Source organism: Macrotis lagotis, chromosome X, assembly GCF_037893015.1.
Source record: "Macrotis lagotis isolate mMagLag1 chromosome X, bilby.v1.9.chrom.fasta, whole genome shotgun sequence".
Taxonomy (NCBI): domain Eukaryota; kingdom Metazoa; phylum Chordata; class Mammalia; order Peramelemorphia; family Peramelidae; genus Macrotis; species Macrotis lagotis.
Genome location: NC_133666.1, coordinates 109,690,197 through 109,834,375, shown reverse-complemented (window position 1 = coordinate 109,834,375; position 144,179 = coordinate 109,690,197). Strand labels below are relative to the sequence as shown.

At 37.6% G+C, this 144,179-nt stretch overlaps 1 protein-coding gene and 1 long non-coding RNA gene across 3 annotated transcripts; one reads left to right on the top strand and one right to left on the bottom strand.

Moving 5' to 3' along the window:
* Positions 1 to 39,196: 39,196 nt before the first annotated feature.
* Positions 39,197 to 65,035, bottom strand: LOC141496886 (uncharacterized). Of its 2 annotated transcripts, XR_012471187.1 has the most exons (4): positions 64,249 to 65,035; positions 62,630 to 62,760; positions 52,615 to 52,746; positions 39,197 to 39,324 (listed from the first exon to the last, which is right to left on the bottom strand). It is a non-coding gene; the product is annotated as an uncharacterized LOC141496886 (long non-coding RNA). The 2 variants fall into 2 exon arrangements; XR_012471188.1 differs by lacking the exons at positions 39,197 to 39,324; positions 52,615 to 52,746 and adding an exon at positions 61,647 to 62,130.
* Positions 64,994 to 95,523, top strand: FXN (frataxin). Its single transcript, XM_074199461.1, has 5 exons — positions 64,994 to 65,197; positions 69,894 to 69,994; positions 72,215 to 72,335; positions 81,906 to 82,003; positions 95,096 to 95,523. The coding sequence occupies exons 1-5, from the start codon at positions 65,009 to 65,011 to the stop codon at positions 95,244 to 95,246; spliced, it is 660 nt and encodes a 219-aa protein (XP_074055562.1). The 5' UTR covers positions 64,994 to 65,008; the 3' UTR covers positions 95,247 to 95,523.
* The last annotated feature ends 48,656 nt before the right edge of the window (positions 95,524 to 144,179 follow it).

Genomic DNA, 144,179 nt, shown 5'->3' with positions numbered 1-144,179 from the left:
GACACTTATATTGAAAATATGTTTGGTTACACCCCGAATCAAAAGAGGGTTTGTGTATATAAGACAGCTAACTGCAATTTTGAAAGTGTTTACAAATGGATAATTATGGAACCATTAAAGAAGGGAAGGTGTCTAATGACAAAAATTATTATTTTATTAATTTATAGAAGATAAAAATCCTAAGAACTCTCAAAGTAAAAACAGATTAATTGTGTATATACTGTTTAAATATTATATAGACAATATACACTATGAATACCTTTCTCGTATGAGATTATATTGCTCTTGATTCTTACTCTTTCTCAAAAGTACCAGTACCTGACTCAGAGACTATTTTCACTCCAAACACTATCCATCAACTTGTCATCAAGAGTTAATAATTTGAGGGAGCAGCTAGGTGGCACAGTGAATAGAGCACTGGCCCTGGAGGCAGGAGTACCTGAGTTCAAATCCAGCCTCAGACACTTAATAATCATCTAGGTGTGTGGCCTTGGGCAGGCCACTTAACCCCATTGCCTTGCAAAAAAAAAAAAAAGAATTGATATCTTGAGCAATAGAAGGAAGAGAATTTTATGGGAGAAAATAACTTCAACCTTCTTATAAAAATTTACAGTTCTGTCTTCACCCTAACTCATGTGTAGAGGCCTAAATCAACACAAGCTGACCCCAACCCCGACATAGCCTCTCTTAAGAAGCTGTAGCAGCATTCTATAACAGGAGGATCATTTGGATTATATATATATACATATATATATATACATATATATATATGTATATATGTATATGTATGTATATATCAGAACACTTGGGTTCCAGTCCTAACTCTGCAACTAATTTCCTGTATGACCCTTTGCCAATCATTTAATTTCTCTTAGTCTAGATTTTCTCTACTGTAAAATGTTAGTTAGTCTTTTCCAACCCTAAATTCCATGTATATTCCATTGCCTTTAATGAGGCACTCAGGCCATCACAACTGCCAAAGGAGTTGTTGTTCAACCAAAAAAAAATTTCCCCTGGAGTCAGACCATTCCACTTTTGGATCATTTCTTCAGGAAATGTTTCCTTATTTTGAGGCTAAATTTACTCCTTTTCAGCTTCTACCCATTATTCCTAGTTCTTTGTTCTGGGACCAAATGGATAAGTCTAATCCTTTATCACTTTTTCATTACTCCTCTGCCCAAAGCTTCTCTTTTCTGGACTAAATGTCCTGAATTCCTCATGTATCATAATTTCCTCTCCTTTCACCATCCTGGTTACTTTCTTCTTAAAATAGCTAGACAGCACAGGACCAAGCAGAGAGTCCTGGACCCTTCCATTAGAGATTTCCCTCTAGGTTAACATTAATTTAAAAAAAAAACTGACTTTCAGGGCAGCTAGGTGGCACAGTGCATAGAGCACCAGCCCTGGAGTCAGGAGTACCTGAGTTCAAATCTGGCCTCAGACACTTAATAATTACCTAGCTGTGTTGTCTTGCAAAAACTAAAAAAAAAAAACAAAAAAAAACCAAACTGATTTTCCTGTGGTCATTGAATGCCTTAAGTTCAATGACAATATCTCTTTCCTTTCTCAGAAACAGTAAACAGTTAATTTCTGGTAGTAACTGCAGAAAATTTTGGACTAAAGAATGTCATCAGGAAGAGGGAAGTTATAGAAAACTACTTTATAACTAACTACTGTCCCTACCCTGCCTTAAACAGTCTCTTTTCTACTAGACTTAGGACTTGAACTATTCTTCTGTTCTCTCTAGGTTAAAAAACTCCAGAAAAGTAAATTCAGTTTAGAAACTGGATTCAGAATTAGGATTTTGATTTCAGGAGGTACTAAAGTTCTGTTTTGTGTTTTCAGAAGAACAAAACAGGTACCAACTTCCTAGGGACTAGATTCTCCTATTTCTACTCCTGCTTCCCTTTTCCTAATAAGTATACACTTAAGCCATACAATGACAGGATCTCTTTATTTTCTAAAAATGTTCAAAACAAAGAAGAAAAGCTATAAGTTCCTTTGATAATGTGCTTCTTCATGCTCATGAAAGAGAGAAGCTATCATGTAGTAGAGAAGCTGATCTTTCTCTTCCCATAATAGTCACAGCTCAATAATCCAAAAAACAGCAAAGAGTCATGGTGATGCTGAATAACACCCACATTGTAAGGCTCTGTCACTGTGACAGAAATATGTTGTGGGTTGTTGTGTACACAAGGACATAATTTGCCCTGCAGCATAATCGTGGCTCTTAGAACTTATTAACTCAGTTTATTGCTGCTTGGAGACTGTAATTTGACTGGATTTTTGCCTGATCCACACAGGACCAAATACAGGTGATTTTTGTTTTTATTGTCAAGTTCCTCATTTCCTACAACATTTTAGGTTGTAGCAAAGAAAACTGTACAGAATCAGAAACTATCAGTATTTAGATGATGTCTCAGTGGTCACTTGATCCAATTCATACCAGAACAGGAATCTTTGCTAAAACTTGTCTGATAAGTGACCACCCAACTCCCCATGTGGAGACCTCTAGCTATAGGGAAACAATTTCCCCTGGAGTCATTCCATTCCACTTTTGGAACATTTCTTCAGGAAATTTTACCTTATGTTTAGCCTATGTTTAGCTTCTACCCATTATTCCTGGTTCTTTGTTCTGGGGACAAATGGGTAAATCTAATCCTTTATCACTTCTTCATTACTCCTCTGTCCAAGACTTCTCTTTTCTGGACTAAATGTCCTGAATTCCTTATGTATCATAATTTCTTCTCCTTTCACCAACCTGGTTGCTTTCTTCTTAAAATAGCTAGATAGCACAGGACCAAGGAGAAAGTCCTGGAAGTCTTCCATTTGAGATTTCCTTCTAGGTTAAAATTAATAATTAAAAACTCATAATATTCAATCATCCAATTCCAATCCCAACTAACTTTAATATCATCTAATCTACATCTCTCCAGCTCTTCCACAAGTATAATACAGTCTTACAGATGCCAGAGGTAAAGAAAAGGACGCACCCATTGATTCTATTGATGGTTATTTTTCTTAATACTCTCGACATTTTAAAATCATGACATGAAGCATATTTGTTGATCTTTCAAAGATCACGGGGTGGCTAGGTGGTGTAGTGGATAAAGCATGGGCCTTGGAGTCAGGAGTACCTGGGTTCAAATCCTGTCTCAGACAATAATTACCTAGCTGTGTGGCCTTGGGCAAGCCACTTAACCCCATTTGCCTTGCAAAAACCTACAAAAAAATAAAAAAGATCACACTAGTCTTCTGATGATTCTATCTAGGAACTTTCATTCAAGCTTAATCCTCTTTGCTATGTCTGTAGGATTTCATACTTTGGACTCTCTCCTTCAATTCTTTGGTTTTTTTCCCCTTAATCCTCTATTTTCATTTGATATCTGTGACACAACTTTCTCCTGTTCCTCCTCCTGTCTCTCTGACCACTCCACTTCAGCCTTCTTAGCTTCCCCATATTCTTTCCACCTCTCAAACATAATTCCTCAAGGTTTTGTCCTTGACCATCTTGTTTTTCCTTTTACTCCATTGATGATCTTATCTACTCCGGTAGATTCAGTTATTATTCTTAGGAAATTATTCCAAAATCTGTATGTTTAACCCTGATTTTCTGTCCAAACTATAGCCCAATGTATCCAATAGACTCCTATAATATTCACCTGAACCTCCTGACAACAACTCAAATTCAGTATACCCAAAATTGAATTCATCTTTTCCCTGAACTTTCTCCTCTGGCTGACTTCCCAATTTTTGTCAAAGGCAAAATTATTGTAGCAAGGCTTAAAACCTCAGTCACCTTCAACTACTCCCCCCTCCCTTCTCATATCCAACCCAAGTCCTATGAATTTTTTTTAGGGTTTTTTTTTTTGCAAGGCAAATGGGGTTAAGTGGCTTGCCCAAGGCCACACAGCTAGGTAATTATTAAGTGTCTGAGACCAGATTTGAACCCAGGTACTCCTGACTCCAGGGCCGGTGCTCTATCCACTACACCACCTAGCTGCCCCAAATTTTAATTTCACTATAGCTGTTGTGTCCTTATTTTCATACCCAATGCCAGTATCTTATTCCCTTATTGCCTCTCACCTAGTTAATTACAGTAAATTCCTAACCAGACTCCCTGATTTCAACTTAGCCACTCATTTAAGCTATCTCATATATCATCACAATGTTAAACTTCCTAAACCAGACTTCTGCTTTTATTACTCTCTTACATATATCTCTCTCCTGACTTCCAGTCTCATATCTCCTACTGTCAATTGTACATTTTGAATTGGATGTCCCCTAGGTATTTTAGACTTAATTATATCCAAAACTGAACTCGTTATCTTTTCCCACAACTCACCTCTGCTACTATCTATTTATATACATGTGCTCATCTGCATGTGTAGGTATGAATACATACACATCTCTATTTCAATACATATGTGTTTACATGAAAGCTTTTGTGTATGCATGCATACTACATATCCACACATCTTATAACTGCTAAGGACACAACTATCCCCCCTCCCTGACTCATTCAACCATGGGAGATTTTTTTTTTTTAGATTTTTCAAGGCAATGGGGTTAAGTGGCTTGCCCAACGCTACACCACTGGATTTGAACTCAGGTACTCCTGATTCCAAGGCCAGTGTTCTATCCATTGCGCCACCCAGCCACCTCCCAGGAGATTTTTTTTAAATTAATTTAAGGCAGTGGGGTTAAGTGACTTGCCCAAGATCACACAGCTATCCCTGACTCATTCAGACTCACAACTTCAGCATCATCCTCAACTCTCACCCCCCCATATCCATTCCTTTTCCAAATCTTGTCATTTCTACCTTTGCCACATCTCTTGCATGTGTTGCCTTCTGCTTACACAACCACAACATTAGTTCAATTTCTCCTTACCTCTCACCTGCTTCAAAACTTTCCCCAACCTAGTCCATCCTACACTCAGATATCAAAGTGATTTTCCTAAATCCTATTTCTGATCTGGTCACCTCCTACTCAATAAACTCCAGTGGCTTTCTGTCACCTTTGACTTTAAAAGCCAAATATAAAATTTTCTGTTTGACTTTTAAAGTCTTTCATAAACTAGTCCCTTACTACTTTTCCATGTCTTTTTATACCTTACTTCATTCTCCAGATTCCCTTGCACAAAACATTCTATTCCTCTACTCTTTGCATTTTTTACTGACTGACTAACTAACCCTACTCCCATGCTTCTTTCTTCATTTCCTCCTCCTGATTTCTTGGGTTTCCTCAGTCAAGTAAAGATGGAGAGGAAGTGTGAAATTTATGTTACAGACAAGAGAATCTTTAGCAAAATCAGCTGGGAAAAGGTAGAGCAAATTCAAGCAACGGCAAGTAAGAGGAGTGCAGGGAACTTCAAGGACCAAACTAAGAAATTTGGAGGTTTTTTGATAGACTATAGGTAGGGACACACAAGCCAAATCAAAAAAAAAAAAAAAACATGTATTATCACCTACTATATGCCAGACATTGTGATAAGATTTGAGGATACAAAGAAATGGAAAAAAAAGAATTCCTATCCTCAAAGAGTTCATAGTCCAGGGGGACATGAACAGCATGCAAAAACTATATACAAAAGATACCCAATGTATATGAGTACATACATGTGCATACATGTACATACAAATTTATATATGTAAATATATGATAAATTTCAGATAATCTCCACATGGAAGGTACTAGCATTAAAAGGGATCTGGAAAGGCTTCTGGCTTCCTTCAAGTCTCCATCTTTACTTGTTGAAATCATTTGAGACCCAACATTATCAAATATTTTCTGATTTCCTCCCTCCCTCCCAGTCAAAAGTTATCTCTCTATCCTTCTTGTTCTCCCTCTTCCTCCTATTCTATCTACCCCTCTAAATTCCCATATTTCCTACCTCTTTACTTCTCCTTCACAATCCAACTTGATTAAAGTCATCTGTATGCAAACTAACTCCCTTCCAAGATGGTACATCCTCAAGTACAAAAACCTATCTGTTTTACCTTTATATTCTCCAGAGTAGTACCTAGAATAGTACTCTGTTGATGTATAAGTAGGAGCTCCACAAATATTTGAATGAAAGAATGACTTCAAGGCAGAGAAAATATATTTTGGCTTATTTTATAAGTTGTCCTGTATCACTAGTCACTCACAGTTAGTCAAATGCTCACTTTTATAGAGTACCAGCTTTTCCTCATCCTCAGAGGAATTTTAGCCAAAGACAAAGAGGCTATAATATTTTCTTAAAATTGACTTCATAGATATTCTTGCTGTTTTACCTTAAAAAGTTTCCTCAAAATTAATCAGCATATCTCTTTGGGGGGGGATAGCATTTCCTATGAATTCTTGCAGTTTGCACTAATTTAATTTGCATGGCTAGCCTTAGATAAACACTTAGAAATTGGCCTGATCCTGTGACTAGGATTTTGTAAGAGTAAACAATTTACCCTAGTCATGCATATAGGACCTTTTAGGGGCTCCATCTTGTTAGCATATTGGAAATTACCTTCTACAGGAAACAAAATTGTGCATTGAATGATCTCCTACCAGAGGCTGGATAAAATTCACTGCTATGTGATGAGATAATGATTTTTTCAGCATGAAGTTTACATAATCTGCAGTCATATGATATGTGCTTGTATGTATGTGTGTATGTGTGTGTGTGTATGTGTTCTGCATGCTTTCTTCCAAATGACTTGGATTTTTTCCATCTTAATACTGTCTGTCCCTATTGGGGAGCAGTTATCCATACTTCACAAGTACTGACAGGCATCATTTAGTAAAATCCCACAGTTCATTAATGCTGTACAGAATTGGTACTAGAATTCATTACCTCCTGAGGCCTAACCCAGTATTCTCCTGTCTGTCATGCAAGGCAAATGAGAACTGAATCTCTCTGTCCCCTTCTTCATTCAGTTCCTGCCATTCCTTCGACAGCCTTCTAAGTCAAGGGCACATTGCTCAATTTATTCACTCAAAAGGCAGCTTGGCTTAGTATATAGAGGATTGTTCTCAAAATCAAGATGTGGCCTGGGTCCAAGCCTTACTTCTGTTCTATATGTGACCCTGGGCATGTTACTTAATCTTTAGGCAATTTTAATACTATAAGTTCCTGAAAAGGTACTGACCTGCCTTGATAGAGAGAATTTCCTTTGGGATTCCCTATACCAGTGAAATCACAATTCCAATCTCATCCTATCTTCACTATCTCCCCCCCCAAAAAAATTGGGAATTTGGCAGATTCTAGCCAGTTTAAACTTGACTTTCAAGTTTAGTGTTCTGAGATTTAGAAAATTAGATTGAAAATAATTTTTACTCACACATCATGTAATATAGACACTTCATTTTACAGGTGAAACTGGGATCAGAAGTTAAGGGGGCAGCTAGGTGGGGCAGTGGATAGAGCACCAGCTCTGGAGTCAGGAGTATCTGAGTTCAAATCCAACCTCAGATACTTAATAATTTCCTAGTTGTGTGACCTTGGGCAAGTCACTTAACCCCTTTGCCTTAAAGGGAAAAAAAAAAGAAAATGAAAAGAAGTTAAGGAATTTCCCTAGGGTCATATAGCTAAGTGGTACCAGCTAGAGTTAGCAACATCATCTTTCTTCTACCCTACATTTTCCTCTCAGATCCACAGATATAAAAGTTCACAATTCATATCTTCTTACTTTATTTTATTTTTTACAGCTAATAATAAAGCCATGATATAGTAAATTTAAGCTTTTCTAACATAGCATTTCATTTTGAGATTGGTTTCCTTCTTGACACTCTGTAGTTCCCTCTAAGCTATCTCCTCCCAACAGATCTATAAATTCTGGAGTTTTCACTGAAATTTTTCATTGTACGGTTTAGAATTATAGATATGGCTAATTACAGGTTTCTAAGTCTGGGAAACATGCCAAGTCTTTTAGACATTTATTCAATAAGTCCTGGTAACAAAATTTGCCTAAGTTTTGATGTTAGCCATAGGTGATGGCTTTTTTCCTGCCAAATTACAGGAAACTGCCTCACTCAAACCCTATTAGAAACCCTAGAGACAGAAGTATTTCTAGCCTGAGTTTCTAAGGTGCTACAAATAGTCCTACTGAGAGTGTTTTGGAGAGATGGACAGTACACTAAATGCAGAAAAGCATCTGTTAATAAAGCTTCTCCAGCCCCATTTTTTAGAACTTATGGAGTTTTTAATTGAAGAGTAACAACTTATAGAGTAAGTTAGTCTGAGGATGAGATTATCTCAATACAACATTACAAGTAGTTATTAAACTCATAGGGTCTAGAGCAGGAAGAAACCTTGGAGTCAGCAAGTCTAGCCCTTTCATTTTACAAAGAAGGAAAACTCAGGTAAGTTTTTTTAAAGGATCATATAACTATAGATTGAGAAAAGGAATAGAATCCTAGAGACCATCAAACCAACTTCTCCTCTCCCATTTTACAGATGAGAAAATTGACTCACTGAGAGATTAAGTCATTTATCTTAATCTTAATGACTTAATCTTTTTAAGAACTCTTATTTTTTAGATTTAAAAACACTTTTTATAATTTGTTTTTTATTAAGTAATTGCACCAGAAGGTGTGGTTAAATACAGTAGGAGAGTAAAAACACATGAAAAATCTGTTGCTGAACCCAGCTCAAGGCCTATCTAAACATCCAGTAGTAAAACCACCCGGACCCAGATAAAGACCCAGAAAATAATATTCTTTCATCATAGAGCACAACATAAGTTCTGAAAGGCCTAATTCTACAGTAGAAAAAACACAGAGAGAGCAAGAGAAAAATAAAGAACTTTAACAAGTTATCTCTTGCATTTTGAATTTTTGGTCTCTAAACTAGAGATTTTAACTCTTTTTCAAGAAATGATCAACAAGATTTGGCAAGGTGGGAGGGAGCAAGGGAGAGAAGAAGGAAGGAAGAAAAAAGAGGGAGGAGAAACAAGGGAAGAAAAAGAAAAAGGAAAGGAAGAGAGAGGGAGAAAAGGAGGAAGGAAGGGGAAAAGGAGAGAAGGGAGAAGGGAGGGAAGGAAGAAAAGAAAGGAGAAAGGTAGAAGGGGGGAAGGAAGAAACAGATGGACATGCACCAAAAAACCACCCACACACTCATCACATCCCCAAGTATATTGGTACCATCTCTATGTTGCCATGACTTTAGGCAAATGCAAGTTCCAAAAGTTAAAATCTAATTCAATCTAATGATTTCCTCTAAAGTTAATTTTTGTCAAATTGGAATGTATTAGTGTAGTACTTGATAGATTCAGGGCAGTGGAGTCAACCAAAAAATAGCAAAAACTTGGAGAAGGAAGGTCTAGAAGAGAAACAAGTACCACAAAGGAAAAAAGCACATATACATAAGTTGTATGATTCATATACAGAAAACTAAAAGTGTTATGAAAGTTATGTGATTTATTGAGGCACCCAGTGCTGTTGGTTCTTTGTAATGAATAAATAAAAGTAGCCATCCAATCTTACTTTCATTACTGAAATCTAGGAATAGATTTGTCTTTTATATGGCAGATCCATGTTTTTCTAAGTACAGGCTTATATGTGTACTCTTCTTTATTTCTATTGTTTCTTTCTTCCTTGGAGTTTTTAAGAAATTAAGGATCCCTTTCTATGTCCCTTTCTGTTTGAGGATTTTCTTTAAGTATCATATCCTAGAACCATATTTGCAAAAATATTTATAGTAGCTCTTTTTGTGATGGCAAAAAAATTAGAAATTGAGAGAATGTCCATCAATTGGGAAAGGACTGAACAAATTATGGTATATGAACATAATGGAATATTATTGTTCTATAAGAAATGATGAACAGGCAGATTTCAGAAAAACCTGTACTTACATGAACTGATGCTAAGTGAATGAGCAGAATAAGGAAAATATTGTACACAGTAAATGATGATCATCTATGATAGATAGATTTAGCTCTCCTCAACCATACAGTGATCAAAGACAATTCTAAGAGGCCTGTGTTAGAAAATGCTACCCACATCCAGAGAAAGAAGTTGAGTGTAAAGGTAGATTAAAGTATATTATTTTTAGTATACTATTTTTAATTTGTTTTTTGTTTTTTCTTTCTCATGATTTTCCCTTTTGTTCTGATTCTTCTTTCATAGCATAATTAATATGGAAATATGTTTAGCATGGATATGCTTGTATAGCCTTTATCAGATTGCTTGCTGTCTTGGAGAAGGATGAGGAGGAGGATGAATGTTAAAATAAATGCTAGTTGATTGTGAAAAACATTTTAAAAACTGGAAAAACAAAGAATCACATCCTAGGAAGACTAAAATCTTAAACTCTTCTTAGTGCTTAATTAACTCAGTTTAACAGGATTTCTTATCTCTTAGGAATCAAATTTTATTTCCTGTTTCCTGACCTGTGCATACTGCTTGGGGAGACATGTACCTTTTCAGTTATCTGTATAGAGTGAAGCTGACAGCAGAAAAAGATTCTGACAGAAGCAACATCTTGAATAGTTTCTGCTAAAATTATAAAAAGATTGGAAACTGGAAAAGAATTTGGGGCAGGAAAAGTAGATTTGATATTCATCAGCATAAAGATAGTAATTAAATTCATGGGAATTAATATCATCTTGTGAAATGGGAAGGAGAGATTGATAGAGGAAAAGAGAAGAAACCTAGAACATAACCCCAGAGGGATACCCCCAGATCAAGAGGAAGATTCAGCAAACAAAACGAAGAACAAATTTTGTCTTTTCATAGCCAGTGTATCAAAATGCTATTTATCTCTTCTTAAAGATCCATGCTAATAAATAATGAGGACTATTTCGAGAATGTGATATTCAATTAAAAGGTCCCTACCAATTCTCAAATTTTGTAGTTCTATAGTCCTGCATCTTGACCATGAGTACAATTAGGAAGGTAAAAGTTTGGAGGAGGGATTAACCACTGGGGTTAGTGGTGCTATCAAACATAACCAACTTTAATGTTCTTAAGTAGTTAACTGGAATGAAAAGGAGACTTGGGTAACAAAGGCAAGAAATACCTAAGCCCAACCCTATTTAAAGGTGTCAAATACCATGTTTTTTAAGAATGAATAGTTCACTGTAATCCAAACTTTGGAGGCAGCATGACATAGTGTAGAGAACTAGACTCAAGTTCTTTAAGACCTTGGGTCAAGTCCTTCTAACACTGAACATGTGACTTGGGGTAAGTCATTCTGGGTATCCCTATGAAACTCTCTTAGACAATAAATTTTGGAGAAGGTGTCTATCTCCATTAGTAGAGGAAGCTTGATTTTTATAAAACTATTTTATAATGCATAGGGGGGAAAAATGACATAGGTACTAGGGTGGCACAATGGATAGAGCACTGGCCCTGGAGTCAGGAGAACCTTAGTTCAAAACTAGTCTCAGACACTTACTAGCTGATGACCCTGGGCATGTCACTTGAACCGAATTGTGTGTGTGTGTGTGTGTGTGTGTGTGTGTGTGTGTGTGTGTGTGTTTATGCATAAAAACTGTACAAGGGGGACCACTAGATGGTACAGTGGATAGAGTACTAGCCCTGGAGTCAGGAGAACCTGAGTTCAAATCCTGTCTCAGACACATAATAATTGCCTAGCTATGTGACCTTGGGCAAGTCACTTAACCCCACTGCCTTGTTTTAAAAAAACCAAAAAAACTACACAAGAGTCAAACAATGAAAGATACTCATTATCTATAATTTAACCTTTCCTAGGAATAAATATTATAATTTTGAAAAAATTTACAACTTGACTTTTTTCTTTGAAATACCATTTTGGTCTTTACGAATTGTCCTAAGTACACAAAATGACTCAAATATACATAACATTTTACGGTTTACAGTTTTTTCTCATATGTAGAGAAAATATGATTGGGTTCATTTTACAGATAAGGAAAACTGAGGCTCAAGTTAAGCAGTTTGTTCACACACTTTTAATATTAGAGCCAGATCTTGAAAATTGCTTTCAACCCATTCCCAGTGTTATTTATGGTCAGGTGACAATCTCTGATGAAGCTTCTTCAACTGTAAAACAAAGACCTCTGAGGTCTCTTTATTCTTTAGTTCTATGATCCTTTAAAGCTTTGAGTACTTTGATGATCTGTGACTTCATTGTTGTGGTGGGGAAAGCCTTGGGTTTGAAGCCAGAGGACTAGGGCACAAATTTCAACTTTGTTACCTCCTACCTACCAGCAAGTGGTGGTGAGAATTCAAAGAACCACAATGACTCCATCTTGTGACTCAATTCTACATGTAGTTCAGTTCTTTAGCTATAGGTCTAATTCAGTTTCGGTCTTGAGAAAAAACTTTAATCAGTTGTAGGAACTGTGAGAAAACTGTATTGCATTATTTGAACCTAGCTCTTCATGACTGGGGAGATGGACCATTGCTACTGCTGCTTGGAGAACCCTAACTAAAAACTTAGCTTATCCTGACCAGAAACCTGGTCAAATCCGAGGAGTTTTCTCACAATTTTACACCTCAGGCAACCCACATGTCTTTTCTGAAAACTGACTGTATTCTGATCAATAAGCTATTGTTTCCATGTTCCTTTGATTGATTACAGACCTTCAGAGGGAGTGAAACACATCTTTTTCTGATTTCAGGGAATTGAACCTGTTTACTCTCCCCCTCCCAACTTGTAAAAATCCTAATAATTCTTCCAGAAATCAGATTGCCTAATTTTTTATTCTGGTTCTTTTATTTTAATTAATTGGTCTTATTGAGCCCTTCCTTATTGAAGAAGACCAAATGACATCACTATGTTTGAAACAAATTGCAGTATGTCCAACTGTGGCTGATCATATCAATATGAGCTCAGAATTCTCCACCATAGATTGGGTACAAATAGTCCATATGAACACCTGGGATGGGTACTCTAAGTTTACAGATGACATTTCCTTTGAGCTACTTCACCCTCACTGATGAGGGCACTCCATTCTGGACTGTCCTGTGCCAGTGTCTCCCATACTGTACAATCAACTCTAAAGTTCTTCAATGAGACCATCAGGATATCTCAGTATCGCTTCTTTGGAGCCCCTTGTGAGCACTTGCCCTGTGTGAGTTCTCCATAAAATGTTTTGTTTTTTTTTTTTGGCAAGCATATGTCTAGCATCCTAACAACTTGTCCAACCCATCATAGTTTTACTCTCTGTAGTAATGTTGAGTATCTTCAGTTTTCCTAAGACATTTTAAATGGAAGCAATTCATTTCCTGACATGGCACTGGTAGACTGTCCAAGTTTCACAGGCATACAGCAATAAGGTCAGCACAATGGCTCTGAAGACCTTCAGTTTAGTAGTCAGTCTAATATATACCCACACTTCCTTTTGGAGTCTCCCAAATACTGAGTTAATTCTGGCAATGCATGTGTCAATCGCATTGTCAATGTAGGTACCTCCTTGGAAAGGACACTGCCAAGGTAAGGGAACTTGTCTACAGCACTCAAAACTTCTACATTTGTTATAGTTGATGGTTTCACATCTGGAAGGTGTGCTGCTGGCTGATGGACCACCTGTGTTTTCTTGGTGTTAATTGTTAGACCAAAATTAACACAAGCAGTAGAGAATTGATTCATACTTTGTTGCATCTCAACTTCAGAGGCTGCACTGAATGCACAATCATCTGCAAACAAAAGATCATATACTAACACTCCCTCTACTTTGGTCTTAGAATTTGCCATCAGTGCAATGACTGATCTTGAGACCATGTTCACCCTCAATGAAGGCATTTGATAACATGACTGAAAGCATTAAAATGCATGAGAGCAAGGACTCAACCTTATTTCACTTCATTGGTGACTGGGAAATCTTGAGAGTATTGTCCACTATCCAGAACCCAGGCATGCATGCTATCATTGAAATTGATGTACTTCTCCAGGCAACAAAATTTGGACATAATTTTCCATAAACCCTCATGACTGACGGTATCAAAGGCCTTGGTCAGGGCTATAAATGGTCTATACAGACTTCTCTTTTTTTCCTGGAATTTTTCCTGGAGTTGTTGGGCAGCAAAAACCATATTGACTGTTCCTCCACCCTTTCTGAAGCCACACTGACTCTCAGAGAGGTGACCAGCTTCCAAGTGAAGGATCAGTCTATTGAGAAGGACTCTGGCAAGAATCTTACCAGCGATGACTAAAAGAGAAACACATCCCCATGATTGTCACAGGACAATCTATTCTCCTTACCTTTATAAAGATGGAAAATGAAGGCATCCTTGAATTCTTGGGGGATAACCTCTTCATGCCATATAACCTGGAAAATTTTAGTCAAAATGAATACTTGGGGGCATCTAGGTGGCATAGTGGATAGAGCACTGGCACTGGAGTCAGGAGTACCTAAGTTCAAATCTGGCCTCAGACACTTAATAATTACCTAGCTGTGTGACCTTGGGCAAGCCACTTAACCCCACTGCCCTGCAAAAACCTAAGGAAAAAAATAATACTTGAAGAATTAATGTCAACAGATTACAGTGTCTCTCTGAGTTGGAACAGTTTGTTGTAAAACTGAACCAACACACAGTTGGCAATAGTGGAGCACAAAAGGAGTGGACAGCTTTCAGTGATCTGTTGTACAGCACTGCATTTGCTCATCTGGGCCAGAATACTCACAAACACCAAGACTGGTTTGATGAAAATGATGGAGAAATACAGAAACTGCTAAATGAAAAATGAGAACTCCACAGGGTTTACCAACAGAAAAGTTCATCCCTTTCTAAGAATGCAGTATTGCATCAAAAGTAAAGTCCAAGTGAAGCTTAGAGAGATGCAGGACTCTTGGCTCAGTGAGAAGGCAAATGAAATTCAATATTATGGAGACAGTAATAAACTAAAATGGTTTTACAATGCCCTGAAGGTTATTTATGGGCTAAAGGCATATGGTGCATCTCAGCTACTCAGTGCTGATGGATCTATATTGATTAACTATAGGGATATGATCCTAGAAAGATGGACTCAACACTTCCATAGTATTCTTAACAGATCATCATCAATGCAGAAGTCATTGACCATTTACCTCAAGTTGAAGTCAATTGGTCCCTAGCTAAAGTTCCAACTGAAAAAAGAGGTTTTGAATACCATTAGGTTCCTTTCAAGTGCTAATTCTATCACAACTAAGATCTACAAGGTGGCAGAGTCCATTGATCATCCAAAAACTGACTTAATATTTCAAAATCTGTCTCCCTTTATATTTGGGGTCCAATGCCAAAGTTGAGGAAGGTCTGGTACCAAATTGTCAGGTAATTATCATTTGTTCATTTCTTTCATTCATGTCTATTTGTGACTCCATTTGGGGTTTTCTTGGCAAAAATTCTAAAGGAGTTTACCATTTTCTTCTCTGACTCATTTTACAGATGAGGAAACTGAGGAAAACCAGATTAAGTAAATTGCCTAGGGGAACATAACTAATAAGTATGGGCAGTCAGATTTGAACTCAGGAAGTATAGTCTTCCAGACTGTAGACCCAGCACTCTGTGTCACTTAGAAAATCAAAATTTTGTTTCTTCACTCATTTCATCTTTCACTGACCACATGCCTATGTGAAATGTCACATTAAGCAATTTAATTAATTAATTTAATCTCTATAGGATCACTTCCCTCATCTACACAATCACAAGGTTCAGCTTTGCAGTGTTTCCTTTCCAGCCCTAACATCCTATGATCTTTCTGCTGATGTCTTAGGTAGATGATCTTCATAAGCTACAGGGTTTTTTTTCCCTTTTCATATCCCAGTAAAACAATATTCTAATGATGAGCATCTCTGCATTGAGTTAAATTGGTCTTTGAAGCCCTTCTGGATTTTTAGCTTAGTAAGAAGTACCAGTGTTTGTATTCCCCAAACATAGCTACAAGACTGCAGATTTATTCCTATGCTACACTGAGGCACTGACCCAGGACTTTATGACCTATCTTTTTTTTTCATTAGACTTGTGATTTCATTGGTTTAGAGAACTCTTGTTAAAGAAAATTCCTTTAAAAATAAAGGTCTGGGGCAGCTAGGTGGCAAAGTGGATAAAGCACCGGACCTGGAGTCAGGAGTACCTGGGTTCAAATCCAGTCTCAGACACTTAATAATTACCTAGCTGTGTGGCCTTGGGCAAGCCACTTAACCCTATTTGCCTTGCAAAAACCTAAAAAAATATATATAGGTCTGGGGGCGGCTAGGTGGCATAGTGGATAAAGCACTGGCCTTGGAGTCAGGAGTACCTGGGTTCAAATCCAGTCTCAGACACTTAATAATTTCCTAGCTGTGTGGCCTTGGGCAAGCCACTTAACCCCATTGCCTTGCAAAAACCTAAAAAATATATATTTATAGGTCTGCAACATCTCACACCCTATACCAAGATAAGGTCAAAATGGGTACATGATTTAAACATAAAGGGTGATACCAAAAGCCAATTGGAAGAGCAAGGAATCATTTACCTATCAAATCTATGAAGAAGAGAAGAATATATGACCAAATGACAAATAGGGAATATTATGAAATGCAAAATAGAAAATTTTGATTATATCAAATTGAAAAGTTTTTGCATAAAAAATTATAAGCAAGATTAGAAGGAAAGAGGAAATCTGGGAAACAATTTTTATAGCCAGTGTTTCTAAAATAAAGAATTGAATCATATTTATAACTAGGTGGCACAAGGGATATAGCATTGGCTTTGGAGTCAGAAGGACCTGGGTTCAAATTTGACCTCAGACATTGACCTTAACACTTACTAGCTCTGTGACCTTGTGTCTGATTAATCCTGATTACCCTGTACACAGAGTCATCTTCTATTTTCCTGATTCATATCTGGACCTAGATGACTCTGGAGGAGAAAGTGAGGCTAGTGACTTAACACAGCACCCCTCACTCAAATCCAAAATCATGTGCTTATCGTGACATCATCTCACTGATGTCATGGTCTTCTACAAGAACAAAGGACAAATATCATTTATAAGAATACAATTGATAAATGATCAAGAGATATGAGTACACTTTTCAAATTTAAAAAAGTTATCTATAGTCATATGAAAACATGCTCTCACTCTTAATTAGAGGAATGCAAATTAAAACAACTTAAGATATCACCTCTTACCCATCAAATTGACTAATATGACAGGAAAGGGAGCTTATCAATGTTGGAGGGGATGTGGGAAAATTGAACATTAACTCATGGTTGGTGGAATTGTGAATTGACCCAGATTCTGGGGAGCAATTTGAAACTATACTTAAAGGGTTCTAAAATTGTACAGACTCTGATCCAGTAACACCACTAGATCTATATCCCAGAAATCATAAAAAAAAAAAGAAAAACACTCAATGTGTATAAAAATGTACATAGCAGCTCTTTTTTTGTTATGGCAAAGAATTGGAAATTGAGGGGAACACCCATCAATAGGGGAATGATTGAATAAGTTGTGGTATGAAATGTAATGGAATATTATTGATCCACAAGAAATGATGAGCAGGCATATTTCAGAAAAACCTGGGAAGACTTACATGAACTGATGCTAAGTAAAGTGAACAGAATCAGAACATTGTACACACCAAGAGCAACATTGTGTGATGATCAACTATGATAGACTTAGCTCTTCTCAATAATACAATGATCAACGATAATTCTAAAAGAATTGTGCAGAGAATGCCATTCACATCCAGAAAGAAAACTATGGAGTCTGAATACATATCACTATTTTCACTTTTTTTAATGTTTTATTCCTTCTTGTTGTTTTTCCCTTTTGTTCTGATGGCTAATATGGAAATATGTGTAACATGATTGTGCATCTATAACCCATATCAGATTGCTTGCTATCTTAGGGCAGGGGGAGGGAAAGGAGAAAGGAAGAAAATTTTATAAAAATGATTTTTTGAAAACTATCTTTATATATAATTGAAAAAATTAATTTGGGGGGGGGGAACTACAGGTCTGCAGTTGCATAGCCAATTATATAGTAGCCTGGGACCTTGAAAAGTTTTGTCCAGGGTCACATATCCAGTATATTCCAGAACAGGATTTGTCCAAACTCCCTAACTTGACCATTCTGTGCGACATATTTCCCTCTATTTTTTCAAAATGTTTAATCATTAATTCGTCTATCTTGATGTTCTTATAAAGGTGGAATTCCATAAAGCCTGGCACATAGACATACCTGGTCAAAGTCACTTCTTCAGTCTTTAGAGAGTTCCTAAATACCAGACAAGGGCTCAGTCCATGGAGCCAGAAAGCTAACACTTAAAGAAAATTTAAATATACATTCCAAAGTCCTAACAAGATTTTATTACATATGAGGGATATCCTCCCACCACTTTGAATATTGTAATATTTCCCCTCTTATTCGTATCAAAGAATATCACTGTTTTCCACCTATTTGCTAAACCCCCTATAATCAAAGAGCCCCATATCATATAATATACTACTTTCAGGGTATTTTAATCTTTTACTTTTAAAATATTTATTTTCCTTAATAAGAAGACTTTGGGTAGTAAGAAAAATGGCTTATAGACACACTTGTAACCTACTACATATTCAGAAAATATATAAATGGAGGTGGTGATGGAGCTGGTAGTAATAGTAGTATATATTTATATAGTGCTTTAAGGAGTTTGCCAAGTGCTTTTTCTTTTTCTCCTCACAGCAACTCTGGGACATAGATGTTATAATCATGCTTGTTTTACAAATGAGGAAACTGAGGCAGGCAGTGATTTGCCCAGGATCACATAGTTTTTTTTTTTAGGATTTTGCAAGGCAAATGGGGTTAATTGGCTTGCCCAAGGTCACACAGCTAGGTAATTACTAAGTGTCTGAGACCGGATTTGAACCCAGGTACTCCTGACTCCAGGGCCCATGCTTTATCTACTGCCCACCTAGCCGCCCCCAGGATCACATAGTTATCAAGGGTCTATGATTGTATTTGAACTCATGTGTTAGACTCCCCATCCAGTACCCTATCCGCTCTACCACCCAGATGCCTCTAGTCAAATAGACGACATACTGTCTTTCAGATGAAGGATCTGTGTTCAAATCCCAGCTCTGTCTCTTCTACCAATACTACCTATCAAATCACTTGATCTTTATGGGCTTCCATTTCCTTACCTATAAGATGAGATGGCTAGATTATTAGATGACTTCTTTCATCTCTAGAGCTATGTTCCTATCTAGGATCTCATGAATATGATGGGAGAAATGAAATCAAAACTGATTCATCTCCACAGTGAGGCAAATAGCACAAATCTTTAAATCCCCCACTTAGTTCAAACAGTTCTGAAATTTATCTTGATTTTTACTTGTAGGGTTCTCCGCCACTATTGGCATTGTGGGCACTCTTTCCACTCATTTCCAAACTACATATTGTCCTCTTGCTAATGACTCAAGACAGTGTTCATCCAACTATTAGTCTTTCTAGCAGAGACAGCCAGTTTCCATAACATTTGTTGATTATTCAAGTCAGAACTTAAAAATCAGTCTGGTAGTGTTCTATCATGCCAGAGGAGCCTTCTGTCAATCCACTCCATTTTAAAGGTAGCAGACCCATGAAAAATCAATCCTGCTTGAAGTTTCCCAATAACCAAGCTCCTACTTGCTACTTGGTAGTAATTGAAACACACAAAATGATGGTGAAAGCAAAGATTTGTTGTAATCCAGTTGAATACTATTTTCTCTGATGTTTTCTGAGGTTGAAAGTTTATAATTACCTTGGTAATTGATAGACAATGCCCAGATTATAAATTTATACCATTATCTGAAGGATGAAGCTTTTCTTGTTCATAAGTTCTTTAACAGAGTGAAAAAATAAGTTGATTTTTTTTCCAAATGATGAAATTGTGGCAAGAGCATTGACTTTGGAGTTAAAGGATATAGGTTGAGACCTACATATGATATTTACTACATGTGTGACTTTGGGTGGGCAAGTCTCGAATGAGGAATTGCTCAGAAAATGTAAAAAAGGAGTCATCCTTTGGTGACTTTTCAGGAAGATCTGGTCAAAAGTAACAAATGATAAGCAAGGATGGTTGGTTTGTGATCTATTTCTTTAAAAGGATTACCCACATAAAGGACATTCAGGTGTCCCACTGCAGTTAAGGAAGTGCCTTTCTCAGATGCATTTGCTCTGAGAAGTCTATCGAGATGCTCTATGGAGTGCAGCTAGGTGGTGCAGTGGATAGAACACCAGCCCTGGAGTCAGGAGGACCAGAGTTCAAATCTGGCTCCAATCACCTAAAAATTGCCTAGCTGTGTGATCTTAGGCAAGTCACTTAACCCCATTGCCTTAAATAAGAAATTTTTTAAAAAATTTAAATTAAAAAATAGATGCTATATGGAAAGATAATTATTTGGATTGAAGCAGCAGGGCACTCTGATGGAGAGAGAGAGGAGGCAGCATGTGCCATATAAGTGAAACCTCTCCCCCGCCTTGATAACTATCTCCCTTGGACTTCAATGACAACAGTTAAAATCCTGAAATCAAAGACCTTTGGAAACAATCCCTGTAGAGGTACAACCTTGAATCTGCAAGTCCTATAGCCACAATTCCTAAACACTTAGAAAAGAAAATTCTTCAACATTAGAAACTAATGATTTTATCACTGGAAATGAAACTCCAGGAGTCAGGAGAACTTATTCAAATGTGACCTCAGATACTTACTGACTGTATGACCCTAACCAAATTACTTAACCCTGATTGCCATAAAAAAAGAAAGAAATTGAATTCAAGAGGCATTATACTTATGGAAAGTTTAATTGCCAGATGGAAAGATCTCATTATCCTTTGGGTGTAGTAGCAAGGGCTGGAAGCCCTTTATCCAAAGACTTGTGGCAAATATTTACACTGTTTAGATCAGGGACCACCATTGGCTCCTCTCAAGTCCTTTCTTGGGAGTCAGTGTTTGTGTGTGTGTGTGTATGTGTGTGTGTGTGTGTGTGTGTGTGTGTGTGTGTGTGTACTCATTTCATCACATACCAGGCAAGAATTAAAAGAGGCAGACAAAGAAGTAGTGGGGGGGGGGGGTTAGTGTTATCAGTTTTTTAAAAAAGCATCAACAGTTGACTATGGAAGTGAATTTGAGCATAGTTAGATGCTTCATTCAACACTAATGTCTTGGAGAGGAGTAGAATTACTACAGCATCAAGGGGAGGTAACATTACTGGGATGTACATTTAATTAGGTCGACCAAATTGTGAATCTTCAGTCATGGAGTCAGAGTAAGAATTTGATGAATCTCCATGATGTGAAGATACTCTTACATCATCTAGGAGAAATTTCTCTGATGTGATATGTCTTCATGTTTCTATGCCTGGTACTCTGACAAATAGGGAGACAGGTGGGAAGGGAGTTCACAATATGTGTGCCTATTGTGCCTTTTCTGCTGTTTTGTAACAGCATTTGGTACTAAGGAGTTAATGTTTCAGTATAGAATCTATGATCATAAGGTCTTTTCAATTCATTTTACCCTAAGAAAAACTTAAAGAGCCCAGACATAATAGAAAAAGATATTAAGTCATATGTTTCTCTCTCTCTCTCTCTCTCTCTCTCTCTCTCTCTCTCTCTCTCTCTCTCTCTCTCTCTCTCCCTCCCTCCCCCTTTCTCTCCCCCTCCCTCCTCTTCCCTTCCCTCATTACCAGTTCCTCAGATTTTACATTGATTTTAACCTTGCATCTTCTCATGGCCTCCCCATCCTTAACTTTCCTTCCCTCAGTGGCCCCAATTTATGAGAAACCCACAGAGCCCCAACCCTTATCCTAACTCTTATGATAAAATTCCTAAGATTACCTGAGTCTATCTTTTCACTGGAATATGGAATCTCTACTACCGTCCTTTGGATATTCAAAGATAGAACTTATTTGCAATTTAGCAAGTCAAGCCTAAATTAAAAGATATAAGAGTCAATAGTAATTCCCCAAGGTTCTGAATCTGGGTGACTGGAAAGATGATGGTAGCAAGTTTGGAGGAGAAATTGGGTTTTGAGAGGAAAAATAATGAGTTGTATTTTGGACATGTCAAGTTAGAGATGCTAAGGGGACATTCAGTTGCAAAGAAAATGTCAGAGCTGGAAGTGATCTCAAAAATCCTCTGGTCTGGGATAAAGGAAACTGAGGTTATATGGTAAACTGATTTGTCCAAGGTTATATACACACAATTCTTGTTGGCAGAACTGGAACCCAGTCCCCTAATTTCTAGGTCCTTTTCTATTCATGATCCTGAACCCTACTTCTTTTTTTTCCCTTTGCTTTTTGCAAGACAATGGGGTTAAGTAACTTGCCCAAAATCACACAGCTAGTAATTATTAAGTATCTGAGGCTAGATTTGAACTCTGGTCCTCCTGACACCAGGAGTGATACTCTATCCACTGTACCACCTAGCTGCCCCTTTTCCCTACTTCTAAACATGCAAGGAAAGACTGGTGAAAGTGTTTGGAAAATATTTTTTTAATTTTTTTAAAGAACCCATCAGGATAATGCTTAGTCTAGATGGAAGTCTGAAATGGAAATAAAGAAGAGTTCCATTTGATTCAATATACAATTTCTTATGTGGTAGACAATAGACTGACCCCATATGTTATGCAATCAGCCATGAGTAGATAGGTCACCTTTCATTTTCATTATGGAATTTATGTCTAATACAACCCCACCTACCCTCATGCCCCCCCAGCTGTCCCCCCCAACTTTGCCCTTTCACTTCTGCAATGCAAAATCCCAACTTTCCATCTTCAAAGATGGCCATTGTCCCTTCAGGATAGTTATGGCCCATCTTCCATGTAGAAGCACCTATATAGGTATACAGATATCACTAGGGAAAATAACACTTCTATATTGTACCCCTCTATTCCAAATCATCTTAAGGCTATGACAGGTACCTCTTGGAGGGTGGGTTCTCTGCTAGTGGACTAGGGTGGTGATAATAAGTATAGAAGAGCAGTATCTCCCTTTTTTATTTTGTGTGGAATAGAATGAATCACACAGTATATATATATATAAGCAAATATGAGTGACTTGTGATGTATTCCTTATCTTTACATTCCTTTTCTCCAAATCCATCTCTCTTCCTGCTTTAACTTTGATAGCAATATCATCTTTCTGGTTATCCATGTTATCACAGCTTCATTGTACACTATCACATTGTACACTAATATGGACCTTCATCACTCCAAGGAATTATTTTAATAGCCTCCTAATTGCTCTCCCTATTTCAAGTCCCTTTTCTCTTTAATCCATTTTCCACATAGATGCCAAAATGATTTTTCCTAAAATATGGGTGCCTAATGACTCTAAGATCAAATTTCATCTTTATTGTATTATTTTCATCTACTTTTATATAAATTATATAATATACATTGTTTAATATAGCAGGCAATTAGGTGGCACAATGGATAGAATTCCAGGCCAGGAGTGAAGCAGATTGATCTCCCTGGATTCAAATCTAGCTGTATGACCCTGATCAAATCACTTAACCCTATTTACCTTGGTTTCCTTATCTGTAAAAGGAAGAAGGAGAAGGCAAACCACTCTAGTATCTTTGCCAAGAAAACCCCCGGGGGGGGGTCTCAAAAAATTAGACATGACTAAACATACCTTATTTTTTCTTGCTAAATATTTGAAGATGGTCTCTTGGAACCATTTCACTTCATAGATTCTTTAAATTATCCTTAAAAATGGGGAAAAGTGGTGAATTAGAAGTCAGAGGTCCTTGGTCTTTGTTCAAAGTCCACAATTCTTTCTCTGGATACAGTTGGTATTCTCCATCACAGATATCTCAAAATTGTGCCTGATTGTTGCCCTGTTGGTATGAGCAAGTCCATTAAGGTTGATCATCATTCCCTTGTTGCTGTTAGAGTACACAGTGTTCTTCTGGTTCTGCTCATCTCGCTCAGCATCATTTCATACAAATCCTTCCAGGCTTCCCTGAATTCTCATCCTTCCTGGTTTCTAATAGAACAGTAGTGTTCCATCACATACATATACCACAGTGTGTTAAGCCATTCCCCAATTGATGGACATTCCCTCAGTTTCCATTTCTTTGCCACCACAAACTGAGCTGCTATGAACATTTTTATACAGGTGATGTTTTTACCCTTTTTCATAATCTCTTCAGGGTACAGACCCAGTAGTGAGTGGTATTGTTGGATCAAAGGTTATGCAAATTTTTGTTGCCTTTTGGGTATAATTCCAAATTGCTCTCCAGAGAGGTTGGATGAGTTCACGGCTCCACCAATAATGTATTAGTGTCCCAGATTTCCCACATCCCATCCAACATTGATCATTGTACTTTCTAGTCATATTGGTCACTCTGAGAGGTATGAGGTGGTACCTAAGAGATGTTTTAATTTGAATTTCTCTAATAATTAGTGATTTAGAGCAATTTTTCATGACTGTGGATTTCTTCATCTATAAATTGCCTTTGCATATCCTTTGATCATTTGTCAATTGGTGAATGGCTTTTTTTAGGGGGTTTTTTTTGGCAAGTCAGTGGGGTTAAGTGGCTTGACCAATGCCACAAAGCTGGGTAAATATTAAGTGCTTGAGACCGTATTTGAACTCTGGTACTCCTGACTCCGGGCCAGTGTTCTAGCCACTGCACCACTTAGCCACCCCTGACTTGTCTATTTTTAAAAAATTTGACTCAGTTCTCTGTATATTTTAGAGATGAGTCAATATATATATATATATATATATATATATATATATATATATATATATATATGTATGTATATATATGACTAGCAAGATACAGCAGGAAGACCTAGAAAGGGAAATCCCATTCAAAGTAACCTCAGACAATATAAAATACCTGGGAGTCTATTTGCCAAGACAGACTCAGAAACTTTTTGAAAACAATTATAAAACACTTCTCACACAAATGAAATGTGATTTAAATAACTGAGCAAACATCAACTGCTCATGGATAGGTAGAGCTAATATAATAAAAATGACAATTCTATCAAAACTAAACTACCTGTTTAGTGCCCTACCAATCAAAATTCCACAAATTTACTTTAATGAGTTAGAAAAAGTTGTAAGTAAATTCATATGGAGAAATAAAAAGTCAAGAATTTCCAGGGATTTAATGAAAAGTGCAAAAGAAGGGGGCTTAGCCCTATCTGATCTAAAATTATACTATAAAACATCAGTTATCAAAACTGTCTGGTATTGGCTAAGAAACAGAGTGGTGGACCAGTGGAATAGACTAGGTGCAATAGCAGGAAATGATTATTGTAATCTACTGTTTGATAAACCCAAAGAGTCTGGCTATTGGGATAAAAACTCTCTATTTGATAAAAACTGCTGGGAAAATTGGAAGTTAGTATGGAAGAAACTTAGATTAGACCAACACCTCACACCCTATACCAAGATAAGATCCAAATGGTTATAGGATTTAGACATAAAAAACAATATTATAAGCAAATTAGAAGATCAAGGACTAGTTTGCCTGTCAGATCTATGGAAAGGGGAGCAGTTTATGACTAAGGAAGAGATGGAAAACAAACTAGATGATTTCGATTACATTAAATTAAAAAGCTTTTGCACAGATAAAACCACTGTAATCAAGATCAAAAGAAATGTAGTAAACTGGGAAACAATCTTTACAACTAATATTTCTGAAAAAGGACTCATTTCTAAAATATACAGGGAGCTGAGTCATATTTTTTTAAAAAAGCCATTCCCCAATTGACAAATGGTCAGAGGATATGCAAAGGCAATTTACAGATGAGGAGATCAAAGCAATCCATAGCCATATGAAAAATTGCTCTAAATCATTACTTATTAGAGAATGCAAATTAAAGCATCTCTGAGGTACCACCTCACATCTCTCAGACTGGCCAATATGACCAGAAAGGATAATGGTCATTGTTGGAAGGGTTGTGGGAAATCTGGGACACTATTACACTGTTGGTGGAGCTGTGAACTCATCTGACCTTTCTGGAGAGCAATTTGGAACTGCGTCCAAAGGACAACAAAAATATGCATACCCTTTGATCCAGCAATAGCACTACTGGATCTATACCCTGAAGAGAAGATGAAAAAGGGTAAAAACATCACTTGTACAAAAATATTCATAGCAGTCCTCTTTGTGGTGGCAAATAATTGGAAATCAAGTAAATTTCCTTCAATTGAGAAATGGCTTAGCGAACTGTGATATATATATATATATATATATATATTTATATATCATAGAATATTATTGTTCTATTAGAAACCAGGAGGGATGGGAATTCAGGGAAGCCTGGAGGGATTTGCATGAACTGATGCTGAGTGAGATGAGCAGAACCAGAAAAACACTGTACACCCTAACAGCAACATGGGGGCGATGATCAACCTTGATGGACTCGCTCATTCCATTGCAACAATCAGGGACAATTTGGGGCTCTCTGCAATGGAGAATACCATCTGTATCCAGAGAAACACCTGTGGAGTTTGAAAGACCAAGGACTATTACCTTAATTTAGAAAAAAAAATTGATATCTTACTGTTTAATCCTGTTATCTCTTACACTTTATGTTTCTTCCTTAAGGATATGATTTCTCTCTCATCACATTCAATTTGGAACAATGTATATCATGGAAACAATGTAAAGACTGACAAATTGCCTTCTGTGGGGGGTGGGGGGAGAGAAGTAAGATTAGAGGGGAAAATTTTAAAGCTCAAAATAAATAAAATCTTTAAAAAAATAAAAATAATTTTTTTAAAAGATAGGTATAAACTAATATTGTATATAATTAGAAAACAAATAAAAGTATTTATATAATAAGGGGGAAAAGTGTCCATGAAAACTATTGTGATATAAGAAAGGATGAGCACAATGGTTTCAGAAAACCTGGGAAGATTAAATGAACTGATGCAAAGTGAAGTGGGCAGAACCAGGAGAATATACAGGAACAGCAAAGTTGTATGATTATCAACTATGAAAATCTTAGCTATTCAGACCAAGATAGTTCCAAGGGACACATGCCGGAAAAAATGTATAAATACATATGTATATAGAATAATTATAAAGAAAAAAAACAAGGAGTATGTAGGGGATCAAAATAGCAAATTCAAGTTAATTCATTGAATATTAAATAACTACTATATTCTGGGTACTGTGCTTAGTTATATTATTCTTACTTGAATTGAAATTTGGAGATTCAACTTTTTTCTTTACAAGGTAAATATTTGTATATAACCTATATCACATGTATAACCTATATCAAATTGCTTGCCTTCTCAATGAGGAGGGGAGGAGAGAGAAAATAGGAAGAGAATTGAGATTCCGTTTTTTAAATGAATGCTAAAAATTTGTTTTTATGTGTAATTGGGGGAAAATAAGATGTTAATTTTTTTAAAAAAAAGAAAAGAAAGTGGGACGGCTAGGTGGCACAGTGGATAGAGCACCAGCCCTGGAGTCAGGAGTACCTGGGTTCAAATCCAGTCTCAGACACTTAATAATTACCTAGCTGTGTGGCCTTGGGCAAGCCACTTAACCCCATTGCCTTGCAAAAACCTAAGAAACAACAAAAAAAAGAAAATAAAGTAACATCCAAGTTCTTATCCAAATTAATATGAGAGTCCATCCCAAACTTCAAAATGGAAGAGAACTCCATTTTCCTGACTTTGAAATTAGCAAAATAAAACTTAAAACTCTCATGTGTATTATGACTTTTAGAAGGAACAAAGTATCTTCTACCTTCGTGGAATCATAGAATATTCAACCTAAAAGAGACCTCACTCAACAAATGAAGAAACTGAAGCCCTGAGAAGTTAACTTGTTCAGATCACATAAGTGGACAGAAGGAATGTAGCCTAGTAGAAAGAAGAAACTAGACTCAGAACTGGAAAAAAGCCAGAGGTTGAGTTCCATTACTGACACTGACTAAGAGTAAGCTACATCCTCTCAGAATCTCAGTTTCCCCACACATAAAATGGAAATAATAAATTTTATCTCTCTTACTTCATTAAATTTTAGTGAGGAAAGTTCTTCATAGAATTAAAGCACTATATAAACCTATTAGGATGGCAAGACTAACACTAAATTTAAATCTCCCTTCCATTCCAGTCCTTTTTCCTTTTTGTTTCCTTGACTCCTGAGTCTTACTCATAAAACTGTCTGATCCATGGAATTCAGTCATAGACTAACTATTAGAAAATTATTTTTTTCCTTCTATCTTTTTTTTGAGGGGTAAGGCTAATTCTAACCTGGGGATCCCAGGTCCTCCAACTCTAATGCAGAGATAATGTCTCCTGTCTTCAGCAAGATATTGTAAGATCTCAAAGGTCTTTGTTTTTTTTTTTCCAAAAGTCTTTGTTCATAGTGATCTGTTTGTAAAATGTATGGCGAATGATGGCTGGCAAAGAAATTGAAAAAAATGACTTTTTATGTTTCAGAACCTTCTTTCCCTATTGCTATTTATATCAAGCTTTAAGGATGAGACAGCATAGCAACATCTTTTCAGATGGGAAAAACTAAACCCCAGAGAAGTGAAATTACTTGCCCAAGATCATGTAGATAATAAATGGGAAGATTAAGAGGATTAAATGCCAATCTTCTCATTACCATATAATTACTATATAGTGACTATATAAATTATATATATATAGTTACTATATAATACTGGGTTATTTCATTGCAGATTAATTTGATGTTTCTTTGGGTCTATAAATTTAACAACATATCCTATTTCATACTGAATAAAGGCCAGCATTATTGTCTAGATTTCTGAGTGAAGCAATATTTGTCACAGTCAGACTTTAAGCTTTCAAATTCCACAGAGCACTTAAGCCTTACAGTAATTTATTTAAGACCCAGAGGTGTTTATTTGGAATTATAAATTGCTACAACCAGGAAAGCGGTTTCTAGTAATGAATAACATGGCCTCAGAGAGAAAATCAGAATAAAGGGTCAATAGGACTGAGGTTTCCTTTATTCACCTTGTAACATTGTCTCACTAAATGGTTATCTATTCAGCTATTCTCTGGGTGATAATAACAGAGACTTTGTCAGGTAACATGCTTGTTATTTTTGTGATTGATTGTTCAGTTCTTTTTGGTTGAGTCCAGGGCAGCTAGGTGGTACAATGAATAGAGCACTGGCCTTGGATTCAGAAGGACAGGAGTTCAAATCCAGTCACACACACACACACACACACACACACATACTTACCACTTACTAGCTGTGTGACTTTGGGCCTTATTGCCTCACGTGCAGGGTCATCTCCAGTCATCCTGATTCATATCGGGCCAATAGACCCAGATGGCTCTGGAAGAGAAAGTGAGGGTGGTGACTTAGCACAGCCCCCCTCACTCAAATCTAATTCATGTGCTTGTCATGGTATTACCTTCCTGGTCTTCTCCAAAAATGAAGGACAACCATTATTTGTGACCCCACTTGAGGTTTTCTTGGCAAAGATATGTGAGTAGTTTACCATTTCCTTCTCCTGCTCATTTTACAGTTGAGGAAACTAAAGGCAAACAGTCTAAGTGACTTGCCTACAGCCAAAGAGCTAGTGTCAGAGGCTACATTTGAACTAAAGAAAATGAGTCTTCCTGATTTCAGGCCAGAAACTCTAGCCACAGCCCTACCTGGTTGCCACAGTGACAGGACAATCTCAGGTCAAATAATTTCTGTATAAATGCATAATTGATTTCATGGTGATTTACTTGTTTAATTATTTAGTATCATAAAATTAGCATTTTTTTATTTTTTTGTACTCTAGAGAAAGGCTGTCCAACTTTACTTTTAAAAGTTTTTATTGTGGGCGGCTAGGTGCATAGTGGATAAAGCACCGGCCTTGGAGTCAGTAGTACCTGGGTTCAAATCTGGTCTCAGACACTTAATAATTACCTAGCTGTGTGGCCTTGGGCAAGTCACTTAACTCCATTTGCCTTGCAAAAAAAAAAACTAAAAAAAAAAAAGAAAATTTCTATTGAAACAATAGACAATATATTTTGATTTGCCATTGTGGTGAGAGCTCTGTGGTAGTTTGACTCTGTTTACTAAAGCACTGCAGACCATATGTGCCTTTGTAGGCTGCATTTTGGACAGTCTTATGCTAGAGTGCAAGGGTTTTAACTATTTTTGTATCATGGACCTCCTTGACAACTGTTGAAGACTCTGGTTCCCTTCTCACAATAATATTTTTAGGCTCACAAAATAACATAGTATAACAAGGAAAATCATTTATATAGAATAACATTTTCGGAAAGACCAGAAGATGCAATAGTAAAAACTGAACTAGAAGACTGGAGACCTGGATCATTTTTTAATCATGTTCATGAGACTCAGGTTAAAATTATTATTTTACACCCCAGAGAAAACACCTAATGAGACCAGAAGAGTCAACAGAAACAAAAGTTGGGAGAAGGGTACACAGGAAGGGGGAAAGAGGGCATAAACATGAAGATGATTTGAAACTAAATGGTCAAGACAAAGGTTTAGCCAATTTACATCTGCTTCATCCAATTTGTAGATCATTAGGGCCATTTTTTCCCCTGCCTTCGTCTCACCGTGTGAGACGATTTTGTGGTCTTTTCACTTCCCATCAAGACCTTGTATTTTTCATTTCATTTATCTCTGAGATAGGGAGGGGCATGTATTTCAGGTACTTTTACATATTAAGAAACTGAGATCAGAGAGGTAGGCAATTTGATCAAGGTCATAAAGGTAATTAATGAAAGAGTCCTAATTGATTTAAGGGTTAGGGCAGCTAGGTGGTGCAGTGGATAAAGCACTGGCCTTGGAGTGAGGAGTACCTGGGTTCAAATCTGGTCTCAGACACTTAATAATTACCTAGCTGTGTGGTCTTGGGCAAGCCACTCACCCCATTTGCCTTGCAAAAAGAAAAAAAAAAGAAAAAAAGAGATTTAAGGGTTAGTCAAATAGATCCATTTGAATCCCAATGAGCTTTTTCAAAGCTCTATTTTAAGAAATCATAAACTACATGGAACAGAAAAGTTAATTGTCCCAGTTTTTTTTAAATGATGGAATAAATAAGGGAAAAAAATCTAGCCCCCAAACCTCAAGATATCTTGCAAGGTCTAATCAAAATTTACCTTCCTTTGGGCAGAGCATCCACATGTAAGGATATAATTGCCTATGTGAACAGAGGCAAGGAAGGAAAGAAGATTGGAGGTAGGGAGCATGTAATGCTCAACTGGAACTAGAGATCAGAGATGGAATGCCATATGTAAAGAAGAGCAATAAGACTATTTTTGCTTATGTATGTAGTGTGTAGAGAGAATAGATAATCCAGATTGTAAAGAATTTTAAATACCAAAAAGAGCAGTTTGTGTTTGATACTAGAAGACATAAGAACCCTCCAGTTTATTGAGTTAGGAGACTGACACGTTTGGACCAGCTGTTGACCACAAAAGCTCATGAGAATTTTTATTTTGTGAATTCTAGTTTTAACACATGGAAAGGAAATTGCTTGAATATATCTGGTTATGAATCACTGGGCAAATGATGAATTTGTTTTTACAAAGTAGAACTAAAATTCATATCTGTGTTCTTTTTTCTTTTCAGTAAGAGAAAGTGAAAATCTTTATGCACAGGCAGAAGTGACCATAGTGACTGAAAAACCTGTTCTCCACTCCAGAATTCCTGGACACAACTTGGCTCAACGTTGCTACATAAAGAATAATAATCAACTGGACTTATCTTTACATATGAAAGATGTCAGGGGAGCCTTGAACCATAGAAATGATAGCTCTGCTTACTCTGCGGTAATGATGTGAAAAAAAGTCACATATTCCTATCATTTGCTGTTGCTTGTTGAACTGTGAAGAACTGCATAGACTATATTTAAGCTACTTTCTATACTGTTGCCAATCATCCTTTGGGACTTGGATATGATATTTTCCTATTGGCTCTTGTGGTTATCTCATTTGCATGTATCCAGTGATAATGCAAAAGTCAAATATGTAACCTGAATATCTATTTAACAGCTCATCAACACAAAATGGTGAATAAAGTGTAAATTCTACTTCTTTTTTCAAAGTTATAATCATGAAGTCCATGTTGTTGGAAGTCTAAACTGATTTCATACAAAGATCAGTGTAACTTTGTCTGCACCGATTTTATCTATACTTGCTTCTTTAAGATATTTTCACTGTTGACTGGTGAAATGACAGAGAGAAAGCTATTTATAACAAGGCCTTATGTCATGTACATATATTGTCTTTAAAATATTTGTGATTCAGTTTATTGCTTGTTAAAAGAGAAATTATATAATTTATTTAGTAAATACTACTGGTAAACTATAGTTTTGTTGACAGAAATAAAAATATTTTGTTCTCAACATTGGCAATATATTGATTTTGCCTGGTCTTTTCATTGATATTCTTTTGATGCCTCTTCCCTCTTTTATAACTTTGTTGGCCCCAGATAGTCAACAGTTAAAGAGGAATTGAAAACATAGCAGGCATAAAAAAACTAAATAAAAGATAGACCCCCAAAAGGAATGTCTCAATAAATGATGGACAGATGTTACTTTCTAAAATACCATGATGAATTATTTTGGTAGATAGCTATGAGTAGCAAGACATTGCTTTACCAATAATAATAATAATCATTTCCATTTCTATAGCACTTTAAGGTTTATGGAATACTTCACTCAAAACAACTCTTGTAGTATAAATACATCCTTTAGATGAGGAAAGTGGAGTTTAGAGAAATTTAATAATGTGTTCATAGTCACATTGCCAGTGTGTGGATTTTGGAGCTGAAAAATAGGTAGCAAAAGAATTAAATCAACTTCAGGAATTACATTCATAGAAGAAAATATTGAGAAAGAAATATCCTGTGAGTAAAAATAGTACTTAAAAATGACAATTATGGAAAATGTGAATCTAATTAATATGATACTATTTAACATAATTTTTTTTAATTTTCTCATGATTTTATTTGAGTTTTGAGTTTTACAATTTTTCTCCCCAATCTTAGTTCCCTCCCCCCCACCCCACCCCCATGGAAAGCAATCTGTCAGTCTTTATTTTGTTTCCATGTTGTACATTGATCCAAATTGAGTGTGATGAGAGAGAAATCACATCCTTAAGGAAGAAACAAAAAGTATAAGAGATAACAAGATTCAGACCATAAGATACCTGGTTTTTTCCCCCTAAATTAAAGGGAATAGTCCTTGAAATTTGTTCAAACTCCATGGCTCTTTATCTGGATACAGATGGTATTCTCCACTGCAGACAGCCCAAAATTGTCCCTGGTTGTTGCACTGATGGAATGAGTAAGTCCATCAAGGTTGAACATCACCCCCCCTGTTGCTGATAAGGATGTACAGTGTTTTTCTGGTTCTGCTCATCTCACTCAGCATCAGTTCATGCAAATCCCTCCAGGCTTCCCTGAATTCCCATCCCTCCTTGTTTCTAATAGAACAATAGTGTTCCATGACATACATATACCACAGTTTGCTAAGCCATTCCCCAATTGAAGGACATTTACTTGATTTCCAATTCTTTGCCACCACAAACAAGGCAGCTATGAATATTTTTGTACAAGTGATGTTTTTGCCCTTTTTCATCATCTCTTCAGGGTATAGACCCAGTAGTGGTATTGTTGGATCAAGGGGTTATTTAACATAATTAATCTAACATAATAGTTCTCAGATCTGTTCTAGATTTAAATCCTATGATCTATTAAATCTATCTCTCCCATGTATTTTAAATTGGCCCCTTCCTTTCCATTTTCACCATAAACACTGTAGTTCAGGTCCCTCATTACTTCTGTCCAGAACTGTTGTTATAGCTTCTCAAATGGTTTCCCTGACTACAGTCTCTTCCCCAACTATAATTCATCCTACATACTGCTACCAAGATAATCTTCCTAAATAAGTCTATTAATGTCATTCCCCTACTCAAAAACCTTCAATCCTTATTGCCCACAGACTACAATTCAAATTCCTTAGCTTAGCATTCAAGTTTTTCCTTAATCTAGGACCAACCTAACTTTCTACTATTAGCTATTTCTATTACCCTTCATACATAATATTTTACTGCCAAATTGGAGGAGTTGTTGATTATTAGTTGTGTCCCGTCCTCTCCTATTTCCACGTATAAAGGATATCTGTATCCTCAGTTTCCTTGAGAAATGTCACAAATGGAATATTTCCCAATTTATTTTGGTGCTAGCACTGCTCATATTGCCTTGATTTGGAGACATGAGGCAGGGTTTAGGAGTGGCACACAGAGGTTAAAGAGAGAGAAGAATGTAATAGTAGTCAATTTTACAAAATTGCCATAACTGTTCCCTGCTGTAGATTAACCTTAGATTTGTAACAAGCAGTACTATACCTGTAGAACATTATCATTTAAGGAGTATCCATTTTCATTGTTGGGGTTTTAGAGATAGGCAATATACAAGTCAGAGCAATGAAGAGTAGAATTTCTGAGATGCTAGAAGCAACAACCCTGCCATTCTCTGGGCCATTATAACTGCAACCAAAAAAATTACCAAAAATATGTGCAGACCTTCTTTGACCCTGTAAAGTACCAAGAAGTCTTGGATGTGCTACATAGCTTTACAATTTGGCTCTCCCAGAGCTCAAGAAACCAAAAAGCAAGAAAACAGACTCCAACTTGAAAAGGATCTTACCCTAGAGGCTCAAAGCCAAAAAAAAGTGGAATGTTAAATTCTGAAGTGTTATTCTAATTCTACTTTGAGCAAGATTTCTGTTCTAATTAAGCTTTTTAACTCTGAACTTGGGGCCTAAGAAGATGTTAACAATCTGTATCTACCAATTGGGGTTGTGGAGGGTAGGGGTGGAGGAGAGAGTAAGAGAGAAAGAAAAAGGATAATGATTGATATGTAGCCCTTGTTATACAAATTGGTATGTGACTTTATGAACCACTAGGACCCTAGAAGTCAAAGAAAACACTGATTTGTCACATGTGACATCGAGATATCAATTGGTACCAATTACATATTGGCCCACACACATTAAATGCACTGCCCTATCTCAGTTAAAATTCTTCCTTACTATATCAAAGCTCACTGCAGGAATCACCTGCTTCATGAATTCTTTCCTAACTTCCCAACTAAAAATAAATTTTTTCCATCAACTCTCTGATAGTATCTATTTCAGTTACTTGTGTCCCTACCCTATACATGCAAATTGGTTGAAAGCTCTTTGGAAGAAGTTACAGTATCTTATTCATCTTTGTTTATGTAGTAACTAGTAGAATTCTCAGCACTCAAACAAGGGATCATTAATATTTAATTAAGTTGAAGGCAATGTGGGGCAGAATAAACAAGTAAAATCATACCACTTTGGCCTATGAAAGAGAAGCAGGAACAAGACCAGTCCTTTCTCGGACCTTCTGCTTCTTGATTTTTCCTACCTCCCCAATAAGAAAGTGCAGTGATAGTGTGCTGCTATCCACCCTTATGCTCCCCACCCTCACTTTAGCACAACATCCTAATCTATTCTGGCCCTAGAGTGACCTATATTTGAAACTCCACCTTCTTGTCTTCTCCTCCTCCTCCTCCCTATATATTTGTTGTTCAATTGTTTCAGGAATGTCCAACTCTTTGGGACCCATTCTGGATTTTCTTGGCAAAGATCCTGGAGTGGTTTGCCATTTCCTTCTTCAGTTCATTTTAAAGATGAGGAAACTGAGAGAGAGAGAGAGAGAGAGAGAGAGAGAGTGTGTGTGTGTGTGTGTGTGTGTTAAAGCACTCACAAAGTCACACATTTAGTAAGTATCTGAGGCCATATTTGAACTTGCAAAGATTCCTGACTCTAGGTCTGGCCTTGTGCCATCTACCTGCCCTAAATTAAGTTATTATCTTGTGCCACTTTGGCTCCCTCACTAAACCTCCAGATGCCTGTTTTCCATCAACTTCAAACTACAATAAAGTTCCTACAAGTAATTTTCTCTCTTCCTGCTTGATCCAACATACATTCAGGGTCCCCTTTGACTGGAAAGGAGACTCAGAAATGAACTCACCCACACTGTTCAACTGACTAAAAAAACTATTACTTTACAAATCTATAAAATCTTCAGTACAAGGAGAGGTAATCAGGGGCAGAGCCAAGATGGTGACATGAAGGGATCGAGTCTTAGGACCTCTCTGACAAAACTCATAAGCTAAGGACTCTTACTAAACTTTCGAGAGACAGAACCCACAAAGGGACCCAGTGAGGCAGTTGTCCTACTCAAGGTAACCTGGAAAAGAGCAGAAAGGCTCTGCTCCCCAGGGTCAGAGGGGCGGCCTGCCGGAGGGGTGGCCCACCAGAGCCAAAGAACTTCAGCCTCCTGGAGGCAGCCCCAGGGCGCTGGGAGCCGCGACTCACAGCAGCGGGGGAGTTTCCAGCTGCACCCCGGGGAACACCGGGCACAAAGTGGGGGAACAGCGGGGGACCTCTGCCAGAGCAAGCATGTGGAGCCCAGCCCTCAGGGCACACAGCGAGCAGCTTGGTCTTTCCCCAGCCCTGATCCAGGAAACAGAAGCAGGCAGAGCCAGTAAGCAGGAGCCTCCAGGGCATGAGCACATTGAGCTGAGGGAGGGGAGTGAAGAGAGACTGCAGAGCTCTGTCCTCTGCTTCTGGAACAGGACTCTGGGGCTCTGACCACATTCAGATCCTGATCCCAGTCTAGGCCCCCCCACAGAACAGCAGTGGGCCCCCCACCTCGGCCCCGTGGAGGAGGGGGGAGCTTATGGTCATTCACAGACCAGGAGGGAGGACAGAGCCTCACACACACACACTGAGACCCTTGTGGGAGTGTCCCAAAAGCTCAGGAAGCACCCCAAAACCAGGCCCAGGCTGGGAAAATGAGCAAGCAGAGAAACAAAAGGAAGACTATTGAGAAATATTTTGCAAATGACCCCAAGAAGGATCAAAATACTCAGTCTGAAGATGAGGAAGCACAAGCTCCTGCATCTAAAGACGCCAAGAAAAACAGAAATTGGGCTCAGGCTATGACAGAGCTCAAAAAAGACTGAAAATCAAATGAGGGAGTTGGAAGAAAAACTGGGCAAAGAAAGGAGAGAGATGCAGGAAAAACATGAAAATGAAGTCAGCAGCTTAGTCAAGGAAATCCAAAAAAATGCTGAAGAAAATAGCATGCTAAAAACCAGCTTAGGTCAAATGGATAGAACAGTTCAAAAAGTTATTGAGGAGAAGAATGCTTTAAAAAGCAAAATTGGCCAGATGGAAAAAAGAGATAAGAAAACTCTCTGAGGAGGAAAAAATCCTTCAGACAAAGAATAGAATTCAGGGAGATTGATGAATTTACCAGAAATCAGGAATCAATACTTCAAAACCAAAAAAATGAAAAATTAGAAGAAAATGTGAAATATCTCATTGAAAAAACAACTGATATGGAAAACAGACTTAGGAAAGATAATTTAAAAATTATTGGAATACCTGAAAGTCATGATCAGGAAAAGAGCCTTGACATCATTTTCAAAGAATTACTACAGGAAAATTGCCCTGATATTCTAGAAGCAGAGGGCAAAATAGAAATGGAGAGAATACACCGACCCCCCCCCCCAGAAAGAGATCCCAAAAAAACAACCCCTAGGAATATTATAGCCAAGTTCCAGAACTCCCAAGTCAAAGAGAAAATATTACAAGCAGCCAGAAGGACACAGTTCAAATATCGTGGAGCTGCAGTCAGGATCACTCAGGACTTAGCAGCAACTACATTGGAAGCTCGTAGGGCTTGCAATACAATATACTGGAAGGCAAAAGAGCTTGGAATGCAGCCGAGAATCAACTACCCAGCAAGGCTGAATGTCCTCTTCCAGGGAAAAAGATGGACTTTCAATGAACCAGGGGAATTTCAAATGTTCCTTTTGGAATGGCCAGAGCTGAACAGAAGGTTTGATCTTCAGATACAGGACTCAGGTGAAGCATGGAGATTGGAGGAGAGGGGGGAAATATGAGGGACTTAATGAGGATGAACTGCATATATAGAAAAATGATACTGATAATATTCATATGAACCATCTCAGTTAATAGAGCAGGTAGAGGGAGCTTTTATAGTTGAAGCACAGGAGAAAGCTGAATTCGAAGATAAAATATGGTGTAAAAATGGAGTCAATAGAAAAAAGGGAAATGGAATGGGAGAAAGAAAAAAGGAAAGGGGGACTAGTCCAAGATATTTCACATAATAAGATTTTTTTATTACAAAGAGCTATTGCAATGATATGGAAGGGGGGAGGCAAGGGGGAATGAGGGAACCTTTGCTCTCATCAGAGATGGCTAGGAGAGGAAACAGCAAATATACTCAATGGGGTATAGACATCTGGAGTAAGAAAGAGGGGGGAGCAGGGGGAAGGGGTGGGGATGTGAATAAAGGAGGAGAGGATGGACCATGGGGGGAGAGTGATCAGATATAACACATTTTCTTTTTTACTTCTTGCAAGGGGCTGGGATTGGATGGCCTGCCCAGGACCATAGGGCCAGGTGGATTCTGGGCCTAAGGGGTGGTATGGGGGCTCAGGGCCTCTTGGCCCCAGAACCAGGGATCTGTCTGCTGCGCCACTCAGCTACCCTACAGCAGAGTCAGAGTGAAAGGAGAGAGAAAATATAGTACATGGTAGTGGAGAAATAAGAAAGGAGGGAGCTGTGATCAACAATGGCAATGTTGGGAAAATATGGAAGTAACTTTTGTGATGGACTTATCATAAAGAATGTGATCCACCCGTGACAGAGTTGTTGGTGTTGGAACAAAGACTGAAGCACATTTTTTGTTATTATTATTTTGGGGAAGGGTGCAGGGCAAGTGGGGCTGGGTGGCCTGACTGGGGTCACATAGCAGGGTGATCTTTGGGTGTCTGGGGCTGGATTTGGACCCAGGTGCTCCTGGCTCAAGGGCCAATGCTCTGCCACCCAGCCAACCCTACTATTATTACTATTTTATTTTATTTTGGGTCTTTTTTTTTCTTCTTTTTGGTTTTTGCAGGGCAGTGGGGATCAGGTGGCTTGCATGTCACATGGCTGGGTGATTGTTGGGTTTATGAGGCTGGATATGGACTTGGGTGCTCGTGGCTCCAGGGCTGGTGCTTCGTCCATTGTGCCACCTGGCCATACCTACAATTATTACTATTATTCTTTTTAATTTTAATTTTTTTCTCTCCCCTTTACTTTTTTTGCCCAAGCAAGTCTATCTACATTCATGGGGGGAGGGGTATTTTGTTTACTTGTAAATAAGAATATTTTATTAATGTAAAAAAAATTTGTACAAAATGAGAATAAAAAATAAATTAAAAAAATAAAATGAAAAGAGAAAAGAAAAAAAGGGGGGGTAGTCATTGGATTGACATCTAATGAAGGTCTCTTGTGGAGTGTTTCAGAGGTCTTTGGCCCAGTTTTCTTCCACATTTTCATCAACAATAGCAATTCACATTTCTGTATTGCTTGAAGCACCTTTCTCGTGATCCTGAGCCAAACAGTACAAGTATCATCATTATACACATTTTACAGATAAAGAAATCAGCAAATACTCAAGAGAGTTGAAGGGATTTTCCCAGAATTGTACAAAGTCAAATCTCAAACCCAAGTCCTCCTCTTGAAGCTAGTCACATCATGTGACTACCCAACTTCAATAAAGGCATGCTTATTATATTTGTAGACAATTTGGAAGGGATAATTAATGCAGTGGATTATTAGTTTCCCAGTTGATCTCCCTGTTTTGATATCTCCTTTCTCTAGCCTCAATATTTCTACCAAGTAACCTTCCTAAAAACACAGATCTAGATACGATACTCCCCCACTGTCCCAAGAATCTTTAGTGGTTCCCTGTAGTATAAAATAAAAGTCTTCATCTTGACATTCAAAATCCTTATAATTTGATTCTAGATTACTTTTCCAGATTTTGTTCACATTACTCTTTTTCATACACTCTATGTTCCAACTAAACTGGCCTATTTACTATTCCCTGAAATCATCTTGTCAATTCCCACCATTGTACTGTTACATGAGATTCAATCTTTTAAAAAGGGGAGCAGGACGGAAAAGGATTGTTGTTGTTCAATTGTTTTCAGTCATGTCCAACTCTTCATGATCCCTTTGGGGGTTTTCCTGACAAAAAAATGGAGTAGCCTGACATTTCCTTCTTTTCATTTTATAGATGAGGAAACTGAGAGTAAATGATTTGGCTAATGTCCCACAACTAGTAACTATCTAAGACTAGATTTGAACTCACATCTCTCCTGACTTTAGGCTAGGCACTCTATCCACAGCACTACCTAGCTGCCCCAACAATAAGAGTAACTCACTGAAGCTCTCAGTAACTACATTGGAACCATAAGAATATAAAATTTAGAGCTGCCATTGGTCAAAAAGCTAAAGCTAAAAGGTACTCTATAGACCATCTGGTTCAACTTCCTCTTATTTGATAGTTGAAGAAACTAAAGAACAGAGAGGACAAGTGATTTGTCCATGGCTTTGCAGGTAATAAAGGGGCAGAGTCAGGATCAAACCCTCCCTTATGTACCATGCTGTGCCTAGTCCAAGCTCCTCAATTGCAATTTGAGAAAACTAGAGAATTCAAAGGAGAGAGGACAATGATATTTGTCCTTTGTTTTTGAAAAAGACCATGACAACAGGGAGGTGATGCCATGACAAGCACATGAATTGGATTTGAGTGGGGGAATATGGTGCTAAGTCACCAGCCTCATTTTTTCTTCCAGAGTCATCTGAGTCCAGGATGACTGGAGATGACCCTGGATGCAAAGCATTCAAGGTTAAGCGACTTGCCTGAGGTCCACACAGCTAGTAAGTGTCAAGTGTCTGAGACTGGATTCAAACTCCTGACTCCAAGGCCAGTGCTCTAGCCACTGAGTCACCTAGACACCTAGTTCCCAAGAATGGTAAGGACTACCCTTTCCACTATATCATAGTGCCTGGTAAAGAAGGGAACAAATATTTATCTAGCCTATTATGTGTCAGGCACTCTGCTAAGCATATACTTTTACAAAAGGTTCTCATGGAATACTGTTGTGCTATAAGAAATTACCTTTCATGAACTGATGCAAAGTGAAGTGAGCATACAGAAAAACATAGTAAAAGCAATACTGAATGATCAACTAAATGACAGCTATTCCCAGCAATCCAATGATCCAAGACAATTTTGAGAAATTTATGATAAAAATGCTGTACACCTCTAGAGAAAAAAATGATGGAGTTGAAATACAGATAGAAGCATACTTTTTTAAAATTTATTTTTATTAAAGATATTATTTGAGTTTTACAATTTTCCCCCAATCTTGCTTCCCTCCCCCCCCAACAGAAAGCACTCTGTCAGTCTTTACTTTGTTTCCATGTTGTACCTTGATCCAAATTGGGTGTGATGAGAGAGAAATTATATCCTTAAAGAGAAGAGAAGTCTAAGAGGTGACAAGATCAGACAATAAGATATCTATTTTTTTTCTAAATTAAAGGGAATAGTCCTTGCACTTTGTTCAAACTCCACGGCTCCTTATCTGGATACAGATGGTACTCTCCTTTGCAGACAGCCCAAAATTGTTCCTGATTGTTGCACTGATGGAATGAGCAAGTCCTTCAAGGTTGAACATAACTCCCATGTTGCTGTTAGGGTGTACAGTGTTTTTCTGGTTCTGCTCATCTCACTCAGCATCAGTTCATGCAAATCCCTCCAGGCTTCCCTGAATTCCCATCCCTCCTGGTTTCTAATAGAACAATAATATTCCATGAGATACATATATCACAGTTTGCTAAGCCATTCCCCAGTTGAAGGACATTTACTTTATTTCCAATTATTTGCCACCACAAACAGGGCTGCTATGAATATTTTTGTACAAGTGATGTTTTTACCCTTTTTCATCTTCTCTTCAGGGTATAGACCCAGTAGTGGTATTGCTGGGTCAAAGGGTATGCACATTTTTGTTGCCCTTTGGGCATAGTTACAAATAGCTCTCCAGAAGGGTTGGATGAGTTCACAGCTCCACCAACAGTGTAATAGTGTCCCAGATTTCCCACATCCCTTCCAACAATGATCATTATCCTTCCTGGTCATACTGGTCAATCTGAGAGGTGTGAGGTGGTACCTCAGAGAAGCTTTAATTTGAAGCATACTTTTTTTTAACTTAATTTTTCTTGGTAGTTTACTTTTTTGATCTATATTTTCTTTCACAACATAACTAATATGGAAATATGTTTTGTATGACTGTACATGTATACTCTATATCAAATTGTTTCCCTTCACTAAGAAGATAGGAGGAAGGTTATTACAGGCATGGACTACTGTATATTTAAGGATATAGAAATGTGAGATAGACTGTTGTGTGAGGAACTGCAAGAGGCTTGATTCAGTTTGGTTGAAGAGGACATGGCAGCATATAAACATGAAAACTGCTTCATCACCAACATTTGATATGAAAATTCAGCAGAAGTAAACAGCTGTTTTAAACAATTATTTTTAAAAATGAGTTAAGCATCCAAAGTTTATAAATTTTCCTCTTCCTGGCTCACAGAAGGGTTAAGGGAACAGGAACTCCCCCTCTCTATCAGAGCCATATGGAAGAACTTTAATACCTGCAGCAACTCCCAGAAATGGGGAAGCAGCTAATATAGTAGACAGCATGTTAGGCTTGGCAATAAAAAAGACCTACATTCAAATTCCATCTCAGAAATTATGTGAAATAGCTCTGTATCCTTGGGCAAGTAACTTAACCTCATCTATAAAATGAAGGGATATAAGCTAGAAGCATTCCCATTAAGATCAGGGGTGAAACAAGGATGCCCAATATCAACACCATTATTCAATATTGTATTAGAAACAACTTTATCAATAAGAGAAAATAAAGAAATTGAAGGATCTAGAATTGGTAAAGAAAAATGAAACTCTCACTCTTTGCAGATAATATGATGGTTACCTAGAAAACCCTAAAAACTACTGGAAACAATTAACTTTAGCAAAGTATATAAAATAAACCCACATAAATTCTCAGCATTTCTATATATCACTAACAAGATACAACAGAAAGAGATAGAAAAATTCCATTTAAAATAATTTCAGTTAATATAAAATACTTGGAGTCTACCTGCCAAGGCAGGCTCGGAAACTCTATAAGAATAATTATAAAACACTTTTCACACAAATAAAATGAGATCCAAATAACTGGACAAATATCAAATGCTCATAGGTAGACCGAGCTAATATAATAAAAATGACAATTCTACCTAAATTAAGTTACTTATGTAATGCCATACCAATCAAACTTTCAAAAAGTTACTTTAGGGAACTAGGGGAAAAAATAGTAAATAAATTCATATGGAGGTCATATAAAGGTCAAGAATATCAAAGTAATTAATTGAAAAAAATGTAAGGATGGCTAGGTGGCACAGTGGATAGAGCACTGGCCCTGAAGTCAGGAGTACCTGAGTTCAAATCTTGTCTCAGACCTAGCTGTGTGGCCTTGGGCAAGCCACTTAACCCCATTGCCTTACAAAAAAAAATGTACAAGAAAGTGACCTGGTCATATCAGATCTAAAATTATGTTGTAAAGCATCAGTCATCAAAACTGTCTGGTATTGGCTAAGAAACAGAGTGGTGGATCAATGGAATAAATTAGGTGCAAAAGAGACAGCAGCAAAACTCATTTACTGTTTGATAAACCCAAAGATTCCAGCTTCTGGGATAAGAACATACACTTTGATTAAAAACTTCTGGGAAAACTAGAAGATAGTATAACAGAAACTAGGAATAGACCAACATCTCACACTTTATACTAAGATTAGAGCAAAATTAATTTAGGATTTAGACATAAAAGATGATAAATCAATTAGGAGAACAAAGAATAGTTTACCTGTCAAATCTATGGAAAGGGAAACCGCAATTTATAACCATAGAAGTGATAGAGTGCAAAAAATAAACTGGATAATTTTGGTTACATTAAATTAAAAGTTTTGCACAAACAAAACCACCACAACCAAGATTAAAAGAAATGTAGTAGATTGGGAAACAATTTTTACAAGTATTTCTAACAAAGAACTCATTTCTAACATATATGGAGAACCGAGTCAAACTTATAAAAAACCAAGTCATTCCCCAATTGATAAATGGTCAAAGGATGTGGAAAGGCAATTCTCAGACAAAGAAATCAAAGCTATCTATGGTCAGATGAAAAATTCCTCTAAATCATTACTGATTAGAGAAATGAAAATCAAAGCATCTCTGAGGTATTATTTCACATTTCTCAGGCCAATATGATTAGAAAAGATCCTGATCAATGTTGGAGGGGATATGGGAAAACTGGGACACTAATGCATTGTTGGTAGAATTGTGAATTGATCCAACCTCTCTGGAGAGCAATTTGAAATTATGCCCAAAGAACAATAAAAATGCGCATACCCTTTGATCCAGCAATGCTTCTTATTGGGTCTGTATCCTGAAGTAATCATGAAAAAGGGTAGGGGCACCTAGGTGGTGCAGTGAATAGACCACCATCCCTGGAGTCAGGAAGACCTGAGTTCAAATTCATCTCAGACACTTAATAATTACCTAACTGTGTGACCTCGGGCAAATCATTTAACCTCATTGCCTTAAATAAATAAAATTAAATTTTGGGTAAAACTTCCACATGTACAAAAATATTCATAGTAACTCTTTTCATAGTGACAAAGAATTGGAAATTGAGGGGGTACCCATCAACTGGGGAATGACTGAACAGATTGTAGTATATTTATATGATGGAACTTTATTTTTCTGTAAGAATTCATGAGGGATGGGATTTCAGAAAAGCCTGAAAAGATTTGCATGAATTGATGCTGAGTGAAATGAGCAGAACCAGAACATTATACACACTAACAACAATATGGGGTAATGATCAGCCATAACAGACTTGTTCATTTCAGCAGTAAAAAGACAATTTTAAAAGAGTTGTATTGGAAAAAATACCATCCATATCCAGAGAAGTAATTGTGGTATTTAAAGGAATTGTGGAATTTAAATGAAGACCAAAGTTTATTACCTTTAATTTTTAAAGATTATCTTATATATTATGTATTATGTAATTTTGTTATCTATAATATTTTCTTTTTCCATTTCGATCTGATTCTTCTCACACAACATATTCAATTTCAAACTATGTTTAGCATGGCAAAGCCTATATTAGATTGTTTTCTATAGGGGACAGGGGAAAGGGAAGGGAGGGAGGGAGAAAAAATGTAAAATTCAAAGCCTTGCAAAACAAAAAATGATTGGCAAAAACTATCATTGTATGTAGTTGAAAATATAAATAAAATATTTATTAGAAAGAAAAAATTTTAAAAATAAAATAATAAAATAAAATAAAGTGGTTAGACAGTAGCCTCTAAAATCTCTTCGAGTTCTTAATCTATGATCCTATAACTTTATATAACCATGCCTGAGACAAGGATGCCCTCATTTAAAGGGGAGCCTCATAACACTGGAATAAAGGAAAGAAATTCCTCCAGGCTTCTGGTAATTTCCATTTTAACCATTTACTCTTACTACCTTGATTCAAAACTATTGTTTTCTTGCTGAAGCAGTAAAGATGCTCTCAGCACCCTTTGAATTTAGTGCATTGGGCAAAGCTCTTTCCCACTCCATCCCAACTATCAAGGAAGGAAGCCCAGTAAATTTACCCCACCTGGCAAGCCCCAAGAGTGGGAAGAGGAATAGAGCTTGATATGATTTTGTAAAGCTTTTGGATCAATATAAAGTATAGGCACAAGGAAAAATGTGTCTGGAGGAGACTGGAAAATAGGCCATAGGACTGAATTCCTTCATGACTCAACCCAGTGTGAATAACTAAAAATCTTTTGAGAAAGAGGACAACCAAGAAAACTTTTGTATGGTCAGGAGGCTTTCAGAACCATAATTAGGAGGGAATTCAGAATTATCTTTAGAGTAGGGGAATACAAGGTTGGTCCTGCAATTCAGCCAAATAGTAAGGAACTCAGAAATATTTCCCATCTGCCATTTGCTGATCTAAGGACTATGCCTTGAGAAATAGTTTTTCCTTTAAAAAAGGCTTACTATCGCCACCTGCTGGTAAACTCAGAGAACTAGACTCAGGGTGACAAACTCTACAGGTCTGACAACTCTCAGTATTTTTAACAAGCTATGATGGGTCCGTTTTGTTTTCTTTGAGTTTATAAGTAGGAATGGTTACAAAATTATGAACATATGATAGAATAAGGTTCCCAGCTTTAATCGATGGGGTCAAAAAGTCAGATATAAGGGAAATATCCTCAAGCATAACTAGGACCTTCATATTATATGAAAGCATTTTGATAATTTAGTGCAATGCAATTTTCTGTTATACTGTTGTTCCATGATTTATAGCCAATTTAGTAGCACCTAGAAAATGCTATTTTAAAATATGGGCTTTTAGATAATAGAAAATATTTACAGCAATACTTTTTTGTGGTAGCAAAGAAGTGGAAATAAAGCAGATGGTCATTATTTGGGAAAGAGCTAAACAAGTTGTAGTTATTGAATGTAAGAAAATACTTTATTAAAAGATGCAACTAAATCCTCATAGGCATGCTGCATATTTCCATGGACCAGAACCAATTACTTGGAAATAGTGGATAGAGAGCACTGAGCTTAAAATCAGGAAGACTTATCTTCCTGAGTTCAAATCCATTCTCAGATACAATGCGTACTAACTGTATGACTCTGGACAAGTCACTTAACCCTTTTTGTCTTACTTCCTAATCTATAAAATGAGCTGGAGAAGGAAATGTCAAGCTACTCCAATATCTTTGCCTTAAAAAAACCCAAAATGGACCACAAAGAGTCAGACACAACTGGAAAAGACTAAATAAGAATCAATTGTTATATTTTATATAATTGTACCTTTGAATAGCATGAATTTAAATATATTCAACCATTTCCCTGAGATTCAATGACAGCTAGGTTATGCAGCCAATAGCTCACTGGTCTTAAATCAGGAAGACCTGAGTTAAACCCTGACCTCAGTTACCTACTTATTGCATGACCCTAAGCAAGTTAGTTAACTTCTGGGTGCCTCAGAATCTTGAATGTAAATTCAAATGTAAAATGGGGGGTCATGAAAGTCTTACATGAACTGATACAAAATCAAAAGAACTAGAAAAACAATAAATAAATTACTACAATGATGTTAATACAAAGAATAAAAACGAAACAATTAAAACTTAATGTTGTCAAATTCTAAGGAGGAAGTTTGACCCTAAAGAAATGCTATAAGAAACTATTTCATCTATATCATTTCAGACCTGGGAAACTAGAAGTGTGAAATACTACATAAATTGTCATACTTTTTCCAATGTTGGTTAGTTTTACCGAAATGTTTTTCTTCTCTTTTTTAAATTCTTTGTTATGAAGGATTGATCTTTTGGAGAAAACAGGTTACATTGGGAAAAACAGGTGATATAAAAATAAAAGATATCCATAAAAATTCACTTTTAAATGCTTTTTTCATGGCAGAAAGCAGACTGGAATCACTGAAAATATTATATAATTTCTTTGATACTGTTCAATCTGCACTCTTCTTTAATTCTAGGCCAACCTTATTGTATTTATATATATATATATATATATAAAGATATTTATGTTGCCGCTTGCATGTGATTATCAACCTGTGACAAATCACAATTCAGAGACCCGGGAATGCAGGTTTGGAAAGGAAAATAGAGATTTATTAAAAGAAGTTAAAACACAAAAGAAAGTCTTCCTCATAGAGTACTTAAAAGGATCAAATGGAATAACATGAGTAAAATTATTCTGAAAAAATATAAAATGCCACACACAGATTAACATTTTTATTATCAAATATTGTATGTGTTGGGACAGGAATGAAAATGTAAATCAAGTGAGGAAGCTGATCAACAGGAAAACATGCCTATTTGAAGGAGTACAAATGTGAATGAAAGTACCCAAGTATAGAGGCAGGGGATTGGAGTATAAGAATGTGAATGAAAGTACCCAAGAAAAAGTAATAACATGTGAATGAAGGTACCCAAGTATAAAGGTAGAGAATCAGGTTTTGAGAAAGGAAGGAGAATGATTTGGAGCCATTAGACAATAGTCACCAGGTCTAGATAGTGTGATAAATCTGGATGGAGTACCTTTCAAAAAAGGAAAAGTTGTTGAGGCACAGATCTAGGGGAAGGGTCTGGAAGTGTTCATTTCTTAAACATGCCTCCTCCTCCTGGTCAGTGTGTCAGTAAAGTGCATTCAGTACTGAAGAAAGTGATTAGGGATTAAGAGTCATCTGGGAAAAGTTAGGTTTCTGTGATTATAAGAATAAGATTGAGATAGGTAAAGCTTTACATGCCTAATGGATACCAGGCACTATTTCTAAACTGGGCATACAAATAGATGTAAATAAGATAATCCCTACCTTCAAGACCAAGGGGAAGAGTATAGGTTAAGAAGAACTGGAAAAGGGGCGGCTAGGTGGCATAGCGGATAAAGCACCGGCCCTGCAGTCAGGAGTACCTGGGTTCAAATCCGGTCTCAGACGCTTAATAATTACCTAGCTGTGTGGCCTTGGGCAAGGCATTTAACCCCATTTGCCTTGCAAAAAAAAAAACCTAAGAAGAACTGGAAAGAAGAGGCTACTGATAAAGAGGTGAAGTTCAGAGAGTGAGGTGAAGTATGACGTGAAGTCCAAGTGATCATGGGGTCTCTCATGAAATAATAGTCCAATCTGGAACTCAGTAATCAGGAGAGCACAAAGGTATCACCAGAGTGAGAAGATAACTGGCAGAGACATAGAGAAGTTTAGAAAATGAACAGAACCAATTGAGACAGGAGTATGAAAGGAGGAAGTCTAATGTGTAGAGTAGTTGTTAATAATATAAGATTCCAGAGAACAATGGAAGCTGAGAACAAGGAAAGGGTGAAGGAAATGGACCTGAATCTAAGGGATAAGTAGTCAGAGAAGGGATCCTCCAATAGGGAACTTGTTGCTCTCTTATCATGGTTATTGTGAATGTGGTTAGGGCAACAGATTGTCATGCCCTACCTAGTAGCTTTGGCAATGTTAATTAGATTAGGGATTAATATTTTGTCCAATACTGTTTCCTTTTTTTCTTCTTTGAAAGAACTCTTAATCATTATTAATCTTCACTAATATGACATTCATAGTCAAAAACTATGAAAGCACTAGTTAAATAATTCAAGTACCATAGATTCTTTTTTTTTTTAGGTTTTTGCAAGGCAAATGGGATTAAGTGGCTTGCCCAAGGCCACACAGCTAGGTAATTATTAAGCGTCTGAGACCCGATTTGAACCCAGGTACTCCTGACTCCAGGGCCGGTGCTTTATCCACTGTATCACCTAGCCACCTCTGAGTACCATAGATTCTTGTCAATATTGTGATCAGTAAATTAACTCAGAAAGTACCCCTCTCAAGATCACACATCAAATTTAATGCCATAGGAAAGATTCAGATTCTGAATTTGTGAGAATGAGTTCACAGTTCCATATTTGTTATACTGGGAAATATCACTACTGTAATACTATGACTCATTGAATAAACTCATCATCCTATAACCCTATTAAAATTTCAAGAGAATATCTATTGAATTTCCCTCATCAATCAATCAAATAGTATTTAACAGACTCCCTCTTGCTCCAGAGACTGTTCCTCCTTGGTAATGAGTTAAGTTCCCTGGTTACAGACTGTTATGTTGTTGTTATAATAGAATATTATTTTCCTAGGGAAAAAAAAAAAGAATGTGACTCCTTTAACGGCTAATTTAAAACCAAGGAGTGACTTTTGGAGCGGGGTAGGGTGGGGGATGGGGCAGAGGGGGTAAAAATAAAGTACATTAATTTAGTTAAGAAGGATTTGATTCACTTGGTTCTACTTTGGTGAATGTTAAGGATTTTATGTAAGATTCTATTTCCCCCTTTAAAAGTTTTTGTTGATATAATTTAAAGAAAAGAGGAGTCATACAATTGTGTCCAAAAAATAAAATTACATACACTTCAGTCCTCATTATCCCTGATCTCCTGTATGTTGTTCCTTCACTTGCCAGCTCTAGGCTCTAGCTATCTCTTCTCCTTTCAAAGATAAATTGAAAAAATTACTAGGATGATAATAAACAATACACTACTTTAAATTAAATATATTTCTCTAATCTAAAGGAAGAGGAAGTCATCTAGAAACAAGGGGGGGGGCATACTATGTAGAACAAGGAAAGGACCACCATGAAAAAGAGATAGAAAAGAAGATACACTAAAAGTGAAGAGGGTGGGGTGGGATGAAGCCAAGATGGACTCGGTTGAGTTCCCCCCCCACTCCAAATACCTTTAAATAATAACTCTATAAAAAAAAATAATGACTCTAAACAAATTCTAGAGCAGTAAAATTCACAAAAAGACTGAATGAAACAATTTTCTAAGTAGCTTGTAAGATCTGGGGGAAAAGGTCAGTTGCATTATAGTGAGAGAGGAAAGAGGAACACAGAGCAGAGCAGGAGTGGGGGGCAGGCTCATCCCCCCACCAGAATGAAGCAGAGCCAGTAATACAGGAACAGACTGTGGGGTGACTGGGTCAGTGGAAGTGGTGGTCATTTTTAGACTTCTCTGCTCTGAGATTGCCAAGGACAATTTGGAAGGTCAGTAGAAAAAGTCTGCCATTGAGAGTAAAGTACAGTCCAGCACAGACCTTAACAGCACCAAGGCAGACCTTGGGAGTCATCGAATCAGCAATGGAAGCTTTTTCTGGAGCTTTCAGCCCAGGAATGATAAGGGGATCAGAAGGAGATTACAGGTGTCTCTTTATTATCTCTGAGGCAGGACTCTGTTGCTTTATCCATACTCAGATCTGGGTCTCAATCTTGGGTTCTAATACTGGGAAAATGATCAGAAGCACAACAGAGCTTGTGGTCACCCATAGACCAGGAGAGTAGTACAAACCTTTCCTTAAATCATAAGATCTTGGAAGAACTGAAAACTTGCAGATCCCTAAAAGTATCTCTGAAAACAGCTGCAAAAAATCCCCAAAAGCTTAGGGCAATACACCTTTCTCTCTATCCTACCTTAACAAAGAATTAAAATAGGCTGGAAAAATGAGCAAACAATAGAAGAAAAATCTGACTTGGATGATAATATAGGGATGATCAAAGCACACACTGAGAAGGAAACAAAGTCGACCCTACATCCAAAACCTCCAAGAAAAATATGAATTGCTCTCAGGCCAAGGAAAAACTCAAAAAGGATTTTGAAAATCAAACAAGGGAGGTAGAAGAAAATTTGGGAAAAGAAATGAGAATGATATGGGAAAATTATTAAAACTTAGTGAAGCTTAGTGAAAATACAGAAAAATAGGGAAATAGAAACATCTCATCAAAAAAACAACTGATGTGGAAAACAGACTTAGAAAAGATAATTTAAAAATTATTGGAATACCTGAAAGTCATTCAGGAAAAGAGCCTTGACATCATTTTCAAAGAATTGCTACAGGAAAAAATATTACAGACTGTTATGTTGTTGTTATAATAGAATATTATTTTCCTAGGGAAAAAAAAAAGAATGTGACTCCTTTAACGGCTAATTTAAAAATACAGAAAAAATAACTTCTCAAAAAGTAGCAAGATGGTGCAGTGGACAGAGCACCAACCCTGGAGTCAGAAGGACCTGAGTTCAAATCTGGCCTCAGACACTGAAATACTTAAGCTGTGTGACCTTGAGCAAGTCACATAACCCATTGCCTTGCAAAACAAACAAAAACAAACAAACAAATGGAAAAGGAAGTTCAAAAAGCCAGAATTGGTCAAATGGAAAAGGAGATACAAAAACTCACTGAAGAAAATAATTTCTTTAAATATAGAATTGAGCAAAGGGTATTTGAAACTTTGTGGGAAACAAAAAAATTAAACCAAAAGAATGGAAAAACTAGAAAAATATGAAATATCTCATTAGAAAAACAACTGACCTGGAAAATAGATCAAGAAAAGATAATTTTAAAATTATAAGACTGTTAGAAAGTCATGACCAAAAAGAGAGTATAGACATCATTTTTTAAGAAATTATTGGGGTAGCTTGGTAGCTCAGTGGATAGAGCACCAGCCCTGGAGTCAGGAGCACCTGAGTTCAAATCCAGCCTCAGACACTTAATAATTACCTAGCTGTGAGACCTTGGGCAAGCCACTTAACCCCACTACCTTGCAAAAACCTAAAAAGAAGAAAAAAGAAAAAAAGAAATTATCAAGGAAAACTGACTTGAGGGTAAAATAGAAATTCAAAGAATTCACTGCTGTCCTCCTGAAAGAGATACTAAAATGAAAACTGATAGGAATATTATAGCCAAATTTCAGAGCTCCCAGATCAAGGAGTAAATATTAAAAGCAACCAAAAATAAATAATTCAATTATCATTGAGCCATAATTAGGAAAACACACGATTTAGCAGCTTCTACCTTAAAGGATTATATAGCTTAGAATATGATATTCTTGAAGGCAAAAGGGCTTGAATTACAACCAAGAATTCAACTAGGTTCTGGGGGCAGGTGGCATTTTGGGCCGCCAGGTCACCCCCATCACCTTCGGCCATGCCCGGAGTCAGGTGTGCGCCCAGTTGAGTGGGCAGGCGGGGAGGAGGGTGCAGGCCTCACCTGCCTCACGTGCCCCCAGCCCACCCCTGCCCGGGCGGCCCCGGCCCAACATGTTAGACAGAGCTCCATGGGACATACTGGTGGCCAACGCCACAGGCACCAACCCCAACGTGGGGCCCGGTTCCTACCAGGTGTCATTCCTGCCAGGAGTCTTTCCCGAAGCACTGCACCTCAGATGGCTACACACCATTTCTTTCTTTGGCAGTCCAAGAAAGTGCTCTTGCTACCCCTTTCACTGAGGATGTCCCAGGACCTGCTCACTACAACATTGAAAAGATAAAGCACAATATAAAGGAAGGCCTGAGTCTGAAAAACAGAGAAGCACGTTTTAAGAAACATATTTCAGATAATCCAGGACCTGGAACCTATAGTAAGTCTGAATAGAAACATCTCATCAAAAAAACAACTGATGTGGAAAACAGACTTAGAAAAGATAATTTAAAAATTATTGGAATACCTGAAAGTCATTCAGGAAAAGAGCCTTGACATCATTTTCAAAGAATTGCTACAGGAAAATTGCCCTGATATTCTAGAAGCAGAGGGCAAAATAGAAATGGAGAGAATCTGCCGATCCCTCCCGAGAAAGAGATCCCAAAAAACTAACCCCTAGGAATATTATAGCCAAATTCCAGAACTCCCAAGTCAAAGAGAAAATATTACAAGCAGCCAGAAGGACACAGTTAAAATATCGTGGAGCTGCAGTAAGGATCACAAAGGACTTAGCAGCAACTACATTAAAAGCTCATAGGGCTTGGAATATAATATACCAGAAGGCAAAAGAGTTTAGAATGCAACCGAGAATCAACTACCCAGCAAAAATGAATGTCCTCTTCCAGGGAAAAAGATGGACTTTCAATGAACCAGGGGAATTTCAAATGTTCCTGTTGGAATGGCCAGAGCTGAACAGAAGGTTTGATCTTCAGATACAGGACTCAGGTGAAGCATAGAGAGTGGAGGAGAGGGGGGAAAATAAGAGGGACTTAATGATGAATTGCACGTATTCCTGCATAGAAAAATGACACTGATCATACTCATATGAACCTTCTCAGTTAATAGAGCAGGTAGAGGGAGCTTTTATAGTTGAAGCACAGGAAAAAGCTGAATTTGAAGATAAAATATGGTGTAAAAATGGAGTCAATAGAAAAAAAGGGAAATGTGATGGGAGAAAGAAAAAGGAGAGGGGGAATAGGCCAAGATATCTCATATAATAAGTTTTTTCTTTATTACAATGAGCTATTTCAATGATATGGAAGGCAGAAGGCAAGGGGGAATGAGGGAATCTTTGCTCTCATCAGAGGTGGCTAGGAGAGGAAACAGCATATATACTCAATGGGGTATAGACATCTGGAGTAAGAAGGAGGGGGGGAGCAGGGAGAAGGGGTGGGGATGTGAATAAAGGAGGAGAGGATGGACCATGGGGGGAGAGTGGTCAGATATAACACATTTTCTTTTTTACTTCTTGCAAGGGGCTGAGATTGAATGGCCTGTCCGGGACCATAGGGCCAGGTGGATGCTGGGCCTAAGGGGTGGGGGGTGGGGCTCAGGGCCTCTTGGCCCCAGGACCAGGGATTTGTCTGCTGCGCCACTCAGATACCCTACAGCAGAGTCAGAGTGAAAGAAGAGAGAAAATATAGTACATGGCAGTGGAAAAATATGAAAGGAGGGAGTTGCAATCAGCAATGGCAACAGTAGAAAAATATGGAAGTAACTTTTGCAATGGACTTACCATAAAGAATGTGATCCACCCACGACAGAGTTGTTGGTGTTGGAACAAAGACTGAAGAACATTTTTTATTATTATTATTGGGGGAGGTGCAGGGCAAATGGGGCTGGGTGGCCTGCCTGGAGCCGCATAGCAGGATGATCATTGGGTGTCTGAGGCCAGATTTGGACCCGGGTGCTCCTGGCTCAAGGGCCAATGCTCTGTCTGCCACCCAGCCACCCTTACTATTATTACTATTTTATTTTATTTTGGGTCTTTTTTTTTCTTTTTTTTTTGGTTTTTGCAGGGCAGTGGGGTTGGAGTGGCTTGCATGTCACACGGCTGGGTGATTATTGGGTATATGGGGCTGGATATGGGCTCAGGTGCTCCTGGCTCCAGGGCTGGGGCTCCGTCCATTGTGCCACCTGGCCATACCTACAGTTATTACTATTATTTTTTTTAATTTTAATTTTTCTCTTTCTCCCCTTTATTGCTCAAGTGAGTCTATATTTTGTGCGGGGAGGGGTATTCTGTTTACTCTTAAACAAGAATATTTTATTAATGTATAAAAAACATTATTTATACAAAAAGAGAATAAATAAATATTAAAACAAACAAACAAAAAAGAAATGATGAACTCCAGGATGCTCTCAGTAAAACCTAGAAAGACTTACATAAATAGATGCAATGGGAAATGTATTAAAAACGAAGTAACTGCAATATTGTAGGTGGATTAGCTGTAAATGACTTATATATTCTCAGCAATACTGTGACCCAAAACAACTCTGAAGGACTTGTGATAAAGAATACTATCAGGGCAGCTAGGTGACTCAGTGGATAGAGCATTGACCCTGAAGTAAGGAGGACCTTAATTCAAATTTGACCTCAGATGTTTAATAATTGCCTAGCTGTGTGACCTTGGGCAAGGCATGTAACCCCATTGCCTTAAATAAATAATTTTTTTCCAAGTATACTATCTATCCCCAAAGACAGGGATGATGGTATTTGAATACAAATTGAAGCTTATAGTTTCCTTACTTTATTTTTCTTGAGGTTTCTCTTTTTGGGGGGTGGGGGAGGGGCTATGTTTACTTTCACATGGCTACTAAAGTTTTGTATGACTATACATTTTTAATTTATATCAAACAACTTGGTGGGGGAGGGGGGAGTGGGGAGAAGGGAGAGAGTTCAGAACTCAAAGTTTTAAAAATGAAAGTTAAAACTTGTTTTTAACATGTAACTGGGGAAAAATAAAAGAAATTACTAAAAAAAAAAGTGAAGAGGGGGAGAAAGTGGGGAGAGGAAACCTGAGGAAGTAAGAAAAAGAGAGTCTGAAGGCCAGAGATAAGTCAATTCTTTCTACCTTCCTTAGACCAGGGAGAGTCCTGTTCCACTATAATCTCTAAACTCTACTCTTTTCAGTTCTTATCAACAAATGTTTACTTCTTCTCTCCATTTAGTTTTGCCAGTAAAACTCCTCAAAAGTTTTACTTACCTGTTCAAAGAAGCTCTGTTTGTGGTGGCAAAGAAATGTAAACTGAGGGAATGTCCATCAATTGGGGAATGGCTTAATAAACTGTGGTGTATGTATGTGATGGAACACTATTGTTCTAATAGAAACTAGGAAGGATGGGAATTCAGGGAAGCCTGGAGGGATTTTCATGAACTGATGCTGAGTGAGATGAGTAGAACCAGAAGAACACTGTATACCCTAATAGCAACATGGAAGTGATGATCAACCTTAATGGACTTGCTCATAACAACAGGGCAATAATCAAGCATAATTTTGGGATATCTGTGATGGAGAATGCCATCTGTATCCTGAGAAATAATTATGTAGTTTGAACAAAGACCAAAGATTATTACCTTTAATTTTTAAAAAATGTTATCTTATTATGTAATTCTGCTATTATCACATACTATATGTTTCTTCCTTAAGGATATGATTTCTCTCTCATCACATTCAACTTAGATCAGTGCATACTATGGGAATGGTGTAAAGACTAACAAACTACCTTTTGGGGAGGGAGGAAGGAGGGAAGGAAGATTGGGGGGAAATTGAAAAATTCAAAATAAATAAAACCTTTCTAAAATTAAAAAAAAAGTTTTACTTACCAAAGTGAAGTAAAGCAACTCTACTCACAAGAAAATAGATTTAGAATGGGAGAGCACAATCCCCTCATTTTATAGATAAGGAATCCTGAGGATCTGAAAGGTGAGTGACTTACTTGCCCGGGGTAACACAGCTATTATATATTTGAGGAAAGACTAAAAGAATTCTTCCTGACTGCAAACCCAATGCCCTAAACTCTATGTCATGATGCTAGGTGAAAGAGTGAATAGAGTCAGGAATACTTAGAGTCAGGAAGACTTTACTTCAATCACTGCTTTAATATTTACTATCTGTTAAAAAACTAATGGATATTTAGTGCAGATTGAAGCATATTTTTTTCCATGGTTTTTTCCCTTTTGGTCTGTTTCTTCTTTCACAACTGAGCAATATAGAAATATATATTTACAAGATTACATATAGGTAACCTATTTCAAATTAATTACCATTTTAGGAAGAAGGAAGACAAGAGGAGAGAGGAAGGGAGAAAAATTTGGAATACAAAATCTTGTAAAAATGTATACTAATGGGGGCAGCTAGGTGGCACAGTGAACAGAGCCCCTGCCCTGGAGTCAGGAGTACCTGAGTTAAAATCCAGTCTCAGACACTTAATAATTACCTAGTTGTGTGGCCTTGGGCAAGCCACTTAACCCCATTTGCCTTACAAAATCCTAAAAAAAAAAAAAAAAAAAAAAAAAAGTATATGAATGTATGGCCTATATTGGATTGCTTTCTAACAGGGGTAGAGGAGAGGGAAGGGGAAAATTAATTGTTAAAAACTACCATTCCATGTAGTTGGAAAAATAAATAAAATATTTAATTTTTAAAGTGTATGCTAAAAATTCTCTTTAAAAATAATTGGGAAGTTGTTTTTGGTTTTTAGCAATAAAGCAGCATGGACTGAGAATGCACTGAAAAAAAATAATTGGGAAAAATAAAAGACCATTAAAATATTTACTATCTGAACAAATCACTTAACTTCTTTCTGATTTCCTTTCTTGTAAAATGGGAATAATAACAGTATCTACCTTATAGGGTCATTGGGAGATTTATATGAGACAAATTCTAAAGTGCTTTACAAACCTTTAAAACACTACATAAACAATAATAATAATAATAATGTTATTGTTGTTATTATTATTATTGTTGTTATTGTTGTTATTATCATTATTATTATCATTATTATTATTATTATTATTATTATTATTATTATTATTATTATTATTATTATATCTCCAACTTCAGCCTCCCAGTGCTGTCAGACTGGTTTCCCCTTACCTATCAGTTACAATAGCAGACCTGCTCTATCAGTTTACCCCTATTTCCATAGTATCCCAGCCAAACCCCACCTGTCTTTCACCTACTTACTCTATCCCCAACCTAAGCTCCTCATAAGCCAGGATCCAAAGTGATGGTTCCACTAACTCTTTTTCCTGGTCCCTCCACACCCTACCCCACCCTGCACAACTCCATCTTCAAAACCTCCTGCTAGCAACTTATCTCTGACAAGCTGCTTGGCCATCTGTCCCTGACTCTGGTAGGGGAATTCTTACAGTGAGGTACTGAAGCAAACAGTCAGAACCTGTGTCAAACCAGGTGATCTCTCTTTCCAGTGTGAGCAGGATTCAATCTGTCCATCTTAACAGTTGGAATCCAGGTCTGAGTGATAATTTTAGAAAACATGTTATAGGCTGGATAAAATTAAGGTTGAGAGTCAAGTTTTAACCTTTGGAACAGAACATTCCTCACTACCCAATCTAATCAAAGAATCAGCCAGTGCTGATTATGTTAAAAGTACAGGTTTTGTGTATATTTTAGGAGGAGACATTGAATTCAATTCAATTCAACATTTATTAAACAAGGCAAGGCACTGTGCTAAAACCTGATGGATACCAATACAAAAAAGAGATTCTTTACCCTCAAGAAGCTATCAATGAGTTTATATTCTACTAATGACCACTTGTTCAGCTGTGCTCAACTCTTTGTGATCCTGTTTGGAATTTTCTTGGAAAAATTACTGAAGTGGTTTGCCTTTCATTCTCCAACTCATTTCAAAAATAAGGAAACCTGTTTGGGGTTAAGTGACTTGCTCAGCATCACACAAATAAGTGCCTGAGACCACATTTGAACTCAGAAAGATGAACCAGCACTCCAACCATTTTGTGCCACCTAAAAAAAAAAAAACCTAAGAAATTTGTTTCGAAAGGAAAAGATTAAAAAGAATTAGGACAGGAGTACCTGAGTTTAAATCTTACCTCAGACACTTAATAATTACCTAGCTCTGTGTGGCCTTGGGCAAGCCACTTAACCCCACTGCCTTGCAAAAAAAAAAAAAAGGAATTAGGACAAGAGTTCTCACCAAGAAATGGGACAAAACAAATTTGGTTTGTTTTATATACAGACAAACACACTTGTATGAATGTATATATGTATATGTATGTACATACATATACATATATATTGAGAGAGAGAGAGAGAGAGAGAGAGAGAGAGAGAGAGAGAGATTAACATAATTAGCTTTTAAAAGCATTCTTCTGAGAAGGGATCCAATGATTACACCAGACTGCCAAAAAGGTCTATGACACAGAAAAGGTAAACAACTATTTCTCTAAATCTTGCTTTTGTTCCTGTTGTTTCTCAACCCTGGAATACCCTTTCTCCCTTCCTTCACTAGTTCAATTCCTACTCATACTTAAAAATTCAGTTCAAATGCCCCCTCCTCTGTGAAGCCTTATCTAATAAGGCTTCTAAGGAAACATATCTTCCTCCTCAGATATCAGTCACATAGTACTTAATCTGTATCTTTCTATAGTATGTTTACTATTATGTGTTTAACTATGTATTTGTTTCACATCCACACATCCACTAGATAGATAATTTACCTGAGGCTCCTTCCCCAGTACTTTAAAGCAACTGTATTCCCCACATAATAGTCATTTAACAGATCTTTGTTATAAAACCCTGCCTTGGCCCTAAAGAGGAAATTAGGATTCTGGAGATGAATGCCCACTGGCTAGGGAGAAATCTATCCAAAATTACTCTTCTCTGCCCACTCAGAGCTGGTCCTGGAGCAGAAAGAATGTACAGGAGCCCAAGAGCAAAAGCCTTGGGTGGGGGTGGGGGAAGGAAGAAGGTTCAGTTACACTGTGCTCAGTCATTCATCAGGCTAACTCCTAGATTCATGATGCCCACTCCTCTCGAAAGCTATTTCCCAGAGGCTGCACTCCAGTTCCCCCCTCCTTCTGGGCTTGTTTGCCCTTCCTTTGCTCCCCAGGACTTCTCTCAGCTTTCCCTCCCTTTAGCCTGGAAGGGGCTAACTTATCAGTTAAAGTCAGGCTATGCCTGTCATGGAAGGGGTGGGGAGGAGGCAGGAAAAAGATAAAAGAGGGGTATGCTAGGGAGTTGCTAAGCATATATTCATCTCTTGTCTCTTCACTTTGTGGGGCCAAGAGAAGATGGTACTTCTATTAAATGAATGTTATTTTTGAAATAACATCAAAGAAAAACACAAGATGCAATTTCACCCTACTCCTGATCTCAGATCATAAATACAATCAATGCTATGACATAATGAGGCACCATGATATACTATAAACTATAAAATATAGGATAAAGGATAGAATACTGAACTTGAGATCAGAAACACCTTTTTTTGAATCCCACTGTTAAAAACTTCCAAGCTGTGTAACTGAGCAACTGATGTGAAGCCTCTAAGCCTGTTTCCTCACCCCTAAAACGAAGAAATTAGTCTCAATGACCTCTAAGAGATCTTAGAGCTATAACTCTATAATCTTATGATCCTATGACATTGGAGTACTGCAATTAAGAAAGGATATATACTTTTGGGGTCTTCTGGGAACAGAGGAATTTGTCCCAACAATCTGCTTTTTTTTTTCTTACTAGAAATGTCCTCTGGGGTTCAACCTGAACAGAAACTGGCTCAATTTCTAACAAAATCCTTGAACAGCCTTGTCAGTTCTAAAGAGCACCCTCTCTCGGGACTGAATATACGGAAAGAGAAGGGTCTGGAACCAAACCAGAATACCAGAAACACTCTTTAAGATTACTTGAATACCAAAAGAGTCAAAAAGCCTGCAAGTTTTACGTGAAGGATAAACTCTGAGCAGAAGTAAAGACATCTGGAATAGGACAGGGATTCCTCTACCACTCAATATTGCTTTTGGGATATGGCTTTTAGTGAAGTTAGTTGGGCAGGACTCTATCAGAAAGTAGCAAACCTATTTCCTAGTATTCCAAACCCTTATCAGTTAATGCCCAATCAATATGCTAACTTACTGAGTGAAACCCACAAGATAAATGCCCAGGAAGCAGGAAAAAGAAACAGATAGTGGAGGTCGAAGACAGCTAAAGCTATTGCTTGTATCCTTTTGCCAAGATTTTCCCTCCCTTGTGGTAGCTAGACTGGAGAGAGAATCCCTTCCCAAAACCTATCTAACCACTTTGAAGTGTTAGACTGCATGTCAGGAGTCATCTCATAGCTCCACATTTTTGTGGATGGTGTGTGGGATAAAAATTCACTTAAAAAAAATATAGACACTACTCTGAGCAAAAACAAAGAAAGTTTATTTTGGCTTTTCTTGAGAAAAAGGCATACTCCAAGTCTCACAAAGGTAGTGAAGATCAAGGAACTGCCCCAAACTGACAGTCAAACAAGATTATAAGGCCTAACTCGAACCCCTCCTCCTTCCTATTGTCCCTCTCTGTCCTCATTGGTTAGTCTTCAGACTTACATTTTACTTGTGAAAATCTACCCCAGCAACAAGAATGAAAGGTTTTCATAAAATATTACCTCACCATCCAGAGGGTGAGAATAACCTTCAGGATTATAACTATCTTATTGAAGTAACAGCCTACTTATCACCAAACATGGGGACTCTTATGAGCTTCATTAGAATGCAAGGTTTTTCTCATGGGAACAGTCTATTGTTCTCCCACTTAAGATAGTTTTATCATCAAATAGGTGACTAACTAAAAATACAAGGTCTCTCTGGAAAAAGTCCACTATTTCCCCCCTAACAGAATTGAGAGGGTGCCTGGCTTAGAATGCAAGGTTTCTCTCCCTCTTTCTTCTAAAAATAGTCTAAGAGTATTAGTCTGTCTTTGTTTTAATGATTTTTAACCCTGAGAGGACTTCAGTAGGAATGTTAACTCTTAAAAGGGAATATCCCACTCAATGGGGAGGCGAATCACTGGCACAAGTAATTTCCTATATGAAGAGATATTATTGCCTACATGACCCCACCTGGCTTTGACCACTTGTTGAGATTCCAAAGAAATCTCTCTATATCCCAGGTCTTTTAATTGCCAAACATTTGTGTGCCTATTATGTACACAATCAAAGCAAATCACTATAATTCCATTGGAACTTTAAATTACTTTGGGACTGCAGATTTCATTAATTCATTGTTCCACCAAACAATCATTTATCAATGATTTAAATCATTTATTAAGTCAAGCACAGGGCTGACAGCTTGAGGATTCAAATATAACCAGACAATATAGTCCTCACCCTCAGGGAGTTTATCTTCTAAAGAAGGAAGAGACACATATCTGAGATGGGTGGGAGAACAAAGGAAAATGGCCAGTCAAGAGAAAAAAAAGTCAAGTCCAAAGAATGTCCCTGAGGTGAAGTATGGAATAAGTCCTTGCTAGGGAAGTCACCAATGAGGAGGAGATCATCACCAATAAGGAGAGGGTAGGATCCAGGGTAAAAGCTGCCCACACATACAAATACAAAAACACTGTGATTGAAATGCAAAACTTAAGCTCTTCATCTTCCAAATCCAATATTCTTTCCAAAGTTTATTCCATCTGGGACAAGAGATAAAAAACTTGCTTTACTTACCTCATCAGGTGTTGTAAGGAAATCTTTTTATGAAATGCAAAGTACTAGATAAATATTGAGCTGTTATTTTTAGAAACCAGACCTGTAAGGCAGGCAGAACAAGGATTATTTTCAACCTTCATTATGGCCCCCAATAGCTCTGGTGTGGGTCTGGACATGAATTTCTGAGAGTCAGGTTGGGTAGACAAACATCCAAACAGGAAAGGTTGGGAAGTGAAAATCTACCAACCTTATTTTTTGGAAACTCAGACTTTTTATAGCAAAAACTTATCTCAGGAATGACCAGCTAAAGGAGACCCAGTTTTACAATTTCCTGGGTAAATTTACAGTATTTGTTCTTAGAAACCTGCATACTTCTCTATCAAAGAAACCTTTTACAACCACCTCTAGAGCCACAGATTATCCTAGGTCAGGGTTTACTGGTGAGCTAATGGATCCATACAATGACCAATAATCCATACATACCTTTGATGAAGAAGATCAACAAGGCTATGTGAATATCCCACCCTGGGGCTGGTCCTCTACACTTCCTTGTATGTATTGGCTTGCTTCAGGTCTCATTCTCTGACTCCAAAATCAGACTTCTTTTCACTATACTGTGCAAATAAAATAAGAATGGAACATCTTTTGTAAGTGTTATGTACCCAAAGGGCAACAAAAATGTGCATACCCTTTGATCCAGCAATACCACTATTGAGTCTATACACTGAAGAGATGATGAAAAAGGGTAAAAACATCACTTGTACGAAAAATATTCATAGCAGCCCTGCTTGTGATGGCAAAGAATTGGAAATCAAGTAAATGTCCTTCAATTGGGGAATGACTTAGCAAACTGTGGTATATGTATGTCATGGAACACTATTGTCCTATTAGAAACGGGGGGGGGGGGGGGGGGGGCGGGCGGCGCCTAGGTGTCCTAGTGGATAAGGCACCGGCCCTGGAGTCAGGAGTACCTGGTTCAAATGCTGTCTCAAAAACACTTAATAATTGCCTTGGACAAGCCACTTAACCCCATTTGCCTTGCAAAAAAAAAAACAAACCTAAAAAAAAGAAAAAGGAGGGACAGGAATTCAGGAAAGCCTGGAGGGATTTGCATGAACTGATGCTGAGTGAGATGAGCAGAACCAGAAAAATACTGTACATCCTAACTGCAACATGGGGTGATGATCAACCTTGATGGACTTGCTCATTCCATCAGTGCAACAACCAGGGACAATTTTGGGCTGTCTGTGATGGAGAATACCATCTGTGTCCAGAGAAACAACTATGGAGTTTGAACAAAGATCAAGGACTATTAACTTAAATTTAGGAAAAAAGAACATATCTTATTGTCTGATCTTGCTGTCTCTTATGTTTCCTTCTTTAAAGATATGATTTCTCTCTCATCATTCAATTTGGATCAGTGTATAAAACAATGTAAAGACTGGCAAATTGCCTTCTGTGGGGGGGGGAGTAAGATTAGGGGGAAAATTGTAAAACTCAAAATAAGTAATTTAAAAAGTGTGATGTAAACAGAAGCTATTGCTATTACTCCTTTTCAAGGAAATTTCCTTCTTTTGGAATACTAATTACACAAATTGTTTATTTTCTCTTGGTCTATAAAACAAAGTAAGTTAGGTGATGTTTGTCCTTTGTTCTTGAAGAAGATCATAACATCTGGGAGGCAAGGGCAAGAATTGGATTTGGGTGAGGGGGTGCTGTGCAAAGTCACAAAGTCTCCTCCAGGGCTATCTGGGTCCAGTGGGATTGAATATGAATCAGGATGACTGGATGGGAGGCAATCAGGGTTAAGTGATTTGTCCAAGGTCACACAGCTAGTGTCCAGTATCTCAGGCCAGAATCCAACTCCTGACTCCAAGATCAGTTCTCTTTTCACTACATCATTTAACTACAGGCAGAGTGGGGGTGGTACAATGGATAGAGCAGTTGTGTGACCCTGGACAAGTCACAACACTCTAAGACTCAGTTTTTCTCATCTATAAAATTGAAGGTAGGGGCGGCTAGGTGGCGTAGTGGATAAAAGCCCCGGCCCTGGAGTCAGGAGTACCTGGGTTCAAATCCGATCTCAGGCACTTAATAATTACCTAGCTGCGTGGCCTTGCCCGTTTGCCTTGCAAAAACCTAAAAAAAAAGAAAAAAATTGAAGGTAATACAACACCTGCCTAACATGAGTTCAAATCGTGACTCTGCGTGGTTTACTAGCTATATCACCCTAGACAAGTCCTCTTGGACTCTTATTTCCTCATCTGTAAAATGGGCACCATAATGGTATCTATTTACAAGGATTATTGTAAGGATCAAATGAGATCATAATTGTAAATTACTTAACAAGTATATGTATTATAGAAATATGATAACTATGTGTAAAATAGGGATCTTTCCCAAGGTTGTTGTGAGAATCAACGGAAATATTTTTAAAGCACTTTGCATAGTTCCTGACACAAAATAAGTGCTAAGTAAGCAGTGGTCCTGGCCCTGGCCCTGCGCCTGCTCAGGGGCTGGACTAGCTGAGCTAACTCAGTTGGGACCGTGGCCTCTTCAGGGTCAGGGCATCCCCGTGAGTCAATTCCGTCCATTAATACAAAGCAGCAGCTGCTGGGTGAGCTCGTCCGGGGAATGAGAAGTCGCCCCGGCGCCCCCGGCGCCCCCGGCGCCCCCGGCCTCCCCGGCGGCCCGGCCCCTCCTCGGGGAGAGGTCGCGGGAAAGCGCCGGGCGGAGCGCGGGCCGGCACCAGCAGGGGGCGGCCGCGAGAAGCCGAGGCTCCGCGCCATTCCTAGGGCGCGGGCGGAGGAGGCGGGGCCGGCACCCTGAGGCGCTGCGGCCGCACGGCGACGCGCCGGGAGCATGTGGCGGCCCAGGCTGGCGGCGCTGGCGCCCGCGGCCCCGCGCAGGCCTTGCCCAGCCGGGCCGCGCACCCTGCCGCCGCTGGCCGGGCCCGCGGGGTCCGGGCTCCGCAGCCTCCCGGCCCAGGCGGGGCCCCCGGCGCTGGGGGCAGGGCCGAGAGCTGGGGCTTCTGGGACTCCGGGGCCGCTGGTGAGCATTTACCTCCGGGGCGGGGCCGGGGGCGGGGCCTGAGGGATCGTGCGAGAGGGCGGGGCCGGGGAGCGGAAGGGGCGTGGCCTGCGGGGTGGGGCGGGGCCGGAAGTGGGCGGGCGTTCTTCGGTCCTAATCCGGGGAGCGGAGGGGGAGGAGCCCCGCTCCTTTCCTAACTCTGAGGTCCCGCTGCGCCTTCGCCCATCCACACCCTTGTCCTCCAGGTCCTGGCGTGCTCTGGCCTCCCCTCCAGGCTTGGGTGGGATTAAGCGGATTTTGTGTTTCTAAGTTTATGTTTGTTGACTGACTTAATATTTATATCGCGATTTAAGCTTGCAAAAGCGCTTTACAGATATAATAACAATGCTTGTATCGTGTTTCCTGTGTTTCCTCTTGGGGGGGACGGACAGGGAAGGATAGGTAGGATTCTATTATTATCTCCATTTTACACATGAGGACACTGAGGCAGGTTAAGGGACTTGCCCAAGGTCACCCAGCTAGTTCAGTGCCTGACTTCGGATCTTGCAAGGTTGTCCACTGGACCACCCCAGTTGCCTTGGGCTGTTTTATTTTTTTCTCTTGCTTCTACAAAGCCTGGCACCTATTCTCAATAAATTCTGAATTATTGATTGATTGGGTCTCAGTTTCCTTCAAAGAGAGGATTAAAATAAATCATCTCTAAAGTCAGTACTTTTTTAGCTCTAATATTCCATGAGTATAAAATTCTTCAGCTGCATGATTTTTAAGTCATTAATTCAGCTTTTCTTCTGGACAAATTAATCATAGTTCTGGGATTATTTTCTAGGCCTTTTATAGATCTTTAATCATTACAACTTGGAACCTTATACTACACATACTAGGAACCCTGATTTTGTTAATGTAAGGTATGATTTTCCACATATTAAAATTATTTCATTTTGTGATGGAAATCTGCTAACAATCAGTATAAGGAACCTGCTATTGAAGATACTCCCCAGTTACTCAGGTCATAGTATATAAATGATTTAAACAGAGTATCATAACTAGTATGTGCCAAATTAGGACTCAAATTCTTATTTTTCTGAATCCAAACATCATGTCTTCTTTTCTTAAAATATTTAAGGGTTGATAAATGACCTCTATGAGGCTGCTGAGTGGCTCAGTGGATAAAGCACTAGGGACTGGAGTCAAGTAGACCTGAGTTCAAACCCAGCCTCTAAATCTTATCTTCTTGACCTTGGGCAAGTCACTTAACCTCTGTTTGCTTTAATCCATCAAAAAAAGGACACTGCAAACTACTTCAGTATATTTGCAAGTAAAATTCAAAGACTGTGAATGCCTGGACAACAGCAGCAACAACAAAATAATGTTAATACTAGAGACTGTTCTGTATTTATACTACTGTCTTGCATACAACCTTCCTTCCTCCCCTTCCCATTATGATTTAAAAATAAATAAAGCAAAAAAAAAAAAAAAAGACATTTCAGGAAAACATTCAACCAAAAACTCTACTGTTGTCAGGAAAGCATTTAGTAAATGTAAATGCTTAACAGAGCACCTTGTACAGAGATGCTTAATAAATGTGCATTAAATTGTTTAAATGTAAGTTATTCCAAATCTGAGAATTTAGGTTTATTTCTGTACATCTCCCCCAATTTTATTAAGTAATAATAATGGTTGGCATTTTATACACATACATATAGTTCACTTTAAAGTTTGAAAAACTTAGCTATATTTTCCTGTTTGTTCCTCACCAATATGAGTTCATTTCTTAGAGGAAAATAAAGCTCAGAAAATTTAATATATGGGAATAGGAAATGAAGGAAATATCTCTTGATCCATTCAAGAAAGTGCTGTTATTATTCCTATTTTGTATTTGAGGAAACTAAGGCTCTCAGAGGTATGACTTGCCCGGAATCTCACACAGTTAATGTCTGATGCCAGATTAGAACTGAGGGTTTCTTGATTCCAGGACCCAGGGCTCAGTCCACTAAACCCCAGAACTACCCCCTCCAACTTGGTCCTAGAGCTTTTAAGTCTCAGAAATAATCTCTAAAGCCACTTCTCTCCTGACTCAAGGTCTCTTGTGCTTCTGCACAGTACTGGAGCATTCAGAAATCCTTGTCAGGTTATCTTTCCTGAAAAGTATTTCACATGTATTTACAGTGACTTTTAAAAAGAGTATTGACAAGAAAATAAAAAGATCTCTCATTTTGTGTCATGGATGCCTCCAACGCTCTCTGATGAAGTCTTTGGATCCCTTCTCAGAATAATGCTTTAAATGCACAAAATAAAATATATAGGATTACAAAGGATTGAAATATAGGTATCAAAATAGTTTTTTAAAGCAAGTTCACAGGGGCGGCTAGGTGGCATAATGGATAAAACACCAGCCCTGGAATCAGGAGTACCTGGGTTCAAATCTGGTCTCAGACACTTAATAATTACTTAGCTGTGTGGCCTTGGGCAAGCCACTTAACCCCATTTGCCTTGCAAAAACCTTAAAAAAACAAAACAAAAAAGTTCACAATTATGCCCAAATGGTAATAAACATGTACATACACTATGATCCAGCAATACCCTTACTGGGTTTGTATCCTAAAGAGATCATGAAAAAGGATAAAAATCCCACATGTACAAAAATATTCATAGCAGCATATAGTAGGAAATTGAAAGGATGCCTGCTGAATATCGATCTATGTTTAGGTGGTTATAAATATAGAACTTATATTGGATTGCTTTCTGTCGCGGGGAGGAGGAAGGGAGGGAAGGAGAAAAAGAGTAAAACTTGAAACCTTGCAAAAAATTAATTAGGGGCAGCTAGGTGGTACGGTGGATAGAACACCAGCCCTGCAGTCAGGAGTACCTCAGTTCAAAATCCAGCCTCAGACACTTAATAATTACCTAGCCATGTGGCCTTGGGCAAGCCACTTAACCTCTTTGCCTTGCAAGAAACCTAAAAAAGTAAAAAAATAAGTTCACAGATTCCATGTTAGGGACCTGAAGCAAAAAGAATCTTGAGATCTTAACAGAAGAGAGGCATCCAGTAATCACAGATTGAAATTGAAGATATAGTTTATAAAACACATTCTTCAAAATGATCATTTTTTTTTGTCCTTCATTCTCCAAGAAGACCATGACATCAGAGAGGTGATACCATAACAAGCACATGAATTGGATTTGAGTGAGGGGTGCTGTGCTAAGTCACCAACTTCACTTTCTCCTTCAATGTCAAATGAATCAGGATGACTGGAGATGATTCTGGATGCAAGGTGATGGGGATTGCTTCAAGCATCTGAGACTGTATTCAAACTCCTGTCCACCTAATTTCAAGACCAGTGCTCTATCCATTGTACCACCTAAAGTGGATAGTCAGGAAGACTTCTTGCTGGGTTCAGATGAGGCCTCAGATATTTAGTATCTTTGTGACCTTAAGCAAGTCATTTGATCCTGTTTGTTCTTTAAAAAAACTGAGGAAGATGGAGCTAAATGGTATAATGTATTCATTAGAGCCCTAGACTTTGGTGTGAAGAAAACCTAAATTCTAATGCTATCTCAGATATTTATTAGTTATGTAACCTGAGCAAGTCATTATAATCTCTTCCTCAATATCTTCATTTGCAAAACTGGGTATAATAATAGTATGTATATCACAGATTTCTTGTGAGAATCAGGTGTGATAATTTTTGTACATAGATTTACAAACTTTAAAGTACTGTATAAATGCTATTTATTAATAAGTATTTCCAAATGAGGAAACTATTTGGGGTTAAGTGATTTGCCCAAGATAACCAAATTGCTTGCCTCATCTTTTTGATTTATTTTTTTTCTAAATCATTAATAAGTGTCATTTAACCTTTCCTTAAAAATCTCCATTGACAGGATATTTGATGCATCCAGAAAGAACCTGTAGGTCTTCTTACTAGTTTTTCCTTCTATTTATAACTTTTACCTGTTGGTTTATTTCTGCCTTTTGGGACCAAGGAGGTCAAGTCTAATTCATTTTTCATGTGATATCCTCTTCAAATATTTGAGAAAATGCTAAATTCTCTCTTCTTATTCCAGCTTAATATCCTAAATTCTTTCACCTATCCCCTCACTATTGTGATTCTCTGCTGGATTCAATCTAACTAGTTAATAATACCTTTCTTAAAATGTGATGCATAGAACAGAAATTTCCATCTCCAAGAAGCTTTCTTTGATTCTTCTCCAGCTGGAACTAATCCCTTCATCGTTTTAAATTGTTAACTGTCTGATTACAGTTTCATATCACATCTTGTATTATAGTGGGATATTTTTCCAAAATTACTAACATTTACCTTTTTTTTTCGGTAATAGAGCATTGACACTGAAGCTGTTACTTCAGTAGTATAGGAAACTCCTGAATGAGGAAATTACCTTTCTTATGCAACTTCTCATCTTTATTTTGTCTAGGGTTAAGTGATTTGCTCAGTCTCACACAGCCCTTATGAGTCAGAACTGGGACTTAATCTGAGGCTAGATCTTTATCCATTATGCCAGGCTGCCTCTCTTTTCTCTTGGTAATACTATAATAAAAATAAGAACAAATTTGTAAGTATAATGCTTTTTCCTTAGAAACATTAACCTATACTTCTTAACACTGTCAACTTCATAATTAAGATGATAATAGTTCTGTAACAATATTTGGTATGACTCAATATATACAGAAAAATTAATAATTATCCTTGTTTTTTAGAGTTCCCAATTCCAGGGCTTCAGAGACCAGATTTCAAAAGTCAAAAAACAGAGTGTTTATCTGGTGAATTTGAGGAAAACAGGAACACTGGTTGACAAAAAGTAAGTTGCATTACCAGTGTTTCTCATTTATTCATTAATCTAGAGTACCCATGTGGTACCACCACCATATTTAGGATTGAATTCTTTAGAATTCACCTGGACATATTCAGAACTGTGGCCGGCCAACAACAGCAGCAACAGTCAGACTTAAGGGGACATGGAAGCCATAGAATGACTCAAAGTTCCATTCAAGGAACCAAGGCTGGAATCGCAAGTGAACAAAAATTATCTCCAAAACCAGAGGAACAATACTGTGGGTTAAGAAAAGTCCAGGCGGCAGCTAGGTGGTGCAGTGGATAGAGCATTGGCCCTGGAGTCAGGAGTACCTGAGTTCAAATCTGGCCTCAGATACTTAATACTTAGTTGTATGACTGCTGATCAGTCACTTAACACCATTGCCTTGCAAAAAAGAAAAAAAAGTGAGAAAAATAATTCCATAATAAATACAAGTAGAGACTCAAAGAAAAAGAATGGTATTTTCATAAGAACTCTAAGAGGAATGAAAGAAATGAAACAAAAGATTTTTTTAATGAAATTAGATCACCTGTGGAAAAAATTTGGAAGGAGAGTAAAACTACTTAGAACAGTAGAATGGAATGTATGGCCCACTGATGGAGGAAAGATAATTTAAGAAATCATTGCTTCTTTGTAATAAGGGATGGTTCTCTGGTAAGGGGAAAGAGAAAATATACATTGGGAAATGTAGATTATGTAAACACAAAAGCAATCAATAAAAATTTCATTTCTAAAACTGATACACAATCCCAAGAGAATTTTTGTTTAATTATACTTTAACTAAAATTTGATTGATATATTTTGTTTTTAATCACCCTTTCTGGATATAATTGTAGCTAGCCCTCTCCCCAGGAAGTCATCCCTTATAACAAAAAAAAAAAAAGAAGGAAACCATAGAGTTTAACAACTAAAGAATGCCAATAGAATCTCTCCTGCCTCTCTGTTAAGCAGTGAGAGAGGTTCATTTTCTCATCTTTGAAGACAAGTTTGGGGGCAAGCTTGCAAGTATATGTATGTGTGTATATGTCTGTGTGTGTGTGTGTTTTACATGCTCAAGTTTTCTTTAAGAAAATACTTTCAGGGGAGGCTAGGTGGTGCAGTGGATAGAGCACCAGCCCTAGAGTCAGGAGTACCTGAGTTCAAATCCGGCCTCAGACACTTAATAGTTACCTAGCTGTGTGGCCTTGGGCAAGCCCCATTGCCTTGCAAAAACCAAAAAAAAAAAAAAAAATACTTCCATATTCAACAAACATTTATGAATTAGATGATTTGACCATGTCATGTATTTGCCAGTTCACTCCCATCATCCTTTGGATTACTGGTTTTTAAGCTGAGTTATGCAAATCCTCTGTGAATATTTAGTTATCTGTTTGGGAGCTTGTGATTTTTAGTTCCTCCTAAGGAATAGGAAGAGATATAGAATTCTTAATCCCTCCTCCCCCTTCTCCAACTTCTAGAGTTATTTTGAAAATGAAAAATATTGTGCCTATGTAAAATCATAGTCTTAGAGTTTGAAGAAACCTTAGAGGATGTCTTGTTCACCTCCAGCACGGAAAAAAAAATCCCTTTAAAAGTTAATGGTTTTCTAGGTGGTGCAGTGGATAAAGCACAGGCCCTGAAGTCAGGAGTACCTGGGTTCAAATCCAGTCTCAGACACTTAATAATTACCTAGCTGTGTGGCCTTGGGCAAGCCACTTAACCCCATTTGCCTTGCAAAAACCTAAAAAAAAAAAAGTTAATGGTTTTCATTAACTTATTATGTAATTTTGCTCATTATTTTTTTTTCTTAAGGATATGATATCTTTCTCAACACATTCAACTTTGATCAATATATAGCATGGACAATGTGAAGACTAATAGACTGCATTCTGTGAGGGGTGAGGGAAGGGAAGAGAGATTAGGGGAAAAATTATAAAATTCAAAAAAAGTTAATGCCAGATTGGGACTGCAAATGAATAAAAAAAAGTTAATGGTTTTGTCAAAATCTTCTTGGTCTTCAGGACTATTTCAACTTTCATAGAAAACTGAGATTTTTGAATGGAAAGAAACTTCAGAGATTGTCTATACTGATCCTATTATTGGTAGAAGGAAAAGGGGTTGTTGTTTTTAACATTTTCTAATTGTTTAAAAATTATGTTAATTTGATACTTAATATAATGAGTTTTGCTTAACTGTATGCTCCTATGTTTTCTGACCTCCTTACAGCTTACTTGATGAAACCACTTATGAAAAACTTGCAGAAGAAACCCTGGACTCCTTAGCATATTTTTTCGAAGATCTTGGAGACAAGCCTTACACGCCCAAGGATTATGATGTTTCATTTGGGGTATTTCTATTCTTAAATTTTTCTGACCCATTGGAACAAGACATTGAGGAAAAGAAATCTTCAATAAGACACATGATCATAGATTTAGAACTGTAAGGGTTCCTAAAGGTCATCGTAGCCTACCTCTTCGTTTTACAGATGACTTACAGAGTGGTCAGATAACTTGCCTAAGGTCATACAGTAACTTAGTGCAGAACCAAATTTTGAACCCAGGTCTTCTGATCACAGATCCAGGGCTCTTTCCACTAGTTTACCACTTCTAAATCACTCTAAGGAAAGCAGCTCAATGAGTCTTTTTATAAAACTGACCCAAGGTTATGAAGAGAACAAGCCTTACCCCAGATGACTTGGGGGAAAAAAGAAAGAGAAGCCTTCTAAGAAGATATAGGAGGCTTTCTCCATTCAGGGTGGTGGACTTTGATGGGATTTCTCCTAATATTAAGATCAGAGAATTGTCAGTAGGACAGCAATCCTACTAAGCAGCAGTACAGATGTCAACAAACTTTTTATTAAGTTCTTGCTATGTGCCAGAAATAAGATTCAGAGTCTGCCTCTTAAAAATTAAGTCTGTACATGTGAACCAATCTAACAAACATTAATTAAGTGCCTTTTGTGTGCAAAGGAATCTAAAACAAAAACAACAATAGCAGTCTGCTCCCTATGAGCTTGTATTTTACTAGGGTTTACAACAAATAATCAGATATTTGAGGAGAGAGTGAGACAGAAGAATTAGGGAACCCAGGGAAGACTTCATGGAGGAGATAACCTATGAGATGGGCTTCAGAGGCAATGCAAGAGGAAAATAACCTGTAATCCAGGTATGCATCACAACTTCCCCAGAGACAAGAGATGGGATTTGGAGTCTAGGAAATTTGGGAAGGGTTCTTGTTGCCTTTTGACTTTTGTAATTATCATTAGAACTAATTCAGCATTGTGTAAGCAATCCAGTCTAACTGGAATAGAGGGAGAGTATGTGAAGGGAAATCATTTTAAATATATCTAGAAATTCTTTCTCAACTCCTGATTGGTTAATTAGTCATTTTAAGTGGCTTAGCTAGCACCATTCCACATAGAATATCTTGGGAGCTATTCCTTTCTCATTCTAAGAATAATGTTTTGAAATTCTCCTGTTTGTTTGCAATCTTGCCCAATTTGTAAATCTTAATAATCTAATCTTGAAAATAAGTGGAAAACAATACTGATTTTATTATTTGTTTGCCAGTCTCCTTCTATGAAGAAGGATAGGCTTTAAAAAAAAAAATGAAAAAAACTTTTGTGAAGGATTCATTTTTTTCATTGGTATAAAGTTTATACCAATGAAAAATATAATAATAATGATGATGATGTGCTATAATGCAATAAATATAGTAAAATTTTATGTAAAAATATAAAAAGCCTTTCTGAATTTGCAGTCCATATAAAAACAGAAGGCAGACTAGATTTACTCTGAGACATCAGTTTATTGACCCCTGCTATAGACTCCTAACAATACATCTCCCATATCTCCCAATCTATCTATACCTTAGTAGACTTTCTTAGCAATGGCAGAAAACAATTCATTATCCAGGAAACCTGATCAAGTAAACTTGATGGTTGTTTGGTTTGTTTGGTTTTTTAAGACTTAACTGAGGGGCCGATAGTGGATAGAGCACCATAGAGCACCATAGAGCACTGGCCCTGGAGTCTGGAGTACCTGAGTTCAAATCAGGCCTCAGACACATAATAATTACCTAGCTGTGTGGCCTTGGGCAAGCCATTTAACCCCATTTGCCTTGCAAAAGCCTAAAAAAAAAAAGACTTAACTGAGCTGATTCTTAGATGATATATTCCTTTTTTCCAAGGCTCTTAGCAGAGTCTTTGGAGCTTGGTAGGTTCTGACAGCTTCTGTCCGCTGGCATTTGCCTTTAACAATTCAGAATCACATTAAAATATTAGTGAAGAACTAAAAACCTGAATTAAATTCAATATAGTTTGGCTGGCTAACATTCTCAGGAGCTTTGGAGAAAGGCCGTAAACAAATCACTTAAAGAAATTCAAGTTGGGGGGCAGCTAGGTGGCCCTGGAGTCAGGAGTACCTGAGTTCAAATCCGGTCTCAGACACTTAATAATTACCTAGCTTTGTGGCCTTGGGCAAGCCACTGAACCCCATTGCCTTGCAAAAAAACCCTAAAAACAAAAAAAAAAAAGAAATTCAAGTTGAATTTCAAAAGCCTTGATGTTACAAGTTTGAACTTATACAACTTACTGGTCCCCTTTGTCATAATTCAAATGCCTTTTCTAATTTCCCATCTCCAGCCATAAGTGATCTCTCCCTGTGGGAACCACCCTATTATTTTGTACTTCTCTGTTGTATTGGGGCAACTAGGTGATGCAGTGGATAGAACACTAGGCTTGGAGTTAGAAAGACCAATGTTAAATGTGACCCCAGATACTTAATTTTCATTATGTGATCCTGGCTTCTGATCCTTATAGTGATTTAGAAGTGGTAAGCTGATGGAAAGAGCAATGAATCTGTGAACAGAAAGTCTGGGTTCAAAATTTGGTTCTGCACTAAGTTACTGTATGATCTTGGGCAAGTTATCTGTAAGTCATCTGTAAAATGAAGAGGTGAGCTAGGATGACTTAAAGGATGTTCCTAAAGGAACCCTTACGGCTCTAAATCTATGATCATGTGTCCTATTGAAGTTGCTGAGGAAGATTTCTTTTCCTCATATATTTATGCACTTAACTGTATAAATAATGCCTGCATAAAATTGAAGAAGGAAAGAGCTATCCATTACAGTTTCTTTGCCAAGAAAAATCACATGGATAGTATAAAGAGTGAAATATGACTTAATAACAACAGTGACAATTATATACCTTCTCACCCTCCCTAATATGGTAGATATTGATGTAGGTAGAGGCAGTATGATATTATAGCAACCATTATATATAATATTTTAATGTTTATAAATTGCTTTACAAATAATATCTCATTTGATCCTTACAACAACCCTGGGAGGTAGCATCTATTATTATCATTTTACTGTGGAGGAAACTGAGACAGAAGCTAAATGACTTGGCCAGGGTCACACAGAAAATAAATATCTAGGGCTCTATTCAGTATAGCACCATGCTACTTGTATAGTGAGCCAGCTTTGGAATCAATAATACCTGGATTCAAGACCCACCCATCACACATGCTAGCTGTACAACACTAAGCAAAACCCACAGGTCTTCCAGAGAGGAGAACCTAACCTTTTTTATGTCATGGACCCCTTGGGTAGTCTGTTGAAGCCTATGGACCCTTTCTCAACATATTGTCTTTAATGCAGAAAATTGTATAAGATTGGAAAAGAAACAAAATATATTGGAATTCTGCTGTCAAATACTGATCCAAAAAGTTCTCAGACCCCAGGTAAGAACTATTTTGAGATAAGATATATAGAATGGTTTCTCTTGAGTATTTGCTAAACTGATGAAATCACAAGTCTGAACCTGAAAAATGGAATTCTTCTTGAATGAAAAGGAAGCCTTCCACCCCAACTTCTTCTTGTCCCCTAACTATACTCAACATTTGCTGCCCTACCTCCTTTAATAATATTGTTCTAGACTATGAGCCCCATGAGGTCATAAACTGTCCCTCCTCTAAAATTCCTATTTTATCCAATACTTTTCATAATTCTCTGCATATAGTAGATGCTTAATTGATATTTCTTATTGCCAGTAGTACTTCCAGAGGATGATTATTTGTTTATATGTGGTACTCTGTACCAATTAAAATTTCTTGAATTGGATGGATAGCCACTTAATGTTAATGTTTAATAAATGGTCATGATAAACCACTAGGTGTCGCACTTAGGAAAGGGTTCTTTCTGGCTTCTGACCTATTTAATTATTGTTTAGTACTAACTCCCCATTGAATAAGAAGGTTAATTCTCTTGACAACAGTTAATTAATACCAGGAAGCAGGCATTTTGGTTTTAAACTCTGGAATTATTTATGATAGGATCTTTTTGAAGATCATTTCAGGTGAACAAACAACATTTAATGAGTATCTTCCCCTACTGTGTTCCTTCCCCATCCCCAAGGAGCTATGCTAAGATCTGTGGAAATAGCCTGGATACCAGTAAAATGGTAGACATGATCAACCCTGCCCCCAAGACCTTCACAGCCTAACCAGGGTGTCTGAGCAGCACACAAAAGAAATAGTTATATTATGGTTTCACAGGGACATGTTATTAAATATAAATTAAATAGAATGTAAACAGAGTACATGTATCCTTTGAGTTTGCTGGTTAAATGTTTAGACAACAGTCAGGCAAAGGTAAGTGATGGAAGGGATCTTTGAGGGTTTAGAGAAAGGTTTTCTAGAGAGACCTAAGTTAGTAAAATAAAGCCAGAAAAACATTTTGTAGCATACATATTACATACATTCCAAGTTTTTTAGAATTGTCTTTGATCACTGTATTGCTGAGAAGAGCTAAATGTGTCATAGTTGATTATCTTCTAATGATACTATTAGTGTATACAATGTTCTCCTGGTTTTGCCACTTCACTCAGTATCAGTTCATGTGAGTCTTTTCAAGTAAAAAAAAAAATTCTGAATTCCATAAATACCCCCAAAAAAGAACTGTTCTATATACAGAGTAGAACAGGAAAATAATCTTTATATAAAACCACAAGCTCTGTTACTTACAATGTGCTTTTTTCAAAAGTATATATGGTAAATTTAATTTGTTGCTTTCAGAGAAACCTGCTTGTCTGTTACCTTCTGAACTTTGTTCTATTCTCTGTGCATTTTAAAAAATGCTTCAAGTTCTGCTTTTCTTTTTCTTTTAGGCAATTGAGGTTAAGGGACTTGTCTACAACCACACAACTAGTAAGCATCTAAGGCCATATTTGAATTCAGGTCCTCCTGATTCCACTGTTCTAACTACTGTGCCATCTAGCTGTCCCCCTTTTCAAAAAAAAAAAGCAGAATCCTGCTAACAAATACGCATAATCAAAGAGCACAAATCCTGTTTACGAAGTATTTTCCCCCATAGCGGACTCAGTGGATGCCTTTATTTATTTATCATCTGTTTTTTTTTCCCTTGCAACAAATATGAATAGTCAAGCAAAATTAATTTCTGAACTATCCAAAAATATGTCTCATTCTGCATCCTGAGTCCATCCCTTCCTTGTCAGGAAGTGGGTAGCAGGCTTCATCATCAATCTTCTAGAATCCTGGTTGGTCACTGAACTTTTGAGAATTGCTTTTATGATATTGTTGTTACTTATATAACTTGTTCTCTGGGCCTTACTCACTTCTACAATGATTTTTATAAGTTTTCCTGGTTTTTTTGAAAGCATCTATTTCATCATTGATTATTGTACAGAATATTCCATTGCATTCATATACCCTAGTTTATTGAGCCATGCCCCCTCTTCCCCCTTAGTCCCCAATATTTTTCACCTAAAAATAGCTGAGTGACCCAGTAAATAGAATAAGTCTAAGTCAAAAAAATCTGTGTTCAGATTTGCCCTCAGACATGTATAAGTTATGTGATCTTGAATATACATTTAACTTCTGTTTTCCTCAGTTTCCTCATCTGTAAAATAATAACATTAACTATTTCCCAGTGTGGTTGTAAGGATCAAATGAGATAATACTGATAAAGTGTTTAAAGCAATGCCTGGCACATAATAGGTATTTGATGTAGATGATGATGATGGTGGTGATGATTACTTTGTATGTAGTGCCTTAACAGTAATAATCTTCCACTAATTTATGCTTTCCAAAAGCTAGATTAGCAGAGTAGAAGATCTGGAAGTTCTTACCTAAGCTTAAAAGACTTCAGAACTGGACCTAGGGAAAGAAAGTTACCTAACAACCAACCTAATTAGATTAAGCTTCACTGCCCATTTATGAAACTCCTACTCTGCTCAGAACTACAAAATTTTAACCATTTAACCATGTACCCTTGTGAAGCTTACAGTATTGTAGTGAAATATACCAACATAGTCCTCCAATATACCTTAAATGCAATGGAAAAGTGAAAAACAAATTGCTACATGAGGTAAGAGAGAGAAGAAAGTTTAATAAAGAATATCTTTGAGTTGAGTAACAGACAAGTGAACAGAGGACACCTATGAAAATACATGGATGACTTTTCATCTGCAAAGCCCCAACATGGGTTTTGTCTGGAAGACAAGACAGAGTAAGTAGTCCTATTTAGTTGGCAAACACATAAGAGAATTAATGAGATAAATTAATGAGATAAAGATAAAATGTTAGAGTCCGGTTATAGAGGGTCTTCAATGCCAAGAAAAGGATTTTTAACTTTTCTTGCTAGACAGTTGAAAGTCCCTGAGACTTTCAAGCAAAGGAATGACATAGATCTCTACATGAAGAGAATGAATTAGCTGCAGTATGAAGTATGGGTTGAAGGGAGAAGAGATTGAAGAGGCTATTTCTAGAACTTAGGCATTGGTGATTCATTTTTTTGACCACAATTCATGAGGACTCCACTAAATTAGGATTTTTGATTTGCCTCATCGATCACTTGTGAGCCCACCCATCTTCTGAAGGATTTAAATAAATACTGCTAATAATAAATTGAATGTTGACCAAGCAAAGAATTATCTAGAATAACTCAGGCTAAAATTAAAATTGAGGCAGTTATCCAGATAATAGGCAAAATACTTGAGCTGATAGATTTTGGTAAAGTAATTATAGTCAACTTCCAGTTTCTGTACCAGATGGTTTAAGGATTGTTTTACATGTTTCGTTTCTTACACTCAAACTATTGGTCATTATCTATGCTAGAACTTTCTTTTTAATTCATGTGAATAAATCCATGTACACTGAAAACCCTCAAGTTCTATATCCCTTGCTTAACTAAATTGTCCATGAAAACTGACATACCCATATAGAATATCACTGGATTATTGGATCTCTATATTTCTTTTGATTTTTTTTCCCAAAGATGGCCTAGTGTCCTATACCATTGGGATAGTGAACAAATGTCGGCATGTTGGTATGATCCTCTAGTCACTGAGTTGGAAACTGACATCTTGCCCAAGTACTATTGATATATTCTTTGGGGACTGGAGGATGTTTATAGCTGTGTGTTTTTTTTGGCCTAGTACAATTGGAGCATTCTGGCTCGTGTATGACTGCTTGTACAAATTACTTATAACGATAGTTCTTAATTCTGTGCCCATATAAACAATTCTTCCAATTGCCTGTGTTGGGTTACTATGCCTTGTTGGAGGTGTCCTATAAGCAGCTCAAAACATCAAAATGCCTTAGTGGACTAATAATGTCCTGCATTTTCCTCCCTTTGGCTGCTTCTTTTAGAATAGCTTCATACAATATATTCAGACAAATATATAGTTGAAAGAATTACAATCATTCACTACAAATAGCAAGAGGTATTTACCTTTTTCCCAAATGACCTTGGACCTGAAATCCCTGGATATAGAAAGATTCTAACCCATGATTTATTAAAATACTTTCTTTTTTAGATAGCTGTGGGGGGGACTAGTTGATCATCCTTTCCAAAAATTTGTGTTGATTACTTTTAATTTATATTACTTTAATTTCTTAATATTACCTTTCACCTCCTAACAAAGAGTCATTCTATCTAACAGAATAAAATAAGAAGAAATAAGAAAAAATTCAGTGAAACTAGCCAACACATCCTAAACCTCAACATATATGCAGTGTTTCATTCCCACAATATAAAAATGTACTTTTCTCATCTTTTCTCTTGAATTAGACTTGGTCATTATAATAGCAATGTTCAGTTTGATTTTTTTTTCATTTATAATGTTGCATCGTGTATATTTTCTTGGTTCTGTATATTTCGTTGTTTCAGTTAATTTAAATCTTTCTATGCTTCTTATTCTTCATATTCCTTACAGCCCAGTAAAATTTCATTACTTTTATATACTACCATTTGTTTAGCCTAGTCACTTAGTATCTACTTTGCTTCTAGTTCCTTGTCCCACAAAAAAAGTGCTGCCATGAATATTTTGTGGAATTTGGGACCTTTTTCTCTGTCATTGATCTCCTTGTGGTATATACCTAGCAATGAGATATTTGAGTCCAGGGGCAGAGAATTATTTATTAAGCATTATTTTTCCCCTTTCAATTTAATCCTTAGAAATAGTAAATCAGAAGCATCCTGGTATAAATTTAATGGTGGCATACTTCTTACACACACCTTTTAATTAATGTATTAGGACTGTAATTCAGTCCAGTTTTAATTGTCACTGTGCAGGTATTAGCTAATGATAAATTGCATCTGGAAAATAAGCTACTTGTATTACCTTTTCATACCTAATAACTGTACTGTTGTTGCTACTATTATTGTTGTTGTTATTTAAATGGTTTAGAAGTATGTATAAGAATTGTTTTCAACAGTCAAGTTGTGGTGGGATTGAGAATTGACCCAAAGGAATAGGTTATATCCTACATAGATGTTATAGAGATGCTTTCTTCAGGTCACAATTGATGTAGAGTGGAGAACCAGAAAAAAAATGTTTCATTGCTAATCTAAGGGGAATTTTATTTTTCTAAGCTGTTTCTCACTTTTCATGTACATCCTAAAGAGGCACAGTATATATGGAAATAAAAGATTCTAAGATTGAAAAGGTATTTTAAAATTTAAATTCTTTATTTGGAGGGCAAAAGTGAGTGAACAAGGCTGCTTCCATGTATGACTTCAAGCATGAGAGAGTGTTTTCTAAATATTAAAAAAGAAACAAGGGACAGCTAGGTGGTGCAGTGGATAGAGCACTGGCCCTGGAGTCAGGAGTACCTGGGTTCAAATCCAGCTTCAGACACTTAATAATTACCTAGCTATGTGGCCTTGGGCAAGCCACTTAACCCCATTGCCTTGCAAAAAAACAAACAAACAACTTTCTGTTGACACATGAAAAGATTTGGGGTTAGAGATTCAAGAGAGAACCTGAGGCTTTAGAGCTCTTCATCATCATCATCATCATCATCTTCCTACAATAAACAAAATAAATGTTTAAGTGGATTTGACCTATTCTATATTCCTTTTATGAGTATATTTGCATGATGAATTTTTCATGTCTAATTTTATTGTTGAGTATAATAGAACATTACCCTGGGTATAAGATTAGATAAAGAACTACCTTTGTGGGTAACCAGGTGGCACAGTGGATAGAGCACAGACCCTGGAGTCAGGAGGATATGAGTTCAAATTCAGCCTTAGATACTTAATAATTACCTAGCTGTGTGAACTTGGGCAAGTCACTTAACCCATTGCCTTGCAAAAAATGAAACAAAAGAGCTGCCTCCTTACTGTGACCTTCGTAAGAACTCTGAACCTCAGTTTCTTCATCTGTATAAGTAAGGCTCATGATAGTTGCCCTAACTTGGATTTATACAGGGTTTTTAGCAAGGATCAAATGAGACTAAAAATGTGAAAGTTATAAGATATTATTTCTAAATCCAAGATTGTTGTGATTTCTGCTCTGTTTGAATGTGATTGCAAAGTATTGAGAAACAGGGAAGTTCAAAGCAATTATGACATGCCAATTTTCAATTCCCTCCCCTCCCAAAAACATTAGACTGGTGTTCTAACAGTAAAACTGGGTGAAGATCTGGGAACCTATGTGATCAACAAACAGACCCCCAACAGACAGATCTGGTTGTCTTCTCCATCTAGGTATGTAAATTATCTTGTTCTGGAAAAATTTAAGTAGGCACAAATTGAACTGTGATGTAACTTAATAATTTCCTGAGGTGCCCTTTCCCTCTCCCCACCCTCCCATTCATTTAACCAGCTTTAAAAGTAAATCTTATATGTTTGCATATGTTTATCTCTTGTTATAAGCAGGAAAATTTGCCCTGATCACATGACTTCTTGCTGACAATTTGGTTTCTTTAAATAGATGTGAGGGTATTTAACCAAAAAGATATGTAAATGGAAAAAAAAGTGTCTTTTAAGAACTAGGGTAGACAGTCTTCATTATCTCTGAATTAATGGCTTGTCTGTGTCAAAGTCTTGTTTCACACTGTGTAATTTTTTATTTTAATATCTTTTGTTTTCATATATCCAAGCAAATCCTTCCTCCACTCTCCATCAAGCCAATCTTTGTAATAAACATTAGATAAAAGGAGAAAAAAACAATATATCTAAATTAACCATCACCATATCTGCAGTCTGAAAGTATTGGTAAAGAATTATCCCCAGTCTTCACACATCCCCTCCCAGTTTCTGCAGGAGAGAAAAGGTTTTTATAGTGGAGATTTTCCCCCCTCTTTGTCAGGTACTAGGTTGGTCATTAGAATTACAGTTTTCAGTGTCAAGGTTTTTCCTCATACACAGTACTATTTTTGTATCAGAACACATTTGAACTCTTTATTTGTTCTGCAATTCTTCCTTGACTGCTTCAAACATAAACCTAAAGGTTAGCAGAATTCCATTTGCAGTATAGGGCAGCAGATTTGACTGAAATGCACCAGAGTTTTAAAGGACTGTGCAAAAACTGAGTTACGGAAGACATGCCTAGAAGCATAATAGATGGGAGGAGTAAGATAGGAGAAAAGCCATGGTTCTGCATATTTGCCTGCCCTCATGCTTACATTAATTCTTAAATAACTAGCATGGCACAATTTATGAATGATCTCTTCACCATGCTGTGTTCAATCTCTCTCTTTTTTAATAAGTGAATTTTGTAAGGGTCAAATAATAGTAAGCCTTTGCTCCCACTTCCTTCAGGCCTATAAATGATTCAAATTCATGTTATCTCTGATAATTGGCTAGATTTTAACATGGCATTTGGAAGAATGACCTGTGGAATCTGTCTCTGACAATATAAATAAATAATGAGCTGGTTTTAGCCTTAAACAGGAGAAAGCAGGCTGAATTACTTTCAGAGAATTACAGAGCTCCTTTAATAATCCCAGACCTTAGTAATTCCAGTACCCTACTGAATTTGTCATAAGGCTTTGAGATATAGCCCCTCAACAGCTTTAGAAGATTTGAAAATTAATCTCATGCACAAGACAAATGAGAGGTGCATTTGGGCATTAGCCAGATGAACTACAATAATAATAACACCACAACAATAACTAGCTTTTATCAAGTGTTTTAATGTATGCAAAGCACTTTACCTTTATTATCTCATTCGAGCCTCATATCACATTATGTAGATGTTTTTTCACAGATGAGTAAAGTGAGGCACAGGGAGATAAATTGACTTGCTAAGGGCCATGGAGCTAGTAAGTGACTGAGGCAAGATTCACTCCCATCACTCTGGCTCCATGTCCAGCACTCCTTTTACTGTACCACCCAACTGCCTATGTGGAATTAATGAAAAATCTTGAAAAAGAACAAAAATAAAGATTTTCACCAAAGAAATATATCTTCATAGTGCTAGTGAGGCCAGGGAATAGAGATTTGATCCTTATGTGGACCAATGAGTTTCATCTCAGTCTATGGCCATGACCATTACCCTCTACCCATGACTAGCTACCCTACAAATTCATGCTTTTGTTCACAGCAGGAACTGAGTGAGGAAAATATGGATGGATCACTGCAAATTCATTCTCACTCCTGGAAAAACATCTTGGCCCACTTGGGCTAGCAAAAATGTAGTAGCTTCAACTCAATTTCCAGAGGATAATATTAGTAGTCATGGCAACCACCAAAAAAATATATAACTCTGTATCTAGAAACTGAAAAAGGCCAAGAATGCCAATGTTTTATTTGGACAAACTTGACAGTAACATGATGTCATACCAGTCTTGCTCAGAAGTGTATTTCAGTGAGTAATGATAAATTTATAGAAAACTTAAGTAGCATTTTTCATCTAAAATATATGTCAAAAATTTTTTAAAGAAACTGCTGACACTCCAGATGGGATAGCTTACAAATACCAGTTTTTTCTTTAAAAATATTTTTGGGGGGGGGGGGGGCGGCTAGGTGTCACAATGGATAGAGCACCAGCCCTGGAGTCAGGAGTACCTGAGTTCAAATCCAGTCTCAGACACCTAATAATTACCTAGCTGTGTGGCTTGGGCAAGCCACTTAACTGCATGCCTTGCAAAACAAAAACAAAAAAAAACCTAAAGAAAAATATTTTTTTTTTCAAATTTTTTCTTCTTTAGTCAAAATTTATCTTTCAGATTATTTGATTTAGTTGATAACTTTTTTCCAGTATTGACATTAATTGATTTACCTATGGAAGCACAATGGTCTTTTGTAACCACTTTATCCCTGCTGACCAGAGATAAAGTACTGGGGAATGACTAAAAGAGAAAAAAAGAAAGGAAAGAGGAAAGAAAGAAGGGAAAGGAAAACATTGTGCAAACATCAATGAATAGCACTGTTTGGAAGGCATGGACTTTGGAAATGTTCCATTCAAAGTGAAATCATTTGAATGTTAATTACCATTTACTTAGCTTTTGTGTAGTGTGAGTATTTTTTTCTTTTTTTTTTTAATTTATTCTTATTTTGTTTTTTTGTTTATTTTATTTAGGTTTTTGCAAGACAAATGGGGTTAAGTGGCTTGCCCAAGACCTCACAGCTAGGTAATTATTAAGTGTCTGAGAGCGGATTTGAACCCAGGTACTCCTGACTCCAGAGCCAGTGCTTTATCCACTGCTCCACCTAGCCTCCCCTAATTTATTCTTATTTTGTACAAATAATTTTTATACATTACTAAAATATTCTTGTTTAAGAGGAAACATAATACCCCCTCCCCCCCAAAATATAGACCTGCATGAACAGTAAAGGGGAGAGAAAAAATTAAAATTAATAATAATAATAATGATGATAATAATAATTGCAGTTATGGCCAGGTGGTGCAGTGGACAGAGCACTGACCCTGGAGCCAGGAGCACCCGAGCCTAAATCCAGCCCCAGACACCCAGCAATCACCTAGCTGTGTGACCCCTGTGCAAGCCACCCCAACCCCATTGCCCTGCAAAAAACAAAAAAGGACCCAAAATAAAATAAAATAGTAATAATAATAGTAGAGGCAGCCAGGTGGCAGACAGAGCACTGGCCTTTGAGCCAGGAGCACCTGGGTCCAAATGCGGCCTCAGACAAGCCAACAATCACCCAGTTGTGTGGCCTCAGGCAGGCCATCCAGCCCCATTTACCCTGAACCCCCCCCCCAAAAAAATAATAATAATTAAAAATGTGCTTCAGTCTGTGTTCCAACACCACCAGCTCTGTCGTAGGTGGATCACATTCTTTATGGTAAGTCCATCACAAAAGTTACTTCCATATTTTTCCACCATTGCCATTGCTGATTGCAACTCCTTCCATTCATACTTCTCTACTACCATGTACTGTATCTTCTCTTTCCTTACTCTGTCTCTGCTGTAGGGTAGCTGAGTGGCACAGCAGACAGATCCCCAGCCTTGGGGCCAAGAGGCTCCAACCCCCATACCACCCCTTAGGCCCAGTTTCCACTCAGTCCTATGGTCCCGGACAGGCCATCCACTCCCAGCCCCTTGCGAGAAGTAAAAAAGAAAATGTGTTATATCGTCAGATATAACACTCTCCCCCCATGGTCCATCCTCTCCTCCATCACTACTTACATCTCCCCCCCCATCCCCTGACCCCCTTCTCTCCTTCTTACTCCAGATGTCTTTACCCCATTGAGTATATATATATATATATTTATGCTGTTTCCTAGCCACCTCTGATGAGAGCAAAGATTCCCTCATTCCCCCTTGCCTTCCCCCCTTCCATATCATTGCAATAGCTCATTGTAATGAAAAATCTTATTATATGAAATATCTTATTCCTCCTCTCCTTTTTTCTTTCTCCCATTACATTTCCCTTTTATCTACTGACTCCATTTTTACACCACAATATATCTTCAAATTCAGTTTTCTCCTATGCTTCATCTATAACAGCTCCTTCTACTTGCTCTATTAAATGAGAAGGTTCATATGAGTTATCAGTATCATTTTTGTATACAGGAATACATGCAGTTCATTATCATTAAGTCCGTCATATTTTCCCCTTCTCCTCCACTCTCTATGCTTCACCTGAGTCCTTCATTTGAAGATCAAATCTTCTGTTCAGCTCTGGCCATTCCAACAGGAACATTTAAGATTCCCGTGGTTCATTGAAAGTCCATCTTTTCCCTGGAAGAGGACATTCAGTTTTGCTGGTTACATTCTGAGCTCTTTTCCCTTCTGGAATATTATATTCCAAGCCCTACAAGCTTTTAATGTAGTTGCTGCTAAGTCCTGTGTGATCCCGACTGCAGCTCCACAATATTTGAATTGTGTCCATCTGGCTGCTTGTAATATTTTCTCTTTTACTTTGGAGTTCTGGAACTTGTCAATAATATTCCTGGGGGTTGTTTGGTTTTTTTTTTGGATTTCTTTCTCAGGGAGATCATTGGATTCTCTCCATTTTTATTTTGCCCTCTGCTTCTAGGATATCAGGGCAATTTTCCTGTAGTAATTCTTTGAAAATGATGTCAAGGCTCTTTTCCTGGTCATGACTTTCAGGTATTCCAATAATTTTTAAATTATCTTAACTAAATCTGTTTTCCATATCTGTTGTTTTTTTCAATGAGATGTTTCACATTTTCTTCTAATTTTTCATTGTTTTGGTTTTGAAGTATTCTGTCCTGATTTCTCATAAAATCAGCAACCTCCCTCAATTCCATTCTTTGTCTGAAGGATTTGTTTTCCTCAAGAGAGCTTTCTTATCTCTTTTTCCATCTGGCCAATTCTGCTTTTTAAGGCATTCTTCTCAATAACTTTTTGAACTGTTTTATCCATTTGACCTATGCTGGTTTTTAACATGTTATTTTCTTCAGCATTTTTTTGGATCTCCTTGACTAAGCTGCTGACCTCTTTTTCATGTTTTTTCCTGCATCTCATTTCTTTTCCCAATTTTTCTTCTGTCTCCCTCACTTGATTTTCAAAGTCTTTTTTGAGCTCTGCCATAGCCTGAACCCAATTTCTGTTTTTTGTGAAGTCTAGATGCAGGAGCTTGGACTTCCTTATCTTCAGATTGAGTGTTTTGATCCTTCTTGGGATCACAGGAAAAGTATTTCTCAATCGTTTTCCTCTTTTTTCTATGAGAGTATTTTTAAAAAGAAAGAAAACTTCCAGAACTGTCTTCTTAAACAAATTAATGCCCACAGGTGAATTATCATCATTTTTTCATGCAAGTGTAAATTAAGGTCTTCCATCAGTAGAACTTGTCTTTATACACTCTATTAATAACTTAAAAAATTCAAAGATTTCAGTCTTAATTAGTAGAGTACTCTTATAGATCCATTCAATAGATATATATACCATGGTAAATGTATATTCTTGGTAGATTTAACCCACATTCTTCATGAAACTGTCAGATATTTGGAAAGAATAGCATGGTGATCTGGAAAGTAAATAGGATATATGAGAACAGGCCTAATTATTTGCCTAAAGCATGAACAATTAGAGTTAATTTAAAAGAATTCAAATAATAGTGCACATGACTTAAGGAAAGATGAGGTCCTAAAGGCAAAGAGACAACAAACTGAAAAAAAAAATCAGATAGGAAAGAAGGGAATAATGGCTTGGTTTTTTGTTTTTAGAAATACAACAAAAATTTGTTAAAAGAAGTTACAACACATAAAAAGGGATAGAGAGGGAGGGAGGGAGGGAGGGAGACAGAGAGGGAGACAGAGAGAGAATTGGGGTGAGGGAGAGAAATAAAAGAACAGCCAAGCGGCATTGGATACACCAGCAGGTCAGAGAAGACTGGCAGCCCTGAGTGGAGTACATCCCAGGTTTTTATGTCTTGCTTCTCATCCAGAGGGCAAAAGGTGAACTCCCTTGCCCTTACTGGACCTAGAATTAGGTAGAAAGTGAAGCATAACAAGATGAGGATACAAATTTTACACTAAACAATGAATCAGTGGTACTTGATTTACATCAAGAATGGGGATCTCCACCCAATTTGACAAGATTTTGCAGTCTTTAAGATTACACATTTTGTTTCTATTACCTTCATAATTCTCTGCTTCTAGTCAATGTACATCTCAATAATTCTCTACATTTTTTCCCTGCATCATTCCCTCCTCAAAATTATTCAGGACCCAGATTCTTCTGGGAATGGCTTGTTTTCTAAAAAGAAGTAACAAAACAAGAGAGCATACAGAAGAAAAAAAAAGATTCTATGTTAGAAAAAACCCGAAAAGGAAGAAATTTGTCTCATAAATCAGCACTTAATCCAAAAAACATATTATTCTTAAATTACTTCTTTTTTTTTCTTAAATTACTTCTAAAGGGAGTGGCATGCATAGTCTTTAGAATTAATGGAACTATATAACTGAAAAGGAGATAGAAATATAGCAGAACCTCTTTACAATTCTGGATGTTAGGGAGAAGGTAGATATTTGTGTTATAGGCTGAGATTATAAATAACAAAAAATGGAGTTAATTTCCAAGAGACACGATTTGACTTTACCAGCATGGGCCTTCTAGATGTCTGTTTGAGGATCATCTTATCTAAATTTGGAGAAGTGCATCACTAAGTTGTCCAAAGTATGATTAGTTTTTTGACTTTAGCAATACTCAAAGACTATCATAGAACTATGTGCTCTTTAAAAAAAAAAGAACTATGTGCTCTTGATCTATAGAGAAAGCACCCCATTGATGAATGATGACAAAATGAAGTAAACATGATTTGATTCATGATTTTTTCTTAATTTGTATATCAAAGTATATTATACAAATTATGCTGTTATTTTTTAACATCATCTTTATTTCCCAATGTTTCTCTCTACTTAATCAGCAAGAGCTACTTCTTTTGTCAGAACTTAAAAGAAAAAAGAAAAATTCAACAAGACTAATACGTCCAAATCTAGCATCATATTCAGTATTTCACACCAAGTCATCCTCTCCTTGGCCCTTCCCCCCATAAATCCTGCAAAGAAGGAAGGGAGAGAAGTAAAGTTCTCATAATCTTTTCTCCAGGGTTTATTATAATTTCACAGTATTCTGTGTGTGTATGGGTGCATGTGTTTATTTGCTATTGATCTTTTCATTTATGATGTAGTTATATGTATTGCTTTCCTGGTTCTGCTAACTTTGCTTTGGTTAAATTGTCATAAGTCTTTTTGTACTTCTCCTTAATAGTCATCCATTTCTCATCTTACAGTCATATTCTGGGGTGGCTAGGTAGCACAGTGGATAGAGCACTGGCTCTGGAGTCAGGAGTACCTGAGTTCAAATCCTGCCTTCACTCCATTTGCCTTGCAAAAACCTACAAAATAAAAACAGTCATATTCCATTATATTCATGTACCACAGTATCCATTCCCTAATTGCTGAGCCTCTACTTTATTGTTATTTGCCACTACAAAAAGGACTACTGTAAATATTTTTTTGCTTTCTTATCATTGACTTCCTTGGGGTACATGCAGTGGGATTTCTGGGCCAAAAGGATATGGACATTTTAGTCACTTTCTTAGCATAATTCCAAACAGGTCTCCAGAATGCTTAGTCTCATTGTTCTTTTAAAATCTGAATGCCACATACATATATAACCCTTATGGCAGTGCCGCTCAACAGACAAACAGTTTCATGCTTTTTTTATGATCCATAAAAAAGGAATGTGGCACTATATAGTGGTACATAAGCACTATTGTATAATATAATTAATAATAATAATAGCTAGCATTTATAGCACATTATAGGTTTTCAAAGTGTTTTACAGATATCTCATATCAACTTTTTGAGTCTTTACTCATAAGCTGTGGAAACATCTCCTACTGCCAGCCTGGCAATACTTTTATATATGCCCATCCTGATAAACAAATAACTTCTAATAAGCATTTTAACAGGCCACTTCTTGTGGCCTGGTTTATAGCCACCTACTTGACCTTTATTTTTGCCCTCTTTTAAAGATCCCCACAAGTCCGTAGTCCAGAGAGGGACCCCACTGGGCAGTTGTACCAGGAATGTTCTGTCCTATTTCAATTTCTCTATATTGCCTTGTGCCTACTTTAAGCCTCCTGCCTCCCCTTGGGTTCAACTCAGTCATGCTTTCCTTCTTCTCAAGTAGCCCCTTCCCTCTTAGTCTGACATGCCCTTTCTTTTGACTTTTTAAAGAGATCATATGATGTAGCAGAAAGAGCAAATATCAGATCCACCATTTACTACTTGAATGATCTTGGACAGATCATTTCTTTCTAGCACTTCATTTTCCTTAACACTAAATGAGAAGTTAGACTAGATGATCTCTATCTAACTCTAGCCTTTTATGATTTTCATATATTTCAAAGAACTTCATGGAGCAGCTAGGTGGCGCAGTGGATAGAGCACCAGCCCTGGAGTCAGGAGTGCCTGAGTCCAAATGTGGCCTCAGACATTTAATAATTACCTAGCTGTGTGGCCTTGGGCAAGCCACTTAACCCCATCTGCCTTGCAAAATCCTAAAAAAAAAAAAAAACAAAACTTCAAAGTCCTCCCAAAAGTGTCCCATTTTGAATTAGACAAGTAGGTAGTATAGTGTATCTAGAAAACTGGATCTGGAGTCAGGAAGATGAATTCAAATGTAGCCGCAGACACTTCCTAAATGTGTGGACAAGTCATTTAACTGCTACATGCCTCAGTTTCTTCATCTTTGGTTCTAAACAGGAAGATTAGATCTATAGACCATCAGTTTGCATTCAGTAGGCAAGTAAATATTTTAAAAATAGATTCTTTGGGGGCAGCTAGGTGGCGCAGTGGGGGGCGGCTAGGTGGCACAGTGGATAGAGCACCGGCCCTGGAGTCAGGAGTACCTGGGTTCAAATCCGGTCTCAGACATTTAATAATTACCTAGCCTTGTGGCCTTGGGCAAGCCACTTAACCCCATTTGCCTTGCAAAACAAAAAACCTAAAAAAAAATAAGATTCTTTGAAATTTTTTTTAGGGTTGGTTTTTTTTTTTTTGCAAGGCAAATGGGGTTAAGTGGCTTGCCCAAGGCCACACAGCTAGGTAATTATTGTGTCTGAGGCCGGATTTGAACCCAGGTACTCCTGACTCCAGGGCCGGTGCTCTATCCACTGTGCCACCTAGCCGCCCTTAAAAATAGATTCTTTAAAATTCATATCTTTTGTTTCACATTGCCTAATTTCTTCCTATATCTCCCTCTCCCAGAGAGAGAGTAAAAAAATTATAAAGAAAAGGAGGAAGAGGAAAAAAATTTAGCAAAACCAATCATTTGTTGAAATCTGTTCCACAACCATAGACCCATCACTCTCCCAACACTACCACTTCCTCTGCAGAGAATGAAGGGGAGCTTTTTCTTCATATCTCTTCTTTAGGGCAAAATGTGTTTTTTGTAATTTTGCATTTTCAATTGGTTTTTGGTAACTTCTATCCAGATATGTTTCTTATAGTAACATTATAAATATTCTTTTCCTGGCTTTGCTTACTTCACTTTGCCCTTCAGTTCACAATAGTCTTCCCATGTTTTTCTGAATTCATCATATTCATTGTTTCTTACAGCATAGCAATCTTCCTTTACATTTGTTTAGCTATTCTTCAATCTATGAGGAAAAGAAAATACTGATTTTATTCCACTCTATCCTCCAAAAAAGATCATGAAGGTTCCAGTGCCACAAATAAGTGGAGATAACTAAATACTACAATATCATCACCCACAGGCTACAGAGCCATGCTCAAATGGAAAGGAGATAAATTGAAAATTTGGTTCTGGGTGAGGGAGCCAAGTAATTTCCTGTGTGTGGTGATACTTAGTGATGATTGTGGTAGCAATAGGAAGGTTTATTTTCTTTCTCTTCTTTTTTTTTTTATTTGTTACCTATGTGGCTATTTTTGAGGCTCTAAAAAGGCCATTCACTCCACCATGTTGCTAAAACTTCTTAGCAAACTAGGTCACCAAAGAGCTATTGTTATTAGAAGAAAATTCAGCACAGATTGTGAATCAAATAATTTTTCCAATAAGTCCTTTAAGTCTTATATCAATTTATGCCAAGCATTCTTGGCAATTGCTATTGAAGTATCATCCCTAAAATAGTAGCTCTCATGAGTGAACCTCTTTACCATCTTTTGTTCCAGATGTGAAAAAAGAAGATACATAACAAAGTAATTGGAGCAGATAATCTTTATTCCAAACAGCCATCAGCTCCAGATCTGCAAAAAAGGGAATGCCTCCCCAGCCTATAGTTAGTTTGATTTATTCTTATTTACAAATGCCTACATATATTGTTCCTACTTTTGAATAATATTGCCTAGAATGTTAAGTTGAGCTTTCCTCCCTACTTTCTATTTCTTTTTTAAAATTAATTAATTTATTTTGAATTTTAAAATTTTTTACCCCTACTCTCGCTTCCCTCCCCCCACCCCACCCCCTCAGAAGGCAGTCTGTTAGTCTTTACATTGTTTCCATGGTATACATTGATCTAAGTTGAATGTGATGAGAGAGAAATCATATCCTTTTTTTTTTTTTAGGTTTTTGCAAGGCAAATGGGGTTAAGTGGCTTGCCCAAGGCCACACAGCTAGGTAATTATTAAGTGTCTGAGACCAGATTTGACCCCAGGTACTCCTGACTCCAGGGCTGGTGCTTTATCCGCCCCCAAGAAATCACATCCTTAAGGAAGAAACATAAAATATAAGAGATAGCAAAATTACATAATAAGATAAGTTTTTTTTTAAATTAAAGGTAATAGTCCTTGGTCTTTGTTCAAACTCCACAATTCCTTCTCTGGATACAGATAGTATTCTCCATCACAGATTCCCCAAAATTGTGCCCGATTGTTACATTGATGGAATGAGCAAGTTCATTAAGGTTGATCATCATTCCCATGTTGCTGTTAGGGTATACAGTGTTCTGGTTCTGCTCATCTTGCTCAGCATCAGTTCATGCTAATCCTTCCAGGCTTCTCTGAATTCCAGTCCCTCCTGGTTTCTAAAAGAACAATAGTTTTCCATAATGTACATATATAATACAATTTCTTTAGCCATTCCCCAATTGATGAACAGTCTATTCAATTTCCAATTCTTTGCCACCACAAACAAGGCTGCTATGCATATTTTTGTACAAGTGTTATTTTTACCCTTTTTCATGATCTCTCCAGGGCATAAACCCAGTAGTGGTATCCTGCTTTCTATTCCTAACCCTAAAGTCTTCCTTTTCATGCTCAGTTGCCATTCCCATTTACCATGCAGTCCCCAGAGCCAATATAGTAAACAATTGAGAAGTGGGTAAGTAGGATTAGGCAGCAGTAATTTTTCAACTCCTTCCTTATATTATTTTATTCCTCTTTCCATTTTTTAAGTGAAAAGGCCAAAAATACTCATTCTGGTAGCAGTTGTACTTTTATTTAATTTAGAAGCCAATCTTTAGAGTATGAACTAATCTCACTCATGTAACAGCATATGGTTATACTGAGTAAGTAACAAGAAGGTTACACAGAGGTTGTTTGATTTAAATGGAAAGAGAACTAGATTTGGGAAACAGCAGATTATGGTTCAGATCCAAGTTTTTTGCCCATTTACTATCTTTGTGACACTGGCAAGTCACTTAATCTCTCTAGGCCTCATTTTCCTTATCTGTAAAATATCAGGACTGGAGACCAAAAAGTTTGAACAAATAAACTCTAAAACTGAGTGAGCAAACATAGTGTTTGGCCTCCTTTCTTCCTTACCTTTCTCACTCCTGTTTGGAAAAGTAAGTGAGTAATGTCCTTCTTCCATCTCTCCCCTGCTCTAAAAAAGAAACTTTCTCTTGATCTCTGAATAATTCACACACCTCAATTTAGCTATTTCATGTTATATTTAGAAAAAGGAGTATTTTTAATTTGTCTTCCAACCTAAGAAATGTTTATGTATATATTATATTTTTAAAAATAGAAGAAATGTCCTAGAGAATACAGGGTCAACCTCTGTCAGAAAGACTTAAGTTCAAGCCATACTTCTGACATAATTATAATGATCCCTCTATATAGCAGACACTTTGCTAAGTACCTTATACATATCTCACTTGATCCTCACAACAGTCCTGGAATGTAGGTGATGCTTTTATTCTCATTTTACAATTAAGGAAATTGAGGCAATCAGAGGTTAAATGACTGGGCCAGGCCATTCAGCTAAAAAGTGCCTGGGGTCATATTTGAACTCAGGTCTTCCTGACCCCAAGTCTAGTTCTCTCTCCACTGCCTCACATGGTTGCTTTTACTAAAACATACTGATTGTATAACCTAGGCAGACTAAAGACTAAGATAATTTACAAAGAAGCTGTTGGTCTGCATTGATTAAAGGAATTCTGACACTGCTGGAATTATAGATCCAGACCAACACCAAAATTTACTAGATAAACAGTAATCATTTACTAGATAAACAGTAATCATTTATTAAGCGCTAACTCTATGTATATAGGCACTGTTTACATCTCCCAGCTTGAAGCCTTTTTGCCCAAACTGCTCTTGCATTTGCCTCCTGGCTTCCCTGCCTTCTGCAAGAAGTCTTTTCTAGTGCCCCCTAAATGTTCTCACCCTCCAGTCCTCAGCCTCCTTACTGAGATTGCCTCCAGTTACCCCCTCAGTCTCTTATGTAGCTGACTCTTGACATGCCCTCTCCCCCAGTAGAATGTTGTCTTGAGGAAAAGCTTTGCCCATGTATTTCTGGATTGCTGAGGGAACATTCACTTCATCATGAAGCATCTTGCTCTGATTACTTTGGAAAGCTCATTCATTTCTGAGCATCCCTGTAAATGTGAATTCCTGTGTCTCACTACATTCTCTTGGCATAAAATGTATCATGGAATTGTTTTGTCTTCTAGTGGTCCCAAGCGCTACGACTGGACAGGGAAGAATTGGGTGTATGTTCACGATGGAATGTCTCTCCATGAACTGCTGGAAAAAGAGTTTTCCAAAGCCTTGAAAACTCAATTGGACATGTCTTCCCTGGTCTTTTCTGGAAAAAACACTTGACAAAAATTAATTGTTTTTTCAAAAAATAATTTTTAAAGACACTGAAAGCTGTTAATGAAGAATTTCTCCTCATTTGAATTTGGTTTTGTTCCCCCCCCTCCAATTTAGCTTCATTTAATGAATTAATGTGATAGTTATGTGAAAAGAATATATATTTTTTTGACCTCAACTCTGGCTGTGAATTTTTTGAAATTGTTTAATTCTATTTCTATACTATATCTCACTTTGAAAAGCCTACAATAAAGAACTATGAATGCTTTGTTTTTGTTTTTTAAAGCAAAAATCCCAGGAATGGGTGAATTGATTTAACTCTAGTTACTATGAGGGATATCCTATAAAAATAACAAAGTGATAAACAGATTATCAGCCTCACCAGGACTTATCAGAATGAGGCTCATTACTGGGTGGAACATAAATGTTCCCACACTTCATCAATAGAGTAAAATAATACTTGTGAAAATCTTTAATGTTTCAGTATCAAAGGCAGAGAGGAAATTCAACAAAAGATAATGTCCTTTGGTTTTGTGATCTGGAGGTTGGAGAAGAGACAGCTGGACAGCCTATTTGTTCCTGCTGCTAGAAAATAGGTAAAGAAATGATAGTAACCCCTTGTGGGATAATTGTATAATAAGAAGTTACTTTGGTATGTGATGTTGCCCACTTATTATAAATTTTAATCTAATCCCTGTTGCTGAATTTAAGGTGATTTAATTCTATACAGAAATTATTTTTTCTTAAAAACACAGTATCTTTACATGTTAAATTGGTAAAAGAAAACACCCTATCTTAGCTACTGCTGTGCTTAGATTTGGGATAAGTACAGTGTTATTAAGACTCCTGTGTTGTTTGATTAAGTACATATTCCATTATAAAAGGGAAATCTTAAAACAGAGAAATAAAAACAAATAGTATTTAGACTGACTAGCTTTTTAAAATCTTTTCTAAGTTGCTCCTCAGGTAATTTTCTTTTATTATTATTATTGATTGTGGTTAAACATAAAATACAGCAAAGGTCGATGCCAATGACAAATAACAAATTTTTCCTGATGACCAATTTAGTAACAACTTACATAATTTCGAAGTCAGCTGTCCAGCAACCTCACCTATTTAAAATACAGAAAATAAACCAAAACCAAAAGAAAAAAAAAACTTTAAAAAAATAGAAAGTAGGGGCAGCTAGGTGGAGCAGTGGATAAAGCACTGGCCCTGGAGTCAGGAGTACCTGGGTTCAAATCTGGTCTCAGACACTAATAATTACCTAGCTGTGTGGCCTTGGGCAAGCCACTTAACCCCATTTGCCTTGCAAAAAAAAAAACCTAAAAAAAAAATAGAAAGTACTTTACCCTTAGAAGAGCTTCTCAGATCTTGACTCTGACCCTATTTACTCTTACTTTGCACATGGGCTTTTCAAATAAGAATGGCTATTTCATTTTCAAACCTACAGATAATTAGGAGGGGATTGAACCTCTGTGGTTAGATTTTTCAACAGCAGTGAAAGCTTGATTGCAAAAAAAAAAAACAGACAGTAAATCTATAACAATGTAGAATCATTTAGAAGACAGATAAAAAGCCTTATACACATCAGGAAGTCCTAAATCAACACTGTTTTATAGCACAGTATGATCACAGTATAACACAGTATAATCACAGTGTTGACCTGACATCATCAAGGAAAAAATTAAAGTAGATTCTGATTTAAAAAGCAGATGAGGTAGAGGATCCATTTTAAAAAAAAAACCTTTCATCTAAAATTCTCAAAATAAACATTTTGGTGGAGCAGCTAGGTGGCACAGTGGTTAGACCACCAGCCCTAGAGTCAGAAGGACCTGAGTTCAAATCCAACCTCAAACACTTAATAATTGCCTAGCTGTGACCTTGAGTAAGTCACTTAACCCCATTGCTTTAAATAACTTAAAAAAAGAAATAAACATTTTGATCTGTAACGAACAGCTTGGAGCAGCTAAGTGACTCAGTCAATAGCCTACTAGGCCTGAAGTCAGGAAGGCTCATCTTCCTGAATTTAAATCCAGCCTCAGACACTTAGAAGCTCTGTGACCCTGGAAAAATCGATTAATTTTGCTTCAGTTTTCTCATCTGTCAGTTGAGCTGAAGAAGGAAATGACAAATCACTCCAGTATCTCTGCCAAGAAAATCTCAAATGGAATCATGAAGTCAAACATAACTGAAGATATAAATACATGCACACTTACAGTTCTATGTAACTTTAATTTTTCTTTTTGAATATGAGTTATACTGTTTAATATGTGCTATAAGACTATATGACAGATAACAAATTTTTCCTGATGACTAATTTAGTAACAACTTAGATAATTAGAAGTCAGCTCTCCAGCAACCTCATTTATTTAAAATACAGGAAACAAACCAAAACCAAAAAAAAAAAAAGCTCCTGTTCAATAAGGGGAGTGATAAAAATCTTTATACATCCAATAAAAATGTTTAAAAGGTTTCATAATTTGTGTTTTTAAATATGGAAAAATTTATGAATGTGTTCTGCATATAAAATTCCATCCTCAGTTTCATTCCATTCTCAGACTTTTTCTTTGCCTCTATTAATCACAGGGACTGAGAGTCCCTTTCTGACCCTTGCTGCTCCATCTCTGGAGTGAACAATAGCAAGGGCAATGGTTATCTTGATTGCTAGATATCATTCCCCTAGCCTAAAATATGGCAAAGCCAATGTGTGTGAAACAGCTATATCTAATGAAAGATGTGCTTCTAAGGGCAATTAACTAGTATAGTGGATAAAGTGCAGAGCCTGGAGTCCCTGAGTTCATGTCTGACTTCAGAGACTAGCTGGATGACATTAGGCAAGTCACTTCTATTTATCTGTGTCCTTATCTGTAAACTGGGGGGTTATTAGTACCTACATTCCAGGGTTATTTGTGAGGATCAAAAATAAAAGTTAAACTATAATACCTGATATATAGTAAGCACTAAATAAATGTTAATTACTATTTTTAACAGCAGCTAGGTGGTGCAGCAAATAAAATGTTGGACTTGGAGTCAGGAAAACCCAAGTTCAACTCTACTTTGAACACTTACTAGCTATGTGTCCCATCTGTAGGAATGGAATAATAGTAGTTCCTACTTCCCAGAATTGATGTAAGGTTTAAATGAGATCACATGCAAAGGTATATTTCAAAAATTAAGCAAATACCAGTTATTATTAAGCCCATAAATATACCGATAAATGCACAATGAAAAGAGAAAGAGAAATTCTGGATGGCTAGACTAGGGGATAAATTAAGGCAAAAGAAATGGGTAATGATTTTTACATTGATAGTGGCAAAGAGCATATTTCCCTCTGACTTAAAAAAAACTTACATTTTCAAGGAGGTAAATTTACAGAATCTCCTAATTCTAAAAAAAACAACCAGGGACCCATACCTGAAGGGAAATCCCCTCTATAAAATGCCAACATAGTCTGTAACCATAGAAAAGTCCAGTAGTTCCTCTATATGATTGCTCCTTCAAACTCTTGAAGATGCTAACCAGTCATACACACCTCTTGATTCTACCTCTCTCCTCCCCTTCTCGACAAACATGCCCAGTTCTTTCAATCACTTTTATTGATCTTATTTTTATGTAAACAAAGCTTTTCCTTAATGTTAAAGATTTCTGTTGCCTTCACTGTCTTTTAACAGCTGCCTTCTTAAAATGGACTTATGATGTCTTAGTACAGATGGAGGCATGGAATCTTTAGTTTGACATAATTGCCTATGTCCTTTTTGAAAAACCACCATTCTTTATTATTTGATCTAGCCAAATAGATCCTTTGTTGAATGTGAAACAGTTTATTTAGGTCCTTCTGATAAACATACAGAAGTTCCAAGATCACTGAGAAGCATGAAGTAGTCATGTCTGACTATTTAAGGTTTCTTGCCAAAATTACTGGAATGATTTACGATTTCTTTCTCAAGCTCATTTTACAGATGAGGAAATTGAGGAAAATAGGATTAAATAACTTGTACAAGATCACAGTTAAGTGTCTGAGGACAAATTTGAATTTTCTGACTCCAAGGCCAGTGCTCTATCCACCCAGCCAACTCCAAGAATTAAGATGTACCTTAACTGAAGAATTATTTATGTAAACACTGGGTTTTTTAGGAAAGATTTTACTTTGTCAAATAGAAACAAATTACTCTGATCCCATCCAGCTGCTGGTCTTAGGGTGACACAGAATAAGTATATTATTAAGTGATCTATAGAATAAATATATTTCTATGACACTCCACCCTCCTCTCATCGATAATACCAAATCTTCAACCTGCAGTTTATCTTTGATTTACCTAATCAGCCCTTCTCCAGATTCAATAATCACCAGCGTTAATGCAGACACTCCTCATATGCTACAATTTGGCCTACTGATCTGTTTGCTGTTAAAATCACATGAGACACCTCACGAGCAGAATGTATTCCCTCTTCCCCTCTGTCTCTTGGAATCCCTAGTTTTCTTCAAGATTTAGCTTAGGTTCCCCATTTCTTTATGGAGATTTTCCTGAGCTCCTTGTGCTCTCCTTCAGAACTCTAAGTTTGTATTCACTTTGTATATATATATATATATATATTCTGTATGTGTTGGGGGAGTATGGGGTGTTAGGGAAGATTGGTCCCTCTGGGGAGAAGGCCCATCCCTTTTCATAGCCATGCTCATCACCTTTGGTGTGGACTGGTACTCAACTCTCATTTATGGCTCCAAGAAATTGAAGCAGGTGCAATGACCACAACTAGGTAAAAAGTCTCAGTGGATGGGCTAACCTGGGAGGTTGTGAAGCATGTGAAGACTTTTCCCTTGCAACAGATGGATAAGAACAATTTGTTCCAACAATTCATGAAGGCGACTAGCTGTATTTCCCTCCATTCTATTCCTCCCCACTTTATTCTATTTTCTCTCTCTTTTCATCCTGTTCCTCCTCAGAAGTGTATTGTATTTGACTACCCTCTCCCACGATCTACCCTCTCTTCTATCATCTACTCCACCCCCCACCCCTTGTTCTTATCCCATCCTCTCCTCTCATTTTTCTCTAGGGTCACATAGATTTCTATACCCTATTGAGTATGTATGTTATTTCTTCACTGAGCCATTTCTGATGAGAATAAAGTCTCACTCATTCCCTGTTGCCTTCCCCACTTCCACTCCATTGCAAAAGTTTTTCTTGACTCTTTTATGTGAAATATCTAATATGGAGCTGGTAGACTGTCCAGGTTTCACAGGCATATAGCAATGGGGTCAGCACAAAGGCTCTGTAGATCTTCAGTTTGGTAGTTAGTCAAATACCTCTTCTGTTCCACATTTTCTTTCTAAGCCTCCCAAATACGGAACTAGCTCTGGCAACCTCATTGTCATTGTGTACCTCCTTGGAAGGAACACTGTCAAGGTAAGTGAACTTGTCCATTGTATTCAAAACTTCTCCATTTTTTGTACCTGATGGTCCCATGTATGGATAGAGTGGTGCTGGCAGATGGAGCACATGTTTTCTTGATGTTAATTCCGAGACCAAAATTAGCACAAGCAGCAGATCCATATTTTGCTGTATCTCAGCTTCAGAGGTTGCATTGAATGATCATGCACCAACACTCTCCACTTTGGTCTTGGCTTGTAGCCTTTTCAAGTTGAATTTACCATCAGTGAGGTAGCTGATCTTGGTCCGTGTTCATCTTCAGTGAAGGCATTTAATAACATGGCTGAAAACATCATGCTAAAAAATATGGGAGCAAGGGCATATCCTTGTTTTACTCGATTGATGACCAGGAAATCTTGAGAGCATCATCCACTAATCAGAACCTAGGCAATATATTGTCATGGAACTGACATACAATACTGATGCCAGGCAACCAAATTTTGACATAATTTTCCATAAACCCTCATTACTGACAGTATCAGAGGCCTTGGTCAGATCTACAGATATCACAACACAGCCTCCAGGGTCTCAATTTGGAAAGTCTCTACAGCAGAGTATTCTCTCTGAAGGGATGTCTTCCAAAGCCCACTTTTCCAAGTAGGACCTTTATAGTGCTCACACAAAAGTGGCACAGATCCAAGAGTTTGCAAGACTGAACTCTGATAAATGGGCTCTTGATTGAACTCAATGATCTATGAGTTTAAGCCAAAATATCCTTAGATCTTGAATACAATCACTTTCTCCAGGTGTCTCCAGGAATGGGCCAAGTTCCCAGATGTGAACCCCAAAACATGTTTATTAGGAATGTTCCCCAGCACTCCCATGGTCTTGATTGACCATGATTTGGTTCAGTGTAGGTGAGAAGTTCTTCTTCTTGGACCATGATGACTAATGGCAAAGATCTCAACTTAATCCTTCACCCTTCACTAGACCAGGAGAGTAGTTAAAACCTCTCCTTAGGTCATACCATCTTGGAAGAAATAAAAACTTACAGGTCCCTAGAAGTATCCCTAAAAATAGCTGCAAAAAATCCCAAAAGCTAAGGATAGTGCAGCCTCCACCCTGGAAGCAGAACCTTACTTTAACAAAGAGTTAAAATCAAGTCATAGTCTAGAGAAATTAGCAAACCACAGAAGGAAAAAAAATATTGATCATAGAAAGTGACTATGATGATAAGGAAGATCAAAATACACACTCAGAAGAGGATAACAAAGTCAAAGCTTCTGCATCCAAAGCCTACAAGGAAAAACAGGAATTGGTCTCAGACTATGGAAGAGCTCAAAAAAGACTTTGAAAAGCAAGTAAGGAAGAGTGGCTAGGTGGCACAGTGGATAGAGCAATGGCCCTGGAGTCAGGAGTACCTGAATTCAAATCCGGCCTCAGACACTTAATAATGTGTCCTGTGTGGCCTTGGGGAAGCCACTTAACCCCATTGCCTTACCAAAAAAAAAAAAAAAGGCAAGTAAGGGAGGTAGAGGAAAAATTGAAAAGAGAAAGGAGAGTGATGTGGGAAAAATCATGAAAACCAAGTCAGCAGCTTAGTGAAGGAGAAAGAAAAATACTGAAGAAAATGACATCTTAAAAACAAGACTGGGTTAAATAGAACAAGAATTCCAAAAAACCAATGATAAGAAGAATGCCTTAAAAGCAGAATTGGCCATATGGAAAGGGAGATACAAAAGCTCACTGAAGAAAATAATTCCTTATAATATAGAATTGAGCAAAGGGAAGCTGATGACTTTGTGAGAAATCAAGGGAAAAATTGAATCAGAAGAATGGAAAAACTAGAAGAAAATATGAAATATCTCATTGGAAAATAACTGATTTAGAAAATAGATCCAGAAGAAATAATTTTGGGGTGACTAGGTGGCACAGTGGATAAAGTACCAGCCCTGGAGTCCGGAGCACCTGGGTTCAAATCTGGTCTCAGACACTTAATAATTATCTAGCTGTGTGGCCATGGGCAAGCCACTTAACCCCATTTGCCTTGCAAAAACCTAAAAAAAAAAAAGTTTTACAGTGGAGTGGGTGGGGAGGAGGAGTTGAAGGGAAATGAGTGAACCTTTCTCTCTTCAAAATTGGCTCAGAGTGAGGGGCAGCTAGGTGGCATAGTGGATAAAGTACCAGCCTTGGAGTCAGTAGTACCTGGGTTCAAATCTGATCTCAGATACTTAATAATTACTTAGCTGTGTGGCCTTGGACAAGCCACTTAACCCCATTTGCCTTGCAAAAAAAAAACCAACCTAAAAAAAATTGGCTCGGAGTGAAAATAACATACACAGGCAATTGGGTATAGAAGTCTATCTTTACCTAGCCTGTGGCCTTGGGCAAGCTACTTTAACCCTATTGTCTTGCAAAAACTAAAAAAAAAACACAAAAAAACTATCTTACCCTAGGGGAAAGGGATGGGAAAAAGTGGAAGAAGTGATTAGAAGGAAAATAGAATTAGGAAAGATAATTTAAAAATTATTGGAATACCTGAAAGTCATGATCAGGAAAAGAACATTGACATCATTTTCAAAGAATTACTACAGGAATATTGCCCTGATATCCTAGAAGCAGAGGGCAAAATAGAAATGAGAGAATCCACCGATCCCTCTGAGAAAGAGATCCCAAAAAACCAACCCCTAGGAATATCATAGCCAAGTTCCAGAACTCCCAAGTCAAAGAGAAAATATTACAAGCAGCCAGAAGGACACAGTTCAAATATCGTGGAGCTGCAGTCAGGATCACACAGGACTTAGCAGCAGCTACATTGGAAGCTCATAGGGCTTGGAATATAATATACTGGAAGGCAAAAGAGCTTGGAATGCAGCCGAGAATCAACTACCCAGCAAGGCTGAATGTCCTCTTCCAGGGAAAAAGATGAACTTTCAATGAACCAGGGTAATTTCAAATGTTCCTGTTGGAATGGCCAGAGCTGAACAGAAGGTTTGATCTTCAGATATAGGACTCGAGTGAAGCATAGAAATTGGAGGAGAAGGGGAAAATATGAGGGACTTAATGATGATGAACTGCATGTATTCCTGTATAGAAAAGTGACACTGATAATACTCGTACGAACCTTCTCAGTTAATAGACCAGGTAGAGGGAGCTTTTATAGTTGAAGCATAGGAGAAAGCTGAATTTGAACATAAAATATGGTGTAAAAATGGAGTCATAGAAAAAAAAAAAGGAAATGTAATGGGAGAAAGAAAAAGGAGAGGGGGAATAGGCCAAGATATTTCATATAATAAGATTTTTCTTTATTATAATGAGCTATTGCAATGATATGGAAGGGGGGGAAGGCAAGGGGGAACAAGGGAATCTTCGCTCTTATCAAAGGTGGCTAGGAGAGGAAACAACATATATACTCAATGGGGTATAGGCATTTGGAGAAAGAAGGAGAGAGGGGGGGGACAGAGGGAAGGGGGAATGTGAGTGATGGAGGAGAGGATGAACCATGGGGGGAGAGTGGTCAAATATAACACATTTTCTTTTTTACTTATTGCAAGGGGCTGGGATTGGATGGCCTGTCCGGGACCACAGGGCCAGGTGGATTCTGGGCCCAAGGAGTGGTATGGGGGCTCAGGGCCTCTTGGCCCCAGGGCCAGGGATCTGTCTGCTGCACCACTCAGCTACCCTACAGCAGAGTCAGAGTGAAAGGAGAGAGAAAATATAGTACATGGTAGTGGAGAAATATGAAAGGAGGAAGTTGCGATCAGCAATGGGAACGGTGGAAAAATATGGAAGTAAGTTGTGTGATGGACTTATCATAAAGAATGTGATCCACCCACGACAGAGTTGTTGGTGTTGGAACAAAGACTCAAGCACATCTTTTATTATTATTATTATTTGGGGGGGGGGTGCAGGGCAAATGGGGCTGGGTGGCCTGCCTGGTGCCACATAGCAGGGTGATCCTTGGGCGTCTGAGGCCGGATTTGGACCCGGGTGCTCTTGGCTCAAGGGCCAATGCTCTGTCCAAAACCCAGCCACCCCTACTATTATTACTATTTTATTTTATATTGGGTCTTTTTATTCCCTTTTTTTTTTTGGCTTTTGCAGGGCAGTGGGGTTCGGGTGGCTTGCATATCACATGGCTGGGTGATTGTTGAGTGTACAGGGCCAGATGTGGTCTCGGGTGCTCATGGCTCCAGGGCTGGTGCTCTGTCTATTGCTCCACCTGGCCATACCTACAATTATTACTATTATTTTTTTTAATTTTAATTTTTTTCTCTCCCCTTTATCGCTGAAGCAAGTCTATATTTATGGGGGGGAGGGGGTATCTTGTTTACTCTTAAACAAGAATATTTTACTAATGTAAAAATAACATTAATTGTACAAAATGAGAATAAATATTAAATAAAAAAAAAGTTTTGAAATGATTCAACCATTCTATAGAGGAATTTGGAACTATACCCAAAGGGCTATAAAATCATGCATATGTGCCCTTACAAGGTCTGTATTTCAAAAGAGATTAAAAACAGGAAGGAAAAGGACTTATATGTATTAGGATATTTATAGTAGCTCTTTTCTTGTGGCAAGGAATTGGAAATTGAAGGGATGCCCATCAGTTGGGGAATGGCTGAACAAATTGTGGTATGTCATTTTGATGGAATACATTTATTATGCTATAAGAAATGATGAGCACTATGCTCTCAGTATAACCTGGAAAGACTTACAGGAGAAGATACAATGGGAAATATATTATATAAAAAGTAACTAGTACTATAGGATGATCATCTGTGAATGACTTAGCTTTTCTCAGCAGTGCTATGATCTAAGACAACTCTGAAAGATTTATGATAAAGAATGCTATCCATCCCCAGAGAGAGAACTGATGGTGTCTAAATATAGATTTGAAGCATATTTTTTGGGTCTATTTTTCTTTTCTTTTTTTTTCTTTTTTCTTTTTTTTTTTGGTTTTTGCAAGGCAAACAGGGTTAAGTGGCTTGCCCAAGGCCACACAGCTAGGTAATTATTAAGTGTCTGAGACTGGATTTGAACCCAAGTACTCCTGACTCCAGGGCTGGTGCTTTATCCACCATGCCACCTAGCCACCCCTTGGGTCTATTTTTCTTGAGATTTCTTTTTTTGGGAGGGGGACAGTCTATGTTTACTTTCACATGACTATTATGGAAATATTTTCCATTTTTAATTTTTAAATGTAAATTAAATTTGATCTATATCAAATAACTTGCTTTCTCAAGGGGGGGGTTGTGGTGGGGGAAAAGTGGGAAGAAGGGAGAGAATGGAGAACACAAAGTTTCAAAAATGAATGATAAAACTTGTTTTACATATAACTGAGAGAAAATAAAATAAAATATATTAAGAAAAAATCTAGTCTGTCAATAGTTTTTCCCCATAGTTACTATTGCTAACTGTATTTCCATTCATCCTATTTCTCCCATCCCCATTCATTCTATTCTATATCTATCATGTGTGGTGTATTTTGTCTAATAAAATTAATTCTGGATTTGGTATCTACATTCATATACTGGCTCAAAGTACCTGAGGCCTTTGTTTTCTTATCTGTCTGGGCAGTTAGGTGGTACAGTAGATAGAGCACTGGCTTTGAAGTCAGGAAGATTGGAATTCAAATTCAGCCTCAGACACTTGACACTTATTAATTAGCTGTATGATCTTGGACAAGTTATTTAACCCTGATTGCCTTGCATCCAGGACCATCTCCAGTCATCCTGATTAATATCCAATCCACTGGACCCAGATGACTCTGGAGGAGAAAGTGAGGCTAGTGATTTAGAACAGTAGCCCCTCACTAAAATTCAATTCATGTGTTTGCCATGGCATCACCTCCCCTAATGTTATGGATTTCTTTGAAAATAAAGGACAGGGGCAGCTAGATAGCACAGTGGATAGAGTACAAGCCCTGGAGTCAAGAGGACGTGAGTTCAAATCCAGCCTCAGACACTTAGTAATGGCCTAACTGAGTGACCTTGGGTAAGCTACTCAAACCCCATTGCTTTAAATAAATAACAAATTTTTAAAAATTAAAAAAAAAGGACAAATATCACATCACAAAAAAAAGCTTATTTCATTCCTTTTGCCACTAATTCCTATGATCCTTCCTGTGGGTACTTCATTAGACTAGGATAATATATTTATGTAGTAAGTCATTAGATTGGAAAATTTTCCATGATAGCTATATGTGCATTGTTCTCAATACATGTTTTAAGAGACTTGGGGATGGGTCTATTTAAAAATAAATAAAAATAATAATAACAGCATAGCAGAATGATTTAAATGCTTTTAGAATCTTAATCTGTGTTACCTAATGACCAGAAAAGTAAAATAACAGTATTTAGGACAAGTAAATTATAGGAATGGTTCAAATAACTTTAAATTGGCGAGCTAACCCCTATATAATGGTTTTGGCTTAGTCCTCTTAATTATAAGGTTTATGGTTTTGTCTGTGTAGTTGTTAAATTTATTACTTTGCCTCAGTCTCTTGGGAGGGGGTGAGACAGAGTTGAAACAAAGGAGGTTACTCACATCCTTGACAAATTTTAGTGAAAAGAAATAACCTAATATTTTTTAATTAGGTCTTTTTTGGCCTTTATTTACTGCTCAGAAGGACAGAGCAATGAGTAGAGAGCCAAGAAGAGGGAGGAAAGTTAAATTCTGACTATTACACATATTGACATATATTGATTGTTTGACCCTGGGCAAGTGACAGTCTGTCAGTACCTTCTGGAAACTTTCTAAGATTGTACATCAAGAAGTTACTGATCTAGGGGTAGCTAGGTGGCGCAGTGAATAGAGCATAGCCTTGGAGTCAGGAGTACCTGGGTTCAAATCTGACCTCAGACACTTAATAATTACCTAGCCATGTGGCCTTGAGCAAGCCACTTAACCCCATTGCCTTGAAAAATCTAAAAAAAAAAAGTTACTGATCTGCATTGATAAAGTCCCTTGTGCTGAGATGCCTCACACTGATGAAACTGTAATTTCTGGTCTAATTTATGTTTCTATAAAGCTCAACTTTCACTAAAGTCTTCTGATTATCATGGTGGGATGATGACCTTAGGTTCTTGAGAGTTATACTATTAATCTCTAGTAAATTCTATGAAGTTGGAAAGACTTCTAGGACAAGTGTCATCCTACAAACAGACTGACTAAGTTGGGAAAGCAGAGAATTGACCAATGGATCCTGTTTTGTTCCCCCACTAAATAATTCACAAAAACTGTTTTAGCAAGATGGAAAGAAGTTGTCATTTGTATTTGTACAAGGAATAATCAACATTGACAAAAATCAGAGCTCCTTGAATTATGGAAGTAAATATAAGCCAAGGTCATACAGAAAATGAAAACATCTGAGCAATCTTGATTTTGTTTAAGTTCATTGGGCAAAGAATCTTTTTGATTTTATTTATATCTTTTGCTTTTATATCAGCTTCATTTTCTAATAAATCCTCTCTCCCATCCAGAGAGCTGTCCCTTATAGCAAAGAATTTTTTAAAAAAAGAAAAAAGCTTATCAAAACTAGCTGATACATCAAGTCCAACAACTAGTACAATAGATTTTATAATCCAAGTTAGTAGAATTATATCCACTATTTATTGAGTTATAATATAACCTCCAAAAAGGTAACTGTCCTAGGAAGACTTAATCTTATCTGTATGTTCTAAATACATCCATTAGAGATATTGTCCTGGAAAGACCACTGTGTCCTATATCATTGGATTTTAGAGTCATATAGGACATTAATTTTACAAGTGGGGAAACTGAAATTCAGGAAAGTGTAATGATTTCCTCAAAGCACAAAGTGGCAGAGCTGGGATTCATTCTCAGATCTTCTGAATCCAAATATATATATATATATATATATATATATATATATATATATATATATATATATATATACACACATATGTATGCACATACATTATGTATGTGTGTGTGTGTGTATACATATATTTAATCTATGCATTCATGGCAACCAGGTAATGCAGTGGAGAGAATGCTAGACCCAAGTCAGAATGTGTCATCTTCTTGAGTTCAAATCTGGTCTCAGACAATTACTAAACTGTGTGTGTAATCTTGGGAAAGTCCCTGTTTGCCTCAGTTTCCTCATCTGTAAAATGAGCTGGAGAAAGAAATGGCAAGCCACTCCAGTAATCTTTGCCAGTAAAATCCTAAATGGGGTCATAAAGAATTGAACAGAATTGAAAAAGACTTAAAAACAACAATGACTAAATAACATGTCAGTGAAAGTAGGAGTGGATGAGAGAGGGAATTAATTGGGAGCCATCCTAATAGCTATGTAATATGTACCATTGAAGAAAAATGTTAAGAGAAGTTCAGGTAAGAACACAATTCTTCCAGTCTCCCATTTTCAGAGAAACTTAGGATCATCTTAGCTTCCTTTCTATCTCTCATATCATATACACTTAATTGACTGCTCTAATTTATTTTTTCCAAACAGATTACATATAGCCAGGGTTGAATTCTTTTTTTAATTTTTTTTAAATTTTCATTCATATGGACATGCATATTCTTAAGTTACAAAATTTCCTTCCACCCTTCCTTCCCACCCCGCTTCCCTCAGCAGGGAACAATCAGGTTAGTATTTGTTATAAATGAATGAAAAGAAAAACCTGCTAGAGTGAGAGAAAATGGTACATTTTATTCACAAACCTTGCAAGATACATCTTACAAGATACAAGTACCTTCAAAGTCAGGTAATTTATAGTCTTCAGAAACTCTTTCCTCTCCCTCTTGGATGTTCATAGGCTCTCAGAGTTTGAATTACAATCTAAGAGGTCCACCCATTCCATGACGTGCCCCTAATTTGATCACCCCCCACATCATACTATGCATGATATGCTAAAGAACCCCAATAGACAAAAATATTTATAGCAGCCCTGTTTGTGGTGGCAAAGAATTAGAAATCAAGTAAATGTCCTTCAATTGGGGAATGGCTTAGAAAACTGTGGTATATGTATGTCATGGAACACTATTGTTCTGTTAGAAACCAGGAGGGAAGGGAATTCAGGGAAGCCTGGAGGGATTTGCATGAACTGATGCTGAGTGAGATGAGCAGAACCAGAAAAACACTGTATACCCTAACAGCAACATGAGGGTGATGTTCAATCTTGAAGGACTCGCTCATTCCATCACTGCAACAATCGGGAACAATTTGGGGCTGTCTGCAAAGGAGAATACCATCTGTATCCAGATAAGGAGCTGTGGAGTTTGAACAAAATGCAAGGACTATTCCCTTTAATTTAGAAAAAAACAGATATCTTATTGTCTGATCTTGTTACCTCTTAGATTTCTCTTCTCTTCTTTAAGGATATGATTTCTCTCTCATCACACCCAATTTTGATCAAGGTACAACATGGAAACAAAGTAAAGACTGACAGATTGCTTTCCGTGGGGGGGGGGGGAAGGGAAGTAAGATTGGGGGGGAAATTGTAAAACTCAAATACTATCTTTAATAAAAATAAATTTAAAAAAAAGAACCCCAATTTTCACAGGGGTTGTGTGGGTTAATATTCATTTACCTAATTGTACAAACTCAGTAGCATTAGGTCAAGATCACTAGGTCACTCTTGACAGGTTGAGAATCAGTTTGGGGTTTGGTATCCCTGGAATGGGATTAGGAAAACTCTTCCAGTCTTTTGATTGGCTGGGCCATTCCCCATTTGTAATGGATTCCCTAAGCGCTCCCCTCCACACCCTGTGAAGACCAACACCCTACATTTCTCACAACTCCCCCATTTTCTTTCTTTTTTTTTTTTGTTTTGTTTTGTTTTAGGATTTTGCAAGGTAAATGGGGTTAAGTGGCTTGCCCAAGGCCACACCACTAGGTAATTATTAAGTGTCTGAGCCCAGATTTGAACCCAGGTACTCCTGACTCCAGGGCGGTACTCTATCCACTGCACCACCTAGCCGCCCCTCCTCCTTTTCTTTTTAATAACAACTTGGTCTTCACAATTCACCAGCAGTATCTTCCTCAAGTTAATTCACAATCCTCATCCTTGATAGGACTACTGACTTTCCCTATCAATATCTTTACCTCTTCCTTATGTCATACACCAGTCCTAATTTGCTGATAAAATCTTGTACTGTTTGAGTTATTAACTGCATCATACATGGGAGACACACATGGCTAATAGGATTCTCCCACTTAAGGCCGATAGTAAGATACCCAGTAACTGTTTCCACCACAAACCAGTAAACCAATTCATCCAAGAGATACTAAATGGGCTTGTGCAGGTTTGGACTGGAACGTGTGCCAACTTTCTAATATCCCTAGTTATCTTCTTTACCACCTGCCCATTGTCATCTATCTTTAGGCGGCAACTTGACAAGTTCAGTTTACCACAGCCTCCTCCTTCGTTGGCTAACAGGTAGTCTAGTACCAAGCTATGTTGAATACTCACCTCTCTTGTTTAGTCAGCCAGCAAGTCCAAGGCCCTAGCTGTGTGATTGGTAATTTTTCCACTATAACTTGGAGTCTTATTAGTCTATTCAGGATAAACTGGGGTTCCATAGACCCAACTCCCATCCTGTGCCCAGGTAGTATAAGCCCTTAAGTCTAGTTAACTCCCTGATCAACTCTTTGGACAACTGGGTCTAGGCAGTAGTCCTACAAATCCAATAATGTCCCTCTAGTGCTAGTTGGTCTTCTAGGAATAGTTTCCAGCAAATGGATAATACTGTTCCTCCTCTTTACTTCCAAGGGGCCCTCTTAAATAGGCCCTATAATCATCATGATAATAGGTACATTTCCAAAGTTGCTGTACCTCCTTCCACTGCAACTTTTTATACCAATGTCTTTAGAAAGGTCTTCCTGGCTCCAAAATCCAATCTAAATTCAGGATTTTGTGCCATTGGATAAACCCCAAGAATAGCTAATATACCTAGTCATGTTCCTTAACTTATCTTTCTTGCAAATGGCCATTTCAGCACTTTCCTTGCAAGTCCATACTGACTCATAATCAGTTTCCCTTAACAAATGCCCCAGGTACCATCATTAATCTCACAGGAGTCTGAGGCCACCTATATTGTTGCTGAGTCCTGAATATATGTACCCTGCTTCTGGACATGTCCAGACATTTGCTACTCCCCAGGCAATTATCCTGGCCAGTCACTTATAAACAATAGTCACCCCCAACTGACTCAGTCACAGGCCACTGGTGTCTCTCTTCTCTGTATCAGAATCCTGTGCCACAGTTCACCCCTGACCAAGGACTGAGAATGTGGGCCAAACCAAGGGATACCCAAGGCCAATTCTCAAACTGCTGTAAACTATGGCAAGTCCAACAGCCACACCAAAAGACTGGGCATTGACTTCTGCCAGCTAGACTCTCTTCCCACCTTTACTAACACCCTGTTGTCTGAATCAGAGATAGGACTCATTCCCTATACAGACTCAGATAGCTATAATAATGCCACCCAATGATCTCCCTCTTTCTTTCTCAATGGAGAACATTTTCACCCTGCCTCCCCTCCTCCTTTCCTGTAAGGAGAAGGGCATAAGTAGGGGTGTCACACTTATAGAGTCAAGGGGAAGTTACAGATAAATGATGTACACATAGATGAGAGATGGTGGAGATAACTGGTCCAGTGTTTTATCTTTCCTCTATTCTCTTCTCCCCTGGAGGCATCCAATGTCCTTCAGCATCTTCTGAATCTGTTCCAAAAAACTCTTCTCCAGCTCTGACTCCTTGAGACCTTGTCTTCTGGTAGAGAAACTGCTTAACATCTTATTCAGATCAAAACACATATTTCCATCACTAAACAATGAGATTCTGGAGCTTATTACAATTTACATTTTGCCTTATTGCCATATTGTCACACATAGTTCACTTTTAATATAAACTTCCATTAGTATTTTACTATATGAGCAAACTCACAAGCTTGAGTCAATGTGATCATTCTCATTGGGAGTTTGCTCCATACACATACATTCAACAGTCATCTTTGTTCTAAGAGTACCAAACATCTAGCTTCAAATAAAACAATTTTAACCTTTGCTCTCATTACAATGATTCAAACATCCTTAACCAAAATGAATTTTTTTTGTTTTCCAAATATTCCCATATTTTTCATTTCCTGGTATACTTATCTATCACACTTGTTTCCTCAAACTAGAACTCAAAACTGTAATTACCTAAATATCCCTTCTAACACAAAACTAAGGAAACTTAATTCCTATTTTAGCATGTAGCTGATAGCAGGTGTCAGAGCCAGACACCTAACCCATCTCTGGCTAATAGATCTAATTTACCTAAAACTTTCCAGAACATTAAAGGAAATTTCCTTTATAGACATGAGTATTAAATGTCAGTGTCCAGGCAGAGGTCACGTGGGTAAGCCAAATGTCTAAGGCCAGATTTATTCTTCCAGGTGAGATAGTATCCAAATGTCGTTTTAGGGAAATCAGGTCAAAGGGGTCCAACCTCAGCCATACTGAGAAGCCACCCCCTAGGCTGCCCATCCCTGTCACCTGACATCCTTGGCCCATTGGCTTCCTTGGCTCCAAGAACATGACATTTACCCAGTAGCATTTCTTTTTGTTGACCATCCTAGTATCTAACATAAGAGAAAATTAAAAGTCCTGTGATATAAAATGGTTGTTTTACCTAGTTAAAACTTTCAGTGAATACAATTCACTAAATTCCAATTATAATCTTAATGGAGCCCCAGTTAATGAAATCCCTACCTAAAGCTCGGATTATCCTTCCTGGGTCTTTGCCTAAAACCTGATATTCTAACTATGACTGGCCCTACAGGCCTGTCTCCTACCTCTTACTAGAGACATCTCTTTGTCTGAAATCATATGTACTCTATCTCTATATAAAGATGACATATCAGATTCCCCTTGGCTAGAGAAACCTCCTTCTAACCTGGTGTATCTTACCTCCTTTGTCCAGGAGATTGCACAGAGAAATATCAAATTATCTTGTGTTTATCTTTCCTATATTATAAAGTGTTTTTACTTCAAAGCAAACAACCACTACTTTGGAATATACATATATAGATCCAAAATATTCCCAATTCACCTACATAGCTAAAAACTTCTATATATAAACTTGTTTACTTACTGGACATCCTCAACATACAAATGGTTCTTTTTCCCAAAGCAATTGGGTTAAGTGATTTGTCCAAGGTCACACAGCCAGACAATCACTAAGTATCTGAGGCCTGACCTGAACCCAGGTCTCCTGACTCTGGGGCCGGTGTTCTATCCACTGAGCCACCTAGCTGCCCCCTAACATACAAATTACTTTTCAGAATTCTTTAAAACCATTAAAACATCTTAAATAACCTTAAATTTCCAACATGCATTATTAATTTCATTATAACAGAACAGCAATAAGAGTAACAGAGTAACACACAAATTACTAGATTGTACAAAGAAATCCCTCCATTATTACATTATTCATGAACCCACAGATCTATCCCAGAAAGGGTCATACTTTTTCACATTTTCCTTATTGCCCTTCAAAGTAATCACCTTAATCCCAGGCTTTAACAATACAATATTCGAATAACAAATTCACAATAGATAACTAAATATTTCAAATATAATCTCTTTACAGTTACAAAAGAATAACACATAACTGATAAAAACATCTTAATCATTTAATAAGTTACCTTATAATAGGGCCCACAATTGCAATTTGTTTAGAGCCTCCCATCAGCTGCCTGCAGTTACCAAGAGAGAAGTCCATATTCTTGACTTCTTTAAAATTAAACATGCATTGCTAATATACATTAAACATTAAGATTCTTATTTAAACATCTCATTTCCAGGGATGGCTAGGTGGCATAGTGGATAAAGCACCAGCCCTGAAGTCAGGAGTTCAAATCCAGCCTCAGACACTTAATAATTACCTAGCTGTGTAGTTTGGGGAAGCCACTTAACCCCGTTTGCCTTGCAAAAAAAAAAACCCTTAAAAAAATAAATAAATAGATTCAAGCAGCTGACAGTCGCTCAACCTACTCCTGCCTTTACCCCTTTAGTGACGCAACTCATTTCGAGGAATCTATCCCTCCTGTCAAGTTCCAAGGACCCCTCGGAGCCTGGACCCCCGCACTTCCCTTCTCTTAAATTCTTCTAAACTCTCCCCAAAGTACAGCTTTTTCTCTTTAAGAATCCCGCCCCCCCTTCCCTTAACTCCACACACCTTGCACAGCTTCCACTGACTCAGTGAGGGAAGGGCTGACTTCCCCTTGGGGGCTGCTGCACACTACTTCCTTCTCCCCCACCTTCTCAAATTCCTGGGCCCAACTCCCAACTAACTCTCTTTTAAAATTTGGGCTGGGTCCTCAGACCCTAAGAGACACATACACAAGACAAGACATAGAAAAAAAACACACACTCCCAAGGGAACATTCAAACTCACACAGCATTGGATCCAATTGGCTTCCTTAATTTAGAAAACATTTCTTTTCTCCTCTCTCCAGACTTTCCCTTTCCTCTTGGGCCCCACTGTTAGCCTCCTCCTCTCTAGGAGCACCTATGTTTTTTTTAATCTTTTTTCTAACTTGCTTAGACATAATTTAGCATTCCCCAATGATCCAGCATGCTGCATATTCCATCTCCTCTTTATTTAAAGGTATTTTATGGTTCACTGTTCATCAGACCCAAACCTTGGCCACCAGACAGACTGTCTTTGGATGGGGATTTGTGGCCATTCAGAATAGCAGTATCTGATGAACTTACTTTTCTCTTTACCCTGGACAGCATCCTCACTGTCCTAGCTAGCTCATTTCCTACCCAAAGGCTTCTCCTTGGGTATTGGATTGGGGGGGAGGTTCTTCTTCCTCCCCTCCCTGAGGCACCTTTTCCACCCCTGGCCTCCCATCTAGGACTTGCTTTCCTGGAATTGTCTAGAATTAGCCTCAAAAGATAAAAACCGAAGTTTCCCTACCTTTCTGGTCATTTCCACAATTTTCCATCACTCTCCCTGTCAATGATAGGGTTTCAGGTCCACTCAGAGATCCACCCAAGAGAACCCCGGAAAAGAAAAGGATATCTGGCTTGAAATCAAGCTATGAGAGTTCCTTCCCCTGGTCTCTTCTGGGGCTTTCTCAAGGGGGGGTTCTGAAGATCCTGGCAGGAGACCCCAAATTGTTATAAATGAATGAAAAGAAAAACCTGCTAAAGTGAGAGAAAATTGTACATTTTATTCACAAACCTTCCAAGATACATCTTACAAGATAGGGGTACCTCTCTCCTAGGAGTGAGACACAAATTAGTCTTGAAAAGTCAGGTAATTTATGGTCTTCAGAAACTCTTTCCCCTCCCTCTTGGATGTTCATAGGCTCTCAGAGTTTGAGTTACAATCTAAAAGGTCCACCCATTCCATGATATGCCCCTAATATGATACCCCCACATCATTCAAAGCATGATATGCTAAAGAACCCCAATCTCACAGGGGGTGTGTGGGTTAATATTCATTTACCTAATTGCATAAACTTAGTAGCATTACTTCAAGATCACTAGAATGGGATTATGAAAACTTTTCCAGTCTTGTGATTGGCTGGGCCATTCCCCCTTTGTAATGGATTCCCTAAGGGCTCCCCTCCACACCCTGTGAAGACCAACACCCTACATTTCTCACTGTATTGTATATACATAATTTGATAAAGGGGTTTACAGATTAGTTATTTTCAGTATGAGGAATTAGTATTAAGGGAGTCACATAAGAGTTACATTTTATAAAGTGTGCATCAGATTCGGAAGGCTTATTTTTCTGTATGTTTTGATTTGTTTTGTTTTTCTTCCTCTGGTTGGGGATAACATAGTCCATAGTTGATCTAATACAGTTGTCCTAGTTTTCTGAACTGCTGAGAGGAGCTGCTTCCATCAAGGTTTTTCATTGCAAAATGTTGTTGATGTATACATTGTTCTCTTGGTTCTACTCAGAGTTGTGTTCTTGAGGAGGTGGAGAGTGAGGGGGAGGGCAGGAATGTATGCATAAAACACTTTTCAGTTTAATCTGCATTATTACCATTTTCTCTATCAATTTTTAAAGTTGAGACAATCAATGAAACAATAAATCAAGCTGATTTGCAATATTGGTCTGATTTGCGAGATAAAAATGTTCACACTGAAAATGACCTATCTTCAGCACAATCCTGATTCCTCTCATTTCAATTGACCCAAATCAAATGCTCATCTGTCCTTGTCTACATTATTGGAAAAACAAATTTAAGAACCTGGTCTTCTGTTTACCCTGTCACTAATCTATCCTCTATAATACTTAATCCCAGTAATCTTCATAATACACAACTTTTTAAAAAAGATTTTATTTTAAATTTTACAATTCCCCCCAATCTTACTACCTCCCCCCAACCCCCACAGAAGGCAATCTGTCAGTCTTTACATTGTTTCCATAGTATACATTGATCCAATTTGAATGTGATGAGAGACAAATCATATCCTTAAGGAAGAAACACAAAGTATAAGAGATAGCAAGATCAGACTATAACATATCAGTTTCTTTTCTAAATTAAAGTTAATAGTCCCTGGTCTTTGTTCAAACTCCATAGTTCTTTCTCTGGATACAAATGGTATTCTCCATTGCAGACAGCCCCAAATTGTCCCTGATTGTTGCACTGATGGAATGAGCAAGTCCAACAAGGTTGATCATTGCCCCCATGTTGCTGTTAGGGTGTACAGTGTTTTTCTGGTTCTGCTCATCTCACTGAGCATCAGTTCAAGGCAAATCCCTCCAGGCTTCCCTGAATCCCCATCCCTCATGGTTTCTAATAGAACAATAGTGTTCTATGAGATACACATGCCATATGTCCTATAAGTGTAGTGCAACATTAGTCATTAAGACTTGTGGGACACTAATGCTAAGCCATTCCCCAAATGAAGGACATTTACTTGATTTCCAATTCTTTGACACCACAAACAGAGCTGCTATGAATATTTTTGCACGAGTGATATCATAATATGCAACTTTATGTTATTTCTTTACTCAAAACTTCAGTGTCTCCCTGTCACCTACTGAATAAAATAAAATTTCTGATCCTGACATTCAAAGTCCCCTAGAATCCCACCAACTTAACTGTTCATCTTTTTTTTTAAGGTTTTTTTTTTAGTTTTTTTTCAAGACAAATGGGGTTAAGTGGCTTGCCCAAGGCCACACAGCTAAGGTAATTATTATCTGGGACCAGATTTGAACCCAGGTACTCCTAACTCCAGGGCCGATGCTTTCTCCACTGTGCCACCTAGCTGCCCCTAACTGTTCATCTTTATCTTATACTGCTCTCAGGCAACAGCCAGGTGGCTGACTCACTGGCCTTGGAGTCAGGAGGACCTGAGTTCAAATCCTACCTCAGACACAATAATTACCTAGCTGTTTGATCTTCACTTAACCCCACTGCCTTGCCAAAAAAAAATCTTATACTGCTCTCTTCCTCATATTCCATATTCCAGTGAAATTCTACTGTTCTTTTCCTTATTCTCCTTTTTCTTCTCTTACATATCATTCCATTGTTCACACTTCCATTGCTTATGCCTGTGTGGGACAATTGCCACTTAAATTCAGAGATCCCTCAAGGTATGAAGAGAAAGCTTTATTTATTTCTGGAGGAATCAATCAAAAAAGCAAAAAGCAAAAGGCAAAAGCAAAAGACCCAAGGATCACATTTATCCTAACTGGATTCCTGCCCCCCCCCCCACTGACCCACCCTCATTAATGAGGAATGTGGTTTTACAATCTAGACTGGAAAACTAATCTAGGGGGAAAGAGCATAAAATTCAAAAACAAAACCAGATTATCTCCTCAGCCCCAGGAATTGAATGGTCTCCAGATGAGGTGGGGTCAGTTGACTCTTCACCCATATCCCAGAGATTTCTTTGTCAAGGGAGGAGGGACACATAGTTAACTATTCTTCAGTCTATAATATTCTACTAAAGAAATCTCAGACTTTTCCCACTCATGCCCTATTTATGAAATTCAGTGTCCCACAAGTCTTAATGACTAATGTTGCACTACACTTATAGGACATCCTATATATTCCCTTACCTTCTCATTCCTTCCACCCCCAGCCCATCTCTGTTGATTAAAGTCAGTATTAGAGTGGACAAAGTACTGGATGGAAGTTATGAATACCTTGATCCAAATCCTCTAACCCTTACTAGCACTATGATGCTAGATAAATTTGCCTCAGTTTCCTAGTCTATAAAATGAAGATAATAACAATTGAACCTATATGAATCCCCTTTCTGGGTTTTTTTTGATGGGTGCTCAGTGAGATAAAGTAGGTAAAGGAATTCTGAAATCTTAAAGGCTCTATAAATGTGAAAATTCCTCTTTTCTAGGCCCCAGACCCTTTTACTCAAATGTGAACTCTTCTTAGAAGTCTTTCTTGAGTTACTCCCCTTAAAGAAATTTTCTTCCTAAATTTTTCAAAGTCCTTGCTTCTTACTTCTCATATGCTCTCTAGCATCATAGATGTGTGTATATTTGTCTTTCCACCCTTAGATTATAAACTCCTTGAGATCTGGGTGTACATTTTATCTATCTCTGCATCCCCAGAGACTCTGGTTGAGTACTTAGATACTTACTGTAACTAGAACTCATGATGAATAGAGAGCTAGACCTTCCAGAAGTCCTGAATTCAAATCCATTTACTAATTCACTAAGGAATGACCCTAGGCAAATTGCTTAACCTCTGCCAATCTCAGTTTCTTTATCTGTAATATGGGATAACACCTACCTCTTAGAGTTGTTGTGAGGTTCAAATGAGATAATATTGTAAAGCACTTTGCAAACTTTAAAGCAGTATTTAAAAGCTAGTATGATGATGATTATGCTCTAGAGTTATGCTTCAAATGCTTGTCCTCTTTCTGTCTTTTTTTTTTAGGTTTTTGCAAAGCAAATGGGGTTAAGTGGCTTGCTCAAGGCCACACAGCTAGGTAATTATTAAGTGTCTGAGACCAGATTTGAACCCAGGTACTCCTGTTCTTTCTGTCTTAATTCATGTCCTTGCATGAAATTCTCACTAATGTAGCATATATCAGGACTTGATTTTATATGTATTTTTAACATTGTTGTTGTTTAAAAAATTGAAGTGAGGAATATGGGGTTCCACAAGAAAGTGAAGGGAGAAGTGTTAGTTTACATTACAAAGACTTGAGTATTGTTGCCTATGGGCAGGTATGTGAGTCAAGACAAAAGACTTAGCCTTACCTGATCAAAAACTGAGGCCATGTCTGCCCCACCTACTTCTAAAGGTCTAACCTTTGTCCATGTTCAAGGAGATAACTGTTCTTGCCTATTAGTATAATGAGCAGGGTGGGAAAAATGTATGGGGACCAATGTATCAATTAGATTATGACCCTAACCTATGATTGACATGAGGGGGCAGGAGCAAAGCCTTTCAGAGTGCATGAAAGACCTAATGTTTCTAGGATTCCCCTTTTCTGGGATTCCCACTCTCCCACCTTTAAAGAGGTGTGCCATTAAGATATCTTAATTAAAAACCATTTTAATCATTCTGGACTAAGTATTCACGAGCCATTTATAATAACTGCATCATTTGGTTCTATCCGGGATGAAAGGGAAGCAACTACTCATGACCTCCATTTCAATACTTGTCATTATGGAAGCTTTAACCTGCTCTATTTTTCTAACCTGGGCCAATTCACACTTACTTAGGCAGTCTGGTGGTCATCCACTCTTGTTGGGGCTGGAAGATTGGCTTTAATCCACCTGTAGCTCAGAACTCAATAACTCCCTCTCCTTCTCCGCCTCTCCCTACACTAGGGATTATGGGCTTGAACCACTATGTCCCCTTTTATAAATGTTATTTAGCTGTAAGGCATTATTTAGAAAAAGACATGCAGCCGTTATTAAAAACACTGCCTAGGGGCCGCTAGGTGGTGCAGTGTATAGAGCACCAGCCCTGGAGTCAGGAGTACCTGGGTTCAAATCCTCACAGACACTTAATAATTACCTAGCTGTGTGGCCTTGGGCTAGCCACTTAACCCCATTTGCCTTGCAAAAACCTAAAAAACAAAAACAAAAATACTGCCTAATACATTTCAAATCAAATTGTGGGATTTTTTCCACAAGTGCTGAAACTGTAGAGTGCTGAAATTTCATTAAATGATCTTTTTAAAGAACTGTAGTCTTAGGAAGTGGGAGGTAGTGGGAAGGGGGGGAAGAATTTTGAACTCAAAATTTTAAAAAAAATGAATAAAAACTGTTTTTACATGTAATTTTAAAAAATTATTAAAAATAAAAAATAACTTTATAGTAAAAAAAACTATCATGTGACTATTTTCCTCACAGGACTGTTGTCAGGATAGCACTTTGTAAAGCGCTAATTAAAAATAAAAGTTGTAAGAATTAATAAGAGTTCCAAAGAGTGAAGCAGAAAATACATTAGGAGGAAAAAAAAATAAAGGAACTGCTCATCACTCACAAAGAATATGTTTTCATCACCATTTCTCATCCACTGTGATTGTTGGACCTTTATTTTTATGATTCTAGGCACAGAGCTAGTCATTCCTAGAAGAGATGAGTCAATCAATTGCCCCATTGCTCCACTAACTTTTCATGTGACTTCTTCAGACCAAAATGCCCTTCCCTGAACACCCACTCCCCCACATGGATTGTTTTTTCCCATTAGAATGTAAATTCATCTTGCCTTTTTTAAATTTGTGTGCCTATGCTTAGGCAAATACCTTTCATTCATTCATTCATTCCATGATCAGAATAAACATGTGGAAAATAAACTGAAAGACACAAATATTTTCCCCTTCCTTGCCAAAGGTCATATTTGAAGCATGTTGCCTTTACATCACATTGGAAGAATGAAACTCCATCTCATCACCATCAATGTTGAACCCTCCCTTATGAGAAAAAGGAAAATAAAACCAATCCTCTCATACAGTGACTACATCTAACAAATATATAAATCTTTATCTTTTATTTGCATACCACTGCTGGTTTATTATCATTGAACCTTTTAACAGGGAGGAAAAAACTATTTAATGCAAGTATATTGATCTGGAATCAAGCTGCCATCCACTCACAGGACCAAAATACAGATTTTATTATACACTCCACAGATTTTCAAAATGGAAGAGACCAACTAGGCAATCAAGTATAGACTCATAATTTTACAGATTAGGACCCAGAGCACAAGTGACTTGGGATCCCAGAAGATCAAAGGACCTTGGAGATCATCTAATCTAAGATTCTCATTTTATAGATGAAGCAATTGAGCACCAAGAAGAATTAATTTCCCAGAGAGAGAGAGAGAGAGAGAGAGAGAGAGTCCTTGATCCTGAAAGCACCAAGAAATTATTATTGTCATTATTATCTTGGTTCTGGTGGTTAATAGAGTAATAATAATAATAAAAGCAATAATAGCTCACATTTATATAGTGCTTTGATATTTACAAAGATTCTATATGCATTATCTCATCTTATTCTCACCAGGTGGATGCTCTCATTAACTCCATTTTACAGATGATTTAAAAAAATTTATATAGAGGAGAGCCTTGCCAAGCTCATAGGTGTCATGGACCAATCATAACTTCCCTCTCTCGTATCCCATAAAAAGTTGGGGAAAGACTGAACACTGGTTTAGCAACTTGAAAATATTTATTGCCAGATGCAGACTGCAAGGTTGCCCAACAGATTGATCCCTCCTGCCAAAATGAATTTCTTCCAGATCACTCTCTTACATCTTCCTCCCACTCCCTCCTAATCACCAGTTTAAAATAATTGCCTTTGCCTTTTGTTCCTTTTTCTTGATATGCAGATTATCTCATAATGTGGCCAACCAGAGAGTTCCTAGGAAGACTGCCAAAGCAATTCTGGATAGTGTATTAGACACCTGTGATCTTTATTTAACCATTGGTTTTGGAGAATCCCCAAGTCATGTTTTCAGGGTTGCCTAGAACTGAAATCATCTATTTCTGGTCATTCTTGTTGACATAATTTTTGCATGAACGAGCATGCATCTTTGTCATCTTAATTCTTCATAAGAATTCTTTTTTATTTAATTTGTTTAGTTTAAAACTTACCTTTTTTTAGAATTTTGAATGTAATAATCAACAGTCAGCAGAGGAGACAAGTCTTCAGACTTGAAGTCCTGATTTAAATGTTTACTAGATTTACTGACAAAATTGCTTATTGTATGTCTCAGTTTCCTCACTTGTAAAATAAGCAGGAGAAGGAAATGGCAAACCACACAACCGTCTTTACCATTTTTATATGCATTATCTCATCTTATTCTTTCTAGGACCCAAATGGAGTCATGAAGAGTTGGACAGGACTGAAAACACCTGAATAACAAACAAAATTATCCCATTCATGTCCTTTTTTGCACTTTAAAAATTTTTTTCTTCTGTTTTATTGATGTTTCTTTTTTCTTTCTTTTTTTCCAATCTCTATCACTACCAATTTACTCACACCTATTCCCAGACATACATCCCCTCCTCATAAGGAATAAATGCAGTCAAATAAAATAAATCAGTACAATGACAACTTCATAGTAGCTCTATTCAAATAAACAAAGGCATTTGACCCTTAATGGAACCCCCCATGGAATCATGTCATTTGGAAATTTTCCTTATAACAATTTATTCAAATATTTTAACATTTAAGAACATAAGTTCTTCAAGACTCAGCTCTTAACTACTTTGGGAAACACCTACCTTGGCCCCCACATGAACAACTTTCCCACAGGGATTCCCTTTTTGCATTTATTTCTCCCATTATAATGGAAATTTCTTAAAGACTGGGACCGGATTTTTGCCTTTCTTTGTATCCCCCATGCTTAACACAGCTCCAGACAGAGCATAAATGTATAATAAATACTCATTGACTGAAATAAAAATAGATCTTACATTTCTCCTGTTCAGCTGTTGTTTGTCACATGTACCTGAACTTTTTTGCTTTATATGTTCTGTAATAACCCCAATTAATTAGCAAATTCTCCACTAAACTATGAATGATGAGCAGTGCCTTTTTCTTCCTACAAAAATAGCTTTCCTTAAAAGTGCAGCTGAAAGAAAAAGTCCAGCTTTTTCCCCCCAAAACTTTATCCCATCAAGGGAAAATCTGCTTTGCTAAAGAGATTGCATCCTAAAATCTTTATTTTTTGGTGAAAAGAAAAAAATAAAACCAAATCAGAGTAAATCAGTAGTGAAGGCCAGGCTATAACCTGGCTTTGATCTTTGGCTTCCTAAGCCTACCCAATCTTTCCAGTTAAACTGGAGCTGCAAAACAGGTTTTCTCTCTTGGAGAGATAAAGGGAGAGATTTGTCCCCTATACCTTTCACCTTGTGTATTTGTGTTATCTGCTTTACAATTCCTTTGGAATAGCTATGTCTGGATTATTGAGGAGCAGAAGAAATTAATATAAAGCATCATGAAGAAGTAAGGAAAGCAAGAACCAAACACTTCCGTGTTAATCATAAGGTGGTTAGGAAAACATAGATGAATCATAGAAGCTAGGAAACTCCCAGGTGAGGAAATTAAACTCCCTCTTTGAATTTAGGTCATCACCTTCTTTGCAATTTATAGTCTAAGAGAACTGTCTTAGAATACTGAGAGGTTGTGACGTGCTCAAGACCATACAGTCAGTGTAAGAGAAAGGTATGACTTGGATTCAGTTCTTCCTAGTTTAGAGATCAGTTCTCTCTCCATTATACTCTAATGCCTTCTTTGTACACAAATTATAGCATCATAAATTCAGAGTTGGAAAGGGCATTTAAAAATTAAGTAGTCCACACCTACTATTTTATAAATGAGTCAACTGAGACCCAGAGAAACTGAGACCCAGACTTGCCCAAGTTTGTATAAATGGTAAGGGACAAGTCCAACTAGGGTCTCTGACTCATCTTTTTCCCCTATGCTTTGATCTAGCATGCTGTGATCTTCAGGAACACACATTCTCTAAACCTGAATAAGTTTTTTGGGGGTTTTTTTTGGTTTCTTTTTTTTAGATTTTTGCAAGGCAATGGGGTTAAGTGGCTTGCCCAAGACCACACAGCTAGGTAATTATTAGGTGTCCGAGGTCAGATTTGAACTCAGGTACTCCTGATTCCAGGGCCAGTGCTCTATCCACTGCACCACCTAGCCACCCCTGAATAAGTTTTACAAGTGAATACAACCCCCCAAAAATATTCCTTTGAACTTTTGGTCATTTAGCAAAGTCCAAAAATAAATCCAACTTTATACTTTATGAAGGTAGGCAGTGGTGGTTAACAACCAGTTCTCTGAATTTGCAAGAAAAAATTTAAAGTTTAATGTGCATCACTAAGATTTTTCCATAATTTTCTGAAGTGTATAGACTATAAAATAATAAATCAGAGTCCTGGCTTTGAAGGCAGAAGTTCTGAATTTGCTTCCTCATCATTTTTCTTACTATGCAGTGTGACAGTGCTAGAGTGTATCATCTGTTCTACTTAGACTTTATTTACATCTTCCTTAAAGTGAAGCAGCCTAGCCTAGATAACCTCCAAGATTCCTTCCAGCTCTAAAGCAATGAGTCTATTCATCTTCACTTTATCTTCTATAGGGCTCTCTTCTAGGTAGAGGATAACTGTATAATTAGTGGACAAAAGAAATAACAGAACCAATTTTAACATCTTCTTGCAAAACAAACAACATACATGTTTCAGGTCACTTCCACATTTCAGATCTGATGATACTTTTCAAAAGATATATTTTCCCCACTGTTCTTTATATTAAAATATCACTCCAGTCTACTCCCATGGAAATTCCAATAGTCCTACTGGCACCAAGGCCACTCAGGCCTTTACAAGATACAGGTGTCTTTTATCTTTCAGCAGTTGGTAGAAAACAACAGCTGACCTAGTGTTTGGAACACATTATGTCCTGTTTTGCTAAACTGAATAAGAATTAGCCATGAGGACCCACACCTAACATTGATATGTAATATGACCTTGGGAGTGGTTAGATACATACTGAGTAATGATCCTCAGGCAAGAGAAAGATAGCAAAATCAACATCAAAACCCTCTGGTACACAAATATGCCTGGAATGCTCTTCACTTGTCACTTAACTTTCCTGATTTCATTCAAAATACAACTGGAATTCTACCTTTTGCAGAGGCCTTTTCCAATCCTGCCCCAATAGGGTTTCCTAATTCTTTTGATGTCATGAAACCATTTGGCAGCCTAGTGAAATCTATGGAATATTTTTCAGAATAAAAGTTTTAAATCCATAAATTAAAATACATATGATTTCAAATAGGGAAAAAATGTTTCTCATTCGAATTCATGAACCCCTTGAAATCTATCCCTGTTGCATCCATAGGTTTGTTAGTTCACATTTTGCCTCTCCCAATAGAATATAAGCTTCCTTTTTACCTTTCTTTGTAGATCTAGCATTTAGAATGAAGCTGGATGATCAATAAATACTTATTGATGGAATGATTGACTGACTGAAATCTTACTAGGCAAATAAGAATCTTTCTCAAAAGGAGTAGACCTAGCATCTCTGTCTCTTTCACCTCTCAGTTCAAATGCTACCTCCTTCAGGAAGCCTTCCTTGATTATCCAGTTGTTAGTACTTTACCCCTTTTCAACCAAGTAAATTATTTGGAATTCATTTTGTAAATATTCTGTGTTGACTTCTCTTACAAGAATACAAGAACCTTGGGGGGGCTAGGTGGTGCAGTGGATAAAGCACTGGCCCTGGAGTCAGGAGTACCTGGGTTCAAATCTGGTCTCGGACACTTAATAATTACCTAGCTGTGTGGCCTTGGGCAAGCCACTTAACCCCATTTGCCTTGCAAAAAAAAAAAACCTAAAAAAAAAGAATATAAGAACCCACTAGGAAGGTACTATTTTGTTATACAGGTTCCAGACCACCACAAAAAAAAAACAAAAAAAACATTGCAATAAAGGGAGTCCCATGAATTTTTTGATATCCCAGTGCATATGAGTTATATTTATGTATACTATATTATAGCTGATTAAGTGTACAATAGTATTATGGCTAAAAAGACATTGTACACACATTAATTTAAAATTACTTTATTGTCAGAAAAAAATGCTAACCATCATCACCTTGAGTCTTCAGCAAATTGTAAATTGTTTTGCTGGTAAAAAGGTATTCCTTCATTGTTGATAGCTGCTAAATGATCAGGGTGATGGTGGCTGAAGTTTGGGGTGGCTTTGGCAATTTTTTTTCAGGGTTTGAAATATTGTTTTATTGATTGCTCAGACTTAATAAAACAGAAAATAGTAACGTCATTATTCTTCAGTCTTGTCCAACTCTTAGAAGTTGGCCATTTTCTTCTCTAGTTTATTATTACACAGATGAGGAACTGAGACAAACTGGCTTAAGTGACTTGCCCAGGGTCTCACAGCAAGTGTCTGAGGACAGATTGGAATTTAAGAAGATGACTTCAGTTCTGGCTATCCACTGTGAACCTAATTGCTCAAAAATGTTAACAATGAAGATTAAACTTAAAAGTGTGTCTTGCTACTTTTTTTCCCCTAGAGTCAATTGTTAAATATTTATCAGAACATCCTTGTTGCTGATATAGTCCTGTAAATTCCACAAGATTGACTCCCAGAAATTCTTCCTTTGAACATCAGTTTCTTTCCCACAGTTAATGATGAGTTCTTGCAGTAGGGATGGAGAACTGGCTGAAGCAATTTCTTAAAATAAGAGAACAATGAAGCCTGTGGCCTTGAGTGACTCTTCCTTTCACTTGAAACTTAGAGGCCGTTGTTTGGTTATCAATTGACCTAACTTCGATATTGTTGTATCTCAGGTAATAGAGAGACCTGAGGAAAAGGAGAGAAATGGGGTGGGGGGAGGGATAGTGGAGCAGGCAGAACACATAAAACATATATCCATTAAGTTTACTATCTTGTATGGCATCATCCATGGTTTCCCATAACAATTACAATAACAACATCAAAGACACTGACCACATATTATTATAACATATAATGATAATGACAGAGTTTGAAATATTGCAAGAATTACCAAAATGTGACACAGAGACAAGATGTGAGTGCATGCTGTTGGGAAAATGGTGCTGCTAGACTAGCTTGCAAGTTTGCCCCAAAACTTAAATTTGTAAAAAATAAAAAAAGGAATATCTGCCAAACGAATTAAGGCAAAGTACAATGAAATGAGATATGATTCTATTCTTCATATTCACAGTTTCTAGCACATCTTTTTTCTTCTCTAAACTTGTGATTTCATTGGAAGTCCTTCTATCGAAGCAGAGAAATAGAATTTCCCCCAACTGTCAGTTTTTTGGGGTTTTTTTTTTAGTTTTAGCAAGGCAATGGGGTTAAGTAACTTGCCCAAGGTCACACAGCTAGGTAATTATTAAGTGTCTGTGGCTGAATTTGAACTCAGGTTCTCCTGACTCCAGGGCTGGTGCTCTATCCACTACACCACCTAGCTGCCCTGCAACTATCATTTTAAAAAATTGCCTAGGGAAAAAAAAAAGAAAAAAATTGCCTAGGGTCCAGAGAATTTAAATTTCTCATTTGCCTGAGGTCATATAGCCAGTATGCTGAGTTGTGATTTGAACCCTCCTAGGTCATTTCTATTTCTGGTATACTATACTACCTAGTATATGATAGACACTTAAATGGCTGGAATCCTTGAACTTTATTAAAAGATTCAAAGCTTCAGTAACAGAGGTCATCAGATTAGAAATTTGCAGGAAGGGATCTTATATGTCATGAATCTAGAACTCTAATTTTTCAGATGAGGAAACTGAGACCCAGAGAATAATTTGCCCAGAGTCTCAAACTAATAATATCTTAGATGGGATTTGAACTTAAATCTTCTAGATACCAAGTCTAGACCTCTGTCTGGAGTCAGTTTAAGAAAGACTTCAATAAGCTGGAGGTATCCAGGTAAAGTGCCCTGAGATCAATCCATATGAAGATGGTTTAAAGCTGCTAGCTATTGTAGGGGCTAGAGGAAACTCAGAGTGGTAACATGATAGTTGTCCTTAAGTATTTGTTGTTGTTCAGTAGTTTTAATCATGTTCAATTCTTTATAACCCCACTGGCAAGGATACTGGAATGATTTGCCATATCCTTTTCCAGCTCATTTAATAGATGAAGAAACTGAGGCAAACAGTATTAAGTGACTTGCCCCAGGTCATACAGTTAGTAAGTGTTTAATGTCAGAATTCAGCTACCCAAATCTAGAGCCAGTCCTCCATCCACAATATTACTTTATTGTCCACTTTTCCTTTTACCTTCAATCTTTCCCAACATCAAAATCTTTTCCAGGAAGACCTATCTTCTCATTATGTGACCAAACTAAGCTTCAATATTTGACCTTCCAATGAATAATCTGAATTAATTTCTTTAAGTATTGATTGATGTGATCTCTTTGTTGTACAAGGGACTCTCAATGAGATATTTCACATTTTCTTCTAGGTTTTCATTCTTTTGGTGTTGAATTATTGTGTCTTGAGTTGTCACAAAGTCATCAGCTTCCTTTAGCTCCATTCTACATCTGAAGTATTTGTTTTCCTCAGAGAGCTTTCTTATCTCCATTTCCATCTGTCCAATTCTTTTTTTAAAACCGTCTTCTCGTCAATAAGTTTTATAACTGTTTTATCCATCATTTCTTTCCCCAATTTTTCTTCTCTTTCCTTTGGTTTTCAAAATGCTTTTGAAGCTCTGTCATAGCCTGAGCCCAACTTCTATATTTCTTGGAGTCTTTAGCTGCAGAACCTTGGACTTTCTTATCTTTGGATTGAGTATTTTAATCCTCCATGGGACCAAAGTAATTGTCTATGGTCAGCTTCCTTTTTTTTTTCTTCTGTCTACTCATTTCCCCAGCCTGTGCCTGGTTTGGGGATGCTTCCTGAGCTTTTGAGTGTTATTGGAATACCCTCTCAAGGACCTCAGTATGTGAGGCTCTGACTGCTCTTCTGGTCTTTTGAATGACCACTAGCTCACTCACCCCTAAACCCAGGGGCTGTGAGGGAGGGGTCCCTGCTCTATTGGAGGCCCAGACTGCAACCAGGGTCTGAATATGTTTAAATATCCAGAGTCCTGTACCAGGGACAGAGGACAGACCTCAGCAGTTTCCTTCCACTTCCTTACCTTCTGTGAGCTGAGTACTCAGCATGCAGCTGCTGGGTGATTCCTGCTGGGCAGCTCCATGGGTCTGCTTCCATTTCCTGGGATCTGGGCTGCACTGACAGCTGTGGCCAGGCTGAGGGCCTGGGCTTTGAGCACTCTGGCAGAGGTCTGCCTGCTGATCTTCCAAGTTGTGCTTGATGCTCCCTGGGATCAGCAGGTTCTGCTGCCAGGAGCAGGTACTTCCAGGTGCCCTGGGGTTGTTTCCAGGAGGCTGAAGTTTCCTCCAACCCTGTGGCACAGAACCTTCTCACTATTTTGCAGGTTACCTTGGGCTGAAGAATTGCCTCACTAGATCTTTCTGTGGGTTCTGTCTCTCGAAAATTTAGAATCATAATTTTAAGGTTTTTGAAATATTTTGGAAAGTGCCTAAGAGAGGCTCTACTCCTGCTGCCATCTTGGCTCTGCCCCCAAGGGACTCTCAAAGTCTTCTCCAGCACCAAAATTCAAAAGCATTGATTCTGCAGCAATCAGTTTTCCATTTAGTCCAAATCTCTCAACCATACATTACTTCTGGAAAAACCTGTCTTTGATTATATGATATTTGTTGGCAAGGTAATATTTCTGCTTTTTTTTTAGTATGCTTATTGAGATTTCCCATAAGTTTCCTTCCAAGGATAATTTCATGAGTACAGTCACCATTTATAGTTATCTTTGAATCTAAGAATAAAAAAAAAATCTGACACGGTTTCCATTTCCTCTCTATTTGGAAGTGATAGAACTGGTTGTTTACATCCTATTTTTTTTCCTTGCACAGCAGCCACACCTTAGTAAACCATTTTGGGGGGTAGGCTAAATTAGGTTGAGGGTAACCAAGGGAGTCTCAAACTAACAGGTAAGTAGTGAGGGGTGTCTACCCTAAGTATGTGACATCTTCCACTAGTGGAATGGTCAGAGGAGAACAATTCATTCCAATGACCATGAAGCCAACTGAAGCATGAGCTATGGAGCACTTAGAGCTTGGTAGACATCGAAGACACCCACCCAGGTTGTCTACTGCATCCAGAGCCATCATTGGTTGTCTTAATTTTGTCTTGCCATGCTGGATCATGATGATTTGGATGAGAGAATGAGGTGGCTGACTTTGTGCAGCTCTACCTCACTTATATCAAATTTACACACACAATAAAGACAGCACTCATAGTCCTTTGGTTACAGTCAAGTGAAGAACCAGCAAGTACGGATACACTGGGAGCTGTAATCACAATCCTGCACACAGCCAACCCAGGTCATAGGATCATTTCCCCATTGAAAGTTGCAGTTTAGATTTGAGATATCCAATATGACTAAAATATTCTGACTTCATAAAAAAAAGCAAAGAAAGTTTGCTAACCTTAGTAGCTAACTCAGGAACTTCCTAATGCAAGAAGCATCACAAGCTACTGTGTGTGTGTGAATGAACACTCCTTTCTGCTCTATTTTGTATGCTGTACTTTGTTTGGGGTTCTTGTATATTGTGTTTGTGTCTTCATGCTTTGATTCATAGTAACTATTCTTGTTATGGAATTGATTTTCATTGAACACAAACTGTAAATAAAAAGTAATAACCCCCCCCCCAAAAAAAAGTTGCAGTGTGATTCAGCAGCCCTCTGGGTGACTGAGCAGTCCTTTCAAGGATGGCACTGCTCACCTCCTGATGTGAGGAAGGGGCTACAAAAGGTGCCCTAAAAATTGTCTACTTACCGAACCCTGGCCTGATTACCACTGCAGGTGGTGAATCCCAGTGTGGTAGAGATACAAAATTATCTACAAAAACTTCTTCAAAGATTCCTCTCAGTATCAGTTCATGGAATGTGCACACACTCCTATACAACACAAGGTCCAATAGACAAATAGATCTTGTTTCAGGAGAACTCAGCAGGTATGGTATACAAATAGTAGCCCTGAATGAAACAAAGCTGGCAAATGAAGACCAGCTTATTAAAGTGAGAGCTGGATACACATTTTTCTGGAGTGGTCAAAGTGAAAGGGAACTCCATGAAGCTGGAGTAGGTTTTGCAATCGAAACTAATCTAGTCAACAATCTTGAATGCCTACCAAAAGGAGTGAATGACAGGATCCTGACAATGAGATTGCCACTTCCAGGAAAACATCACGTCATTATCATCAACAGTGCCTATGCTTCCACCATGGTGAACACTGATGAAGTTAAAGAAAAATTTTATGAAGACCTGGAGATCCTTATCATCAATGTATCAAAAAAGTACAAGTTTATAATTCCACATAACTTTAATGCTAAAGTAGGTTCAAATTAGCAGATGTAGCAGGGAGTCCTTGAGAGGAATAGATTTGGAAATAGCAATAGCAATGGTCACCTTCTACTGAAGACTTGTGCATCTCATGACCTCATCACAAACACTGTCTTCCATTTACCTAAACCACAAAAAAACTTCCTGGATGTTCCCTTGTAGCAAACATTGGCATCTATTAGACAATGTTATTGTAAGGAGAAGAAACAGAAAGGATGTGAGAATGATAAAAGCATTGTGTCATACAGAGTGCTGGACTGATCATAGACTCATCCTCTCTAAGGTAAATAAAGTATAAGTAAAGTATAAGCAAAGTTTAGAGAAATTCAGGACTCTTGGCTCAGTAACAAGGCAGATGAAATTCAATTTTATGCACATAGTAACAAACCAAAATGCTTTTATGATACCTTGAAGGCTATTTATGGGCCAAAGACATATGGTGCATCAGAACTACTCAGTGCTAATGCATCCACATTGATTAATGATAGGGACATGATCCTAGAAAGATGAACTGCACACTTTTGGTGTTCTTTAACAGATCTTCATCAATTGATGCAGAAGCCATTGACCATTTACCTCAAGTTGGAGTCGATCAATCCCTAGCTGAAGTACCACCTGAAGAAGAGATCTGGAGTGCAATTAGGTTCCTTTCAAGTGGCAAAGTACCTGGTGCTGATTCTATTCCAGATGAGATCTATAAGGGGGGTGGGTCCATTGCTCATCCAAAAACTGACTGAAATTTTTCAGGTTATATAGAATGAAGAGGATTCAAGGATGCCCCCATTGTTCATCTCTATAAAGGTAAAGGGAATAGATTTTCCTGTGACAATCACTGGGGTATTTCTTTTTCAGTCATTGTTGGTGGATTCTTGCCAGAATCCTTCTCACAGACTCATCCTCTCTAAGGTAAATATTGACATCCAACCAAAGCAGCAGCTGTAAGGCAAAATGAATACTAGAAGAAGTGATATCAAGAGATTATCAAGAGACCTGGGAGACTTCTGGCCAAGATGGCGGAGAGAAGACAGACACAGTTCTAAAGTCTCCCGATCTCTTCCCCATCTATCACATGAAACAAACCTCTTAAAAGAAATCTGACCCACAAACCCCAGAAAGAAAAGCCAGGAGAAAGAACATCTACCTCAGGATTTGTTTCCGGCAGCATCTTTGGCCGAATTCGGGCAGGTGAGTCTGGGCTGAGAGGGAGAATCAGCCCTGGATCAGCCAGATTAACAACTGAATTGAAACAAGGAATCCAAGGGCCCCACAGCAGGACCTGCTGGATCAGAGGTGGGGCTGGATGACAGGGGCTTGGGTCGGCAGGAAAGCAGAGGCGCTGGTGTTGGTGCTATCCCCAAGGAGCTTGGGGATGGGGCTGGGGGAAGAGTTCAGGTGCAGGAGAGCTGTGGACACCATCCCTGGGCTCCTCTGGTCCGAGGAACCCTGAGTCCCATTACAGCTCAGACCTCTTCCCAGAGCAAACAAATGCAAATTACTTCTGCCTCAGGCCCAGGTGTGTGAGCAGAAGAAACAGCACAGCTGAGGAATGACCTCAGGCCAGGGTAAAGCCCAACATTGATTGAAGGCAAAAGAATTCAATAGCTCCAACTCCTCCCTTTGGGCAAAGGGAGAAGGCCTCTCAACCAAGGTCAGAGACACTGCAGAGAGGGAAGCCAGCGCCTCCTACTGGCCAGCCAGAGAAACTGCACTCAGGGAGTAAAGCCTTTAGCGATCCTAAGCGAGAACCAGCCGCCCCACAACTCAAAGCCTTAGCAAAATGAAAAAGGGTCAGCGGAAAGGTGGATCCATAGAAAAATTCCTGGAAGGGAAAGACCCTAACTTAGAGAGACCTGGAACCTCTGAGGAGAATACAATCTGGCCTCCAGCACAGAAAGACTTCCATGAAGAAATAAAGGAGCTTAAAAATTTGGGAGAGACAATTAATACCTTGCAACAAGAAAACAAAACCTTAGAAAGTACAATTGGACAAATACAAAAGGAGAATAATTCTCTCAGATCCTCAAATGGGAAAATGCAAAGAGAAATTAATTCTCTCAAAACCTCAATTGGTCAAATGGAAAGCTCTTTCAAAAGTAGAATTGACCAATTGGAAAAGGAGTTGCAAAAGGTTAATGAAGAAAACTCCTCCCCTGAAAAAAAAAGAATGGAGTCTACAGAAATTAATGACTCCATGAGACAGCAAGAGTCAGTTAAACAAAACCAAAAAATAGAAAAAATAGAAGCAAATGTAAAATACCTCATCAACAAAACCACTGACCTTGAGAACAGATTGAGGAGGGGTAACCTGAAAATTATAGGACTTCCTGAAAACATTGAAGAGAGAAAAAAAGCCTGGACTTAATATTACAGGATCTAGTGATGGAAAACTGCCCTGATATCATGGAATCGGAGGGCAAAGTAGTTATTGAAAGAGTACATCAATCCCCACCAGAAAAAGATCCTAAAATGAAAACACCAAGGAATGTTCTGGCCAAACTCCAGAACTATCAGATAAAAGAGAAAATCCTGCAAGCAGCCAGAAAGAAACAATTTAAATATCAAGGAGCCACAGTAAGGATCACTCAGGACCTGGCTGCATCAAAATTAAGGGATCAAAGGGCCTGGAACGAGATATTTCAAAGAGCAAGTGAGCTTGGAATGCAGCCAAAATCTACTTTCCTGCAAAGCTGAGCCTTCTCTTCCAAGGAAAAAGATGGACATTTAACGAAATGGAAGAATTCCAAAAATTTCTGATGAAAAGACCAGAGCTAAACAGAAAATTTGGACATCAAATAGGAGGTTCAAGAGACACATGAAAAGGTGAAAAGGGGGGGTAAAAGGAAAAAAATGCAATCCAGTAAGTTGAAACTAGCTATATCCCAGCATGGGGTGGGGGGAAAGATTCTCATAAATCTTGAGAATTGTAACTCTAACAGAGAGAATACACCTAGCCAGAAATGATGGACATTCATGACCTATCCATGAGACTGCTATCTAATGGGATGTAACTGGCTTTAACCCCACTTGGGAGAAAGATTCTAATAACTCTCAGGAATTTTGACTCTATTCGATAGAATATACTGAACTACAAGGGACAGACACTCAAAATTTTCTATGACTTAGAATGATCTAAAAAAACACTACCTCCTTAAAAAAGGGGACAGGAAAGAGACTGGAGGAGGGAGGGGATTGAATGGGGTAAATCTCATTACACTAAGAGGTACAAAAAAACCTACGGTAATAGAGGGGAAGAAGGGAGCAGAGGAGAAACACCTGAATCTTTTTCTCATCAGACTTGGCTTAAAGTCAACCTACACATACTCAGTTAACTTATAAAACATCTAACCTTTCAAATATTAAAAGGGGAAAAGGGGAGGGGGGAATGGAGAAAGGGAAGGGGAGGGGGGGAAAGGGGAAATAACAAAAGGAAGGGAAGGGAAAAAGGGAAAGGGGAAAGAAAAAGGAGGGTGTGATATAGGAGAGCAAACACACTGAAGGGGGTGGTATTCAGAAACAAAATACTGGGGAATATGGATAAAGGGGGGGGAGAAAGGGAGAAAATACAAACCGAGAGAAGATAGCACAGAGGGCAATAAAGAATTAGTAATCATAACCTTGAATGTGAATGGGATGAACTCTCCCTTAAAATGTAAGCAAATAGCAGAGTGGATTAAAAACCAGAATCCTACAATATGCTGCTTACAAGAAACTTATTTGAAGCAGAGAGATACATATACAGTAAAGGAAAAAAGTAGGAGCAAAATATATTTTGCTTCAGCTGAAGTAAAAAAAGCAGGGGTAGCAATCCTTATCTCAGACAAAGCAGCAGCAAAATAGTTAAAAGAGATAAGGAAACTTTATCCTCCTAAAAGGTACCATAGACAAGAAAGTCATTTCAGTATTGAATATATATGCACCCTGTGGGACAGCACCCAAATTCTTAGAGGAGAAGCTGAAAGAATTACAGGAAGACATAGACAGCAAAACTCTACTACTGGGAGACCTCAACCTCCTGCTATCAGATCTAGATAAATTGAATCATAAAATAAACAAGAAAGAAGTTAAGGAGGTAAATAGATTGTTAGAAATATTAGATATGGTAGACTTATGGAGGAAACTGAATGGGGATGGAAAGGAATATACCTTTTTCTCTGCAGTACATGGAACTTATACAAAAATTGACCATGTACTAGGACATAAAAACCTAATGATCAACTGCAGAAAGGCAGAAATAGTGAATACATCTTTCTCAGATCACAATGCAATAAAAGTCATATGCAATACTGGGCCAAGGAGATATAGACCCAGAGCAAACTGGAAACTGAATAACCTCATCTTAAAAAATGAGTGGACCAAAAAAGAAATTATAGAAAGAATTAACCATTTTATCCTAGATAATGATAATAATGAAACAACATACCAAAACCTATGGAATTCATTCAAAGCAACTCTCAGGGGGATATATTATAGCTCTAAATGCTTACATGAATAAATTGGAGAAAGAGGAAATCAATGAACTAAATATGCAACCAAAAACATTAGAGAAAGAACAAATCAAAAATCCCCAATTAAATACCAAATTAGAAATTCTAAAAATTAAAGGAGAAATTAATAAAATTGAAAGCAAAAAAAATTGAATTAATAAATAAAACCAAAAGTTGGTATTATGAAAAAAAACAATAAAATTGATAAACCTCTGGTCAATTTGATTAAAAAAAAGAAAGAAGAAAACCAAATTGCTAGTATCATAAATGAAAAAAGGTAAACTCATCATCGAGGAGGAAATTAAAGTAATAATTCAAAATTATTTTACCAAACTCTATGCCACTAAATTTGATAATCTAAGTGAAATGGATGAATATTTACAAAAATGTAAGTTGCCCAGGTTAAATGAAGAAGAGATTAAATACCTAAACAACCCTATCTCAGAAAAAGAAATTCAACAAGCCATTATTGAACTCCCTAAAAAAAAAATCTCCAGGGCCTAATGGATTCACAAGTGAATCTACCAAACATTTAAGGAACAATTGGTTCCAATCTGATATAAACTCTTTGGAAAAATAGGGAAAGATGGAACTCTGCCTAACTCTTTCTATGAAACCAATATGGTACTGTTACCTAAACCAGGAAGAGTTAAAACAGAGAAAGAAAATTATAGACCTATTTCCCTGATGAATATAGATGCAAAAATCCTAAATAAAATCTTAGCAAAATGATTACAATAAGTCATCACTAGGATAATACATTATGATCAAGTAGGATTTATTCCAGGAATGCAGGGTTGGTTCAATATTAGGAAAACTGTTAGTATACTTAATTATATCAACAACAAACCTATCAGAAATTATATGATCATATCAATAGATGCTGAAAAAGCTTTTGACAAAATACAGCATCCATTCCTATTAAAAACACTAGAGAGTGTAGGAATAAATGGACTGTTCCTTAAAATAATTAGCAGTATCTATCTGAAACCATCAACAAGCATTATACTCAATGGGGAGAGGCTAGAGGCATTCCCAGTAAGATCAGGAGTGAAACAAGGGTGCCCATTATCACCACTACTATTCAATATTGTATTAGAAATGTTAGCATCAGCAATTAGAGAAGAAAAAGAAATTGAAGGAATTAGAATTGGGAAGGAAGAGACAAAACTCTCACTCTTTGCAGATGACATGATGGTTTGCCTAGAGAATCCCAAAAAATCATCCAAAAAACTACTAGAAACAATTAGCAATTTTAGCAAAGTTGCAGGCTATAAAATAAACCCTCATAAATCCTCAACTTTTTTATATATGTTTAGCAAGAAACAGCAGGAAGACCTAGAAAGGGAAATTCCATTCAAAGTAACCTCAGACAATATAAAATACTTGGGAGTCTATTTGCCAAGACGGACTCAGAATCTTTTTTGAAAACAATTATAAAACACTTCTCACACAAATTAAATCAGATTTAAATAACTGGGCAAATATCAACTGCTCATGGATAGGTAGAGCTAATATAATAAAAATGACAGTTCTAACAAAACTAAACTATCTGTTTAGTGCCCTACCAATCAAAATTCCAAAAAATTACTTTAACGAGTTATAAAAAATTGTAAGTAAATTCATATGGAGAAATAAAAAGTCAAGAATTGCCAGGAGCTTAACGAAAAAAAGTGTAAAAGAAGGTGGCTTACCCTACCTGATCTAAAATTATATTAGAAAGCATCATTCATCAAAACTGTTTGGTATTGGCTAAGAACTAGAGTGGTGGACCAGTGGAACAGACTAGGTGTAAAAGCAGGCGATGATTATAGTAATCTGTTGTTTGATAAACCCAAAGAGTATGGCCATTGGGATAAAAACTCCCTCTTTGATAAAAATTGCTGGGATAAATTGGAAGTCAGTATGGAAGAAACTTAGATTAGACCAACACCTCACACCCTTTACCAAGATAAGATTCAAATGGTTACAGGACATAGACATAAAAACCAATACTATAAGCAAATTAGAAGATCAAGGACTAGTCTACCTGTCAGATCTATGAAAAGGGGAGCAGTTTATAACTAAGGAAGAGTTGGAGAACATCACCAAAAACCAATTAGATGATTTTGATTACATTAAATTAAAAAGCTTTTGCACAGATAAAACCAATATAACCAAGATTAAAAGAAATGTAGTAAATTGGGAAACAATATTTACAACTAATGTTTCTGACAAAGGACTCATTTCTAAAATATACAGAGAACTGAGTTGTATTTTTAAAACAAAAAGCCACTCCCCAATTGACAAATGGTCAAAGGGTATGCACAGGCAATTTACAGATGAGGAGATCAAAGTAATCCATACCCATATGAAAAAATTCTCTAAATCATTAATTATTAGAGAAATGCAAATTAAAGCTTCTCTGAGGTACCACCTCACACATCTCAGATTGGCCAGTATGACCAGGAAGGATAATGATCATTGTTGGAAGGGATGTGGGAAATCTGGGAAACTATTACACTGTTGGTAGAGCTGTGAACTCATCCAACCCTTCTGGAGAGCTATTTGTAACTATGCCCAAAGGGCAACAAAAATGTGCATACCCTTTGACCCAGCAATATCACTACTGGGTCTATACCCTGAAGAGATGAAGAAAAAGGGTGAAAACATTACTTGTACAAAAGTATTTATAGCAGCCCTGGTTGTGGAGGCAAAGAATTGGAAATCAAGTAAATGTCCTTCACTTGGGGAATAGCTTATCAAATTGTGGTATATGTATGTCATGGAACACTATTGTTCTATTAGAAACCAGGAGGGACGGGATTTCAGGGAAGCCTGGAGGGATTTGCGTGAGCTGATGCTGAGTGAGATGAGCAGAACCAGAAAAACACTGTACACCCTAACAGCAACATGGAAGTGATGTTCAACCTTGAAGGATTTGCTCATTTCATCAGTGCAACAATCGGGAACAATTTTGGGCTGTCTGCAAAGGAGAGTGCCGTCTGTATCCAGATAAGGAGCTGTGGAGTTTGAACAAAATGCAAGGACTATTCCCTTTAATTTAGAAAAAACCAGATATCTTATTGTCTGATCTTGTTACCTCTTAGATTTCTCTTCTCTTCTTTAAGGATATGATTTCTCTCTCATCACACCCAATTTGGATCAAGGTACAACATGGAAACAAAGTAAAGACTGACAGTGCTTTCTGTGGCGGGGTGGGGGGAGGGAAGCAAGATTGGGGGGGAAATAGCAAAACTCAAATAATATCTTTAATAAAAATAAATTAAAAAAAGAAACCATGAGAGACGGGATTTCAGGGAAGCCTGGAGGGATTTGCATGAACTGATGCTGAGTGAGATGAGCAGAACCAGAAAAATGCTGTACACTCTAACAGCAACATGGGAGTGATGTTCAACCTTGAAGGACTTGCTCATTCCATTAGTGCAACAACTGGGGACAATTTGGGGCTGTCTGCAAAGGAGAGTGACATCTGTATCCAGATAAGGAGCTGTGGATTTTGAACAAAGTGCAAGGACTGTTCCCTTTAATTTAGAAAAAAAAAAAGATATCTTATTGTCTGATCTTGTTACCTCTTAGACTTCTCTTCTCTTCTCTTCTCTTCTCTTCTCTTCTCTTCTCTTCTCTTCTCTTCTCTTCTCTTCTCTTCTCTTCTCTTCTCTTCTCTTCTCTTCTCTAAGGATATGATTTCTCTCTCATCACACCCAATTTGGTTCAAGGTATAACATGGAAACAAAGTAAAGACTGACACAGTGCTTTCCATGGGGTGGTGGGGGGAGGGAAGTAAGATTGGGGGAAATTGTAAAACTCAAATAATATCTTTAATAAAAATAAATTTTAAAAAAAGAGACCTGGAAGATGATCACCTCCCTGAGAACCAGTGTGGTTCAGAAGGGGTAGAAGAACAGTCCATATGGTTGGTTGCTGCCTGACAACTCCAGGAAAAATGCTAGAAACATTTGTAGATATGACCAAGGTCTTTGCTAGTGTCAGTCATGAAGGTTTATGGAAAATTATGTCCAAATTTGAGTGCTCAGAGACATTCATCAGTATTGTATATCAATTTCCTGACAGCAGGCATACCCAGGTTCTGGATAGTGGACAATGCTCTCAAGATTTCCCAGTCACCAATGGGAAAAAAAGGATGTGTCCTTGCTCCCATGCTTTTTAGCATGGGGTTTTCAGCCATGTTATCAAATGCCTTCACTGAGGATGAACATAGTCTCAAGATCAGTTACTGCACTGATGGTAAATTCTTCAACTTGAAAATGCTACATGCCAGGGTCAAAGTGGAGGAAGTCTTAGTGCATGATCTTCTGTTTACAGATGAATGTGCATTCAATGCAGCCTCTGAAGCTGAGATGTAACAAAGTATGGATTGATTCTCTGCTGCTTGTACTGATTTTGGTCTAGCAAGTAACACCAAGAAGACACAGGTGCTCCATCTGCTAGCACCGCACCATCCATATATGGAACTATCACAAGTTCACCTACCTTGGCTATGTCCTTTCCAAGGAAGTTCACATTGACAATGAAGTTGACACAAGCAATGTCAGAGCTAGTTCAGTATTTGGGAAGCTCCAAAAGGAAATATGGGAGAGAAGAGGTATTAGACTGAATATCAAACTGAAGATTTAAAGAACTATTGTGCTGACCTCATTGCTACATGCCTGTGAAACCTGAATAGTCTATCAGTTCCATATTAGGAAACTGAATCACTTCTATTTAAATTGACTTAGGAAGATTCTGAATATCACCTGGCAGAAGAAGATATCAGATACTGAGGTCTTTTCTTGACCTTCCAGCATTACTACAGAGGGTGCAATGGTGATGAGCTGTACACAGTGTTAAGAATACCAGATGAAGACTCATCAAAAAAACTATTTTATGGAGAACTCACACAGGACAAGTGCTCATAATAGAAAGTCAGAAGAAGCTATACCAAGACACCCTGAAGGTCTAATTGAAGAACTTTAGAATTGATTTCACAGCATGGGAGACACTGACACAGGACCACCCAGCATGGCATGCCCTCAGCAGTGAGAGTGCTACATTTTATGAGGAAGGCAGAATTGAAGTAGCTCAAAGGAAACATAACATCCATAAGTTTATAGGACTCACCCCAGGTGTTCACATGAACTATTTGTGCCCAACCTGTGATAGAACATTCTGAGTTTGTATTGGGCTGAGTAGCCACAACTGAACACACTATAATTTGTCTCAAACATAGTGATGTCATTTTGTTCTTCTTCATTAATGAAGGATAGGAACCAACCAACCAACATACATGTCCACATATAAAAATGACTGATATAATGTCCATGTCTAAAAACCTATGCTACATTCTACACTTATGGTCTCTCCCCACCCCCCCACCCCCGCTCAGAGGAAGGCAATATGTTCTCTGGATAGAAGTATTACACAGAATTTAGCACCCTCAACTGGCACATTGATATCTGCTTTAACTATCACTCTTTGGAAATCATGTATTGAGAGTTTTGCTGTTTAAAGTAGCAGCAGCTGGGTCTGTTAAGACACAAATATTGTCTGAGGAAGACTGGTCTTTTCCTCACTGGAGTTTTATATCCCTGAGGAAAACACGCAGGATAATGTCTATGGTTGATCTCAAGATAACTTGAGAGGGTGTTGTTTCCCAGGGTAATCCAAAAGGATACTATTACCTAGTATCCTAAGGGAATTGTTACCTTGACAGCCATAGGCAACAAAAGCACACACCTCTCTTGTTTTGTGTGTATGATTTTCTAATCATCTCCTTTTAGCAAGGCCTGCTGGGTTTTTTTTTTTGTTTAAGCTATACTTAAAGCAGACTTTTACCCATGGGAAAGTAGAAGGGGTAACTGTGCATATACACACTACCTCTATCCCATTTATCATGGGTAGGGCTGTGCTTTTTGATCCTGTTGGAGGTTCTCCATATACTTCCTCTTAGGTTTCAGCTTGGCAAATGTTTAGAGAGGCAACTTCGCCAAGGTGATCCTTAAAATGGCTTGGAAATCAGGTAAGTGATTTTTAAAAATTTTTTCTTCATCAGAAATGATTATTAGAAGGGAGGGAATTGGGAAGACAAACCATAGATATTTTCAATAGAGAGAGATTTATAGGAAACTGTCATTTCAATAGAGCCAACCAAGCAATATTTGCTATGAGAATATTATATGCTAGAGGAGGCAGCTAAGTGACACAGTGGATTGAGTTTCAACTCTGGAGTCAGGAGGACTTGAGTTCAAATCCAACTTCAGACACTTAATACTTATTTAGCTATGTGATCTTAGGCAAGTCACTAAACCCCTTTGCCTTGCAAAAAAAAAGAGAGAGAGCCAATACTATATGCTAGAGACAGCATAGTAGGTAGAATTTAAGTCAGGAAGACATGGGTTCAAATCTTTTATCCAGATACTATCAATAAGTCTTTAAAGCTAAGCAATTTTAAAAAATCCATAATTTATAGTTGGGTGAAAATTTAGTAGAGGATATTTCTACACTTGGAATTGATGTCTTTTATAAAGTAATGTACCCCATTCTATGCTATGCATTATAGTAAGAGTTCAGTGTGTGGCCTTGGGCAAGCCACTTAACCCCATTTGCCTTGGAAAAACCTAAAGAAAAAGAGTTCAGTACATGTTTATGAACTCATCTGGGATATTGTGTTCAGTTATAGGCACCACAGTCCTTAAAGGATATTGATAAGCTGGAGAGTGATCAAAGGAGAGCAATCAAGATGATTGTGAGAGATCTTGAATTTCTATCATATTTGGAGTAGTTGAAAGAAATAAGTGGAGCATCTATTTTGTGGTGGCAAAGAAATGGAAAATGAGGGGGTAGGAGCAGCTAGGTAGTGCAGTGGATAGAGCACTGGCCCTGGAGTCAGGAGAACCTAAGTTTAAATTTGACCTCAGATATTTAATAATTACCTGCTGTGTGACCTTGGGCAAATCACTTAACCCCATTGCCTTAAATAAATATTAAAAAAAAAGAAAGTGAGAGAGTGCCCATCAAAGGGAGGACAGCTGAACAAGTTATTGTATATGAATGTGATGAAATACCATTGAACTAAAAGAAATGATAATGGGGATGGTTTCAGAGAAACCTGTGAAAATCTGTATGAATTAATAAAAAGTGAAGGAAGCAGAACCAGGAGAACAATTTATACAATAGCAGCAATTTTGTAAAGACAAACAAATCTGAAAGAGCTAGGGATTCTGGTCAACACAGTGAACTATCCCAATCCAAGAGGGCTCATAATAAAATCTACTACCCACAACCTAATAGAGAGGCAATGGATTCAGAGTCCTCAAGATGGCGTCATTTTGGGGGAGAATATAGTCGAATCAAGAATTTGTTTGACTTGACTATATAATGTTTGTAATAGGAATTGTTTTGTTTTTCTTAGCTCCCCAATGTGGGAAAAAGAGGTGAAAAGAAGAAAATGTGGACCTGAAAATAAAATAAAATTGAAGATTTTTTTTTAAAGAGAGAAACAATTAAGTTAATAAGTGTTTATTAAGTACCAACCATGTACCAGGCATTGTGCTAAGTGCTGGGGATACTTTAAATAAAAGGCAAAAGCAAAAGAAAAAATTCAATTTATCAGGAAATTCAGTCTAATGGGGGAGATGGGGAAAGAGAGACATTTAAAGAACTATATACAAAGATATGCA

What these genes read in the sequence shown, in the direction of transcription:
- FXN (XM_074199461.1), top strand. Translation starts at nt 65,009, where the DNA reads ATGTGGCGGCCCAGGCTGGCGGCGCTGGCGCCCGCGGCCCCGCGCAGG. An exon ending in GGAACACTGGTTGACAAAAA is followed by an intron (nt 69,995 to 72,214) that starts GTAAGTTGCATT and finishes ACCTCCTTACAG; the next exon opens with CTTACTTGATGAAACCACTT. An exon ending in TGGTTGTCTTCTCCATCTAG is followed by an intron (nt 82,004 to 95,095) that starts GTATGTAAATTA and finishes TTTGTCTTCTAG; the next exon opens with TGGTCCCAAGCGCTACGACT.